Raw genomic sequence first — 131,771 nt, 5'->3', positions numbered from 1 at the left:
GGTGGCAGGGCTCAGACAGACACGCACTCAGCTCTGTCCCTGTTCTTTCCACCTCAGGCTGCCTCGAGTGGCTTTTAGGTGCAGTGATGAGAGGTGCAACCTTTGTACTGTAGGACAGAGTGTGTAAGGGCAGGAATAGGGGACACCACTTCTGTATTTTCGTGGGACCTTGAAGAACAGATAGATATTGGGAAGTGGCGAAGGCGGAGGGAACTGTGTGAAGAACTTTTCTATTGGTTCTCTCTGGATGCAGACAAAGAAGGGCGACAGATCTTAAATGTGGTAGAGATTTTTTTAAAGACTTTAACTAGTAAATTTGAAAGGTTTCCAGAATGGGTAATTTTCTATGAAAACAAACATTTTCAAGATTGACTCAAAAAAGATTAAAAGCATAAAAAAACTATGGAAGAAATTGGAAAGCTTTCACTTTCTGCGTTGTATATTTCTGTAATATTTGAACTATATAATAAAAATATGTTTCATTTGGAATCTGAAAAATAAGTGTATAAAAATTAAATCGATATATTATCATGGAAATGCGTATGATATATTGTTAATTGTAAAAAGCAGATTGCAAGTTGGCATACATAGAGAATGATCCCATTTATGTAAGCGAATGTGAATGTGTATTTGAAAGAATAAGCACCCAAATTCTATCAATATATGTTCCTGAGAAGTAGAATTATGTGCGACTTTCTTTTTCTATTATTTGTATCTTACCACTAAGGAAGAAAAATTAATTTGAAGAGAAAAACTTAGATGACCTTGGATGTGGTGATGCCTTTTCAGATATAGCACCAAAGACACAATTCATGAAAGAAATAATTGATAAGTTGGACTTCACTAAAATTAAAAACTTCTGCTCTGCAAAACACAATATCGAAAGAGTCAGAAGACAAGACACAGAGTGGGAGAAAATATTTGCAAAAGACACATCTGACAAAAGACAAAGAACTCTGAAAACTCAACAATAACAAAAGAAACTACCCAGTAAAAAAACGGGCCAAAGATCTTAAAAGACAGACAGCTCACCGAAGAAGATATACAGAAAACAAATAAGCTCCACATCATATGTCTTCAGGGAAATGCAAATGAAAACAACAAAGACATATTATTACACATGGATTGGAATGGCCAAAATCAGAACACCGACAACACCAAATACTGACAAGAATGTGGAACAGGAACTCCTGGTGGGAATGCAAAATAATACAGCCATTTTGGAAGATAGTTTTGTGGTTTCTTAGAAAACTAAACATACTCTTACCATAGGATCCAATAATTATGCTCCTTGGTATTTATCCAAAGGAGTTGAAAACTTATGTCCACATGGAAACCTGCACACAGATATTTATAGCAGCTTTATTCATGATTGCCCAAATTTGGAAGCAACCAACATGTCCTTCAATAGGTGAATGGATAAACTGGGGTACATCCAGAGGATGGACTATTATTTAGCACTAAAAAGAAATGAGCTTTCAATCCACGAGAAGACATGGAGGAAACTTTAATGCATGTTACTAAGTGAAAGAAGCCAATATGGAGAGGCTACATACTGTATGATTCCAACTGTACGACATTCTAGAAAAGGCAAAATTATGGAGATGGTAAAGGGATCAGCTGTTGCCTAGGGTGCACGAGGAGAGTGAGTGGAGGAATAGGTGGAGTAAGAGGATTTTTAGGGAAATGAAAATATTTTTTATATTATAATGGTGGATATATGTCATTATACTTTCGTCCAAACTCACAGAATGCATAAAACCAAGAATGAACCCTAATGCAAACTGTAGACTTTGAGTGATAATGATGTGTCCATGGAGGTTCATCCTTGGTTAAAAATGTACCATACCAGTGGGGAACGTTGATAATAAGGGAGGCTGTGCATTTGTGGGGGAAGAGGTATATGGAAAATCTCTATACCATCCTCTCAATTTTGTTGTAAACCTAAAACTGCTCTAAAAATATAAAGACTTAATTTGAAAAAAAAAGAAAGAAAGTAAAGCTTGTTCAAGCACTACTTGTGCAAAAGGATACAGGCTGTTCTCAGGATGAATCTTGTCAAAGTTTATGTAACAGTTAATACCTATGCAATAAACCTTTCCAGGGATTAGGAAATGTTTAAATTTTTCCAGTTAATTTTATACACTTAGAATAATTTGGATACCAAGACTAGATATACAAAAAATAAAAGAGCATAAGATAAAGTACCTCTATCTAAAATCAAGAGCCAACATCATACTCCATGATAAAACATTCAGTTCTAGTCTAGAGGGATTCAGATTTGAGTCAGAATTAAGACTGGGTGTCAGGTATCAGCAATGCTAGCTGCAATATAACAAACAAAATCCCAAATCTCAATGGCTTAACACAATAACAGTTTATTTCTTATACATACAAAGAACAATGAGGGTTCCTGGTCAGCAGGCACTTCCCATGTGGCCTTTCAGAGACCTGTACCCCTTCTGCCTTCTGGCTATGCCATCTTCTAGAACCTCTGCTAGACCGTCTGATAACAGGCGGAAGAAAGAGAGAAGAGGATCGAGTAGGAGGTTTCCTGGGCCAAGTAGGGAAGCCCTGTACATCACTCTCAGTCACAATCCAATGTCTAGAACCCAGTCACATGGTCATACCTAACTGCAAAGGGGGCGGGAAGTGTAGACTAGCTTTGTGCCCAGGAGGAAAGAGAAACACAGGTGATAATGCATCGTTTCTTAATGAGTGCCCCACTATTGTCTGCTGGACTTGTTCACAAGTTGCTGAAACTTTCTGCATATTTTGATGTGTGTAAGGCAGACAATGATGGCCTCCTGAACATGGGTGATTATAAACACATCCCAATTTCAGAGATTTAAAATGTGAAAAACAGAATCAATGAAATACTGTATAGGAATACTAGACAAAATTATAAGAGATACCGTATTTCTAAAAACCTGTGGATAAGCAAGGACTTTCCATACATGATCTCAAAGGCAAAAAGCATAAAAGATAGACTTAACTACATAAAAATAAAAAATCCCTCACATCAAAAAAGAAAATTAAAAGCAGAAGGACCCATTGAGAAGGAAGTATTTGTAACGTGTGATAGACAAAGAATTAGTAGGCCTACTATTTTAAGGGCCCTTACAAATCAACAGTGAAAAAGATGAACACTCCAAGATAAAAATAGACAAAGAACTGTAACAGGAAATTAATCAAAGAAGAACTAAAAATGGTTAAGTATATTAACTATGTAAACTATTTGGTAGTCAAAGAAATGCAAATTAAAACCACAATATGATACCTTTTTAAAAAAATCATTACACTGGCAGAGATCTGAAAATTGATAATGGTGTTGGCAAGGACTGGGAACGACAGGTTTACCCTTCTGGGAGGGGTAAAGTTGGTGCGCTTTCCAGCAGTGTGGCTAAGATCTCAAAAACAGGCCCATTGACCCAGCAATCCCATGTCTGGAATTTATTCTACGGGAACGAATGAAGAAATCTTAAAGATATACATACGAGGCTACTAATCACAGGGTTTTTTGAAAATTCAGTTTTTATTTTTATCCAAGTTAGACATGCACATAATTTTAAAATTTAAGTCTACAGCCATGCCACCCTGAACAAGCCCGATCCCATCTGATCTCGGAAGCTAAGCAGGGTCGGGCCTGGTTTGTACTTGGATGGGAGACCACCTAGGAAGACCAGGTGCTGTAGGCGTAAAATATTTAAAAAAATAATAATAAAGGATTGTAAGATGACAAGGTCCCTGCAATCTGTGAGATCAACCAAGGGTTGCTTACCTTAAAAAAAAAAAAAAAAATTAAAAGTTGAGAAATTAAAAATGTTATGAAAATCAGGAATTCCCGGAAGCCTCTCCTTCTCCCCGCACCCCTCCTCTTAGTCCCAGAGATAACTGCTTTCGATCCTTCTGGTATTTACTGTATTTTTGCTAAATAACATACTCGTAATGCTACTTCTTTATTTTTGAGGCTTGGGCATTATCTAATGATTTCTCGTCACGGAAAGAGAGGATTAACTCTCTCAGCAACCCCCTCCACTTTAAGATCCCCCCACACAAAGCACATACACATGCTCCATCCTCACCACCTCTCCCCTCAAATGCATATAACCCCTGGTCATCAGCCTCCCAATATAGTTATTTGTCATCCTGATTAGATCAGTATTCATTATTTGCCTTATTTTGACTGTAAATCTATTATCAAATGAAGTATGTAGGATTCTATCATTTTATTTTCCTGCACAACACTTCATTTTCCCTGAAGTTAATAATTGACTTATTTTTTTATCATTGGCTTAGTTTGCTAATTTTTATCACCAATTTATTTCTTTAATTTTTATTTTTCAATTACAGTTGATATTCAATATTATTTTTATTATCACAAATTTAACTACACACTCTCATTCAGAATTTTGAACGTATTACTCCATTGTGTTGTCTTCCACTGATGCTATTTTAGAACTTTGATACCATTCCAAATTCTAATCCTTGTATACAATATACTTTTCCTCTGCAAACTTATAGGATCTTTTCTCTGTCCACCTCATCCCATATTAACCCCAGTTCCAAGATACTTGGCATGCCTGGTTCTGGGGTCTCTTCAAGGTCTAGCAGTACAAATCAAGCTTCCTTTTCAAGTTTGAGATTTGGCTTTCTTGGGCCTATTAAATAAACCTTTTCAACTTACCAAATGCTGTTGCTGATGACTCCTCTATTATTCTCTTTTTCCTTATAGGTTTTTTCTTTTTTAATCAGTTTACTACAATTTGTAGAGAAAGCAACAGTGAACCAAGGTTTGGCCTTTGGAGTCCCGCTTTGTGTGGAAGGTTTCTGATTAGAAACCCCCCATCTCACTGGGTCCTGGGCCTCCACATCCACCCTCCTCTTCCCATAGTTCTCTGAAAGCAGCTGTAGTTCAGCTCAGTTCAGCTGGGAGGCAAATACCTGCAGGGCAATTTAATGACCTAAATGTGTAATCTAAGAAGTTAAAAAAAAAACCTATAAAGCTCAAAACAATATAAAGAAAGAAATGATAAACAAAATGAAATTCAACGAAATAAAAAAAATCAATAGAAAGACCAACAAACTCAATAGTTGATTTCTTTGAAAAGACAAAATAGACATTTCTGGGAAGAATGGTCAAGAAAAAAAAGAGAAGATACAAATATATGACATCATACATGAAAAAGAATAATGTAATTATAGTTAACACAGTTTTAAAAGATGATAAGATAAAGACAGCCAACTCTCTGGAGATTTTATCTTTTAATGTGACTATATTTGCAAATAAAATTTATTGAGAAAAAATAGTAAGAAAATGCTGTCAAAAGCTCTATGCCAACAAATCTGAAGATTTAGTAGAAATAAATTCCTACCAAAACTGAAAAAAAAAAAATAGCAACAAATATTCCAAATAATCCTAAAACTTTTAAAGAAATTGAAGCAATAATTGAAAACATTCTCACAAGGCTCAGTTGGTTTTATAGGCGAATTCTACCAACATTTCAAGGGATAGATAATCCCAATCTTATATGAATTCCTCTAGGGAATAGAAAAATAAGGAATACTCCCAAATTCGTTCTTGAGGCCAGTACAATCTTAATATCAAAATTGAACAATGAAAGCAGGAGAAAGGAAAAATTCCAGGCCCATTTCACTCATAAATATAGATGTAATAATCTTAAATAACATATAATTAAAATAATACAACTGTGTGTAAAAAAGATAATGTACGATAACCAAGCTTAGCCCAGGAATACAAAGATGGCTTAATATTAGAAAATCTATAAAGATAATTTACCACATTAATAGATTAAAGAATAAAAACCATATGATCATCTAAGTAGATACAGAAAAGGTATCTGATAAATGTATATACTAATTGATGATAAACCTCTAAGCAGATTGGAAATAGAAGGGACTTTCTTAACCTGATAAGGATATCTATTTTAAAATTCTGAAGGGAACATTACTCAATATGTAAACAGAAACATTTCCTTTAAAATTAAAAAAAGTCTATGGCCATACTACCCTGAACAAGCCCAATCTCATCTAATCTTGGCAGGGTCAGGCCTGGTTAGTACTTGGATGGGAGACCACCTAGGAAGACCGGGTGCTGTAGGCATAAAAAATTAAAAAATAAGGAATTGTAAACTGACAAGGTCCTTGCAATCTGTGAGGTCAACCAAGGGTTGCCTCGCCTAAAAAAAAAAATAATTAATTAAATTAAATTAAAAAAAGATAAGCATGCCTACCTTTTTTTATTCAACATTGTACTTCAAAAATTTTTTTCTTAAATAAATTAATACATTTAATGGCAGAAGTTTTTAAAATTAATATAATAAATTAAGTTAATGGCATATATTTGAAAAGAAAGAAACTGTCATTATTTACAGATGATATGACTATTTAGAAGACCCAAAGGAATCTACAGACCAATTATTAATTAGCAAGATTAGCAGATATGAAATCAATAGTTGAAAGTCAGTGAAATTTCTAGTCATTAAAGAAGAAACGTAAATGGTAAATAAACATGCAAATATACACAAACTTTATACTTATCTGGGAAATTCAGATTTAAACAAAGATATAGCATTTTATACTTATCAGATTAGAAAGTGTTTTTAACAATCTGACACCACCAAGTACTGGAGAAGAGGTGGAACAATGAGAACCCTCGCACACTGTTGGTAGGAGAGCCGTTGGTACAACCACCTTGGGGAGCCATTGGTACCATCTTGCTAAGGTGAAGAAGCCCCGGACCCAGAAAATCTATACTAGGGTACATGCCCCAGAAAAATCTCTTCCCAGTGTGCACAAAGAGATGCTTATGGCAATATTGTTTATAACGACCCCCCCAAAAAAGAAATCTGAAATATTTATTGACGAGGGAATGAATAAAGATGGTACATTCATAAAAAAGAAAAATATAATATTGAGTAAATAAACAAGATACGGAAGGATATAACCTTACTTAAAATTGTAACATTCCACCTCCCTGACTTTATTTTTCCCCTTTACACCTTTTACATTCAAACATATTTGATAACTTATCTATAATTCATAAATTTTGCTTATTGTTTGGCTCACTCCACAAGAATGTACAAAAAAACCAATGATCTTATCTGTTTTGTTCACCAATGTTCCCAGAGCTTAGAATGGTGCCTCACATACAGTAGGCACTCAATAAATATTTGTTGAGTGAACTCGTTGAATGAATACAAGACAGTATGAAACCACATACTGAAAGTTTAAAAGGCATGCAAAACAGTACTCTTTAACATTTATTGGTAAACACCCCCTCTGGCTTGGGTCACCTCTGTGACACAGGTGGGGAGTGGGATCAGGAAGGAGCACCCACCCAGCAGCCTTGAAGTGTTCCTATGAGGTTTTATTTCCTAAGGGGGCAATGGAGGCAGGAGTGTTTGGTATATTATTACCAACAATTTGTGCATAATGGAGAAACTTCACATAGCAACTTCTTTGTTTAATCGTAGGAACATCAAGCACCTGCAGCAGGCATTAGAGTTTCTAAGGGTTTCCCCACATGATGGTTTGGGTCAAGTGTGCAGAAGAGGCTTCCTATAAGCCCAGCTCAGAGCAAGGTGGGGCCTGGGGCTCGGGGTTCCTCCAAACCTCCTGAGGGGGGGAACCCCATGCTGAGAGAGAGGAAGGGCCAGTCCAGACAGCCACCTATCCTGGAGGAGACAGATGGGGAGGGTGGGCGAGGACCGGGCTTTGTCTTACGGTGTCCTCCCTTGGCTCTGGGGGATCATTGCTGGGTCCCCCTGGAGGCAGCACTGGGTTCTACATTACCTGCCTTCTTGAAAAATGATCATTTTTATTGGCTGAAGAACCATCAAAGACTCAAGCATACTTTACTCAGTCATCTCATCAATCTTACATCAATTGTTATGATTGAGTGTGCTCGCTATTTTCCTCAACTATGAACAACACAGCAATTAACATCTTTGTGGGCTTCAATTTTTGCTTTGCTTTTTTAAAAAATTATTTCACTAGGACAAATACCAGAAGGAACAACTGGTCAAAGTATACACGTGGTTCCTAAGGCTCTTGATATGTTCTGTCACATTGCTGTCCACCAAAGGGTTGGCCTTGGTGACATTAGGTGTATATAGGACATTGCATCTCATGTTGGGAAGGTCTACTCCTGCTGTAGCACTATTCAAAATTCACCGAACTCAAGACTAATCCTGCTAAAAGATGGGAGGAGACATTTATATTTATTTGCCACTTTGAAAAATGCCCTATTTGGCCATATCGTAAATCCAGTTTGCTGCTCTGTTAACCAGAGAGTTGTGAAATTGTTTCTTAACATACATTTTAAAAGTTGAGAGAATTCAGACAAAATGAGGCTTTATTAATATTTAACACTGGATAAAATATTTACCTGGCATGTTTAAAATGCTCACGAAGTGCTATCACACTGTGCTAGTTTTGCCATACCATTTCCATTATTGGGTATTATTCTGGTTTTCTTTTCCTAGACAAATAGATAATCTAATGACTCTTTGAAGCTCCAAGCCCATGAGATCCATATGCAAGGTGAGGAAGTAGGAGTCAATGTAATAAGCGTAACTCCTTGGAGCCAACTAATAATTATATACTCCACTTAGTAAGAATTTACTGACTGCCAGGCAATTTTCTTATGTTATTTCATTTCATCTTTGGTCTTATAAATAGGTACAATTGCCCCTGCTTCATAAATAAGGAAACTGAGGCACGGGTCCTGGGGATATAGCCATTATGGATGTCGTGGCAGAGAACGAAGATTGGACTGAGGCCAAGAGGCAGGGGCCCTGGTCCTGGCACTGTCCCTTGTTTCTGGCTCATCATTCAACACTCCTGGGCCTTGTCTTCACCCCAGGGAGAGGCTGAGGACAAGGGCATGGTCATGGGACTCCTTCACGCCCTACAGGCAGGTCCCCTTAGAAAGAAGACCGTCTGCTTTTTCTTTCTCCCATGGAACTGCAGGAGAAGTGCAATCTCAGGGCTCAGCTGAGCACAGGTTGGGCCACATCAATCACTGCGACATCACACACTGTGATTAGTCTTCATCGTCTTTATCTTTATCGCTCACTCAGGAGCCCTGGAGCTCAAGTAAACACTTTTCTTTATTTTCCAAAAACTTTTCAAGCACCAACTGTGAACACAGCAGGGCTGCCATGGGGCCAGAAAGCCCAACTCCGCTTTACCTTGTGACACCAGGTATGAGGCTCTTTACCTTGTGACACCAGGTATGAGGCTCGTAAGTCATTTCTGTGGCCTCTGACCGCAGTTTCCTCATCAGTAAAATGAGGATAATAATGACTATCTCAGAGGGTTGTTGTGAGGCTTAAATAAGGAAAAGGGCGTGACTGATGCCACATGACCTGAGCTGAATGAAGCAGGCTCTCCAGGTGTTCTCTGGGCATGACTCAAGGGCCCACTAGGGAACTCACTGACACCCAAAAGAAACCACACCGGACGGAGGGGAGGAGTGTCAGGTTAAAAACGGGGGGGAGGACAAACTTTCCCCAAGGGTTGGGAAGGGTTCTTGGAGGGCTCCCTGGAAGAGGTGGCATTTGCACCAAAGGAAAATCAGTCCTATTGAGTGATCAGAGCTGCCACCTGCCTCCAGAACTTCCATTTAGAACCTGGACAGCAAATTTCACACAGGAAAGAATGTCAGGTTAACTCCACACACCCAGATGGGACACCCCAGAACATCTAGGGTAACTCTGTCAAATGACAGATGTGCTTCATTCATTCATTTGATTAATATTTCTTGAGCACTTGCTACGGTCCAGGCATTGTCCCTCAGTACTGGAGATATGTCAACGAACAAAACAAACCCCTGGCTCTCAGAGCTTACATTCTTGTGGGAAACTAAACAATAAACAAAAAATAAAGCTATGCCAGGTTGATGTGAGTGCTAAGGGAATAAAGCAGCGGCAGGGGGTAGAGAAATGGATGGTGGGGAAGGGCTGTTTTTTGAGTGAGATCTGTAGGAAACGAGAGGAGGAATGTCCCAGGCAATGGGAACAAGTGTGGGAGCCGTACACACTCACTTGGCACAGTATAAGATAGCAAGAGAGGGAGGTGAAGGGCACCCTGTGGGTGTGATGGGCTGAGATAGGACTCCGGTTTCCCTGGGGTGATGCGAGTCCTCGGTGAGCTGCTCAGAGATGCTGAGGGCTCTGGCCACCTGTGAGAAGAGAATGGAGCAGGCCAAGGCAGAAACGGGGAGGGAGATGCCAGGAGGCCATTGCGCAGGTGATGGTGGCTTAGATCGGAATGGAAGTAGTGGAGGGGGAGAAGAGCTCAGATTCTGGGTGTGCTTAAAAGTAAAGCCAAGAGGATTTTTGATAAACAAGATTCGCCCCACCCCATCCTGATCGCCCTCCTTCCCAGACCCTCCCGAGGCTGCAGGACTGCGAGGTTCCCCATGGCCTCACCAAGCACCATTCCGCAGGTGATTGAGGAAATCAGACCTTAAATGGTTCATTTTGGTTTTATCTCAGAAATAAAACCAAATGTAATCACTGTATGAAATCCACCTCCAGGATGCTGCTCCCTCAGATGGAGGCAGGGATTAGATGAGATTTGCAGGACTGTGTTGACTCCCAGTTTAGATGCTTTCCATAAATTAATTACAGAAACAAAGCCGGTGAGGGAGGCCTGGGGGTCAGTCCCAGGGCAGATCTTCCCAGACAGCGGGGCTGCTCCCCGCTCCCCGCAACGCCCTGTGGGCTCTGGAAGCTGCTGGGACTCCTGATTTCTGCCTGAAGTTTGCTGCTCTCCGTCACTGTGGCTTAAGCACCTTCGTCACCAGGAGAGGACTTGGAAGAACACTGGGGCTTAGGGTTTTCTCCCGAGGGCAATGGGGAGCCATGGAGGGTGGCACAGGGATGGGACAGGACCAGATTTGCTTTTCAGAAGGGACTCCAGGAGACTAGATTTCAGGAGGGGAGGCTGGAGGTCAAGAGATCCTGGTAGGGCCTCGAGGGAGGGAAGGAAAGAAGGGAAATGGGATCGAGGTACAGGAGTTGCCACTAACGCAGGTGCACCCCTCCAGGTGCCCCTAGTCAATTGCAGCTCTGCCCTTTGGGCCCAGACCTGATGCCCACCTCATCCAGGGCCTGAGCTCCTGTTGGTACAGCCTCTTGGGGCCCGGGTCAGGCCAGTGACTCATTTCTGAATGGTTTTAGCTGAATAAGAGTTCTATCTTTCACTTGAGCTATTTGTCCCTCCTCGTCACAGTTCAGGGTTTTGGCCCCAAACAGCAGCACCTGAGAAAGGATTTCCGGAGGTGGTTTATGGGACTTTTGCTGAAACAGTTGAGTGAACTTCACCTGCAGCCTAGAGAAAGCTGACCCATTCCTCTGAGCTCCATGATCCTCCTTGGCCTGTCCTAAATTAGAGATGGGGCCTTGGTCCTCCCTCAGGTAGGAAGTGCCGACCTTGGCCCTCCAGTAATGTGTCTGAGCTCCAGCCTCAGGTCCTGCTCAAACCCATTTCCTCAGCCAATCTGCGTCTCCTGTTCAGTCGTCACACATCACATGGCAAGGATGTGCCTCCTCCGGCAGGAAGCTGCCCAGATCTTCCTAGTTAGTGCTGACTGGTGGCGTAGCGGGAGTATGGAAGTCTAGCTCAGTTGCCTGGGGTTTCGACACCCCTGAGATGTAACTATACCCTCTACTGAACTCAGCCAGAAATGGGGCCCCTTGTCATCCTCCCCTCTCCTGCTTCCTACTCCTTTTCTGTCTTGTTCTGGGAGCACTTCCTGGGTAAATCACTTGCACATGAATCCTCAGCTAAGAGCCTGCTTCTAGGGAACCGACCCAGGACAAGCTTCCGCGCTTTTACTCCTGCTGTTTCCTTGTCTTAGACCATCCTCCTCGGCAGCTCCCTCACGACTAAAGTGATGCCTGCCAGGCCCCACACAACCTCTCCTTCTGCAGGGACCTTCCCAGTGGGAATGGCCCACGCTGAGGTCCCCTGGCTCCTGGGAGGCAGCCGCTCCCCTTGGCTTTGCCCTGTGCACGCCCAGTCCAGTCTGCATATGGAATTGTGCTGCCCCCATTGGCTCTTGGCTCTGCTGCCAACCTCACAGCCTCTTTAGGCCTCCGTGGGTCCATTGCATAATGGGGGTGCTGGGCTCTGGCCCAGAGTGAGCACTGCTGCTGCTCCAGTCCTGGATATCTGCTCCCTAGTCCCCTTACAATATCTGAGCTCATAAAAAAGAGGAGCAGGGATCACTTAAGAAGGAACGGTTGTTCCCCATGCACAGAACTAAATACTCTGGCTGTTACAGCTCATTTCTAAGTCCCAGCTATGCCCTGAGAAGGATTAAGAAAACAGCTCTGGTAAAAATCCCCAGAAATAATGTGCTCCTGCCACAGGGAGCCCCAGAAATCTGACTACAGCAATCATCTCCTGGCTTCCTCCACCAAAGCGCATTCCAGTGTTTCCGTGTCAGCGGAGTCAGCTGCATCCGGGCAATCGCCTCTGTCTGGCCTTTGGGAGGCACAGATGCTGGGGGAGCTTTGTTAGGCCGACTGCCCCATGGGAGAACCTGAATCCTGACAGCGAGAGGCCTAGTCAAGGCACCGCTCTGCCTGGAGCCTGCTTGTGACCCAGGCAAGTCACTTCCCCCAACTCTCAGTTTTCCCATTTGAAAAATGGGGGCGGCGTCCACCCTTGCAGGGGTTTATTCACAGAGAACATGTTTACCCAGTGTCCACCCTGGCTGGATGCTGGGGCCTCAGAAAAGGTTTGGATCCCACCCTGTCCTTGCCCTGGCGTGGCTGCTGGTTCATCAGCAAGATGGGCAGGGAAGGGGAGTGGTGAGGGTTAGAGGAGAAATGAGGTGTGTATAGTGGGGGCCGTGTTAGCGCAAACCAGAGGCTTGCGGCCAGCATTCCAGGTGTTAGGGCAGAAGCAGATGCCCAATATCTGAAGCTACAGATGAATCAGCAGCTGGAGATGTGGCTGAAGGAGCCACTGGAACTGGCTGGTGGCTTGGGTCAGGGGCAGTCATGGGTATTGTGGTCAAGCTTTGGTTCACTCTGACCTGGGTTTGAGGCTCAGCTCAAACCTGATGACCTTGGGCAAGTCTTTCCACCTCTCTGAGACTCGGTTTTCTCTACTTGAAAGAGAGAATCCTAACAGTGCCCACTCTGAGGCCTGTGTGGTGGTGAACATCGCAAAGTGAAGCCCAACACAGATCTGGGTTCATTTTGGGTAGAGGTGGCTCCCCGTGCCCCTGAGTCCCCGGGCTGGGCCCTCTGCTCCCCAGAAGAGTAAGCTAAGGGGCCGAGAAAGGGGCAGGTGGCTTCTTGTGCTGGATGAAGGGCTGTAGCAGGGCTGAAAGTCCAAAGGCAATCCAGGTCCGCTGCTGAGCTGGGAGAACTGGGTGCCCTAACCCCTGGCCTGAAGGGTCTAGCTTCTGGAAAGTCTGTGGGGCACGTTCAGCTAAGCCTCCCTTCCTTTCTTGGGGAGGCCCTAACCCCTTAGCCAGTGGTTCCATATACTCACCCCATCCCCGGGAACACGCTTCACTGGGAACTAAAATTAAAACACATTTCCCAGGGGCCTGGGCTGGCCAAGAGGGCCCAACTGGGCCCTCTGCTACCCTCTGTGGCCAGGGCTCAGGTCCTTTGTCTGGTAACATCAGCTTCCAGCTACCAGATGGAAGCCCAGGCAGGGGCCAGGATGAAAGCCACACTGAACCTAGCTTGGTATGCATAATCTGGAAGTTCTTTCCCCTCTCTGGGACTCAATTTCCATACCTGTATAACAGGTGAATCAGAGATTTCTGTGGTCCCTTTACAAGTCATTATAGCCATTGTACTCTGTGGCCCACAGAGGTGAAGTGAGCCCAGATAGAGCTGAGACTCAGTGGCATTCTGCCACCCAGGCCGGGGCTCTAGGACCATAAGGGTGAGCAGAGGGAGGATCCCAGATGTGCTGTCAAGCCTGAGACAGTGCTCTGCAGTGCAACCCCTATCTTCCCACATATGCCCTACCAACATGCCTTCCCATCCAGGCACAAGCCAGGGGCAGGCATTCCTATCAGGAAGGAGAGAAACAGTCACATGATCTAGACCAAATCTAGTTCTGTTCCTTACCAGCTGTGTGACTTTGGCTGAAGGCACTTCATTCATCTGCATCAGTTTGCTTATCTGTAAAATAGGGGCCCTAAAATCTACCTCATGGGGCTTTGCAAGAATTAAATGAACTCCTGTGTGCGTGAGGTGCCTGGCATGAATCAAGCACCAAAATCAAATACCACCTTTCCTTGGGGCCTCTTCCCCTCCTCCTGTGTCACTATCCGGCCTCATCTTCCTCTGTCCTCCTCAGCAGCTTCTACTTCTCTTTTGGCGCATGCCCATGCTTTCCAGCCTCCAGACTTTTGCTCATGCTGTTCATCCTGCTAGGGATGCCTTTTCTCCCTCTCTCATTCTCACCATTACAAATCTTATTGCCGTCACTGTTCAGCTCAAATGCCGCCTCCTCCAGGAAGCCTCTTCTCCAAGGAGCTCTGTGCCCTAGGCAAGAACACAGATAACAGGAGCACCACAAGGGGCCGCTCTCTGCCCACGCTGGCCTCCTCCACCTTCTGTCTGGGCCAGATTCAAACAAGTAGAGCATTTTTCTCCCCCATCCCGCAGTACACAAAAATGTCCACTAGGTGGTGATAAAACGACAAATTCCCAGTGGGGGATGAGCAATAAGGGAGGCCCACCGCCTGCCTCATTCATTCCTTTCTTCAACAAATATTTACTGAGCACCTGTCCTGTGCAAGACTGTAGAACAACAGTGGTAAACAAAGTAACAAGGTTCTGGCTCTCAAGGAGTTTATGTTCATGTCGGGGGAGAAAATAAATAAAGCAAGGAAAACATGGGACAGAGGTGAAGGCTACACAGAAAATGGTGGGGCCCACTTGCATCTGGACCTCTCAGTGAGCAAGTTTTCATTGAACAGTGGGATAAGTAAGCAAAGAGTCACTTGGGATCTCAGAGGCTGGCCAAGTTGGAAGATTCCCTAGCTCCTTGGTATTCAAAGTGTAGTCTGTGGACCAGCAGCATCAGCATCACAGTGCAGGTACCCATAAAGGCTGATTCGGAATTAGGGGCAACTGCATGCACTGTGCCAAGTACTGGTGGGCACTTTTCTATATGTTGCCCTTCCCCATGGCCTGGGGATGGGGTAGCTGTACTCTCCCTGTCTCTCACCCTGCAGCTGCCCCCCTGGCTATTCGATCTTCAGGGCTCTCTGGGACACATGCCCAGGCTGAGTTATTCTCTGCTGGAGTGGGTATGGTGAGGGGGCTAGGTTACAAGGTCATCCCTGGGGCTCTAGACCCCAGCCCAGAGGACCAAGGCTGGACTCTAGCCAGGGCAGGGGGTAACATTGGAGACGAGAGTGAGGTCTCCAAAATAGCTGATTGGGGCTCAGGAAGGTAACTGTGTTGGCTCAGGCACTCGAGTTTCCAGATTCCAGAAGCCAGGAGTGGGGGCAAATCTTAGAGAACAGACAGAAGCCAGATGACCAGAACAGATGCCCAAGGGCTAAGTAGACTCCTCAGCCAGGCTGCCCTTAGCCAAGACCCCTGAGCGTTCCACACCCCCTGACCAAGGGCAGAAGGGGTCCAAGGCCTGGAGCAGGGGAAGGTCCTGCAGGGGGCACGTACCACAGCTATGGGGAGTGAAGCCAGTGGGGACAGGGAGGCGGGAAGTGCCTGGTATGGACTTGGACGTGGCTTGGGCCCATTTTCTTCTCTTGGCTAAAGAGGTGAGGTTGAAAGTCAATTCCATTCTGTCAACATTTCCTGTGTACCCTCTGAAGCCTCAGCCCTGCACTCGGTTCATACTAATTACCATGATGTCAAAAAATTGTCCCCGTTCTATAGTTTGAAAACCAAGAATAGGACAGAAGAAATGTTTTGCCTTGCCTGGCTAGTTTGTGGCAGACCTTTTGAGCCAGCCTTGTCTCCAAAAAGCCATAGGTACCTACCTTTCTGCTGCTAACAAGCCCTTCAGATGTGTCCTCACCTATATCAGTGCACGATTGCTGCATAACAAACGACCACACACTTAGCGGTTTAAATAACACCCCTTTACTATCTCACATATGACTAGTAACATATACTAGATAGATAGTTCAACAGAACAGAACAGCATGTGAAACTCAGAAATTGACCCTAGTAGACCCAAATTTAGTATACGCTAGTGGTAGAATTTCAAATCAGTGGGAAAAAGATGGATTATCTCATAAAAGGTATCGAACAACTTGCCGGCTATCAGAAAAAAATAGAGAGAGATCAAAATCTTAGTGAAAAATTAAACCATAAAAGTACTAGGCCTTATAAAAGAGGCCTTGGCGAGCTCCCTTGCCCCTTCCACCATGTGAGGACACAGCGAGAAGATGACCCTCTGCAAGCCGGGAAGATGGCTCTCACAGGGAACCGACTCTGCCAGCATTTTGATTTGGGACTTTCAAGCTTCTAGAACTGTGAGAAATAAATGTCTGATGTTTAAGCCACCCAGTCTGAGGTATTTTGTTACAGCAGCCCAAATGGACCAAGATACTCTCCCCACTCCCACAAGGCTTCCACAGTGGTTAAGAGCTTGGGTCTGGCGTCAGGGTACCGGGCTTACATCCAAGCTCTGCCTCTTACTAGCTGTGTGACCCTAAGCGAATGACTTCATCGTTTTTGCCCTCAGCTTTCCCATCTATGAAATGGGGCGAGTAACAATATGTGCCTTACAAGGTGTTGAGATGTTTAAATTATAGAAAGTTGCTTAGGACAGTGCTTGGAACTTTCTAAGAGCTCCATAAATCTTAGCTACTTATTAGATGATCAGTTTTAGCCTGTGAAGTCCAGGTCAGCCCTCTGAATCCTGTCCAGTTTAGATCTTTCCTCTCCTGACCACTTTACCTGATGCCTCTTCCTGGGCCCTCAGCTGGCTTCATGATCTGTCTCATGCCCATCACCCGGTAGAACTTACTGAGCGCCAGCTGGGGGCTTCGTCTTGGAGGAGGGGGCCCACTGACCTGTCATGCCCCCCCTTCTGACCCTTGCAGATAGGCTTGTTCAGTGTCTTCGCCTATCCTAGTGTGTGGGAGGAGCTGGGCTCAGGTGTCACCACTGATTAACAAAGGTTAGAGCCATAGAGACAGTGCTGTCCCCAGAGGGCCTGGCCTAGGAACAGAAAAACACCTCGTTGTGTTGTGTCAATGTTTGAGGTATTTCAGAAAGTGTCCCTGAGGTGGCCTAGCAGATAACAGTCTGTGGGAAAGACATTTCGGTAATGTGTTACTTAAGAGAGGAAGATGACAGGGTGGAGCCCTGGCCGGGGATCCAGGTGGCCCAGGATGCCAGCTCTGGCCTCTCCCGAGACTTGCTGTGTTGCCCTAAGCTAGAGATGTCACCTCTCTGTACCTGTCTCTGTTTACTGTCTGGGCACTAAGTTGGCAGGTAAAATCATCAGAGAAGAGACCACCAGGCAGGGTTTTTGCCTTCTGGGTGCTCCCAGGCCTGGGAACAAGTACTTGAACAGCCTCTAGCAGAGACAAAGGCAGCAGAGCTGAGGGACAGGTCTGAGCCCTCCCACTTGTCCTGAGTCTGGCTTTAGCATCTGTATCTCTGACCAACTGTCGGACCCAGGGCACCAGCATGTGGGGTTCCTGGGACGTGTTACTAGTTGTCAAGCACCCACTAGGTGTGTTACATGCTGTTGTAGCACTACACCTAGTTCATCTTCTCAACAAGCCATGAGGCAGGTACTACCATTACAGATGAGGAAACTGAGGCACACAGAGGTCCAATGACTTGTCGTTAGTGTGCAGCAGAGCTGGAATCTAAACCCAGTCTGTGTCCAAAGCCTGAGCTCCTCACCTCTGTCCTCCATGGTCTCCGTGGTTAATGAACATGGCCTGGGGTCAACGCAAACATTGCTTGTTTAATAATCACAATAGCCCTCAAAAGTAAGTGCTCATAACCCCATTTGCTAGCTAAAGAAACTGAGCCTTAGGAAGATGATGTGAACTGACCAAGATCACGCAGCTTGTAACCAGACCAGGATTCAGACCTATCTGACTGCAAACTCCTGGTCTACCCATGACCCTACACAGCCTCATCCAGCACATCCTGCGTTGGCCCTATACATGACCTGCCTCCAGCCAGGCAGCAGGTGTCCAGGATGCTGGGTGGCCCATGACCGATTAAACTTCCCTTCACAATTGTGGGCTTCATATGGGAACTGCTCCAAGTATTAAAGAGGCCATTCCTGGACACATACTGCCCTGGTCCAGCCTCCTGTGTGTGTACAATAAGCCAGGTTCAGAGCCAGTCCCTGGGGCCAAAGGACTCCGCCAGGAAGAGTGTGACCGTGATGGAACTGACCCAGCAAGGACGGTCAGGGCACTCAGGCCCCGGGAGTGGGGAGTCCCGACTTTCGGAACTTACACACACTCTCACTCACGGCTGTCGGCACCCTGACAGACATCCACACGCTCCCACAAGACTCTCCCCTGGATGCGCCTTGACCCACCCCAAACCCCAGACACTCCTGCCAGTCTCCGAGACTCTGAGGCAGTGGGTGCTCAGAGGGAGGCCCTGGGGGGCCAAGGGCCAAAGCGTCGGCCTGGCCCCATCACCTCCCGAAGAGTTTCAGATCCATGAAGGCTTAATCACACACCTACAGCTGCAGGCGAGGCGCACAATCAGGGCTCCACAGTTACACCGCATACAAAGACACGCCGTCCGTGCCTGAGCACGCAGTCCCCACACAGCTGCAGTCCACCCGCGCCCCGCCCACCCCCGGCCAGCCCTCTCCAGCCCCGGGCCCGCCCCTTCCGAGGCCCCGGGCCCGCCCCCACGTCGCGTCCCGCTTCCGGCCCCAGTGGTCCGGGTCGGTGTCCAGCGGTAGCAGGTCGCATGGGGCCAGTGCGACTCATGAAGGTGTTCATTACCCGCAGGATCCCCGCCGAGGGCAGGGCCGCCCTCGCGCGAGCCTCAGAGTAAGAGCCTGGCAGCCCGCGCCGCTCCGCGCACCGAGCCTCCCTGCCCCCCGCGCGGTGCTGAGGGTGGTCTCGGGGAAGGGACTGCGGAGCCCTGGCACCTCCCCAGGATCTCCGGCACCCCCGCACACAGGGTGACTCAGCGTCTCCAAGAGCTACTTTGGGGGCGGCCGGGACTGCGCCCCAGCGGGCTGGGGGCGACCTCCAAATGCCCCAGTTATTTTTGGTGGGGAGGATGGGGCGGTCCCAGGGGCCAGATAGAGCTGGAATCCTGTTCCCGGGCCTTGACCAGACTTTCCAACCTTTGACCCGCCGGGACAGTCTTGGAGTTTTGGGGAAGCATAAAGTTTTTTACCGCCCAGCTTTCTCCAGGCGCGTTGCAGTGACGTTGGAACCTGCGCTCCCCTGGCGCTTGCAGTGGGGGTGAGGCCTGGGGAGAGGGGCGACCGCTCATGATGCAAGGTCCAGGCTGTTAATCTTTTACCCTCCAAGGTCACTTAACGGGGTCAGAGACCTTGGCAGTCACCCATCTGGTCCTCTGGACGGTCGGCAGGGGCCTTTCGTGACACTTCTTAAACTGAAGCCCCGCGTGTCAGCTTTGCCAAGTGCTTGCCAAGTGCTTCATATGTATATATGTATACATAAACTCTTTTAATCCTTGCAACACTGTGAGGTGGGTATTATAATTCCTGTTTTACAGATGAGAAAACTGAGGCCGGGAGAGGTTAAGTACTTTGCCGAAAGTCACACTGCTATGTGTGTGGCAGGGCTGGGGTTTGAACTCAACTCTGTCTGGCTGCAGTCAGCACTGCAGCCTACTGATCTGCCCTGCTAATGTCAGGAAGGGAGAACTTTGCTGGGGACCTGTCAGGTACCAAGCATGAAGGGGAAGGGAAAGGCAGAAAAAAAAAGGCAGTATCACACACTGCTGTAGCACAGGGCCATGCTTGTGGGAAGGAATGTGTAAAGTAGCCCACGCCTGGGGCTTAGTTGGCCGGGTACTGCAGGAGGGTGCTGTGAGAGATGCCAGCAGCCATCTCGTGATTGGCATATGCTCCATACATATTGGCTGCACAGAATTAAATGGCCAGAGCTTGGAAACATGCCCAAGTGTCCATAAGTACACTGCTTCATGTTGCATTGCTTTGATCTTGTCCTTCCTGGCAAAGTCCACGTACGAGAATTTTTTGTTTCATGGACTCACAGGACAGGACATGCAACTGAACATGGAATCCAGTCCTATCTGATTCAGGAACAGCAGCCCCTGACACACACACACACACCCCTTCCCCCGCTTCCCAACAGTTGGCCACCTCGGGCCAGGAGGCTCACTCCCCATGAGGCTTCCTGTGAGAGTGAGAAAGCTCTTTCTTGTGTTGAGCTGAGAACTGTCCCCATGACTTTCTCCTTTCAGTTTAGGCTCTTCTCAGCCCTCTCTGCCCTGTGATAGCCCTTCAGCCACCCTCTCAGGATAGTTCTGAAGTTGCTCATACCTGACCCCAACTCCCTTCAGCCAGACTCAGGGAGCCTGAGGCCAGAGCAAGCAAAAGGCAATGTTTCCCACTCTGAGAGGGGGCTGCAGATGTAGCTGGGGGGACTTTCAGGCCTGGGAGCATCTAAGGGGCTCCCCTGCTTCTGAGTGGTCTTTCCTTTGCCTTTAGCTGTGAAGTGGAACAGTGGGACTCAGATGAGCCCATCCCCTACAAGGATCTGGAGCGAGGCCTGACCGGAGCACACGGCCTGCTTTGCCTCCTCTCTGACTGTGTGGACAAGAAGCTCCTGGATACTGCAGGTGTGTGCCCTGGGTAGGTCTGGGGAGGATTCTGAGGGTGGTTTGGCCTATGGGGCACATCAGCCTGCTGTTGCTAGCTCCCCGAGCAGGACCGCAGTGACCTATTCGAGTTGAGGCATTGGCTATAGTACTAGGCAAGAGGGAGCAGTTGTGTGCAGCTGCATCTGGCAAACACATTGTTCCTCTCCTGCTTGCAAATCTCTGGAGGACGGACTTCAGAGGGCAAAGACCACGCATGGAGGCAGCAGGGTGTGGGGGAGGGCATCCCAAGGCCCCGGGCCCTTGTCCAGTCAAGACACAGCCTTGCTTTATGAACCCTAGCAAACCCCTGCTCCTTCTGGGCCCATCTGGAGTGTGTGGGAGGGTTTGAATCCCACAAGGAAAGATCGAAACAATGCTTTCTCTGAACAACAGGAGCCAATCTCAAAGTCATCAGCACATTGTCCGTGGGCGTCGACCACTTGGCTTTGGATGAAATCAAGAAGCGGTAAATGCAGCTTGGGTTCTAGAGGGGGACCTGGAGTGAACGGTGACTACCAGGCAAGGAGGAAGAGGAGCTGAGTCTTTGTTTTTATTTCATATCCCTGACCATTCAGTGAGACTGTGAGGTGGCTGATGAAAAAAATCTGTCCACATATGCACAGGTCAGTTAAAATAAACCCAAGAAGTCAGAGACAGTGGGTAATATCTGGCCAGGTAGCCAGCACCCTTTCACCTTCATTACCTTTTTGACCCCCAACAATAACCCCTCGAAGTAGAAAAGGCAAGTATTATGTCCCTCTTTAGATGAAGAAATTCAGAAAAGTTAAGTAATTACTTGCCCCAGACTTTGGACCCTCATCTCCCATCTTCATGTCCTTCCCCAAACGGGAGATATTGAAATGGAATGAGGCTGACCACTCCTGAGTACTCATTTACAGCTCCCGGCGGGCAGCACAAAGAGGGAGCAAAGCGGCAGCATGGAAATGTCCCAGCATTAGAAATTGGTGAAAGTGCTTGAGGCCAGTGTTATATCACCAGATGTTTGATTCATAGCGGGATCCGTGTGGGCTACACCCCAGATGTCCTGACAGACGCCACTGCGGAACTTGCTGTCTCCCTGCTGCTCACCACCTGTCGTCGGCTGCCAGAAGCCATTGAGGAAGTGAAGAAGTGAGTGAACACCTGGCAGAAAGGTTGGCTCCACTCAGCAGCTGGCTCTGTACATGCAGTGCTTCCCTGGCCCAGATGTGATCCCTGTCCCCAGATGTGCCCAATCTAGTGAGGGGGGTCAGACAAAGCAAAAATACTAAAGTGCAAGGCAGTGCTGAAATAAATAGGACATAAAGGGAAATCCCAAGAGAAGAGAATAATGGAGGTGAGGAGACGGGTAGAGGAGGGTGGATCAGGGGAGGCTTTACAGAAGTAGCAGGTGGGCATCCTCTTGAGCGCTTAGAGAGACAGGTCCACCGTCCCTTGCAATGCAGAAATCCGAAAGCTCTGAAATCTGGAAGATTGTTTCATAAATCTTTTGGTAGCAAAACTTGATTTGAACTAACAGGAGGCTGCTTATGGTTTTTATTCCTCCCAGTCAGTGTGACTATTCATGTTTTGCTGCAGATATAGCACGGTGTTTGATACAGTGTACCACCCCAGATGCTGCTGAGGGTGTTAGGTAGAATATAGCATATGCACCATACTACCTTTCTAAAATCTGAAACATTTTGAAATCTGGCCTGCGGGTTTCAGATCAGGGATTTGGGGCTGTATATCCAGGGTTGCGGAGGGCATTCCAGGTGTCGGGACTGGCCTGAGCAAAGTCCGGGAGGCATGCGAATGCAGGCGCTCGGAGAATGTGGACCAGGAGCATAGGCTCTGCATAGGCAGGGGCAGAGCTGGACAGCAGCATGGGGCTGATCACACAGAGTGCTGAATATCCCGTTCACCCTCCTATTTGGGGTGTCAGCACCTTTAATGGCGGTAGCTCAAGACAGGCTCTGTTCCCGTGTCCACCCAGGGCAACAGGGGTGAGGCTATGGCTTTACTTTTTTTACTTCCCTGGGGTGCTGAGAATACTAATTTTAGAATCCCAGATCCCAAGTTTGCAACCCGCTGTTCCCAACCCTGCCCTAGCTGTATGACCTCAGGCAGGTTCACCCCTTCTCGTCTCAGTTTCCCATCTGCAAAATGGGATGAGAACTTCTATGGTCCCTACCAGATTCTCTGTCCCCAGTGGCTTTAAAGGATGAGTCATTCCTGCTGCTTGTCAGCAGCGCTGAGTGGCTGAGGGGATAACTCATGGCACTCTCAGCCGTTTTACCTGGAGGGAAGGGGTTATCCCTTGGACCACAGCCCCTGTCCCAGGGTGCCGGGTCTGTGCATTCACAGTGGGCCCTCATCTTTGCCTAAGGCTGGGGCCTCTTATCTACCCCTCTCCCTCCCTGCAGTGGTGGCTGGACCTCGTGGAAGCCCCTGTGGTTGTGTGGCTATGGCCTCAAGGAGAGCACCGTCGGCATCATTGGGCTGGGGCGCATAGGTGAGGCCCCAAACTACCCTCTTGCCCGTTCTGGCTCGCATGGCTTGGTTTGTCTACAGCTCCATGTGTCTGGATACTGACAGTCCTTCTTTGGAAAGGGTTGCCATGACTGTGTGTTATCAGTGCACTTTGCATGCAGTAGGGATACCTCTAATGAGAAGACACAGGCTTCATAAAACGGGCAAAAGCAAAAATGAAAAAAAGAAACATTGGAATTCCTTAAGAACTCACTAGGTGAAAGAAGCAAATAGTAAGGGCCAGGGTTCTTAATGCCTGCAGCTCCACACAGAACAGGTGAAAGCGATGATGGCTGAGTTGGAGTCTTTAGGAAGGGCTTACTGGGGGAGAGCCCGTGCTGGGTTCTGGAAGGCATCTGACTCATAAAGCCTTAACTCAGGAACCTGAGGGTCTCATGAGCAGAGCTTACTTGTGATTCTGAGGATGAGGCAGATCTGTTTTTCTTCCAGTGTCCCCCATTTGGAGAAGCTTGGCATAAAGGCTCGAGCCCAGCCAGGCAGCTGTCAGTGGTTCTCTGGCATCCTGCCTGGTGCAGAAGTAAGAGTGAGGATGGCAAGTGGGGATAATCTGTCTGGCCCGCTAGCAGCCCTGCCTTTCACACTAGAAAGTTGTTTGGAGGAACTCTCCAGCTTTAGGGCATGTGCTGAGTCTAAATTCCAACTGCTCAAGCTTGTCTCAGCAGCAGCATATGTGAAAAAGTCTTACAGATTGGGGTGAGTTGGCAGTTTGGCAATGCCATCTAAAAGTGAAATGAGGTCTGAGGCTGCATTAACGGAAGCAGTGGGTCCAGAAAGATGGAAGGGACTGTTTAGTCAGACCTCTCCTGGGGTACTAGGCCCCATACTCAAGGTTAGTAAATGCCCCTCAAGATGGCTGGGGCCATGTAAGGACAGCATAAGCCAATCACAGCCACGGAGGAGCTGTGGTGCTGCCTCCAGCTCTTTGAAGGGCTATCACATGGACCCCTGAAGGCTGTGGGCTGGCTGGGGGCTGGTTACACAGGCTGGACCAGTTAGTGTTGGGACTGTGCTGAGGGAAGGATCTGTCCCTCTCTCCCACCAAGGGCTCCCTGTCCCTTTAGCTGCTGGGTGCTGCTGCCTCTGCCCTCTGAAGTCCTAGGAATAAGCTATGACTCTGATTCCTTGTCTCCAGGCCAGGCCATTGCTCGGCGTCTGAAACCATTCGGTGTCCAGAGATTTCTATACACAGGGCGCCAGCCCAAGCCTAAGGAAGCAGCAGAATTCCAGGCAGAGTTTGGTAGGTAAAACTTCGATTTCCACAGGAGCCCCATCTGCATGCTTAGAGGGTTCTCCCTATTTTCTGTAATAGTTAGCATTTGCAGGCAGAATGCAGGAGCGTCAGGTGTGTCCAGGGCCTGAGGTGTCCCTTAGATGTTATCTAATCTACCTGCCCTGGACAGAGGCCCACTGAGGGAGCACAGAGACTTATCTAGGCCACACAGTGAGTTCTCAGTGCCAGCAGAACACTCAGGTCTACCTTTCAGAGTCCCTTGTCACCATGGGCAGAACAGCAAGAATGATGACAGATGGAAGGAACTGCTGGAAACTTTCACTCGGTTTCCTTAATAAACTGGCGAGCACTACCCCCCCCAGCCCGTGTCCAGGTGGATCCAGTCCCTCGGCGGGATGCACAGCTTGGTGTTCAAAGGGTAGGCTGGATGTCAGCCATTCCTTAGCCCTTTGGCACTTTGGGTCCTGAAGTTGGTGAAAGCCAGAGTGGCCCAGTTCCTACTGTGTGACCTTGAACAAATTCCTGCCCCTCTCTAGCCTCAATTTCCCCATCTGTTAGACCAAGAGGCTGGGTGAATGATATAATATACCAGGATCTCATGAGTGGCTGTCAACTTTGTACAGCTATCAGAGTAGTCCAGGTGGAGACAAGGCCTTCAGGAAACACCTGGGGAGTTTCCATTATGGGAGGAGAGAAGGGTCTGGTCTCCTACCCTCTTGCTGTCTCTAACCTGGGACTCAGCATCTGATTGGGCCTTCCCTCCCTCTCCCAGTGACCACCTCCCAGCTGGCCGCCGAGTCTGATTTCATCATCGTGGCCTGTTCCTTAACACCTGCAACCAAGGGGCTCTGCAACAGGGCCTTCTTCCAGCAAATGAAGAAAACAGCCGTGTTTGTCAACATCAGCAGGTATCCTGGGGCTGCCTGACTCCCATGGGTCACTGGGTGAGCCTACAGAGGGGCTGTCCCTGCTGCTGTAATCTGAGGTTTTTCTTCCCCATGGGTTGTCAATGAGACCTCAGGCTGAGTTTGGCAGTCTCCACAAACCAACCAGCCAGCTAACTCAAATACATACAGTAAAACGCCCAGGCTGGGAGGAGAAGCTGTTAGAGCAGGACCTGGTGTGTCTGGTTTCCAGCAGTCCCTCCAGCCTGGCTCAGGGCTGGGCACATTGCATTGTTGGTTCAGTAAATGGAGGCATGATGGCAGCAAGTTCCCAGGTAACGTTGGGTAGCCCCTGTTCCTCTGTACTGCAGAGGGTCAGATGTCACTGTCTTACAGCCCTTCAGAGGCCACTTTCCATTGTGTTGAGCCTGGGTTTGTCTGTGTGAGTCAGTGACAGCTTGTACCTTCATGCTTCTGGGAAGACAGACCTAAAACTCGGGCTGTCTTGGTTCTTCAAAATGTCCCGAGGTTGCCTTCAGGCCACTGGGCATGTGTTGGGGGCTGACCTTCCTCTATCCCTCTAACCCCTTCCTAACTGGTATCCTTAGAACCTGCTTAAATCAGTTTGGAGGCAAACAAAGGTGAGGGAAGGGGTTAGATGAAGTCACCCCTAGGGCTCTCCACCCCAGAGGCTCCCGCAATTACTAATGTTTAGCTACAAAGGAGGTATCTGGAGGTGGCATGAACACAGGGCTCATACTGATGGCCTACAGTGTCACAGCTTCCGTTTACAGAACACCCACTTGGACCCAGTATTGTGCAGGATGCTGTGTTATTTATGACTGCATGAGTATTATTTAGTGCATGATATGAAGTCTCTAGCAAACCAGTTCTTGAGTCATAGGAAGGAAGACTGCTTACTCAGATGGGTATAGTTAGGTATATCCTCGTGTCTCTGCCCTTGATTGGGCAGGTGACTAATGGCACCCTGTGGTGGTTCTTAGCAGGTGGTCTGGGGACTCACTAGATCAGAAACACCTGGATGGGGCCCTATACAAATGCAGACTTCCGGGTCCTGTTCATGCAGTAGTGCATGTCAGTACTCCTGGGAGTTAGGTGGTATTTTCCTGTTTTACGGAAGAGGAACCTTCTTCTTCCTCTTCCAGAGAATTTGAGACACTTGTTCAAGGTCACACAGCTAGAAAGTGGCAGGGCTGGGTTTCTCTGATTGTAAGACCTGAATTACTATACAGACATATACAAGTATATATAAAATTTTCCTCTTTAGAAGCCAAGGTTGGTGGGAAAATTCATTCTTTGAGTTGTTCTGCCCTAAAGGGTAGAGAGAAGGAGCCTGGGTTGAGGGAGCTTCGGGGCACCCATATCACCGCTGTCATTCCCAGGGGAGAAGTGGTAAACCAGGATGACCTGTACCAGGCCTTGACTAGCAGCCAGATTGCAGCTGCTGGACTGGACGTGACGACCCCAGAACCATTGCCCACAAACCACCCTCTCCTGACCCTGAAGAACTGTGGTAAGAACTGTGCTTTCCCAACTCAGTTATCTCCTGTCCGACAGGACCACAGTAGTAGGTGATCTGGAGGTGCTGTGCATGAAGCTGCTATGAACAGTACCAAACACAAAGGGACCATAAATGTTTATGCTGTTAGTGGCACTGTACATAACATAGAGGGAGGACCTCTGACATGCTCGCCTAGTCTGTGTCATAAAAGTGAATGGAGGGTGGGGGGGGGTTAGAGGAGTGGGTTTGTTTAAAAAGAGTGGGTTGACTGTGTGTCTTATATTCATAGCTAGTCACAGGTAACAGGTAAAACCCATACTGTAAATTGCTGTTGTCAGTTTGTGAGAAGTCACATATGTAATTTACAATACCTATTTGTAACTTGTGCCCATTATTAAGCTCGTCTCCAAACCTACCCTTGTGTATTCTGCTTTATGGTGCAGCGGCTGGGACTCTGCACGCCCCGTTTCTGCTGGGCCCTGTCAGTATGGACGCCGGAGGCAGCCCGACAGGCTGGAGGGAGCAGACTTGGCTCCCTCCTGCCTTCCTGTCTGTGAGAGGCATGCAGCAGCTTCTTCACTAACAGTAGCAGTTCCTTCCTGTAGTGGCTGGGGAATCGTTCGCAGTTTTCCCAGCACGCGGTTAACCATTGTGCCCCCTCAGACACAAGCCACCGCCAGTCAGTGCCCCAGCCGCAGAGGTCTGAGTTGCAGAGGCCCTTCCTTCAGTCTTCTAAGTGTTAACGATCCCATCCTTTGCCTCTGTCCCCCTAGTCCTAGGGAGGTAGATGCTTCCTCCAGTCACTGTCTCTGTCACACCTTAGTGCAGGGTTTCTTCAACTGTTATGTTCCTCAGTTACTTGGAAGGACTGATCAAACACAGGTTACTGGGCCCCCAAGGGTTTCTGCTTCAATAGATCGGGGTTGAGGGGACCTGAGAATGTTTGCTTCTCCCACGCCAGTGCTGCTGGACCTGGGACCATGCTTTGAGTAGTGCCGCCTTAGTGTTCTCTTTTTAGCCTCCTCAGTTACCTAGTTAACAGTTCTTTATATTAAGTTCTGTCCAGGTGGCTGGATGGTTTCTGTCCCTAGACTGATACAAAGCCTGAGTGGCAAGGGCCTTAGGGCCCTTGTCTAGGCCAGTCCGTCCTTTATTTATATTCTGGAATAGAAAGCCAAAGAGAAGGTCCTTAGCTGCCTTCCCCAGTGAATGCTCCCATTATTGTAGCCCTTGGGAACTCTACCATCCCCACCCCTCTGCCAGCTGAAAAGGAATACTGGCTGTGCTGTCTAGCCTGTGTCCACAGCCTAGAAAACTGCCCCATCCCCCCAGGGCCTTGGAGTTCAGCTCAGTGCTCCAGGGAATGGCTTTTGAAAGGCACTCTTTGGGAACAAGTGGCCTCACTTGCTGTGCAGTGGGGCCACAGTGTGCTGTCCAATATTTCATCTTGTCATTGTTTCTGTAGATCAGAAGCCCTGTGGTATCACTTTCAGGGAGCACAGGGTGTGGATGAGCAGTGAAATTGGCACCATTCACTATCTGATAACCAAAGAGTTGGATTCTAGATAAGCTCCAAGACCCCTTCTAGGTCAACATTCTTGTATTTAGGGGACATATCCCTCGTCACTCTTGTGTCTAGTTGTCAGTAACCTGGATTCCCTTTACTCTTACTCTAGCCCTCGGCCTGAGGGGAGTGGAGTGCTTAGTGACAGTAGAAGAAAAGGCAAATCAAGGAATACTGAGGCAGGCTGCCTCTGTTCTTACTGGTAAGCCCTAGCCATGAAAGCAGTGACTGCTTTAAGGCTCGTGACCCACCCTCTTACTTCGCTCTCTTCCTCTTCTTTCCAGTGATCCTGCCCCACATTGGCAGTGCCACCTATGGAACCCGAAACACCATGTCCTTGTTAGCAGCTAACAACTTGCTGGCTGGCCTGAGAGGGGAGCCAATGCCCAGTGAATTCAAGCTGTAGCCAGATGAGACCGCGAGGGCCAGGAATCAAACTGGCCCAGGGTGCTGTCAGGTGCTGCAGGTGCTTGATTTGGACCCACAGGACGGGAGCTAAGGAAAAGTTCGATCTCTTCTGATTCCGTGGAGGGAAGACTGGTGCTGATAGATGTGCTTGCCACTTTTGTGGTTGGAAACATCTGAGCCAAAAGCATGTAATTCTATTAAATAATTCTCTGAGAGACTGTGTTGGCCTGTAACTGGCAGAAGCTAATGACAAGAGCATCTGCTTTACCTTTTCTAAATCAGGGCATCTAGTGACCTGCAGGTTCAGCTTCCCATCTCAGTCCTTAAACCTCTAGCATTTTAATTATTAGAACCATCCAAACCACTTTACCCCTCATCTGCTGCTCAAATTCCTTCACGTGTCTGTCACTGAGAACAGGACAACCACACCCCATTCACGAACATGGCATTTGAATCTGCAACCTAGATCATCAGGGCAAATTAAATATTCATGGCAAAGAGAACCAGGTAAGAATAACTAGAAGTAGGTGACTTTCTTAATTTTTATTTTAAAATTAGGTTCAGCACCTTCACACTTTGCTCCCTTTGCCTATCTCAGCCTCATCCCTACCTCCAGGTGGATGCCCTTTTTCTAATCACCTCATTCCTCCCCAAGGCCCAGGCCCCCAGCACCACCGCAGCCCTACTCCTGCCGAAAGAGTCAGGTTCCAGCTCTTCCCCACAGCCAAGCCAAACTTGCAGGTGGAGTTTTCAGCCTGGGAGGCAAGGAAGGGACCAGCAGAAAGCACAAGATTAAGCAGGTGCTCCAAGAGTAAAACTAGGAGGACTGAGAACAAAAGCTCACACATGTCCATGACAGAAAGAGAGCAGGCAAGGCAGAAAGGACTCAACAGAAGGGAATGACCGATAATCGTTTCTGACAGTACAGAATATTTTCCAGGTTTGATTTAAAAAAAATACTGGTCAAAGCAGCATTAGCAAAGAAAGCAATATTACCTCCCTTTTTTGGCATCTAGTGACCTGCAGGTTCAGCTTCCCATCTCAGTCCTTAAACCTCTAGCATTTTAATTATTAGAACCATCCAAACCACTTTACCCCTCATCTGCTGCTCAAATTCCTTCAAATAACATTAATAACCTAAGCAAAGAAAAAGAACACATATTTAGTTAGAGGCATGAATGTTAACAATTTTTTTATTTCAAAATCTCAAATTGTGACCAGCATAGCACCACTGACATGGGTGCTGATAGAACTTTACGATTTAATCACCAGAAATGATTATGCCAGGCTATAATTAAGGCTAACCAATCAAAATCCAGGTACCCAATACGAGTTATAATTCAGGTAGAAACTATGGATCACAGGAACCCTGGGACTGGTTTTTCAGGGAACCTCTGAATTATCTTTTAAGTACTACATAGCTTGTATGAGGACACTGGCCCGCAAGCTTGCTTCTCACACACAGAAACAGATTGACTAAGAGGTAGATGAGCAATTCTAGATTCCATGTAGTAGAGGAGAGGCAGGGCTCCAGCCACTGTATCGGAGATAGGCCCCAAAGCAAAGTCCACTTGAGCCCAAGCTGAGGTGAGGGTTCAGCCTCTTAGCACCACCTCCTCAAGATGGAAGGGAAGAAGGGCTGCCACTGCTCTTCCCGGTGTCACTGGCTCCTGTCCCCAGGTAGGGCCTCTTGTTGTCCATGCCGACCCACCTGCCTCCAAAGGGTAATCTCACAAGACATTGGTCCCTGCGTCGTGTAGAGGGGTAGATGTAGAGCCTCCTCCCATTGTCAGAAAACAGCTGCTAACAATTAGCCACACATACAACTGAATTTCACAAGTGACCCCATGTCTTCCAGTCTCTTTCCCAAATTTGCTGGAAAGGAGAGGAATTCCAGAGGTTTCCTTTCCTCCCTGGGAATCTGTTCAAAGAAGATGCTAAGCCCGACTATGAACGTTTTGAGTTTATCCACAGACAGATGTGTAACTGCACACACTAGATTCAGAGGAGAAAACACGCTGATTTTTCTTTCAGGCTACACATACTTAGCTTTCTAAACATAAGAACTGAAGGACTGCTCTCAATTACGCACAATAGTTGGTGTCTAAAAAAGCGGTATAAAAAATGAACTCATGTTCATGCATGAATTGTACTGACTTCACGGGCTCTACAGAGACACATAACCTGTGCTGTTTCCCAGGTGTCACCAACAGCCCTGATGGCAGAGAATCAGAAGACCGCAAGGTGGGCTGGGGAAGTGAGGCGGTGGGACCCAAAGAGGCCCTGGGCAGTGACCCAAATGTCTCTTCCAACAGTCTCAGATGTTACTTAGTAACTTCTGTACTGTGAGCTCCCCAACCCTCTTACAGAATCTGGAAAATATTTACCCACGAACAATGCTACCTTTGGATTTCGAACATTCAGTATTGGGCTGGGGCAACAACAAAAGTTCAGGTTCTACATTTTAAACTATGTAACAGTAATAACACCCATGGTGAAGAGGGTTGACCTTATTTTTGGTTAGTCTGTAACTGAAAACACCAACCTAGGCCTTGGAATGATGCCATACAGGGTGTGAGAGTATGAAGAAGCAAAGCAGAGAACGGGCTTGTCATTGGGTGAGAGTGTCAGGCTGGACTGGCCCCCAAAGTCTGGATGGAGCAAAGGGTAAATGTGCTATGAAAGATCCCACAAGACAGGACTCCACGTCATCAGAACAAAGACAAACGCTAGCTCTTTTCTGACTTCCAAACATGGAACTGTAACATATGTATACAAGCTGGTTAAAATACTGCTAAAACAGCACAGAAACAATACCTTACTTGTTGTCACTCCCTACAAGTACATACTTCATTTACAACTTTGTTTTTAAAACCAGGAAAATTTTGTTAAAAACATCTATCCGACAGTGATGTTTTCAAAAGTATATACACCTAACAGTCCAGAGAATGCTTGCTCCGGACCCAGTGTCAGCACCATCAAAGTGCAGTGTCTGTGACTGCAAGTCAGACAAAAATAAAAAATACAGTACTTTCTGAGGCCTAGGACTAGCTCCTGATAGACTTTAAAGCATTTGTGGCAGACAGGCACGTCCTCAAGGGCCTTTTAGACGGGCACAAAGTCGCCACTGGTTACCCATAAGTGTGTTTTGCATCACTGTACAGTTATATAATATTCCCATTGGGGGTATAGGAAATTTAATTAAATGCTTCAGAGTTTTATAAAAATTGCTAAAAAAAATTTTTCTTGCACTTCAATTTTTAATTTTTACATGTGCCACTTTTAACATCAATTACAAACTACTTTCTGGCTGCGTTACTCAATCCTAAGGAAGAAGTTCGTTTGGGGGATTGCATCCCTCTCTGACAGCATACATTTCACTTAGAAATGCAGCAGCGCAAGTGCTACACATATTAGTTCTCCACTTATTAGTCATCGAAATTTGCAAGAGCCATTGGGCAGCCGGAAGCCTCAAACCCAAGGGCATTAGCTCCCGACCAAAAGAGATTTTAGTTTCGTTCCTACAACTGGCATCGACATTATCTCAAAAGGTCAGGGTTAGAGCAAAGTGCTGGGAAGACTGCTGCTCTGCCAGCGTAGGCAGGTAGTCTTCGAATGTTTATACAGGTGGCTGGACTGACTGAACCTCTTGCCACACTTGAGGCAGGCGTAGGGTTTTTCACCTGTGTGAACACGGATGTGCTTCTTGCAATCTGTCAAGGTCAGGAAAGTCTTGCAGCAGATTTTGCAGGCGTACTTGCGAGCTCCCTCTACAACCAAGACATTGTGCTCTGATAAGGCCTTCTTGCACTTTGACAGGACATCAGCAGATGCCCTGGTCAACTGCGGAGGGCCAGGCTGGGAGGGATGGCCGTTTTCAAATGAGGACGTGGCCCCATTCATTATTAGCTGGGAACTGGCAGAGTTTTCTGGGATCTGTGAGCTCCTGACAGAAGTTACAATTGGCATTTTGGGAGCTATGCGGCGGTAGTATGGAAAGTTACTGGCCTTTCCTCTTGAGGAGCCCATCATTACCCTGGAGAAGGAGGAGTGGAGGCCCAAACCAGATCTGGAAAAATCCATCCCAAACTGTTCTCCTTGATAGCCTGAAGTCTGCACGCACGGCAGGCCCATCGCTTCCTGCATAGGCCTAACAAAGTGGGAATCTGCAGGCTCACTGAATGGGTTCTCCACGTGAGAGCCGGGGGCCGAGGAGGGCCCGCCTGCAGGCCCAGCCTCTGGACTCAACAAATAAGGGGCCTCGCACTCCAGCCTGCAGTCACTAGTGGTATTTGGGATATTATCGTCATTGTTCTGATTTGCACTGAAGTTACTTCCTCTGCTTTTGTTAAGAAAATTTGAAATGCTAAAAGTGGACTTATGATCTAAGTTATTTGTGACTTCCAAAATATGGATGTCACCTACCCTGTCAGTGCTAGACTGAGGATCTGAAAAACTCCGATCGCTGCTTTCAGGGCTGAGGTCTATCTTCTCAGCACTGACCACAACTCCTTCCACTTCTACAGATTCGCTGCCTTCTGCTTGTGAGGTGACATCGCTCACTTCATCCTGAGGCTCAGGAGAGCTCAGGGGCTCAGATTTAACCACCACTCTCATGTGCTCCTTCTCACCAAGGCCAACCTCGGCATTTTCACACTGAAAACCACTTTTCTCAGTTGCACCTTCCTGCTCAAAACTACTTTCAACCTGAGTTGCACGAGAGGCCATGGACAACTGTGCCATGTTGCCAGCACTGTTGTCAGACTGGCTGGGGACCTGGGCATCTTCTTGAGCACCAAAAGACTGGTCAAACATGATGGTACTGTCTTCCTGGTTGTCAGTCATTCCGTCGGCCTTAGGGTTATCCACAATTTTCAGAGAATCTGGTGAGAAGAACTCCTCCCGAGAATGAACCCCTGATGGCCCATTCTCTGGAGTAACGTTGGAAATGGCAGACTCATCCATGGCCGGTCGGAGGCGCTGCCTGGCTCGCTCCTCTGCAGACTGCTTGCGCTTATGAAGGCGCCTCATGGGGAAGGGTGTCCGCTGGTCCAGGTTACTGCGCATTGATGAGCTCATGGGGGCCGGCTGCTCCTCACCACCCTGGTTGGAATTGAGGGCTGAGCTCACGATGCTTAGTCCCAGCTGCTGCAACATAAAGAAGCGCTGCATGCGAGCACTCTGCTCCTGAACACGCTCACTGGGGGGAGACATGGGCAGTGTCCTTGTTGTTAGGTAATGTTTGCATGCCTTAACAACAGAGTTCAAATGCAGGTGAGAGGCTGCCAATAAGACATCCATAACATTGCTCTCTCCCAGCATGAGGGTGGAGGTATACATCATGTCAATCAGTGCGGCAAAGGCCTCCGCTGTCACTACCTCACTATCCAGCTGGATCATGTTCATGGTCTGATCTCCCTCTGCCACTGAGAACAGGGCTCGGAAATGCGTGCTGCAGGCTGCCAGTACGGAGCGGTGGGCTTTAAAATGTCTATTTCCCACTACGATGACGCAATCACAGAGCTGGCCATGAAGTCTTTGGTAGTTCAGTTGCTGGAAGATCTGTTCAAAGTGTCCAGGAAAATCCATGATCCTATGGGGAAATAAAGAAAGTACTGAGACTTGGAAAAGCTTAAGACAAAGCCAGAGCACAGAGGGTGTGATGAAAAGAGAGGCATAGATGGCAAGCTTGAACATTTAAAAGTTTGTGATGTTTCTGATGATGGGCACACAACCTGTCAAATAAGGAGCAAATGCTCATTCAGCTACAGCCCTGGAAACACGCACACATGTGGGACCAGCTACTGGCTGTTTACAGGCTCCCTTTCGCTCTTCCTAAAGACCAATGTGTGAATGACAGAATGTACCCCACATGAGTTCTACATTCCCTAAGGACAATGAATAAACTCCAAGATATTCCAGTCTTTTAGCAACCTTAAATAAGTGAAAAGGGTAAATCAATCTCAGGGGGGAAGATTTCTAGTTATAGGTGGTAGTAGATTGCACACATTCATTTACCCCCAACTCATTCCTGAAACCCCATTAAAAATACGCTAAAGTTTTTTGGTTTTGTTGTTGTTTTAAAAGTATAAACCCACAAGGAACAAAAAGATGGGGAAGAAATATCAATAGCATTTTGGAAGCTAGTAAATATGTGAATGAATGAGTGTGGGCTGACTTAGCACACCCAGAAAGCTAAACCCTAAACTGGCAGTGGATAAAACACCCTGACTTATATAAGCCCCCTACCCACCAAAAGGCTCAGGAACTGGTTGCTGAAGTACAAGTTGAAGTGGAATGAAGGTGATACTAAGACAGGAGGACTGGATGGAAGTCTATTCGATAAAAAAATAATCCAATGGAAGCTCTGTGCCTGTGGCACAGAAAAGGTACATCTATAGAAACAGAGTAGATAAGTGGTTATCCAGGGCTGGGGGTGGGATCACAGAAGGACTGTCAATGGGAAGACGGACTTTTAGGGGGGATGATGGGAATGTTCTAAAATTGGATTGTGGTTACGACTGCACAACTCATAACTTTTCTAAAAATATTTGACTTGTACATTTAAAACAAGGAATTTTATGGTGTATACATTATACTTCAACACAGCTCAATAAATAATACCTCAATCAAAAAAATGAGATGAACAAGACTCAGATGAGGGGAACATTAAAGACTAACTTTCCAAATAAATGGCCTTTCAACCCAGCATACTGATATAAAAGATGATATTCTGTTTAATGCCTTTCTTCTTCAACAAGTGGCAGAAGTATCATTATCTGATAGCCTTATTTTCAGAAATGTCAGTTATCTTGAGTATAAGAAGAAACCACTACTCTTTCAAAAGGTCATTCACTAGAATGTCAAACTTAATGTTCAATTCCTACTTTTTATAGGAAAGGCATAAGCAGCAAGAAAATCGTGGTCCCAGAAGTACCATTTTGAGGAAATTCCCAGCGCTCAGAGACCTTTGAGAAGAGACTACTGAGGTAGCTAAACATGACCCCAACAAGGACAGAGGCTGAAATAAAGTTGGAAGATACATAAACATTCCATACAATCATTTACCTTCTCATTCGCCTCAAGGCTGTCAGCCCTACACTAAATGCCTCAACATAGTCCTTGAGATCAGCTCAAGTTCTCCAGGCTCTTCTCAAACACCTTAGGGATGCCTGGAATGTCCTGCTACGCCTATTGGCAGGCCATCTTCAGGACAGTACAAAGTCTAAGGCCTCCTTTTCTCTTATGGGGCTTTGGAAGTTGTGAAATGGTGATTTCACATGGTGACATTAGAGATGATCAAAACCAGAGAAACAGCTGTTCTCTAAGTTAGTAACAGTGTGCAATTATCCATTTAGAGATGCTCCAGGCTAATTTCTCCTTAATGGCAATATTCTTGCATCTCAATATCATTTAATCAATTTATGATCATTTAGATTAGCAATGGAAATCAAATCCACCAGATCAAAGCTAATGTTAGCCATAAAACTGACTAATTAGATTATTCAACTGTCCTTCTTTCCAATACCTGGAGTGTCAGAAAGCACCTCATATAAGTCAGAGTCCTTAACTGAATACAATAGTCTATTCAGCTGATTTAAGGACAAAGAGATTTGTGCTCAAAGGATGTTGGAAGCTCACAAAATCTCCAGGAGGGTGGGAGAGCTATACACAAATGCTCCAGAGCACCGAACACCTGCTACATCGACACTGTCCAACAGAACCTTCTATGATGATGGAAATTATAAGCACTGTTGCTATACTGTCTGCTAGTCACATGTGGCTACTGAGCACTTGAAATATGGCTAGTGCCACTGAGGAACTGAATTTTTAATTTAATTTTAATTAATTGAAATAGCTACTGTATTGGGGACATCTGCATCTAAACCCCACTCAGGTACATATGACCAAAGGAACCTAGTTCTTATATCTGTACTGTAGCTATGATTCTACCTTAGGAAAGTGGGGCTCACAATTTGCAGGCTATCCAAATATAAAGGAGGGGATGTTCAAAAGATTCTGGGCAGCTGCAAATGATAAATGTCTACTACAATGTCCCTCTGACAATTAGAGCCCCTCTACATGTAAGTAATGTGCAGATGACTTTGGAAATGCATAGCAGTATTGTGTAAGAGGTGATCATCTAGAAGTGAAAGAAAAACAAAACAACAGAGGCCAAAAGAACTGGTGTTACAATACACATGTGCAGGTACTGTACACATCTTCAACTAGCATTTCTTGAGCCCTGACTCCTCTTTCATGGGTTGTGATAAGAAACTAGGGTAAATTTTTAAAATTCAGGGGAATTTAAAACTGAAAATTTAAAAAAATGTTTGTTAACTTATTTTAAATTACATATTAATATAAATGACTTTTATGAAAAATATATTCCTCCTCCCCCCCCCAAAATAACAAGAATGGCACCGTTTTATACTTTTGCATTAACAGAAGACATCTGGATTCTTATATGTGCTTGTGTATTCAGGCTTTTGCAGTATCACACATCACATGGCCTCTGGAAAGCTCCACCGTACACTCTATTATCATGAAAATAGTTTTGACCTCACAGACCCCTTGAAAGTCTCAGGGGCTCCTATGGGTCCTTGGACTGTACTTTGAGAACTGCTAATCTAATGAAAAATCTAACTACACTGGGAAGATGGAGAAATGGGGAGTGTGCTTTGAAATGCAAAGAGCAGAACTAGTAGAATTAAAAGGAGAAATTAACAAATACATTTAAAAAATCAAAATTCTTATCACTAACCAAGGGGAAGTCAATAGATAATGGCTAACTGAAAAATAAAGGTGCTCCATGTATGTTATTGTATATATGTTTGTAAATATCAAAAGAATTAGCTAAGAGTTGAAATGGTAGTATTGGGGAAGAGAAAAAGAGGAACAGAGAGGCTAGGGTCTAGTGTTTGGCTTAGCAAAGCTTTTGGAGCTATTTGATTTTTTCAGTGGTGTGTACTTAGCAAACTACATATACCTTTGGTAAAATGTCTTTTTAAAAATCAAAAAAGCATGAACAGACTATAACCAATCCCCCCCACACACACACACTCTTGGGAAATCTGCCAAAGAATTATTCCTCACACCCCCACCCCCGCTCAAGGCATCAGTACCAAATAGTTTTGTAGGAAACATCTACCAAATGCAATGGAAAAGATAACTCCTATATTATTTAAACCATTTTAGGCAAGGAAGCTTCCAATGATCCAATATTAAAATAAATAGTTATTATAGCACATGCTAGACAATGAACTTAAAGTAAAATATTGATCAATCTTTCTGAATGGATCAGTAAGGACAAGTTATACAGAGAGAAGGACAACCTATGCTGACAAACTTTTAAGAGAAGCTATTTAATATCTAGTAACACATGCATAACTCAATTAAGGTTAAAGTGGAACCATGAGTTAAACCAAATGAGAAATGCAGCTGACGCACTAGCATCATTTTAAATATATGTTTCAACTAACCCAAAGTGTCACATTAAATATTCCAAGAATGAGTTGGAAATAGCAAGGCATTACTATGATGCTCCAAAATGACTCCAAAAACTATGAACATGAAGGTTTAGATTCATACCATCTTAGGTAAGGTTTCCCAGAAGCAGACCATAAAAGAATTAGAGTGCAAATGATTTATCAAAGAAATGTTCCCAGGAGAAACTGGGAGTGGAGAGCTTAAGAGGGAAGCAGTAGCAGCCAAGCAAGGGTGCGATCTGGGGCAAAATCCCAGACTTAGCTTGGTGTAGCAGGAGAGCTCAGAAGTATGAGTCTGAGCCACCTCAAGACAAGGGAACTGGTCTTTTGTAGTCCTGCATTAGTCAGTCAATAGCTAAGAGCCTCTCCAGGGGGATGGAAACTGCCAGCCACTGCTTGCTCTTTGGACCCATGCACAAAGTGATACCAGTCACCCAAAGACCCAGTCCTCAAAAGAATCATAGATGCAAGCCAATAGAAGCAAAAGCATAAAGAAGCTGTACAATAGGTGCACAGAACCGGTAAAAAGGATCAAGGGGATCTGGTCAGAGCCCAGACAGTATCTGCTACACATACTTGGTGATACTAAAGCATAAAGTGATGTGTAACCATATAGATAAACAGATGCTACTGTCTGTTAGGAAAGGGTATTTTGTATATATACTTATTATGTTTTATTTCCAATCCCTCATTACTGTCCTAAAACTATTATATCAAAGAGAAATCTCAATTCTTTTCTTTAATTCTAAGATGTCACTTACCATTAAGAGGCCTCATTGTAGTAAAAGTTAGTAAACACTGTTTTAACAAAAGTCACTAACAAAATAATATATCATAACAAACGTTCTCAATTGAGCTTTCTTTTTTATTTTTCAATTACGGTTGACATTCAATATTATTTTACATTAGTTTCAGGTGTACGGCATAGTGATGAGACTTCATGTAATTTACAAAGTGATCCTCCATTTAGTCTAGTACCCACCTGGCACTGTACACAGTAATTACAATATTATCGACTATATTCCCTATGCTGTACTTCACATCCCTATGACTATTTTGTAACTACCAATTTGTACTTATTAATCTCTTTGTCTTTTTTCACCCAGCCCCCAACTCCCCTCCCAACAACTGAGCATTCTGACATAACTAAAGAAATCTAATTAGTCTGGGACATTAAAATACAGTTAGTTGTAATTATGATGGTCTGTCAGTTAAGGCTTTGTACTTAGAACCAACAGAACCCAACTCTGACTTACTTGAACAAAAAATATCTGAGAGCTCAAAGTTCTGAGAGGCTGAAGAACCAGACAGCAGTCAAAAGAACTTGGAAAGTCTAGGATGCAAAATCCACAGTCACACTGGTACAGAAGGAAGAGTCTCCTTGGGCTACAGCCTCAGCAATAAATTGCTTCCGACAGTTCCTTTGGTATGGCTATCACACGCTCAAGATTCAAAGTTCCAGGGAGAGTTCCTACATACTGAGCTTAGGAGCCTACCTGCCCCCACCCCTGACTGTGCTGGAGAAGCAAAGAGGAAGGGTATTTCTTTGTTTTCACTTCTGCAGTGGAAGACTGGTTGCTGATTTATCCACCTAACAAGATTATACATAAAGGAAGTCAAGATATTTCATAAATAGGAAATCAGAGTGCTATTAAGGAGAAAATGTCAGAGAACTTTTTAGTGATACTATATGATACATTAAGCAACAAAGTGATTTGGTTAATATAAGGACAACTGAAGAACTGCCATAGCCTAACTGATATTTCGTATTCTTTATAAAAACTAGTCATGTGAAATAAGGCAATGGAGCAGAGTGTATTTTCCAAGATGGCTGGCCACACTAAGATTTCTCATCCCTCATGCTTTCTTACAATATGATACTGACACTCCTCTCATCAAGAAGTAGAGTCTATGTTCACTCCCCTTGAAGCCAGGCAAGTCTATGACTATGGTAAAAATTACATTATGAGGCTTGTGAGTTAGGTCATGAAAGGCAACACAGCTTTCACCTGGTCTTTCTGGAACCCAGCCATCATGCTGTAAGGAAGTTCAGATGAAGTCTGGCTGACAGCACCAGGCATGAGTATGCCTTCAAGACAACTTCGGCCCCTGTCACAATATGACTACAAACACATGACAGCCCCCAAGAGAGAATCACCTAGCTGAGTCTAGTCAACCCCTAAAACTGTTAGAATAATAAAATGATTTTTGTTGTTTTAAGCCATTAAATTTTAAATTTATTACACAGCAACAAAACTGCAACAATGTGAAACTGGTTAACATCTTCCCACAAATCAACATTCAAATATTATCTTTAAGGGACACATTGTTTATTTTTTTGTTTTGCTTTTTTGTTTCTTGTCTGTCTACTACATCTTTTGGGGAAAATCACTTTTCACCCATTCTTAGTCCATATGGTACATACAGATCAGACTGCCCCAAACTTCTGAGTTCCAGGGATGGGCAGATGATCCAGGGAGGCCTGGTAATTTGGTATCCACTCCCCTTGATTACAGTGATTGTTTCAGAGATGGCTATGTGACCCAAGCCAATAAGAGCCTGCCCTGGGGACTTTTCTGGTACTATCAAGAAAGATATGTTCTCTTTACCCAGCCTGCAAGCTATGAAGGAGTATGTTTAGCACTGATGGTAGCCACTTTTGCCTACCTAAGAATGAAGTCAACACAGAAGAAAGCAGCACCAAAGACAATGTCCTGATGACGACAACAAGACCCTGGATCCAGCCATGACTGTAGTTAGCATCGCCCCAGGATTTCCTATTTCATGAGCCAATGAATTCCCCTTTTACCTTAATCTGGTTTATACTGGATCTCTGTCACACTGTGAGGCTTAAGTTATAATCTCAGGAAAATCTAAATAACATGGCTATCCTGAAACCTTTCTGGATCTAGAAGAAATATTTTTAAAATTCAGTTAGTTTGGGAGAAATAAAATTTCTTACTTTGCTCCGATGGAAGGCAGTCATGAATCAAGATCATGGTTATTTAAAACTCTCAAGCAATTCTAGCAAACTCAGAAGCCCAGCCTAAAAGCTATAAAAGAGCTCACAGTGAGATGTTTTACCAAAAGCTGCCTCTGAAGCCTTCGAACCAAAGAAAAAAGCTTCATGTCTCTTTAAAAGATTTCAAAATGTGACTATATATGAGTGTATATAGCTGGGGGAGATACAGCAAGTATTCTATTATTTATAACTGTGTCTGACCTGAAGGAAGTGTACACTACAATATTTGTTATCTGCAGGAACAGATTTTTAGTAATTTCCAAATTAAATATAATTAATACACTTATACCACTGCTCAGTACATTAACATGAATAATCAAGAGTTGACTGCTTTCTCAATAGATTTACTTAGACTAATAAAAAAGTTCATTTGTGTTTTAGAACAAGTTATAGCACATTTTAAACTATTTGATTTACATATTGACCTACCCATATGCCTTTCAATAACATACTTAGTTCACAAAGAAAAGTACACCCATACTCAAACATCATCTACCACCATAGCAAGTGACTTGCTGCCTGTCTGCCAAGCAGGACATGCTAAGTTGCCACCTGCAGGAAGTATCTTAACATTCTAATGAGCTCTTAACATTTGATGTCCCTAAATCTAGCAGAAAAATAACATAACTTTCCTTCCACTTGTAGAAATGATACAGATTAAAATAAATGTTAAGAGAATAAAACTAGGCAAGGTCCCAGTTAAGCAGATTCGGAATTTTGACAGGTCTCTAAGTCCTGAATGAAGTCCTGGGACATTCATCCATTGTTCTGATTTGACCAACTAAGTGGAAGTCGGTAAAGGCTGCGATTAGGTGGGCACACAGGTTCCCAAGGTTAACCCTAGATACCAGATTTGTAAGCATGCCTAATTTGATAAACACTCAGTTTCTGCTCTGTCAGAGCTGGCTCAGAAACTGGACAGATTACATCTGTTAAAATGGAAATTCATCGATGACTAAAGGTAAGCACCACTGAGGAAGTCATGTTAATGCCAGAAGCTCTTACCATTTCAACCTTCCTTCCAACACTCCTCACTTTACCACCTTGTTTTCCAGGTCAACTTTCCTGGAGATTAGCTGACCTAGAACTTCATAACTCAGTTTGAATAAGAAAATGTATTAGTGCCCTGTTATATTCCTAGTGCAAACTCAGTATGTGTTTTCTACTAAAACAGCTTGTCAAGGCCAGGGACTAAATTTTCTCTCTCTCCCACAAAGCGTCTAACATACAGCTCAGCAAATTATTTGTTGAACAAACTTGAATGTACACAGATGAAATATAACATCGTATTATCCAACAGTCATTTTTCTGAGAGTCCCAAATATCCCTAAAACCAGCCAAAAATCAGAAAGAAAAAAGGCTCAGAATATCCAAAATAAATATCAAAGCTTATATATGAAAGATTTCCTCATTGGAAAGTCCCTCAAGCCCTCACACACTTTTGTTTTAAACAAAATTCAAGTTTTTCTAGTTTCTTAAGTGACTGAAGATGAGTGGTAGCAATTCTAGAATGAGGGCAAGAGGTAGCTGCAGGTTGACAACTGAAAAAAGAGACAGCTGACCCACTAAGGGGGAAGAAACCCAGCAACTTGGAGCCATGTACTGGAGGGGCTATACAGCCCTAGAGATATCAACAGCCCAAGAAGGTGCTTGTGTATTTAGTATACAAATTCATTTATCCAATGTTTTAAAGTGCTTACTTCATTCAAGGTTAAACGCTGTGGAACAGAGATTTATTTGTATGGCATAGTCTAACTGCCACAGGTGCTTAGTAGAAACAAGACATACATAAATAACCATATGATAAAGTACAAAGAATTAAGTGCCACATAAGTAATGAAGTGTACTTGGTGGCTCAGAGAAGGCAAGCTATTTCCAGCTTCATAGTGACAATGACAACAGAGCTAAGTATTGGTTTGAATTTGGATAAAATGAGATATAAAGTACGTTCTAGACAGAGGTAAAGGTGGGGAGAGGTTTGAAGGTGGGGGAAGCTATGTATCTATTCTAGTTGTTAAGAAGGTAAGGGTAAAAAGGTAGGTATTAGATAGTGAATACTCATTAACTGATATTAATGATTACTGCAAGTCATCAGAAAAGTTAGCCATGAGAAATATAATTTAGAACTAAAGACTATCATCATTTTTCAGATAACTTATAAAAAAAAACTTTTAAGTACAGTATCAATCAGGGTTCTTAGTTACAGCAACAGAAATCGATTCTAGCTAACTTAACCAAAAACTAGGTTGCTTAAATGTTATTAGTTTATTCATAGAATTGATGGGAAGGCTGGACACCTGAGCTTGGACTGGGCAGCAGGAACAACCTGGCTAGAATGCTGTCTCTGTTTGTGCCAGACACAGCTACTATTACAAGAATACTGACTCTACAGGGGTCCTAATCTCCCCTTCCTTTCATTATTGTTATTTAGTCTCAAATCTTGAATACATGTCTTTTTTAATATTACATGAGATGAAATAAAAAATACACTTGAAGTAATTGTGTTGCATACTGAAATACGATGTTGTCTCGAGGAAAAATATTTGTGCAATTTTTGAGTCACAAGCCGTACTCATTGCAAGAATGAATGACAAACTATGGTTATTCAGACTTGAGTATTTGCCAGACATTTTCTTGGAAATAAATAAAATGAGTTTGTCATTTCAAGGAAAACAACTTACAGTATTTCTTGCCTGTGATAAAAATCTGAGCTTTCAGGTGAAAATTAGAACTCTAGAATATCTGTATCTGTCACGGTGAGCTTGACAGCTTCCCAATGCTCAAACCCTTCTGATGAGATCATTAGTGATATTAATGAAATGTGATTTTTAAAAATATTGTATAGTAAATGTGTCAACAACTGGAAGATCTGCATAACTCAGTGAATCAATATTTTCCAAATGATTAATGTTATAACCATGATGTTACAAAATAAGTTATGGGTAAAAAATTCATTCAAAGTGCAAGATAAAAACTAATGCATTTTAATGTAACAATAAGAAACGTTCATTGATATACTTTCAGATTCTACTTTGCAACTAACCACATAAGAAAATACCATTTGCTAGGGGGCTGGGTGAAAAAGTAAAGGAATAAAGTACAAATCAGTAGTTAAATAACAGTCTCGGGGATGTAGAGTATGGTATAGGGAATATAGTCAAAAATACTGTAATAACTACATAATGTGCCAGGTGGGTACTAGACTAATCGGGGGATCACTTCATAAATTATGTAAATGTCTAAACACTGTACCTGAAACTAATATAAAAAATAAGAAATAAAATACCATTTGCTGAGTTTTGTTATAGTATCAGAACAGAATATCCAAAATTATCTGAAAAAGCTACTAAAATACTTATCCCTTTTCCAACTACATATTTGTATGATGCTAGACTTTCCTGGTATACTTTAACCAAAAGTAAATCACAATAAATTGAATATGGAAAAAGTGTAAGAAACCACTTGTTTTTTATTAAGCTAGACATTAAAGAGATTTGCAAAAAATGTAAAACAATGCCACTCTCAGCATTTCCAGTACCCAGATTTTGGTTTCAAATACCATTTATTTCATAAAAGGAACCAAAGTTCCTTGGAGAAATGGCTGATTCTACGGCTGAGGTAGGAAATATACAAGAATCTCATAGTGCCAGAAAGTAAAAAAAGTGCTTCAAACAAACAAACAAACAAACAAACAAACAAACAAACATTATAGTGGGAGTATGTGAAAGGGACATAGGACCCAAAAGGAAAAAGGAGTCCCAAAGGCCAAAGCTGGAACAGTTTGAGAAAAAGATAAATAAAATAGTATTAGACTATAACCCAAAATATAAAAGAAATATCCATAGGTCTATACTGATATAAAAAGTTGGGTAAATAAATGGGAGATCTGAGACAAATCTGCGCAGAATTTATATAGCTACTCTACCTTCAAGGAGATGTAGCATAACTCCCTACTCAAGTATGGGCTGTACATAGAGACTTCCTTCCAGAGTGCAGTAGGGAAAGGGAGAGGAAAAGAGTAACTTCATTGTGGAGGAATCTGAAAAATATTATCTCAGCCAGGTGACCAAGGGCAACATCAACGGTGATAAGTCATGTTGACAGTATGCATGTTAGTAGGCATCATGTATTGATGTGATAATGGCACTTTTTCTCTGCGGCCTTTCCCCAAAAAACCCATAACCCCAGTCTAATCATGAGAAAAACATCAGACAAATTCCAATTGGACATTCTACAAAATAAGTGACCAGTACTCAAAACTATCAAGGTCACCAAAAACAAGGAAAGTCTGAGAAACGGTCACAGCCAAGGGGAGCCTAAGGATACAAGATGACTAAATGTAATGTGCTGTGCTGGATGAGATCTTAGAACAGAAAAAGGACAGGAGGCAAAAACTAAGGATAACCTGAATAAAGAATGGACTTTAGTTAATAATAATGTATCAATAATCGTCATTAATTTTAACAACTGTACCACACTAATAGTAAGATGTTAATAACAGGGAAACTGGATGTGGATATATGGGAACTCTCTGTACTGTCTTCACCATTTTTCTATGAATCAAAACTGTTCTAAAATTCTACAGCCACGACACCCTGAACATGCCTGATTCCGTCTGATCTCGGAAGCTAAGCAGGGTCGAGCCTGGTTAGTACTTGGATGGGAGACCACCTAGGAAGGCTAGGTGCTGTAGGCTTAAAAAAACAAAAACAAAAAAAATCCCCACTGTTCTAAAAAGTAAAGGCATTTTTTAATGCCATTCTTTTCACTAAATATTTATTTTTGAAAATAGTTATTTTTCATAAAAATGTTATTTATGTTAACGTAATGGGTTTATTATTTTCGATGAATGCTTACATTTTTTCTCAATTTTAATTTCTAATATGTTAAATACTGATAGCTATAACTCACAAAAAAGCTCTTCGGAGTCATCAGTAATTTTTAAATGTGTACAGGATCCTTAAGTCAAAAGTTTGAAAACAACTGAAGTAGATAAGTTTCACATATATGGAAAATACATGGATGTGGAATCTCATTCTTCAAAATATGGGATAAATGAGACTTTAGTGCAAAGGCAGACTTCAATTTATATACATATTGTGCTACTCAAGTTTGTGAAATAAATTGCCTAGCATTTTCTCAGCAATATTACTTTCCAGGATCATCAGAAAGTATTCCTGTTACTATGATAGCAAACCGTCAAAGCACCTGTGCAACATAAGTAACACTGTCCTACACTTACCATTATACTTCTATTAGCTGGGTAGGATGAGAGGGTTGAATGCCTACTAAGAGCCAGGTTCTGTCGGTACCTTACATATATTCTGTTATGGATGGTTGTCAAGCAGCGCGTCTCGTCACCATGTCTAGGGCCAACATCACTCAACTAGTAAGTACAGTAAATGAAAAAGAGTTATGAACCCAGGTCCCACCATGAAACCTCACTTTGCTGTAATGAGAGCAGCCCCCAGATAGACATGGGCCAGGTGGATGATGACAGGATACTCAGAAGAGAGAGAAGAGTATGTAGTTACAAGCGTGAGCAAAGGCTAAGTATAAGGGTTAAGAGATTGAGGGAGTAAGGAGATGAAGTTGAAAAGCAGTGTCAAAGATTGGGGGTGAGAATGAAAAGACAGGTGTGTAAAATAACAGCTAAGAGTGAAAACTAGAGCAAGGGTTCTGGAACAGGTGGCAAGAGGGGCTTATCTTCTCCTTTTACTCAAATCCTCCCTTGCTGTCAATGCCACATGCCACCACCACCAACCACTTGCTAAGTCTTCACCACAGCCAACAGACCCCAGTTTGAAAGGTGAAGAGGATGCAGAAGGAGCTTTGTCTTCTCCTCCCACTGTCCCTTGCATTGTCTCCTCCCCTGACCTTGCTTTCCATGAGGCTGAATCAGGGATCAGAACAAGAATCAGGGATCAGAGCTTTGGGGAGAAGGAGAGGGTGACAAAATACTTTCCTGGCAGCAGGATCACCTGTCATAAGGGGAAAATCTTGGTCTGCCCAAGCCTGTCAGGGAGGTGATCTGTCAGGGAGGTGGCCCACCAGCAGAGTGCTATCTGAAAGGTGGGCATGCCCAAGACAGTTACATGACTGACTCTGAAAACACTACATTTAAACTTAAAAATAACTTATGACAAATTTCACTGCATTATCCTGTTTAGAATTTTATACTTGCATTGTAACTGCCCTAAAATTTCTCTTTCTTGGGTACTTTTCTGGAGCCAATTAGTGCTCTAAAGATCAAACTTCACAAAATTATCAAAAATTCTATGAAAACCAAACATAAATGGCTTCTTTTAGCTACTTATAAATCTGAAACTGTATCTATTTTAGCATATGTTTACAAAGTCTAAATGTATCTTCCCTCTATTACTTAAAAAATGTTGCCTGCCACCCTCAGCTCCCCACAACACAGCACCTTTTCAACAATTTTTTAAAATAGCTTTCATTGCCTTTTACTTGACAGATCAAGAAACATATTTCTTAATGAACAAAAAATACTTTATCAAGAAAAAAGCCATGCCAAAGCATTGAAGACACTATTACTGAAGGTGCCTTTCCAGTAGAGAAAATGAAAAATAGATTTAATTCATTTTCATACCTAGTTTACAAAGTAGTATATTCCTGCATTTCTGAACCATTTATCAAAGCAATAGCATTCAGCAAGCAACTGATACTTTACCTGCTGAGTTGCTTTTGACGTTCTACTCAAAAAAAAAAAAAAAATGTTACTAAATGTATTTAGATTTTTGTACCATCTGTGGGTTCCTTTCACAACTGAACCCCCAAACAGTGAGATTTCTTCTCCCTGTCATCCTTCCTCAAACCCTCTCTGCAATAGAGACTAAAACAAAAGGTCTAAATATTGAGGGTCTTGCATTTTTAGAGGAAGACTGAGCGGATTTTAAATTATAATCGAAAAGTTAAGATATAGTGATGAATCAATTACCCCAAGTTAATAATGTATGTTCAGAAGAAAAGGGGTAGCAATTCACCCTAATCATTTTAAACTTAAGAAGTTGGAAATAAAGCATTTGTAAACTTGTATCAAGTACACAAAGTAACAGACTACCAAGTATAATTTTCAAAAGCAGACTCACCAGGCAATCAATCATCCTTTAAAGTTAGTGAAACAAAACACTTTATTTGTTATTTTCCATTTATGTAAGAAAAAAGTATCGCTTCTGATAGGATTCCTTTCAATAACAAATTTTCTTCAGAGTACAAAGACAAATTTGGAAAATTAATTGTTTATAATTACAGTGAATTAATTGGGTACAAAAGTCTTTTAACTGTACCAAATGTCAGTGATTACAAAATGCAACATATTTCATGTAACATGAAGGAAAGAAAAGAAAAGCTGTCAATTAGGCTGGAGCATAATGCTTACCAATAGCATTCTGTCTTCAAGATTAAAATGGGAACAGAATTGTTTTCAAATCAAGGAAATACTGGAACCTTAAACATATCATTCAAATATATCAGAATATCAGAAGTAAAATTATCTACAGATAAAATACAATCTTGAATACTAAAGAAGTAATCTATGCCCACTATATTACAATAAAGTCAGTGCTTCAACACAATTCCTAATGTTTGAATTGTCCAAAAGTCAAAGCTTTTAGCAAATATGTCTGTAATTAATCAAATGAAAGGCATCCCCTGAAATTGATCTTGAGATTAAAAGCCACTATTCAGTGATGAAAATGATAAAAACAACTGTAAAGAGCAATAGTTCACTCAGAAACAGCTGGTGTTTCAGCATATAAATTCACTGTATACTTAGACAAAAGTGCAGTGTAGTGTTACATTCCATCCCACCTGCTACACTAATAAACACTGGCTCTACCACACAACATCCATATTTGAGAAATGTCAAGTAAAGTAAGAGGAATCATATGCTTAAAACTAATGAGGGGAGGGGCAGGGGAGTATTTGTTTACAACAAATTTACATTTTAAAAAATGTTGAAAGCTAACATGGACTCAATACTTTGGGTTTTTCCTTTTCTCTTTCCAAGGAGAAACTGAGGCAGATTCAAGATTCTGTGCAAGCACTACAGGAAGCTTTGTTATATCTTACCCACACTGAAGAACTCAATATTAATTCATGCTAAGTACTTTAAATACTAAAACATTTACATGCATTTTGTAGTCAAGTGATTTTCTAAAATGACTTCAACTTCTTAGGATAGTCTTGTGACAAAGATTCTTTGAGAGCACTGACCCCTTAATTTAGGAAAACACTCCGTTTTAAGATGCTTTTCTTCCAAATCTTATCACTTTCAGAATTGTGCTAGAGACACCTCAATTATCCAGAAAACAGCTTTCTAGTGTTAAGGGTGGAAAATTTTCAAGTGAGCCAACTAGCTAAGTGAGCTATAGGGAAGAAATATCTTTAGATACCAGAAGTTGTCCTACTGCTTGGGTGTGGTTTAGGAGGTATATTGTATAAGATATGAAGATGGCCAATGTCTGCTTCTGTAATCCACTTACTTGTTAACCAGGGTATGGTACTAGGTGATGTATTGTGCTAATGGCCAACTTCTGCTTCTGTAATCTGCTTGCTTGTTCTAGGCTTTATAACTGCCTCACTCTCAAACCCTGGGACTGATCTCCTCTAACCCTGCGTGGTAGAGTCAGTCGCTGGCCAGCTAATAAAGGCTCATAATTAATCTCAATTGGCTCCGTGGGTCTTAGAATCGTTCGCGCCATAACACTAGTATCTCCAGCTAAATACACTATGTTTTGAGACAACTTACAGGAGAAAAAAGGCAGAGCAGAAAACAAGTTGATTTCAGGACTTCAAGAAGTCCTGGTTCACTAATTCAGCAAAACCTAAGGGCCCAGAACAAGTTTCCAACCAATTAGTCTTACCTGGCAGGTCATCAAGCTGGCTGCGGTAGCTGGGCCAGTCTTCCCAAGTTTGCTGGGATTTCCAGAGGGGGTTAAAGCAATAATGGGAGGCCTTCACTCCGTTTAGGGACTTCTAAAATTCCTTCTTCTCTCCCCAGCTGATCTCTTTCCTTCATCTCTACTCTTTTAGCTTATGGAAAACCTAAGACTTTAGCAAATGAAAAGCAAGTTCTCCAGAAAACAGAGGCACTCAGCCCATCCTTTTATAATTATCTAAGGCACAATAGCCCGTACAAAAATAACAAATCATCAATAATTCTCTTCAACCTCTAAAGAGAGATCCCAATGTATGTAATATCTTCTACTCAACAACTGAAAAGTATATTAACGTACTTTGGAATAATGTTTGTTTTAATTTTTGAATATGAAGGGTTTCTTCTATTCATTTAAATTAATCAAAAACCCAAGCATACTATTTAGTAATCAAGACTACTGTGTCTTTACCTAAAAATTTTTCTCCAAATTAAATTAGAATTCATCTTTAACGAAATTAGTTTCTACAGTATCCTCCACTACACCAGAATGTCTTAGTAACAAGTGACCTTTTTGGAAGGAAAAAAAACGAACCTTCAACCCCCATCCTCCCGCCTTAATTCACTGCCTCGGCTCCAAACAAGAGGAGAAGGTGGAACGGCTGTTCTTACACGAAGCCTGAAAGTGGAGGGCATTCAATAAATGCCCATAAACACTTCAGTCCTCTGATAACAAGTTGGGCATTCCAAAACACTGGCTCCACCCCTCCAGGGTCAATCGCCAGTTTTCAATTCCAGACCGCCTTGGCCTTGCTCTAGCGAGATGAAACCTTGTCGCTCAAGGAGAAACAGGGTGGGGGGAAAGGGAGCCACTCGACCCCATCCCGCAGGGCGGCAAATGCTCTATTCACCCCGCCAGGATGTTAGTCCAGAGACCCACCCCACCCCACCCCATCCCATCCCGGTAACCAGCGTCTTCAGCCCTAGGATCCGAGGGGGTAAGAGCCCCCGCCCCACCCCGCAGACAGACAGCCTGGCGTCGGGACACGGGGGACGCCTGCGCAGAAGAACCCGCCTCCCATCCTCCTGGCCCCTCCGCTCGGAAGGGTAACAATACCCCCTCAGAAAGACAGGCAGGGTAGGAGGAGGGCACCGTACGCGTCTCCGCGCTCTCCAGACGCCTGGCCACGACCCTGCTTGCGCCACCAGCCCAGCGCCGCTGGTGCTCAACCGTCTCCATGTGAGCGCGCCCGCGCGCGCCACCACCACTCGAGCTGACAGGGTCTCCTCACCTGAGCCGGGCTCCGCCCCCCTTCTCCCTGGAGGAGGCAGTGACCCTTCTCCGATCCGACCCGACAGTGTCGGAGGAGGCGGGAACGTCCAGACTGGCGTCTCCGTGATGAGATTTCCTCTCCCTTCCGCCCACCCTCCCCGCCCACCCCGCCTCTCGTATTCCAGCTCCTTCAGCCCGTTCGCCACCGCACTCTGAGAACACCGCCGCGGCGGCCGACAGTAAACGGAAGTGACGCAATGCGAGATCACCTACTCCTCCCGCTTTGGCCGAACTGCAACCAATCAGAAGGGGAGGGGGCGAGGCCAAGGTAAGAGAGCAGCCAGCCGGCGCGCGGAATCCGGAGGAATTTACTGGGCTACGCCGGAACACTGACCAATCCGCGGTCCCAGGAGCTTCACTGTGTTTACTACCGACCGAATCTGTGAGCTCTGTGACCAATCACCGTTTTCCTTACAACACGCAAAATTGTTATCAAACGCCTTTAAGGCGGGATTTAGCACTAAGCGGTCCTAGGTTTGGGCTATAGAAAAGCTAATGTGTGTGTCGCAGCCAATCAAGACACGTAGTGGTTGAGGCAAACGGGTATTCCGCCTAATTCACCAATCACAATCGCGACTGCCGGGAGGCGGGCCCTCAGGGTACTGCGTCCCACCATTCGCGGGACCTGAAGGATTTCCCCACCCTCTCGGCACCGCCCCTACTGCAACGCCCGGCTCCCTAACCAAAGTGAGTGCCCTTGCGGGACTCACACGCGCGCTGGGTGGAAGGTTGAGTTCCCACGTCGTAGACTCTGGAAAAAATAAAATTCCAAAAAGCTGTTTAGGTTGAATTAGACGAAATCCAGGCTAAAAACGCTGAACCCAAAATGCTGTCCGTCTGACAGCAGTTGGATCCGACAGCTCTTCAAGTTCAGACCCGGGGGTGGCTTCTCGCAGCTCTGGCGCCTGAGAGTGGCGGCTGGGTACGGGCTTTCCGACTCGCTCATTGCTCCACATTTCCTGCTGCAGGTCACAGCAGTCTGCAGTCTCCAAAACCAACCTCCCCCAAAACAAAGCTGGACACGTGGAACGGTTGCGGACTTCTCCGGGACGCTGTCAGAAAAGAGCAAGCTCTGGGGCGGCTCCCGAGATCCCAGATGCCTTCGGATGGAGAACCCAAGCTCTGAGGGAGACCGGCCGGCGTGTCCTCCTAGGGCGCCCGGCACTGGGGCAGGAAAAAGCCCTCCTTCCTCCGAGGGGTGAAAAGGAAAGAAGAAAGCTCGTAAGAGCCCTTCTGGGGCGGTTGGGGGTGGCGGTGAGGTTTGTAGGTTGGAGTGGCGCAGCTATCCGGGAGCTCGGAGGCTTGGCTCTGGAGACAAAAGCAGGTTGGAGAATGCCTCTGGATTCTTTTAGGGGGAGGGATGGAAGGAGGCGACTATTTTTTAAAAAAGGAACATCCCGCTGTGTCAGAACTTAACACCCAAATATTATTACAGCTGATCCGTCTCTTCAGACGTTATAGATTGGAAATATTGCCCTTGGAGTTTTATTCTTTAAAGCCTCAATGAAGTCTGATGGTATATTCTGTTCTTTAAGATTCCCTGACAGTTATAGCACTTACAGATGTTTTATTGCCAGATTGAACCGTAAAATAATAATAAAAAATATATATGGAATGCTGACAATAAGCCAAGCGATGGAAGATTTAAAACAAATAAAGGCAATGAAACTGATGGAACTGAGAAGTTCTAAAGACTTAACGGTATTCGCCCTTAAGTGTGCTCTTCTCCGTTTTTTGTGTTCCTCCTAGGAAGTGAATTCCTGAGGGAATGATCATTTATTTTCATTCTTATATCTTCCAAAGTGCCTTGGATAGTGTTAGAAGACAGAATGAGGGTTTTTAAAGATCTGGAAGTTTTTTTTGGAGTGAAATTGGACAGTGTGTATTAAGAATTTTTTGATGTGTTCATGTTCGTTGACTCATTAATTCACACCCTAGGACTCCAACAAAAGGAATCCATCCAAAAAAGGCAGACAAAGTTTTATGCTTAAAAAGATCACAAGCAACGTGGCATGTAACAGTAAAAAAAATTGGGAATAGCCTAAATGATCAACTAAAGGATTGGATGTATAAACTCTGTGGCAACATTTAATGGACTATAATGTGAGATTTGAGGAAAGGAGGATACAAAATTGAATACAATAATATATCAAATATATAAACATATTCACAGAGAGGAGTCTGGAAAGAAAGAAAATATTAACAATGTTCGCCTTTAGGCAGGGAAGGGATCATGGGTACTATAGTTGCATTCTTTATATTTTTCTGTATTTTCCCCAATATTGGACATCAAAATTACATTGGTTTGATAATTATTTTTAAATCTAATAAATGTTGGGAAAAATTAAAGTATCTGAGTAAGCTAAATCTATAAAGCTCCGAATCTTTGTTTTACAAAAAGATGCATGGATAATGTGACTTAGCAGAAGCAATGTCAAGAAACTTTGTTTATTAACCCTAAATAAGTTAACTCACCAGTAAAAATGCTTAGAATAAAAGCACATATTGATTTCATTAGGAGAGACATGGAGAGTAGCATAAGGGAGATAATGGGTCCTCTTTGTTCTGTTACCCAGCCTTAAGCTGGAGTATTGATACATGTGGGAGCCCACAGTTTGAAAAGGATCCAGATGTATTGGTGTGTGTCCAGCAGTAGTGGCCAGGATGAAGAGAGACCTAGAAACATTGGTGTGTAAAATAGCTGAGGAGCTCAAGGAGTTGCTGAGGAGAAGAGCAGATACATGGAAAGTATGATGAGAGTAGTCAGACTTGAAGGGCTCAAGGCAGAGGAGTTGGTTGTGTTCTATCTGGCCCTGGAGAGCAGAACTGGAACCACAGGGGAAAGCTACAGAAGACAGATTCAGCTCCGTGTAGCAAACAACTTGTCCAAGATGAAAAGTCTTCCTTATAATAAATGAGTTGTCCATATCTGTAGGTATGCAAACAGAATCTGCATCAGAAATACAAAGGAAGAGAAAGGAAAAGACAGAAGGGAGAACAGGAGAGTGAGACAAACAGAAAAAGAGAGGAAGGAATAAAAAAGAGATGCAGGGGCCGAAGACAGGAAGAGAAAAGGTGAAGCAGAAGAAACATTTCTAGAGTACACAGTAAGTTGCTGCAAACACACTGTGGCATCTGAGTTGCCTTTTCAGGTCTTCATTAGCGATATCTTGAAATGCCAGCAGATGGAGATATTACCCCAGGAAAAGAGGACTCTGCCTTTTCATTCCTTACTTTCAAAATATGTATCAAGTTTTCCTCTTTTGAAAAATGATGCTAAGAGACAACTCCAGGAGTCTCTGAATTTCCAAACCAAATTTATAAACAAACATTTGTCATAAATTCTGCTTTTGATTACCCTGATTCTGATTTAGAAGAGGTCACTATAGTTATTTGCATTTTAGTCATTGAGTAGGGCTCCATCTTGCCCCACCCCACTATCTATACATGTATTTATGTGTATATGGTGTATATGTGTTTTGAATCATCGTTAAATAACTGAGCAACATAGGTATACCATAGTCCCCTTCTCAACCGCCCTGTCATTAACACTTCCCTTCCCCGGAGACAACTTCTGTCACTTTGAATTCTTGCCTGTGGTAATTCTGGGAGTTTACTCCACAGTGTGGTACTCTTCACTCTCTAACCCAGCTATAAAGTAGCCAATTCTGAGGACTTTCACAGTCTTTGTCTGATTGGTGAAGATGTATCTTGAAAGGGAAACAGTCTTGTACAAGAGTACTTCCCAAACCTCAAGTGCACACAAATCACCTAGGGATCTTATTAAAGTACAGATTTTGATTCAGAAAATTTGATAAGGCTGGATTTCTGCACTGCTAATGACTTCCCAGGTGATGTCGATGCTGCTGGCCTGAGGACCACACTTTGAGTAGCAAGGTTGTATAATAAGTCTCTATCGGGGGGACCAGGACAATTCTCTCAGGAACTAAAACCGACTCCTTGCACCCAATGCTGTCTTATTTGTCACCTCTTAATTTTCATTTAACTGTTCATATTTTCATTCAACCAATCAACATATACAGAGAATCTGTTATGTGTAAACCCAATGCCGGTTAATTTTAACCAACATTAAGCATCTTGAGTTCCATTCCCTATGCTAGGCTCCTCGGATTAGTGAAGATTCAGAAAATAGCTTGATGGGGTTTCCCCTGGCCTAATCTGCAAAAATTTGAACAATGATAGTAGCATATTCTAATTAATTGAATAAAATAGGAATTCACAATTCCATACTGATGTAAATAAATAAATGAATAAAATAGAAGTGAGACAGGATTTTTACATAGTCTCTAAGTACCTACCCATAAAATACGTATTAATTACAAAGGGAAAAGAATAACTTTACAGTGGTAAAGCCTGATTGTTACCAGTTTAATTAAGTGATCAAAGTGAATATCATCAGTAACGGGACAAATCGAAATTGTCTGTCACCTGATAGGATACAATGAGAACAGCCTCATATCTGCGATATGATGCATAACCTGAAACTAATCACTTGGAAACATTAGACAGAGACTGAGGGACATTCTACAAAAAAAACCCCAAAAAAACTGACCTGTGATCTTTTCAATTGTCAAAGTTATGAAAGTCAAGGTAAGAGTAAAGAACTTCCAGGTTGAAAGAGACTAAAGAGCTATGACAACGAAAAGTGCACTATGATGATTATATGGTAGTAATGTATCAATATTAATTTCCTGATTTTAATGGCTGTATGTAGTTATCTAGGGAACGTCCCTGGCTGTAGGAAATACTGTAATTTTCGGGGGTGATGAGGCATCAGGTTGACAACTTACTTCGAACGATTCAGGGCAAAAAAAGAAGTTCTTTGCATTATACTTGCAGTGTTCCTTTAAGTTTGAGATTGGGAAAAGCATGACAAGTGCTCAAAGGGGAGCTCAGGTGTTAGGGTTATGTGAAGCATCCTGGGTGAGTGTGGGGAGGGGATGAGTCTTAAAGGAGATTTGGAGAACACAGATGAGTCAACCCAAATTCTTGCCCTTCAACAGTATCCCCCTTTGACAGAGCAAAAGGGGCCCCTACCTGGATACATCCTTTAAGACCCTGCTTTGGCCTTCTTCCTGCTTTGATAACTCCCCATGTGGAGGGAGGGTTTAATCTGCAGGAACAATGGAACATGCCCATTATATCGGGCTCCCCACTTCTAGTCCACCAAAGAATCCTCTGCTCAAATGCTCTTGGGCCTGTTGAGCCTCTCCTCTGGTCCACCTTCCCAGGGTTGATTGGGACCACAGGTGTATTCACGCTTGGGCCCAATGATCATGGCTAGGAGCTGTTGGCAGCGTTGTGAACGAAGCTTGGACTTAAGGACTGTATATCCCCGTATGTGGGTGGAGGCCCTAGAGAGCAATTGCTCTCTAGAGCCAGCTGCCACATTTAGTTGGGGCTTAAAGAGTGCCTGTCAGAGAATTCTAAATTTGAACTTGGCCTTTCAGATCTTAGTAAGATATATTTGTCACCGTAGGAGAGATAGATTACACTCTATCTAGTCCATGTGAGCAGGAAGAAATCCCACCAAACTGTTAAGCAAAAGCTTAAGACAGGAGCTTCGGACCCTGTCCCACATGAACCTTAATGCGCAGGCGGAGTTGTGGGCCAATCAAGTGGTGTGCTCTGAAGGAAGTCAAATGATGAGGCGGGGCACGGTGTGTAGACCACGCCTCTTTGAGCGGAGGGGAGAGGCGAAGGGTGGGCGAGGTTGGCGCTCTCAGCGTTCAGGGCAAGGGCGCAGAGCGGGAGGTGTCTTTGGGGGCGGAGCCACGCGGCTGGGCGCGCGCGGGGCGGTGCCGTGAGGCCACGCCTTTTCCTGCCCGCTGCACTGCTTCCGCGTGGGACCAACGCGCAGGTGGCTGAGACTGTGTTAGCTCGTGGGCTTGGCCGGAGAAGCGAGATGGCGGAGGAGGTGTTGCCGACTGCGAAGTGGCTGTACTGTGGAGAACCGGACGAGAGCCAGAGAGCTGTACTGGGTAAAGATTGCGGAGCTGGAGCAGTTCCCCATAACTCCCACTTCCAACTCGGTACCGTTATAGTCCTCTCGCCTACCCCGCCGGACCCTATTCCCAGCAGGGCCCAAATTTCCCCCGCCCCGCCTCCCTGCGCCCCGCCGCCAGTGTCTACCACTACTTAGGACTCGTCCAGGGCTCCTCTGTCATCCCACCATCTTTCTGTCACCATCTCACACCATATGAGGACATCTCTGTCACTCTCTCCCTAAGACTATCCGGTATACTGTCATCCGCTCACTCACCAGGTCTTAGACTTGCTGCATTTTTTTTTCTCTCCACGGGACGCTCTGTCTGGGTCTGGATGAGGCCTCCTCAGTCGATCCATTCCCCTAGTTATTCCTTCCTGTCGCAGCCCCACCCCAGGACTTCCCTCACTTCCCCGTCCCCTGCTCCCAGCTGGACCAGGACCTCCTTCATTCCCACTTTAGGTCAGGACCTGGGCTTCCTTGCCATTCTCATTCCTTCAGTCACTCCCTCCCATTGACAGTCCAGCTCATTCCCAACATACATGTGGGTTCTTCTGATCTCGTCTCATTCTTGGACTGTGATCTTACAGTCCAGTTCTCCAATGGGAAACTGCAGAATCCAGACAACATTCGCTTTACCTTGTACAAGAGCAACGACTCCACAAACCCCAGGAAGAGGAGTCAGCGGATCCTGGTAAGTGCTGCAGTAGCCAGATGCTCCACTCTGCAGGCCTTGGGAGACCCATTGACTGGTGAATGTGGGAGAGAGTAAGAGAAGAAAAGGGGGAGATAACAAATGAACCTTTGAAGGACTCTTCTGAGCTCCAGTAGGTTGGAGTGTAGGGACAGGCTGCATTCAGTTTCATACTTTGAAGTTATAGCCTTTTATTCATTTGTTTATACAACAGCATTTATTGAACATCCACTGTGGCTATGTGCTGTAAGCTGCTAGAGAAACAGCTAAATCAGGCCTGGCCCCACTCTGTGGGAGCTCATACTCTAGAGCAGGGTTTCTCAACATTGGCACTATTGACATTTTGATCCAGATAACTCTTTGTTGTGGGGGCAGTCATGTGCAGCATAGGATGTTACCAGCTTCTCTGGCTTCTACCCACTAGATACTGGTGGCACCTCCTAGTTATGACAACCAGAACATCACACGTTCCCAGATGTCTCCAGAAGGGGGATTTCCTTGGGTTGAGAGCCACTGCTTTAGAGAGTTTTTTGAGCTTTTACCCAATCTCAAACTTAAAGGAAGATTGCAAGTACAGTGCAAAGAACTCTAGAGAGGTGAGAGCTGGATGTGAGGGACACTCATACAAATAGACAAAACTCAGGGTCCGAGAGAGGGAGAGTACAAGGCAGAGTGGGTTTGGTCGAACTTTCTGCTTGCCAGAATGTTTTCTTGGGGAGGGCACAGGGAGCTGAGCTCTGAAGGATGGAGAATTTGACAGCTGAGGTTTAGTATTCCACGTGAAGAGTATAGCGAGGACAAACATAGGGAAGCCGGAATCCTTGGCTATGGTTGAGGAGTGACTTAGCCATTTCCATGGTCCTAAGAGCATATGAGGAACAGCCATGGGAGAGATGGGCAAAGAGGTTCAAGAAGGGCTTAGACTTTGGATCCAGACGGTTACCTGCAGAATCATTTTTTTATATGCCTTTAAATGTGGAGGAGCCCAGGGTCTCCCAAGTTCTGTGATGCAGTTTCCACAGGAACTTTTCAGACCAGCTAGAAGCCAGCACTATCTGGGGCTTCTCTCTCTTGCCTTTTCCCCAGGGGCATCCTAGATTCACCTAGTGGGGCTGCATCTTCTCTCAGAGGCTCTCTAATTCTAATCAGTGGTTTGGATTCTAAAGCTTTTTGCAAATGTGGAAGAGGGAAACAATATGCTTAATACCTTTCAACATTGTTTGTAATGGAGTTTTTCCCCCTTTACATTTTAGGCAGCTGAAACAGACAGACTTTCCTATGTGGGAAACAATTTTGGGACTGGAGCCCTCAAGTGCAACACTCTGTGCAGGTAGGGATAGGGGAAGGGACAGCTGGAAGGAGAGGGTAATGGTGGTGGCCCTGGCATTGCTATTCTCAGTCTTTAGTGATAGCAGGGGAAATCTAGAAAAGTTTACCAAGTCCCTGTGTTCCTAGACCCAGCAGCCCTTACATCAGCCTATAGACATTCTTGAAAGTTGACTTACATTTGTTGAATTTCCTAAAAACCTCATTCATTAGTAATAGTCTTAAAATTTTTTAATTGAGATAATTGACATATTAGTTTCAGGTATACAACATAATGATTAGATATATGTATAATGAAATGGTCACCAAAATAAACGTAGTTAACATCCATCACCGCACATAGTTATACAAATTTTTTCTTGTGGTAAGAACTTTTAAGATTTACTCTTAGCAACTTTCAAATATATAATACAATGTTGTTAACTATAGTCACCACACTATACATTATATCCCTAGGACTTATTTATAACTGTCTTATTTCCAAAAGGCAGCTCTCTTCACTAATATGTATAATCAGGAGGCCAAAGCTTGCAAGAACTTTGCTTTAGGACTGACTGCAAGAAAGGCATTTGGTAGTGTCAAAGGATCCAGTGTTTCTATCCAGCTCTGCCGCTGATTGACTGTCTGACTTTGAGCAGTTTTGCCCTTCACTGACCCCCAGTCGATTGCCCAGCCTAAACAGACTATAACTTTCAAGGGCTGGCATAATGCAGTGTCCCTGTGATGGTATCCAATAGTGAACCCCACTGGACCACCCTGATAGAAATCAGATTCATGAATATATGCTTAAAACTATTAATACCGCATTATCCCTTTACAAAGATTCTCTAGTTCAGACTGGTCTTCTCCCCATAGTTGCCAAGGTTTTACTTGTCTTTGCCTCCATAAAATTTACATGTGCAGTAAATTCTAGTATAATTCTAGATTCTAACAACTCAAAAGAGTTTCTCACTATAGCAGTGAACCCAAATGTGGTCACCTATTAAAATCACCTGTAGCTTTTTTTTTCCCCCCAAAACCCCTCTTCCCGCCTTTTTCTCCTCAGCTATAGAGGATTGTTACTCCTGAGCAGGTGATGCATTCCTCAGGTGTATTGAGACAGAAAGGTTGAGAACTTTTAGGCAAAAGAATGAAGTTGCAAAATAATACTTTTTGAATAATCCATTGTCACTGGTATTATTCCTTCTTTGTTCAGGCACTTTGTGGGAATTTTGAACAAGACCTCTGGCCAAATGGAAGTATATGATGCTGAATTGTTCAACATGCAGCCACTGTTTTCAGGTAGGCCCCAGTCTAGACTCACAGAAATACTGCATATTTTAAGTTCGCTGGATGAATTGGTTTGAATTTTTGATTTGTAAAATACATTTTGTAGTTATTTTTAAGAGTGCCTTTCTGCCAAGTTTTTTTAATAAGTTTTAAGAGTATTTTTACTCAGCACATATTTATTGAGGACCTATATACTTTAGGCACAAATTAGGGGCTGTGAATGTAGCAAAACAGACACAGATCCTATCCTCACAGTGTTTACAGTCTTGCGATCAGAAACTAATCTTAGTTAAAGCAAGTTGAGTAATGATCAGAGCAGAATATTGGAGGGCATGTCTGGTACTCTTTTTCATTGAAGGCCTTTGTTAATTCTTAACTATTCTAGGTGGGGCAGAGGTTTTAGAATCTCTGGTAGGTGCTGAAAGTTGCTTATATGTTGGACAGTAACTTTCATGTTAATGAAAAGTCTATGCTTCCTAATTTGGGAGGAGATCCTTTTTTTTTTTTTCCTTAAGCAGTGGGAGAAATTGCATTGTTTCTCTGCTTTGGCATCTTAGCCATGATGCTTAGCCATCATGCCCATGGCTAGAGTGAGATCTTCCGAAATGATAGATGAGAGGGTCAGACTCAAGGGGCTCCCTAAATCTTGAATACTGAGAACCATAGTAGGGAGCATGTTTGATAAGGAGGGATCTTTAGGATTATGGTGAGTCTGCCTGATGTCTTCCGAGGCATTAGTTCTGACTTTTTTCTCTCAAAGCAGTGGTCCCAACCCTTTTTAATCTGATAAAGATTAAATTATCTTCCAAATGCTCTTCTAACTTTAAAAGAGGCAAAAAAAATTGTCATTGCTTTCCTGATTAAACAAATTTTTGTTTTAACATGTAAAAAAAAAAAATTGTAAATATTGGTTTATTCTATCTAGCACTGGGAAGTCCTGGAGTGAAGTTTCTTGAACACTATTACTATCTGTAGGCCTTACAGTTTGCTTTTTCCTGTTTTTGTTTGTGTTTTGATAGATGATTCAGTTGAGAGTGAATCATCATTAGAGAGTCAAGTCAAAACTTTTAGAGAGAAGGTAAGTGTGATGGAACTAAGACATGGGACCGTAAGTAAGTTCCTTCTAGGCCTGGGTTTCTCCATCAGTAAAATGAGCTGATTGAACACAGCGGTCTCCCTGGTTGCTCCTAGCTCATTCATTTGTGGTTGTCTGGATAGTTTCTACCTGCAGTGGCCTCCTTGGCTTCATAGAGAACAGTTTTCATGTCTAGGGCAGGTACACACAGCTCTGTGCCGGTGTTTTGAACTGGTTCTCTAGGCTGATCTAGGTGTAGCATAACTCGTTTTTAAGATTTAATACAGATTTCAGAGAATATAGGTTGTAGCCTGGAACTTTTCATATTAAAACAAAGTAAACTTTAGATTTTCAATGTAGAAGGTTCCTACAAAGCTAATCTCATCCCAGGATGGCAAATCTTCATTGCTGCCTGGAGAGCTTTATTGAGAAGGAGTGTGAGGCTATCTTCAAACTCAGAGAGGGTGTAGGGTTGGAAAATGGTAAGCTGTGTGCCAAAGGTTTACAGACCATAATTCGAGTCAAGTTTTTACATTTTCTAGGTAGAGACACTGTTGATTTGTAAATGGTCCATTATAGCTTACAAAGAAAGTTCTTCAAATCTGTTAGTATCATTTGGTTCTTACAATAAGCCCCTGAGGTAGATAACTATGATTCAGCCCAATTTACAAGTGAGGTCATGGTGGCTCAAGAGAGACTGACAGTTTCCCCATAGTCACACAGCTAGGAGTGGCCATGTCCAGCCTGTCCTTAGTAATCAGGTTTGTCTCTTGTACAGATGGATTCTTGCATTGAAGCCTTTGGTACCACCAAACAGAAGCGGGCTCTGAACTCCAGGAGAATGAACAAAGTTGGCAGTGAATCTTTGAATCATGCAGTAGCTAAAGCTGCAGAGAATATTATTGATACAAAGGGTGTGACTGGTAAGCAGCTGAAACTTGGGGTAAGAATCCACTCAAAGAGACAGCTTTCTCTTGAGATCTTTTACCCATCCCACAAATGGAAGTGGTGGGAGTTAGGGCTGGATTCCTCCCTGCTTCTCTCTGAGGGTCTTTGCAGAAACAGACTCTGGAAGTAGTAAGAAACACCTGACATGACCTGCCCTAAGAGAGCACAAAGTTAGGTAGAGGAGACAGGTGTGGGAACGGATATGTGCGAGCTGTGTCTTAGGTGCCAGAGTTACAGCCTGCAGGTCACAGAGGAGGGAGGGAGAAGGCTTCAAGTCTCTTTGAGTCACAGGGAGGTTTTGGTCAAAAAGCCTGATGTGATGATGGTGAACTGAGCCTCTTAAGACAGTGTTTCACTTTGGGGTCAGTAGATCTTTTTCTGCTCCTAAATTTCTCAGCAGCTTGAGTATATAAGTGTATTATTTTAAAATGTATTTATTGTTTAAATGTATTATAAGAACATAAGAGAAAGTTTATATAAGCAGTTTTTCTATTAAAATGGAAGTTTAGTAATTTTTAGAAAGTCTTTCCATACCCTATGATAATATATTTTCTTGTGTTTTCTTTCTATACTTCTCTAATTTTATTTTTACATCTAAATCTTAATTAAGAATTTTTTTGGTAGATGGTACAGACCTGATTTTATGTTTTCCAAATGATTAGCCAGTTGTCCTCAATTCCTTCCTTTCCTTTTCTAAAAGATGATTTAAGAAGTCATGTTTATCATTTTACCACATTCTTAGTTGTGTTCTGGTCCATCGTTCTGACCGGTTATTCCTATGGCAACACTAGGCTCTTTTGGTTATAGTAGCCTCATCATCCAGTTTATTGTCTGACAGGGAAAATCCATCTTCCTCTTTCGTTCTTATTTTTCACACATGTTAGTGTAGCATGCTTTTTATTCCAGGTGCTCTTAAAAATTATTTTGTCAGATTCCCTCAGAATCCAGCTGGGATTAATATGGAGAGAATCAACATCTTTACAATATTATATTTTTCCATCTGGGAACATAGAAATATGTCTCTCCATTTATTCAAAGATATCCTTTAATGTCTAAGTAAAATTTTTAATTTTTTTTGTTCGGTTCTTAGAGGATATATAAAAGAAAAGTAATTCACCCATTTCCCCATCATTCTATCAGACCAACAATTATAATTTTCCTGTTTTCCCCTATATTCTTGTCTGTATGCATACTTAATTCTTACATGGTTATTCCTGTATATAGTTAGTTTTATAATATTTTTTTCACTCATATAATATGTGGAGAAATTTTCTGGAAGTTAAGCCATTGGAGGCTACTTTGAATATCCCTCACTTGTAATTTCTCTCATGTATTATAAATATTTATTAGCATACCTGTCTCTCCCAACTATACTTTGAGTTACTTGAGGGGAGACCACACTGGATCCGCCTTCTGGGGTTCCTGGTTAGGTGTGAGTCATCAGCGGACATCGTAGTGCTGGAACTGTCAGCCTGATGGGGGGTCAGGCCATAGTGGTGGGAGCATTCAGATTAGGGGTTCTTGGACTGCTTTTGATCTTGAGTGCACAGGTTGCAAGGAGTGTTGGGGAACCTGAAGCCAAACAGGTTGATACCCACATCGACTCTTCTTTCATTGCAAAGCTCTGGTCAGTGATGCCATCCATGATGACTTGCAAGATGACTCCCTCTTCCTTCCTCCCTGCCATGCTGATGCAGCCAAGCCTGAAGATGTGTATAAATTTGAAGACCGTATCCTTCTGCCTTATTTCACAGGTTCGGGTATGTGCACATGAGTGGAATAGCCAGGCTTCTGGGGATATCAGGTCCCTCAGTGCTCACAGAAGCTACATCCAAACTTCTGCAGTTGCCCAGTGCTGTTGCTGGGAAGTCAGCCAAGCTTCCTCACTAGCTGAGGGACTAGCTCAGCCCTGGCCTCTAAGCCCCTGAGATTCAAACCCATCCCTCAGTAAAACACCAAATACCCACAGCTCAGCCCTGTGGAGTGGGGGGTCATTCTCCATAAATAGTCCAAATATGACTTAAATCACCCAATGCTCAAAGTCTAGGACAGACTGATTTTGTAAAAGGAATGGTTAGAGCACAGAATTTCCCTACTCATAGATCTAATCAGATGGAAAATGCCTGTAGTAGGTGTGTGATAAGAAAGAGAAGCTGGAAAAGCCCAAGCAGGGAATGAGGTCTGGGCTGGGAGTCTGGAGAACTGAGGCCCCAAGCTCCACCCTGAAGTGCCGTATGATCTTCCCCTCTCTGAGCTGTAGCTTTCCCGTCACTAAAATGAGGCCCCCCACGAAAAATGAGGCCGCTGGGAGCAGATGATCCAGCTAGCTGAATATTTCCATTTTGGTCATACTGAGTTCTTGACAAGTAACTAGTTCTTTCTTCTGCGGAGTATGAAGCTCTTCAGAGTCCTTCTGAAGCTTTCAGGAATGTCACATCAGAAGAAATACTAAAGATGATTGAAGAGAACAGGTATCCTCACTTGGGCAGGAGTGTCTGGGGAGTGATGTCGGGACACAGCAGTAGTCAGTCAGTGAGTGTCAAAGTCTATTCATCATTGAACGTGAATGAATCAGTGTTTTCTTGAATATTTGGGCTTCACAGCCTTTTGCTCCAAGACTGTGGGTGGCATTCAAGGAAGAGAGTTGGCCTGAGCACATGTAACCTGTGGCTGGGCAGAGGGTGGTGAGGCCTTATAGTTGGACTGGGAACTAGAGATGGCCTATATTCCTGAATGTTATACTTGACGCCGATTGTCACTGTGGGGCCCAAGGGCTGACTTGAGAGCAGATGCCAGCTGAAGTGATAATTTATCTGTGATAATGTGCTGGGTGAGCTTTTCTAAAGTAAAATTTATGTATTTTTTATGACGATAGTGGGTTTTTTTTTTGTTTTTTTTTTTGCTTTTGAGTTTTTTGTTTTGTTTTTTAAATAATTCCATCTTGAGAAAATAAAAAGTTATCAACCCTAGGTTGGTTCCCTGATTTTTGTTTGGAAATTTTACTGGTCAGTGAAATCTAAAGCTCTGGAAAATATTTTTTTCCTCCAAAGATCCATTTCCAAAAAAAAAATAAAGCTCATTGCTGGTCGTTACTGGTTCTTAGTTGTCTTAATGTGGTTGTGGCTCAGGGGTAGGTACAGGCATGAGCTCTGGGCTGGGAGTCTAGAGAACTGAGTCCCTGAGCTCTGCAGGATAGACTGTGTGGTCGTCCCCTCCCTGAGCCTTAGGCTTCCTGTCTGTGAAATGAAGCTACTACAAGATGATCTTGAAGACCCTTTATATCTTTGTGAGTCCAGGATCCTGATAGTGTTAGAACAGTACATAAAAATAATAGCTAACGTTGATGGAGCTCTTATAGGTGCCAAGCACTGTTCTAAGCAGTTTACTTTCATTGTCTTTTTTAATCCACAAAACCCTGTAAGGAGGGTACTATCATTGGTCTCAATTTATAGGTAAAGAGGATGCACAGAGATGTACAGAAGCTGTACAGAAACTTGTCCAAGCCACTAAAAGATAGAGAGCAGATTCAAACCCAGGCAGTCTGACTTGAGAGACTATGCTCCAAACCACTATATCAAGATTTGGCAAACTGTGGCCTGTATGCTAAGTCTGGTGTGCTGCCTGTGGATAAAGTTTTATTGGAACACAGCCATGGTCATTCATTTTTGTATTATCAGTAGCTGCTTTTGCACTACAATGGCAGATTTGAGTAGTTGCAACAGAGACAGTGTGGACCACAAAGCCAAAAATATTTACTAGCTCCTTACCGCTCCTGCATTAAACCAAGCTCCTCCTGTTGTGAGGATCATTGGTGGGGGGCCCTTCCTCAGCTGTCGAATATGTATCTGGTGTGCGGGATGCCTGATGATCTAATTGTGAGGGGGTGAATGGCTCCTGTCAGATCTGGTCTTACCCGACACATTCTTCCCTTTCCCTCCCTTGTTTTAGCCACTGCTCCTTTGTCATAGAAGCGTTGAAGTCTTTGCCATCAAACGAGGAGAGCCGAGACCACCAGGCCCGATGTATATGGTTTCTGGACACGCTCATCAGATTTCGAGCACAGAAAGTGATTAAGCGGAAAAGTGAGTTCATGATAGACATTTTATTCTGGTTATTTCCAGTCCATTATTTGTCTGTAATGAGACCAGCCCTAATGAGAGAAGAAAATGGGTCTGTCTGTTTGGGTCTTTATTTTTAATTGTGTGACAGTCAGGTTCCTATTGGTACTGCTGGCACGCTGAGAGGACTTGCCAAGTTCTTTCCTCATCTGCAGGACGGGTTGGATTATGTGCTTGTTCAGAGCTAACATTCACTTCTTTTCTGCATTATGCAAAGTGTAGTATCCAAATTAAATGAAAATTTTAGACAACCTGTTAGACAAACATCAGTCATAGAGGGAGAAAAGTTGTCCTTGCTCATGAAGGCTTCTGACAGGTTCGTGTTATGTCAGCTTATTTCTGATTGGGAGAGGAGAGAGTCAGTTTCTGCTGGTAACCCCGGTGTCATCTGTAGCTCGGGCCATGGATGGCTGCCACATACATCTATCCAGAGTTGGAAAGCCGGTGGAGATGCCTGTGGTTCTAGGCAAAATGTGTATACAGTCTTCTGACTATCATTGGACACCCAGGAATCTGCATGTTTTTCAGTACTTGCTTAATTCTTATTTTCACATTCCAATCTCCTCTCCTTTCTCTCTCCCTCAGCTTTCTCCACAGTCTATTTTGCTTTCTAACATCTTAGGAATTGTGTCTTCAGGCCTCATATTTTTTTTTTTCTTATTGCCAACCCATCGTAAATGTTTCTCATACAATTTCATTTGAAATAAGCACATTTTCATTTGAAAGTGGCCATGCTATTTCATGGGCCCCTGCTTCTCTTACCACATGGTTCTGTTCATAACAGTGGCCCAACTGCTGGCCTCTTCTCCCAGCTCATGGATGACATGTGGCCTAGGATTTTGATGGAAAATGATCAAACTCAACTTTATATTGTAGGTGCTCTGGGACCTGGAGTTCCACACATCATCAACACCAAACTACTGAAGCACTTTACCTGTTTGACCTACAACAATGGCAGGTCAGGGGGTGATTTCTTTGTTTTCTGCCTATAAAGGAGAAAGCAGATTGGGGAGGGGGAGGTGGGTGATAAGAGCGAGGAGTAGGGGCTTGGCTTGAATGTCATGTCCATAGAGATACTGTGAGGGGTCCCGAGGTCAAGTAAGTTTAGGAAACACTATATAGCACATACTCTATCCTCCTGGGAGAAGTTCACTTTAAAGATTTTGGAAAGTCCTGCAACAAATTTCACTTCACACATTTCTTTTGAGGAACCGTTCCCAATGTCTCACAGAGCTGGTGTTCTGTGGAAAGGCAGTATTGCAGGGAAGGGTGGGCCTCTGTAATGGTGCTGGGGAAAGAACCCTAAGCAGTGCACCTGGGCTCCCCTCCTGCTGTTTGCTTGGAATGTGTGTCTTGCTCAGAGTGTGCTTGGAAGAACCGTCGGCAACAGTGTGGGGCGACTGCTTTCCGGCAGCTCTGCTGAACAGGTGGGGACAGACTCAAGGATCCTTGCCAGTGCAAGGCTCTCACGATGCCTGAGGAAACTGTAGGTGTGGCCTTTTCTGTCCCCCTTGGAGGGAGCAGTGTGTTTGGCACACTGTCTACTCTGTGAAGGCTTGGGTACCTTGCAGGACAAGGAATGTTGCTCAGATTTCTTTTCTTCACCCCAAGAGCAGAAGACATTGAGTATCTGTGGGGTCAGGCTTGGATGTTTTTAGTTTGCTTTTGGAGAAATCATCTTAGAATTTAATTTTGCCTCCTTTACTGCCACTGTTTTTGTAGTTTACGGAACATAATTTCCAATTCTATGAAGGCGAAGATCACCGCATATGTGATCATACTCGCCTTGCACATAAACGACTTCCAGATTGACCTGACGGTGTTACAGAGGGACTTGAAGCTCAGTGAGAAAAGGTGAGCACAACAGAACAGAAAACTCCCTTATGGTGCCTTGAGGTTTATCTGGTACCACTGGAAAGCATGAGACTCCTTTGAAGGAACTGGGGGCATTTAATATGGGCTAGACTTGGAACCAGAGGACAATTGTCAATGAATGAATGAGTGGATGAGCAACCAGACATTATAGAGTGCCTTCTTTATGCCAGGAACAGTACTAAATCTGTGATAAGAGCTCACTGATTTCCCTAAAAAACAACTAATGAATCTACATTTCAGAGAAGTCACTGACTTCCCAAGGTCGCACAACCAAGAAGGGGAATAGCTGGACTTTAAATCTGAGCCTTTGCATAGCATTCTGTCCCTGTGAAACCAAGCAGCTTCCATTCTCCAAATTTCTTCTAAGGAGGGGGATTCTGTATGGTCCAGGGGTGGAAGTTATAAGAACCAGTTTCAGCTTAGCAAAAAGACTTTTCTCAGCATCAGATGTTAGGGACTGTAAGGGTTGGCAAGGTGGGGCCGCTATTTGGCATGGATGTCACATTGAGGCTTCTCTGACTGGAGTGGGAGAGTTGGCAGATATGACCTTTCAGGCCCTTTCTAGCCTTGCTAGAAGGGATTCAGACTGAGTAGGGGGCAGAACTTTCCAGGATCCTGAACTGTGGGGTTTGTTGGCTTTTGTCAGTGATTCAGGGGCATCTGACACCCAAGGACCCTAATGGTGTTCAAGAGAGCCTGTGAAAACACCTGGTCTGGACTTTTCTAGCAGTCCACAGAGAGATTATTCCGAGGGCTGCTCACAAACAGCGTTCTCACAGGCGGTGACATTGACAATCAAAAACAAATACTTGGAGCTTGTTTTAGCAATCTGCTAGCAAGTGCTCAATCCTGGTCATAGGAAATAAAGTTACTAATAGGATCTAGAGAGAAAACCTGGTTTTCAATCACCTGTAAGGATATTTTCTAATGGCAACATATTAAAATGAAATTGTCTGATAGCTCTTGCGGGGGCAGGTCTCGCCTGCCTCTCTCCTGGTGGCCACTGTGGGGATTCTGTCTCCGTGGCTTGGAGCACGAGTGTGCTGCTCCCTCCTGACAACCTTCCCTAAGCAGTGGCATTGAGGAGACTCTCCATTTGTTTTGTGTGTTTGTTCCTTAGGATGATTGAGATAGCGAAGGCCATGAGACTGAAGATCTCTAAAAGAAGTGTGTCTCTGGCAGCCGGCACGGAGGAGGAGCACAAACTGGGCACTCTGTGCATCCCGCTGCCTCCAGCCCAGACCTTGGACCGCCAGTCAAAGCGGAGGAGAATCACCTAGAGGTGTGCTTTCCAGACAGCATTTTGGCTGTGCGATAGCCACTACTATTCATTTCTGTTTTTATTTTTAAAAGGAGAGGAAAAGAGGGCTTGCTTTGGCATGGATATGAAGCCAGAAGCGGGCATTCAGTTGTGCTTGTCTTAAGCAGAAACATAAAGTGACCACCGTATTGGACTTCACCTCTCTCCTTTGGTGTTGCTGTGATTATAAATGGCAGATGGTTCTCATGTTGGTTCACGTGTGGTGATGTGGAAGGTGGGGCCTGAGAAGTCAGAGTCAAAAGATCTCACAGGCTGAACCCTGGGCCAAATCTAATGGATGAAGGTTAATAAAGAGAAATGTGAAGTGCCATGCTTACATCCAGAAGGGCCAGTGGGGTACATGGTGAGGAGGATACAGCCCAGGAGGGCTAGAAGAGAGGCTTCAGGTCACCAGTGTGATGGGGTTGCCAAAACAGGCCAATTGAGTTTGAGGCTGCTGTAACAGGGTGGAGCTCTTACCATACAGAGAGGAAGTGATTATCCCAGTTGCTCTGCTTGGTTCAGGCCACGAAGAGGGCAGAGGTCAGCTCTGAAGCTGTAGTTCTGAGGGGGTTGAATCAGAATCAAGTACAGAAAACAAATTGTTCCAGATATCTTAAGATGAAAGGTGTTTAATACATAGGTGACATGCTATCAAGTTGTTAAAGGCCTGTAGGAGTGGGAATCAGGAGGTTGCCACCAGAACTGCTCAGTTCAGGAACACACTGCTGGGCATCAAGAAGCCACTTCTGTCCCACAACTGCTTGAATTCATCAAGCTGGTGACTCGACACCGGAATGCTGAGTTCAGCCACCCGTGCTTTCAATACTTACATTTCCACCTCCTTGATTATCAACACTAACAGCCAAGAAGCTAGCCTCTATCTTGCCTCTTGTGAATATAAAAGTAGGAGCCTAATTTGCATCTAGAATTATAAGAACAAGGGAGTCTTGGAGATAGGTTTTAGCTCTCCAGCACCTAGTTACAGGAAGGCACACCTGAAGGAGATGAATGGATGCTGGCTGCCAACCAACTTTATCTGCCACAGAGGAGATGGTGAAGTCAGTGTCCAGAGGGGTGTTACGAGGAATGGGAATATGACATGGAGAGACTTCAGTACAGGGCTAATACTCAGACTCAGATCTTTAAAGCTTTTCTAGGAGCAGCTGAGGTCTGTAGTGCTCAGTGCTGGGGAGCGAGGAGCAGTGAAGGAAGGAAGGTAGAATTCAGCTCTGAAAATTGGAAAGGAGGTTTACATAGTAGCTGGGCCATCTGTTAGGGAAGACATGGTGGAAACGAGTCTGGGATGACTCATTTGGGACGGGTGGTCCTTGTATTTCTTTGAGTTCCGGGATGTTGTTATCAGAGCCACTTCTGGGGTGAGGCTGTGCTAAGTCATATTTCCATGCTCTTCTCTGGTTTGTCTCATTTGTCTCTGGTTCTGGCTGGTGGGCATTTGTAGCATACTCGTCTCCCTCCAGCAGAGGCATGAGCAGGAAATCTAAATACCTTTTGTTTTTCCTTATCTAAGCTGTTGTGAAAATCAAGTATGTGACTCTGCATCAGAAAAAAGTATCCTGATCTGTTTCTGGGAAAAGAATTCCTAATGTGTTTATAGAGTAGAATGTGTTTTCATGAATGCTTTTTAGATTCTGATGGGTTTGACACTCTGAGGCTTAATTTTCAGGAATGATTGGATCACAGCATGTGAGCAGGCCTCTGAACAACTTCTGTCTGTGGGGAAGCAGTCTATCTTCAGTCACAGAGGGGTGGTATTAATAGGGAAGAGTCTAGAATGACAAGTAACTACTTGTCCTGTGTGACAACAAGTATACCTACCTCACTAAATGTAGATGATACATTCCCAGAGATTGACTTAAAAGCACATTTCTGTACATTAAGGGGTTTGTGGGTCAAAAGGCTCAAAAGAGGGCCCTTGTTCACAAGAACAAGTCTCGTGAGAGCAGCTAATGCAGTGCCTGACATATCAGCAGTCAGTGTCTGTTGAAAGTCATAATATGTGAACTGCACCTTCTTTCCATGGCAGGGCCACTAGCCAGTAAACACTTGTAGAGTAATGGAATTGGACTTGGTTTTTCCTAGCTCTTACAAACCATTTATTTACTAGTACATTCACAGTACATACATTGATCTCTCCAAGTTATTTGCTATAATGTCTCCTGATGTACTCTTTGAAGAAAGGTCGAGACTGGGCTACATGCTGGTACCCTTAATAAGATTTGCAGTTTACGGACTAAATTTATGGGTAGTGATGAACAGAATGAAGTCTGTTCCCCTGGAGGGAAGTCTCTGCCTGTGGCCTTGACCTGTTGGACATTGTTAACAGCGATGAGGTCAAAGAAGGTATATTTGGCAAAGTTGGAGAGGACCCCAAACTGAAAATAACTAGACAAAATTCTTTAAAGTGTCTCCTCTTAAAAACTTTTTTTGATATGTCATATTTAGGAAATAGTTGCAAGAATAGTACAAAGAACTCCCGTATTTCTTTTACTCAGAATCTGCCCAACTGTTATTGCATTGTCCCATTTATTACAAGTACTTCACTGTTTATGTCTGAAGAATAGGACTTTTTCTTCTCTAACCATAGTACATTTATCAAAGGCAAGAAATAGAACAATGATACAATACTATCACCTAGCCCACAATTCATATTCATATTTTGCTAGTCACACCTCTTCGTTCTTGTTTAATCTAAAATAATTCCTTGGCCTTTGACTTTCTTCACCTCGACATTTTTGAAGAGTAAGGTCAGTTATTTTGTAGGGTGTCCCTCAGTTTGGGTTTGTCTGGTGTTTCATTATGATTAGGTTCAGGATATGTTTTTGTCAGGAATATCACGGACATGCTGTGTCCCAGGTGCATCACAGTAGAAGCACATGAAGTTTGTCCTCTTCTTGCTGATGTTTCTTTATTACTTGGTTAAGGTTGTGTTCTTTTCACTATGAAGTTGCTATTTATAATAAGTAATTTGTGGAGGGATACTTTGAGACTCTAAATATCCTTTCCTCATCAAACTTTCACTCATGAGTTTTCGCCTCAATTGATCATTTTTGCTGCATCAATTACCAAGATGCAACATGGTGATTTTCTAACTCCATCATTTCTTATACAATTATTATATTATAAGAGGATACCTTCTTTTCTCTCCCATTAATTTTTGATTTGGGGGGGTCATTTAGTTATCAGTATAGGCTCATAGATTCTTATTTTATTCCATGAATATTGTACTATCATTTATTTTGATGATCAGATTGTACCACACTTGGCCAATCTGAGTTCCTTCAAGCTAGCTCCTGTATCCCTATCATTTTAAGGGTGCTTGCTTACTTTCTGGCACAAGATATTCCAGCCATCTTTTCTCCTGCTCCAGCCCTGGAATCAGCTTTTTATCCAATGAGCCCAGATGGACAACATGAATGATGGGACAAAACTAAGAAGTGAAATACTGATAATCAGATGGGATCTTCAGCTACACTCAGGCAAGACATAGGTTCTGAGCAGAGGTGTCAGTTGTGAGTCACTCAGACTGCACCAGGAAGGCCATGCTAGGCTTGACTTCGTTTAAAAAGGACACGAGTCACAGTGGATAGACTCCAGAGCCCCATGGCCATAACTGCACCATCACTGTACCCTGCAAAGTTCTGGACAGGAAGGGCGAAAGAACTAATGGAATGAGCATGTTCACATAGAGAGAGATTGGAACAAGCCCAGCAGGCCCCATGGGAACCCAACAAGAGGAACCATTTAGAGAGAAGGCTTTCTCTGTTGTCAGAGGGAAGGAGAGGGAAGAAGGTAGGCCCAGGGCTGCAGCTGAGGACAGTATAGGCTCATGTACCAAGATCCAAATCTGGCTTTTTTCTGGTCTGGCCACACCACATCCGCCTTCCCCCGATACTGAGGACCTCCTCTGGACACCAGGGCAGTGGCCTCAACAGAACTTGGAGGCCTGGATGAAGTTGTGTTGGTCTTTGTTGGGTTATACACTCTCTCATCAGCAGGCATCAACATTTGGCCTGACTGGCCAGCAAGGAAGGCCAAGGAGGCCACAATATAAGGTGCTTGGGTGGGGAGAAGTGGAGACCTCCTGTGAGCTCTGGCACCAGGGTTAAGCCTTCACCTGTGGCAACTCGCCCTATGAAGGGCCCTTAGCTACTGCAGGCTGAAAGCAAGTGACCCCAAGGAAACAGGACCCTTAGGGAATTCCGTCTTCATATCCATAATTGATACAGTAAGAGCTGGGCCATACCTTCTGAGATGCAGGCCAGGACTCCTAAATTCTGCCTTTGGGCTCTCCCAGGCCCACTCAGACAACTGGAGTGGGTCTAGAGAAATGGCCAGGATGGTGAGGAGACGGTCTGCAAACTGGCATGTATCAGGAACCCAGGAGCAGAGTGAATTACCAGGGAGATAATGATGCTGTCTGCAAATCTCTGGAGAGTCATCACAGACAGAAAGGAAGTGATATCTCCAGAAGGTAAAGACACTAGGAATGGGGTTGGGTTTTTCTTCCTTTGTCCATTATCCATCTATCCATGCATCAATACTTCCTGAGTCTTGCTGTGTGCTGGGCATAGAGAATCAACAGGGCATGACTTCCCTGGGAATGGGGGGAGGTGGAGGAATGAGGCAAATCAGGAGACTTTTTCAAGACAGAATTCAGTGCTACTATGGGAACCACAGGGTGGTGGTGGTATGAAAGCATGGAGAGGCACTTAACTGAGATTTGAAGAGACCAGGGAGGTTATTCCATGGGAGTGATGACAAAATAAGATCCTGAAGTATGAGTAGGATTTAGCCAGGGAGATAGATTTTGGCTCAGTTACGAAAAAAATAATCAGATCAGATGAAATAGATTCTCTTAGGCAGGTCTGGCCTGATTTGTGGGAAAGCAAGCCCTGCCTACTCAGTTAGTACAGTAGAGGCTCCTGCAGAGCAGTCTCTCTTCCCAGACTCTAACCCAACCATAGAAGAGCTAGGATGTGTGTTCTGTTCCTCCTACTTCTGCCTCCAAATGACCTGGGAATGGGTCTTGTGTGTCTCAGCTGTTCCTTTTTTTTTTTTTGGCTACCGAAGTCCTAGGTAACAGCCCTACACAGACCTCTCCTGCCTAAAAGCTCTTAACATTTGATACTAAACTCTAACCAAGCTCACCACCTAGGGCCTCAATTTCTTCTGTAAAAACTAGGGCAATGACCTCACCAAGGCAGTGTTTAATATAAGATGGAACATAAGATGATATTAGTGACACAGGGATATATCAAAATACACAAAGTTATGCTGGTTAGGCTAAACTGTAGTAACAAATTTCTCCCAAATGTCTGATTTCAACAAAAGTTTATTTGCTTGTGGTGCTGTAATTATTTTCATTTAATAGTTTGCTTTAGTATTAGAAAACACTAGCTTTTCATTTATAGTAGTGATGTAAATAATTCTTTTTAGTTCAGCAAAGTTAAGTGTCCTGGATAGGATCCTAGAATGGAAAAAGGACATTAGGTAACAACTAAGGAAATCTGAATAAACTGTAGACTTTTAGTTCATAGTAACATGTCAGTGCTTGTTCATTAATATTCACAAAGGCAACACACTAATGTAAGATGCTGGTAGTAGGGAAACTCGAGGATGGGGCTGGGGAGGGTAGTATGGGAACTCTATCTGCTTTTTCTGTACATCTAAAGCTCTTCTAGAAAATAGTCTATTAACAACAAAAGGATTTAAAGAAAAATATTAAGTACTAACTTTCTCCTCTGGTGACGTGGATATTGCAAAAGCTAAGATGCTGAGTAACTAAAGTTTGGAAAAATGTGTTTATGGATTGCAACCCCTTTGCAGACCATCAGGTCATCCACACCGGGGACTGTCACTGTTGATCTTCACAAAGCCCACAGTACAGTCCCTCACTGTCACATAGAGACTCACACCTTGAAGCCTGGAATCATGGTGGGAACAAGCTGAATGGACAAGATGGTTCTGGGATTCTGTGTCCTTCAGTGGTGCCTCGGGAACGTGAGCAGTGTGGGGCCTGCATCCAGCTGCCCAGGAACTCCAGCATATACCCAGACAAAGGAAAGTCTCCCAAAAGTACCTCTTTTAAAATATAGAACTTTATTTTAGTTTCTGAGATTTTCATAAGCACTTGGTTCACAAAAAGTCATTTCTTACAAAATAATAAAGGCAGCATTTTGTACAGCGAAGTGCAAAGGACAATGTGGGGATGGGAGGGGCCAGCGCTCTTGTGCCCAAAGCCCTCGAGAAGAAGCCAGTTGAGTGTCCCTGGCTCCCTCTAGCCACCTGACTTGCGAGAGCAGCACCGAGGGCCTAGTGGAACCAGCCTGGGAAGCCATTGGTGAGGTGCACGACGGCAACCTCAACAGGCTGGTAAGGGCCCTGCATGAAAGGCCAAGCCGGAGGGGGTGTTCAGGCTGAATAGGTCCTCCGTCCAGCCCTCTTCCTCAAGCAGTCAGGGCAGGGTCTGAGCCCATGTGGCTCTGGAACCTTGACACGCTCACCGTACAGTTCAGTAAAGCCCTGTGGGAACTGGCTTTCCTTTCCTCACTCAGGCTACTGACCTTACCCCGGGCCTGGGCTGCATACTAGGGACACAGACAGTGAGACCTGGTCTTAGGCAGGTGAGTGGGACAGGGATGGACCTGGATAACTCCAAGGCAGAAAGTGCTCAGTACCCAAGGGGGGCAGAGAAAAGGCAGGGGAGGGTCAGAGCGGGAAGAGCATTGTCATCCGCAGGGAGATGAGTGCTCTGTGGAGAAGGCAGTGTCTGGGCTACACCTTGAAGAATGGGTAGAACCTGGGCATGGGCATTTAGAAGGGCATGCCAGGAAGAGGGGAGAGCATGAGCCAAGGCACAGTGGAAACCATGGAGGGTCCGTAAAGGCAGGTGGTTATCCATGAGAACATGGATACAGACGAGGGGCCTTAGGCACCTCCATCTCCACCAGTCTGGTGCTCGGAGCGGGGGCAGCTGGTGTGTGTGTGCTCGTGGGATCTGAATCCTCCTTGTGTGGTAGGCACTGAGCTAACATCCTCCTGAGTGTGGGAGCTCCTTGAGGGTAGAGGGGAGTCGTGTGCATCCCCACACCATTCCTGGCACCTGAGCCACTTGAAGGAAACCTCCACGTGTCCCTCCGGTTTTTGGCATGTCCCTTGTCATCCCTAAGGCAGCTTTTTAAGAGGGGCTCCCTATCCCAAGCCCCTTCTTCCTTCAGAGGTTCATGTCCAAGAGAGCTATGTCCTTAATGAAACCAAACTCAGCTCTAGCCTCTGCAGGCAGGTGTCTCTGGAGAGACTGAGAGAGAGGTCTAGGAAAGAAAATTCTGGGGCAGCTGTCTTGACTTCCACCTCATTAGAATCATTTCCCTCTCTCAGGAGTAAATCTCTTCCCTGAGAAGAGTTTGGATTTGGTGTGTGCAAAACACAGCTCCCTGTAACTCAGAGAAAACCCTGCCCAAAGCTTCAGTATCAATTTTTCCCCAGCTCTTCATTATCTCTGCAAGAGCTTGAGTGACTGGAAACCCACCAATTTCTGTTCCTTTTTCTCTTTGAAAAACACTTCCAAGTTCCTTCCTACTGAAGATTGTAGAGCTGGAGGGTTTTAGAAGTACCTTGTTCTTAGTCCCCAGGAGCTCTAGGAGCCTGTTTGGTCAGGGCCGTGGTGAGGAGGAGGACCTGGAATCTTCTTAGGCACTGCTTCTTCCATCCTGAAGGCCTCGCCTCCTAGCTCTGCTGAGCACTGTCTGGGCCTGAGCTTAAGAGCAGGGTATATGGTTGCTGCTCCGAGTCTTTGGACAGCGCTCCATTTGCCCCACTCTGTGACTCTCCATCCTTACAGGATGGTGCAGAAGATGCTACGGTTGCTGTGGTACCCACCTTCTACGTGGGCCGTAATCCTAGTTGCCATGGCTGTCACTTTCTGCCCACTATGGGCTGCAGAGGGGCCTCGGAGAGAGTTTTCAAGGTGAGGGCGTGCTGGTGGGTTCACCAGGCGCCATGTATCAGACCTGGAGGTGCAAAATAATAGTCAATGGACTCTGAGAGTCTACAGCATTTACTGAATGCCCTGCACAATCTTACCTTTGGCTGAAGCTCATTGGATCCAGGAGTTTAAATTTGCGTGTAGGTTCTTTCTCCCAAATTAGTGATAGCCCCAGGAGGTGGGATGTGTGAAGCTAAGGGGCGAAAGTCTTGCATTCTAATCTCAGCTATGCCTTCAGTTTTGCATGTAACCTTGGACAAGTTCCCTCCAGAAGCCTCAATTTCCCTGTCTTTATAAGGATCTAGATAAGATCAGTGGCTTTCTTTTTTTTTTTCATTATGACCATAAATGTTTATAGCTTTATTCATAATCATTCAAAACTAGAAATTACCTAACTACCCTTCAGCTGATGAATAAACAAACAGTGTACGGTACAACCATACAATGGAACGCCACTCAGCAACAAAAAGGAACAACATGCGACACCACAGGTGAATCTCAGCTACATTAGGCTAAATGAAAGAAGACAGACTCAAAAGACTACATGCTGTATGATTTCTTTTATATGACATTCTGGAAGATGCAAATTTATAGGGGACAGAAGTTGGTGGGTTTCCAGTCTCTCGAGCTCTAGTGGAGATTATGAAGGGTTGGGGAAAAATCAAATGATAATGAAGCTTTGCTCAGGGCTTTCTGTCCTTTGAGTCACAAGGAACTGCCTCTTAACACACACCAAATCTTAAATTGCTTAAATCAGCAACAATGTCTTCTATGTATTTTCATGGTGATAGTATTACAGTGAGTAGGGCTGTAAAGGTGTAGATAAAGAGGCTGCTATGTAAGATGAGTAAAAAGCCTGGAGTATGTTCAAAGAATACCAAGCATTTGAATTTGGCAGCAGAGGAAGCTCCTGAAAAGGAGCGGTGAAAAGGAGAGGGCTGGAAAGGAAAATCAGGACCTGGCAGTGCACAGTGGACTATGCTATGCTGAGAGGCCTGGGCTGGGGTCTCCAAGTGGAGGGCAGGAAGCAGACCTCAGGAGTTCACAATATGATATGCTGAGATGTGGAAAGAAAATATTAGAATTTATTTTTTATTTTATACTTTGTAAGTTATGAATATATAAATATACATATATGAGGGGGTTTCCTCAAAAAACAGCTTTACTGAGAATGTGCATAATAAAAAAAAGAGATCATAACTATAGAAATGGGATCCATCAAAGTTTTTTTTACTATGGACATGATATGACCACAGCTGATTTAGAAAGTTTATCTGGCAGGATGCTTAGGACAGCCTATAGGTGGGTGGAAGGTGCTAAGGGCAGGGAGACCAGGCAGGAGGCTGGGCAACAGGACAGTATTAACAGTGCAGGAGTGATACCAACAACAATAACAATAATAATTATTTTTATAACCAGTATGGCAAAGCACCAACCAATCAGAACAGAGTCCATCCATTAACAACTGGATCAGCTGTACTGATAATACGGGTCATAGGTCAGGGGGAAGGGTGCTGAGACCTGAACAAGGGTGGTGGCAGTTGGGGAGAGGAGGTGCCAGATACAAGAAGCAGAATCAAGAGGACCCGTAATGGTAACTGACTGATCTTTGGTGTTAGGAAGGAGGAGGAGGCAAAGGTTTTGCTGCCAGAACAGAGTGAATGGTGATGTCATTGAAAAGGGGAACAGGGAAGGACTAAGAGGTTCAGGGAAGATGAATATTAAGCAATTATGGTACACTGATGCAGAAGTACTAAAAAAAGTGACGATAGTGGCAGCAGCAAATAACATTTTTGTAGTATCTCAGATGTTCTGCTAAGTCACATGATCTTATTTTATCTTAAAAGGGTGCTACAAAGCAGACATTATTAACTGGATTTTACTAAGGCTTGGAGATGTTGAGTAATTTGCCCAAGATCGCATAGCCAGTGACTGGCAGAGGTGAGATTTGAAACCACATCCCTCTGACTCTTAAAGCTTGTTTCTTCCCAGGGAACGAGGTGCAGGTCCTCAGCCCAGGCCTGACACAAAGGCCAAGCACAGGCCTTTATCTGACCAGAGCTGAAAGCTAGGGAGCAAGGTGGCCATAAGGTGGTCACTGGGCCTTGCTTCTCTAGTAATCTCACTGTTTTAGAAGATTGGTTTAGGCAACCCCAGGCACTTACGTTTTCTTGAAGACCAAGAACTTGTTGTTTTGCAAGATGCATTCTCGGTTGTTTGAGATCTGCTGAAAGATGGTCTTGTTGGTCTTGCCCTGGAATATGATGTTCTCCTGCACCAGAGCCTTGGTGCGGCCCCGCACTGCGATGCCGTAGGCCCGGAATGAATGGATTCGGTTCTTTATTACCTGGGAGAAGCAGCCAGAGCTTGTCACACTTTAGGGACTCCCAGGTAAGTCAATCACCGGTTATAAAATAGAGGGGTAAGAGCATGCTATGTAGGTCAGCAGTGAGCCATGGGAGCTCAGGTAAGCGGTATCAAGACCAATGGGGGAACCAGGGAAGGCTTTCTAGAGGAGGTGATGTGTAAACTGTAGGAGTTTATCAGGTGCAGAGCAGGGGAGGGATGTTACAGGAAGAAGAAACAATGTGCAAAGGCCTGGCAGAGAGGAGATGTGGTGCCAGAAGCCAGGGCCACTGCAACCCAACCACATGGCAACAGCACATTCCAGTCTCCCTTCTTCTGCTCCCACAGATGCAAAGCCAAGGAATTCTATGCTCCTTGCCTAAGCCACTACTCATGAAGCTGCAGAGCTGGAAAAAGGCTTTGAGACGTAATTCCACCAGGGCAAGGAGTGACTTAACACAGCTTAACATGGAAACCCTAGCATCCAGCACAGTGCTTTGCATAAAAAAGGAGCTCAGAGCTTACTGTCCCATTGGGGAGACAAATAGGCAAAGGAACAGATACAAAGCTCCACAAGAAGTGCTCTGTGAGGTAGGGGTGGGCATAAACACCTCAGAAATCTAGAGAAGGGGTATCTCAAACAGTCTGGGAGGTCAGGGAGGGCTTCCTGAAAAAAGCGATCACTAAGCTTTAGGACTGAGGTAAAAAAGGGGAAAAGTGTGTCCCGGGTATACAAGGAGTAATTTGTGCAAAGGCCCCAAGGCAAGATTTCTCATTAAGCACCTATTGCATTCCAGGTCCTGTGTGAGATTATTCTGTTAGAGTAAGAGAGCTGAAATAGCCCTGACCTTGACTTGGAGACCACAAAGATACTCCGGGTGGCACCCCCACCCCGGTTTCCTACTGGTAACTCTAATTCATGCTTCAAGGCCCAGTTCATATGTCCCCTCCAATGTGAAGTCCCACCTTCGTCTCCCAGGCTAAGTTTTGGCAGGAGGAATGATGACCCTTCTAGCAACGGGTATGTAAGTGCTTTATGCGTCTTAACAGAGAGGGCATGAGGGCTCTCCCAGGGCTGTGCCCTATGTTGGCACCACATGGCGTGCGCGCACACACATACACACCTTAGTGTCAGACCTGGGCAGCAGCTGCAGCCCACTGCCCCGGTTGCCAATGATGTCGTTTTCAATGACAACGGTGCTGTCGCCCTTGGTGATAATGCCATGGCCTCTGTTGTCATAGATACCATTGCCCCGGAGCTCCACCTTGCACTGGGCCTCGACCTTGACCCCACTCTGGCGGTTGCAGGAGATGCTGTTGTTAGTCACACGGGTGAGCTGGCTGCTCTGGGCCACAGTGATACCTCTGTCCCCATTAGCGTGGATCACGTTGGTGATGACATGCAGTGCCTCACTGCTCTGGACATAGAGTCCTGAGGCTGCAGGCGGAGGGGGTGGGAGGCAGAGAAAGCACAGGGTGGTCCCAGGGTCAGCCCTGACAATACCAGTCAGGAAAATCCTTCCTGGAACTGTGCCCCCCAGGAGACAGGCGGGGAAGAAGAGGTAGCAACACTCAGAACCAGCCCTTGGGAGTTGCAGCTTCCAAACTGGATGACACACAGAGCAGGAGGAAACCTGGGAACATCGAGAAAATTCTGTTGCTCTGAACTAAGTCCTCAATATAGCCAGGGAAACGTGATGCAAGAAGATTGTTTAAGCTCAGCTGGTCATCTGGCCCAGGCTCTCATCCTGTGTGTGAATGCCTCCTACATCACCGTCCTACCGCTATTTGCACCTCCTGTGAGGGGATGCTCATTACCCACCCAAGGCTGCCTATTCCACCTCGAGACAGACTGACTTATCTGCAGGAAAGCTGTTTTGTTTTCCTGCCCACGCTGAGCTTGAATCTGCCTCCCTACTGTTTATGTTAATTTTCTTCATAAGGGAAATTCTATCACTTTTGAGTAGAAAAATTTATTAAGTAACTGTGTCCAAATGTTTTAGAAATTTTGGAAAGAAGATAGTGTTTGGGGTTATGCATGCTTAGAGACACTGTATTTATAGAAAAAAGCACAAAATCAGCGGGCTCAGAGCTGCACGACTTGGTCAGGAAGAGAAAGTATGGCAGGCGGACCCAGGGTTAAGAGGAGGACTCACCAGTGGTGACATCCACCTGCCACCAGAGCAAGAGGCACTGGGGTAGTGCTGGGTGTAGGGAGAACAATGACAGGGGTCACGCGGGAACAATCTGAGCAATGAGCCTATGAGTTCGAACCTCTTGGTGGCACCTGCTTATTTTAATTTATGCAGCTCTGCCTATCCTACTGAACGGCATGGCCACATGGAGGAAACCCTGAACTGGGAGGGGACAGAACTCATTTTCTAGGTGAATTTGCTGGGGCCACTGGCTCTGCTGCTCCCAGAGGAATGAGCTTACCAGTGCCCAGTAACACCTCTTTCTAACAAGCCTTCCTCCATCAGCACCCACAGTGATTCTGATAATCAGCCAGGTTTGAGAGCCCTGAGTTAGATGAACTCCACAATAAGCTTTTTTTTTTTTTCCAATTCAATAAAAATTTGAATACCTACTATCATTTTTTGTCAAGTATAACAAGGATTTAAAACACACTTGTTTTCTGTATATCTAAGAAAAATCATTGCCAATTAAACCATGATATACCATCAACTGCAAGATGCATCTCATCAGATATTACAATGTAAAAAATGTGTCTCAGAATATATTAGAAATGTATATGCCAGGGGTAGATTTGGTACTGCAGGGGCAGGGGGCACTGGCAGGTGTGGGATTCAGTTCTTTGCCTCAAGTTCACAGCCTATTGGAGTTGATGAAACAGCCACAGAAACAAATAGTTTCATGTCCCCTAACAAATGCCACTGGGGATGCAGGGAGGGCACAGTTCAAAGGAGGAAAGGATGGAGGGTGCATTCTCAGTGGGCTTAGCAGTTCAGGTTGTTTGGGATGTGTGGGTGGGAGAAAGGGAATTACAGGCAAGGGAAATAACAAGAGCAAAGTCAGGGGTTGGGAGACAGGAAAGAATTGATTCAAGTTCAGGAGGCAGGGATATCAGATAAATGGCTGAAAGAAGTGGCCAACGAGGCTGGAAGGGCTGAAAGGGCTAGACCGTGAAGGGCCCTTATGGCAGTGAGAGCAGAAAGGCTCTGGAGCTGGGGCTGGGGAGGAGGGGGACACTCACCTCCATTGTGATTAATACTGTTAGACTCGACAAGAGCTATGGTGACAGGCCTGCGCAGCGGGTCCTCATCCTTCTCCAGCTCTGTCTCCCAGAGGATGGCATCCCCATCCTCACTGAAGTTCTCCTGGGCCCCATGGCCTCCAGGGAACTCACCGGAACCATCCTTCTGGCTAAACACTGCCACTCCATACAGGCCATTGTAGCTGACGTGGTTGCTGGTGACGTGGGGCAGGCTGGATGACATCATCCACACACCACAGCCCTTATTAGCTGGGACAGTGAAAGGAGCTGGTCACTGACACTGAGCAAAGGGTAGGGCAGCCCCCAGTGTCTCCCCAAGAGGGGAAGCAAAAAGGCACTGGCCTGGGAGGGTGCCTGATTTGTTAATAGTCTTGGACAAGTCACTTTATGGCTCTGGCTGCAGGCTTCTCCTTCATACAAGAGGGAAATAACAATCAGGACAATATCTCAACTAGGATCATTCCACAGGGTGTAAAAGTGCTCTGAGATCGATGCTGTTCTTCAGATGAGGTCTTTGAGGCCCAGGGAAAGGTGACAACTTAATCAGGACCCACAAGCTAGAGATAGAACCTGGGCTTCCTGCCTCTCAGACTGGGCTGAACCCCAACCGCTCCCCTGGAACATGCTCCTCACCGTAGATAGTGTTTCCTTCTATCAGTCCTTTGCCTTCATCTCCCACGACCACACCATCTGAATAGCCAAAGCAGATGAGGTTGCTCCTGAGGACAGGGACCCCCCCGCGGCGGATGTCCACACCTCCCCACTGATTCTCACGGATGACGTTTTCTATGGAGAGAGGCAGAAAAGAGGGTCAAGAGCCAAGGGCCTGCTCCAGTGCTGGCAACAAGGATCTGGGCAGCTGAGAGGAAGGACAGGCTGGACCAGGATGCCTAGACCTTACTCTATGAGCAGTCAGCACCCTGAACCTCATTTGGTGTTTGATGTTTCAGAGTCTTGTTTGCTGTCTGCTTTTCCCAAGGGCAAGTTTTGTGTCTGTCTTGGGCTCTCCTACATCCCTAGTACCCATTGTACCCAGTGGCCATGGGGACTAATGACTAAGATGGTGTTAGAGTCCCTGGGCCAGGCCAGGCCAGGCAGGAGATATCTTTCCTGAGTGGCTATTTCTAGAATGGCTGAGGCAGAATCCAGCCATTCCCCCACAAGCCTGGGGAGGCACCAGCCTGTCCTTCTCAGTGTCAGCTCTGCACTGGCCACAGCCTTCTTCAACTCTCCCTTCCACCTCTCCAGGAGTGGGCTGAAGAGTCACAAGTCAGAAGGGTGGTCCTGGGACCATCTGTCGCCAGGTCTGTGGCAGCGGAGACTCCCAGCCTCCTAAGTCTGGAGTGCAATGGCTCATGAGACCCTGTGTGACTGGCCCCTTCATGCCTCTGTGACTCCATCTCGAACCCCTCACTCAGCTCACACTAGTGCTCTCCCTGCTCCTCAGGCACACCAAGTCTATTTCTACAGGTGCCTCTGCATGGAATTCCGGTTCTTTCCTCAGGCTCCTTCTCATCATTCAGGTTCTGGCTTACACGTCACCTTCTCAGAAAGGCCTGCCCTGACCACACAATCTTAAATACCTACATAGTCCCTCTCTCATCTTATTTTAATTATCTGTAAAGCATTTATCCTCCTCAGATATGACTTTTCTTGGTTTTATTTTCATTTTCCCTTCCTAAAAAGTCAGCTCCTGAAAGCAAGGATGGTGTCTCTTTTGTTCACTGCTGTATCTGGCTCCTGCATATAGTGTGTGCTCAATAAATGTCTGATGAATGAATGAAGGCTAGATTCAGCTAGTGGGATTCACTGGGCCAATATTTACTGAATCCCTTTTATGTCCCAAGTATGGCTATGCTCCGTGCTAAGGTTACAATAATGTACCAGACAGACATGATCCTTGCCTTACAGAATTTACTGCCTTATAGCAAAAGAGACTGACATTAAACAGATAACTAAAAAATTAAGAAAAACGTCTTGCAGAACAGGCCTATTGGGTACAGTGAGTTGTGTCTGTCTGTCTGTCTGTCTGTCTGTCTATCTATCTATCTATCTATCTATCTATCTATCTATCTATCTATCTATCTATCTATCTATTGGAGGTCAGGGCAGGCTTCACTGAGGAAGTGACACTTAGGCCCAAATGATGAGCAGGAGGTGGCCAGGCAGAGGGGAAATGGGAATGAATTCCCAGAGTAGGCAGAAGCATGTACAAAAGCCAAAAGGAGAAATTCAGATACTTTGTGTGACATAAATGTTCCTGGAAGTATTGTCTGAGTCACTTAGTGAGATCCTGTGAGCACTGGGCCTGGCAAAGAGTAGACACTCCCTGACTGCCAGGTCCTTCTCTTGATTAGCAGGGCCAGTGCATGAAGCCAGCATTCCCGAATGCTAGCCACTACTCAGAGCAGGGGGCCAGTCTATGGAGGTGAAGGACTGGGTAAGGGGAGCCAGCTGCATGGCAGGTGAGGCTCCAGTGTTCCCACCCTACCTGTGATGAGGCCTTTGCCATTCTCGTTCACTGCTATGCCAGCTGCACGGCCCTTGAAAATGTGGTTCCCGCTAAAGTGGAAAGAAAACAAGGCAAAGAGGTGAGACCAGACCAATGTCATGCATCATGGACAATGCCCACCCAAGGCAACTGCCTTCTTCTGTGGGCTTCCCCAGATGGCTCAAGTCCATGAGGGCATAAAGCGCTTCCTGAAGTCCTAGAAGCCAGGCATTTAGTAATCGTCAGTTAACACTGACCAAACACTAAACCTACAACTATGCCATAGAAGCACAATGATATCTAAGTCTCCCGCCCTCTCTTGACCGTCATCCACATATGAACATTTTAAAGAGATGTCATCGTGGCACACGGGTCCCAGGTGAAGTGTTGGTGGTTACAGAATTCCAAGGCTGTTGTGTTAAACTCATTTGAGAGTGGCTGCATCCAATACCTGAATCACGTGGAGCCTACGTCCTTCTGTTTTTGTCCAAAAGCTACTCTTTACCTTATTGTCTGTTAACCACCTGTCCACGAAATAACATAATGACATGCTTTAAAAGAAGAAAACAAGATTTTTTAAAAAGAGAGTTTCAAGAACAGCAGACAACATGTATGTGGAGCATCATGGATTGGGTTAGCCGCAAATAGAAGATATACGAAAACATATTCCTGCTCAGAGGAACACACATGTGGCCCTCATTGCCATGTACAGGCCTCACAAATGTGTTCCTCAAAACCAGATACTTGAACATGTGAAAAGACAAGCATTTCTTTCCAGTCTTTGGTTTCCTACCTGTAAAAGCAAAGCCAGTCACACCCAGGCGTTAGCAGAATTGGGTTATCCCTGGAGGACACATTTGCTATTTTTACTAACAGGAATGCTGTGATCTCCTTCTTTACTGGAAGGGCACCTGCCCCCTCTCTTAGGAAGTGGCCCTCTTACTTCCTACCAGGTAGCTGAGAAATGTAGGTTCCAATATTCATCTGGCCCTTCAGAGCCTAACACCCCAAAGAACATCAGGGCCTGGCACCCCATAGAACATCACTGAAGAGGCATTGGCTGGTAAGTTTTCCCATCTTCTAGGGCGGGGTCCAAATGGTTTACTTCCTTAAGGAAAAACAGCAAATTATGTCAATGTTGGGAAAGCCAGATGTCAGGTACATCTATACTATGCATTTCAATTGGACAAGTGAAATTAACTGTTAAAAACATTCCTATTTGTTTCTTCAGACAGATCTGAAGAGTCTGCTTTGATGTGGTTACAATTCCATTGGCTAATGGCTACTGTGGAATTCATAGTCAGAGGAAGTCCCTGGCCTAGGGCATATTTCTGAGAGCTGTGCCATAGCAGCAAATGCATGACTTGTATATTTTTAATACAGATCTCACTTACCTCCAGAAAGGATCCATGGCCACTTGGAGAAACATGTATGTGTGTGTACATAGGGCGGGCAGAGTAAAGATAAAAGAAGTATCAGAAAACATTTAGGAAAAGGGGACAGATCTTTGTTCCAAGAACCAAGGGTGAGATATTTACTGCAAATGAGCCAGTTTGAATCTTGTGCTTCCTTGCAGCCAAGGCAAAAAAAGAAACAATAGGTAATACAGCTCTCACTGGCAAAAAAAAAAAAAAAATGCTGTGTTTTACCTTATCCATGCAACTTCAGAGATCTCAAAATTCATTCTGTACCCTCTCCTAAATCCTTACATTCCATTACAAAGAAATATAAAGGAATAAAGCACAATTTATTCTCTCGAAGTGACTGTTTTAAAAACCCCAGACACTGATCTGATTTTATAACATTCCTTGCTCAAAACACTTCAACAATGCCCCAGAAATCATAAGGTAAAGTCCCAACTTCCTGGTTTAGTGTATGACTGCTATAACAAATGATCACAAACTTAGTGGCTTTAAACAACACAAATTTATTATATTCTAGTTTAAGCAGTCAAAAGTTCAAAACGGGTCTTAAATGGCTCAAACGAGGTGTTGGCAGACCTGCAGTCTTTCTGGAGACTCTAGAGGGGAATCCATTTTTGTCTTTTCCAGGTAGCTTCTTGAGGTCCCTCACACTTCTTAGCCTGTGGCCTCATCACTCTGACCTCTGCTTCTGTTGTCACATGTCCTGCTCTCTTACCCTGATTCTGCTAAGGACAAAAGTCCTTAGAAGAGTCAAAGGACCTTTGTGATTACACTGAGCCCACCTGGATAATCCAGGATAATCTCCCCATCCCACTTTAAGAATTAACTCTTTAACTTAATCACATCTGCACAGTCTCTTTTGTCATTTAAGGTAACATATTCATAGATTCCAAAAATCAGGTCATAAATATATTTGGATCGTCAGTATCCTACCTGCTACTCTTGGCATTTAAGGTCCTCTGCACTCCAGCAACAACCTGCCTTTGTAGGCCAATCTTCTGCTTACTCCCCCAGGGCATCTCCTGCCCAGACATACTACATTTTTTTTTTTACCATTTCCCCAAGACATACCTTGAATTTCACTGCCCTTGGGCCCAGAATGCCTTTTCCCTGGCCATAAAACCTTATTTATCCCTCAAATGTCAGCTCCCCATGTGCTTGTCCCTAACTTGCTCAGCTGAAATTGTGGCTGGACTCCTTTGGCACCTCCATAAAGACCTATTAAAGTGCTCATTTTGGTGAGTCTTCCCTCATGGTTCTCTGTATTTCTATCTCCAACATGAAATGGTAAACTTCACGGAACAGAGACTGTTCTTACACACTTTTTATACCACTGTCTCCTTACAGAGTGTGTTCAATAAATAACATGCATACAAACAAATATACTCATCTTAAGGCAATAATGCAAAAGATGAAAAAAGAGCTCTATGACCACTGTTTTTCAGTAAGTTGTCTATAACAGTAAAAAAAAACAAATGACTAACAGTTATGGGACTGGTTAAAAAATTATGGAATATGAAGACAATGGAATGTTCTGTTCTGAAACTTTCCAAAGTGATAAAGGCCACGCAACAGCATGGAAAAGTACACATGGACTAATGCAGGAGAAGAAAGCCTCAGAACGTATTTACTGCTCATTAATGCCAGTTATTTTCCTAAAGCACAGACATAACTGTGCAAGTCTGCTCAAAGCCTTTAACGGTTTCCTATTATCTAGACAAAATAAACCCCACCTTTGTCAACTTGGTCTACATAAAGCCTCCCTCACCTGGCCCAAGGCTTTCTTTCCATCATCCATTTCCGTTACGCTGCACAGCAGAGATAGGCTGCCACCGGGAAATAAAAGGTCATGGTATAGTAACCAAGGTACCCAAGATTCTCTGGGATAGTCCCAATTTAAAATATTTTATACCAATGTCACACCTTGTCTCAGACCTTTTCTCAAGCCACGGTGGACTGTTTGCTAACCCCTGAATCTGGTGTGCCCTGCTGCCTTTGCTTGGATTGTTCCTCTAGTAGGAACGTCCATCCCCACCTCCATGACAGTCCAAGTTCTACCCATTTCAAAGTCCAACTCCAATGCCACCTCCGAAATGAGGCCTTCCCACACTCCACTAGAATGGTTCCTTCCCTCTCTTGGAACCACTTTGGTAGCATTTACTACAGTCTGCCCAAAATGATAGCTGAGAGGGCAGATCCATGGTCCCTGTAGTGCCACCGCCCCTTCTATCGACAGAGATTGATTGAGTTTGGCGTGCTTCCATGCTGAGGCCAGATGTAGCCTCCAGATCTTCACACAGCATCCCAGTAGCCACGACCAACTGACCAGTGTTGAAATCTCTATGCCATCTCCACCTTAGAGTTATTTCTGGGCAAGTATGTCCTCCAGACTAGAATAAGCTCCTAGGGAGCAAAGTCTGCCCCTTGTTTACCTTTGTTATCATTATTAGAAGTGTTCAGTAATGTCTGCTGAATAGAATGGCTACAGAGTTAATGGGAAGGCAGCACAGAAACACAAAAGCATTGTGCTATTGTGGTGGGATTATGGGTGAAATCTCTTCTTTGCTTGTGTCTGTAGTTGTTTTAGTAAATGAAAATGTTTTCAAATGGTGGAAAGACAGGGAGTAGGAAAACAAGGATGAGAGAGGAAAGAAGGGACCGCAGGTGAGCGGACAGTCTGGGTACAGTGGCACATACCTCACAATTGGATTTCCATGGTATAGGATATAAATGCCAGCTTCCTTATTTGAAAAGATTTGGTTGTTCCGGATGATGCCTTTCCCATTGCCGAGGACGACAATGCCAGAGCGAAGGCCATGGTGGATCTGGTTACACTGCAAGTGAACATGGGACACCACAGAAGACAGATCAGACATGGCAGAGCGAAGCAGAGTACTCAGTCACTGCCCCACAGCAGGGCCAGGATGAACACAGTGGAGAAAACAGCGTCTCTGGAAGATCCCTAGCACACGACGAAGTGCGTGGACCCTGCTGCTGCCCTGCCCTTCCTGCACAGGTGCACGTATGGGAACCTATCAGGGAGAATCTGAAGATAGGAGTGTTCACTGCCCTGCCTCTTAGGATATAGTGATGTCAGCTCTTACTGCTGAGGGCTCTTGTTCTTCACTGACAAGGCATGCTTCTGGAAACAAACTGAGTCTCCAAAGAGTCCCCCAAAACACACAATCATCTGGCAAGGCCTTACCTGCCAGAGTCCGGGGAGCCTACCTCTCAGGGAAGGGCAGAACCCTAGTACACAAGAATGTTGGCCAAATGCAGTCCCAAGGGGGCCATATCCAGGGAAGGGTGAGAGCCATTTGGCTTCTAGTCCTCACTTCTTATTCAGGGGAGGGTTGAGAAACGGTGTGGCTCTGGGGAGCTTAGCTATTTCATGGGGCATGAACTCATAGGTATGTGAGCTACAAAGAACCTTAGAGATATTCATTTAATACCTCTTCGTGCAAATGGGGAAATAGGCCCAAGGTCACACAGTATGTTTGCGGCAGAGCCAGATCTTAACCTAGTTTTTCCGTTTCCCAGTCAGTTAGCTGCTTTTGCACAAAAATTTTCAATTATAATAAACTATAATAAAATTGTTTCATTCTAATCATTAATTTACAGCCCAAATATAATCCCATACTTAAACCAGGAAATTAGCTGTTTCTCTTCCAAAACAATTTCACCAAAAGTTCTAGTTTGCTTTAAAGTATTCCAGGCTGCAAGCTGTCCTATTCCTACTTACTTTCCAGATTTCCTCCTGACAAATTTAGCCAACTCACCAGGGCAACCATGGCCTACCGGAAGTCCCTCACAGGGGGTGTATGGAATGGCATTTCCATGGACACCCTTACACAAAGCCAAGACTGATATGCAACACCCCCTTCCCACCTCCACCTGCTAAACTGGCCCTCCCCAGTCTGTCTCTGGGAAGCAAATTCATCTCTCTGGCAACAGTGGCAGTAATTTCCTACGCCAAGGCCATGCATCAAACACCAGCTGCATAGCAGAAACACAGTGAGAGGAAGGGGTTAGAAGAGGACACTGGCTAGGCATGTCTTTTTAAATATAGTTAGGACTTTCCTTTCTTTGCATTTGCAAGGGCAGCCTATATATAATGGGTTAAGAATATCAACCCTGAGTCAGAATGCACAGATTCAAATCCCAGCTCGGTCACTAGTTGTGTGATTTGGGGCAAGATCTTCAGCCTCTTTGTGCCTCAATGTCTCACCTATAAAATGAGGATAAGAATTCTACCACATGGGGTTATGTAAGGATTAAACCATGATTAAATAAATATATACAAAGTGCTTAGGACAGTACCTGGCATATAATAAGCACTACACATAAGACCTGGCATATAATAAGCACTACACATAAGAGTGGATATTACTTTTCTAGAGCCACAAAAAATCTGTCATATTTTTCAATTTCTGAGAAATCTGTCTCTTGGAGAAGGCCAGGGCGGAAAGGGGTTGCTCTCTCATGTCACAGGCCTCATAGTCTAGGATTTTAATACATACTGGTGTAAAATTGAACTCACTATGGCCTCATGATATCCATGAAAGACTCTTCAGAACTAAATACCATTTTTATAGTAAAGAATGAACTAACTTGGTGTTTTATTTTTGATCCATGTGTCTTTTAGGGCAGACACTGTGATTTTTATTCTACCAAAGCCAAAGCCAACCAGAGCATACCAGGGCTGAGGGAGGATCCTGTGAAACTTCCTTGTCATCTTTCTTACCGACAAGGAAGACTACAGGGAAAAGGGCAGGAACCCCTTATAAATAGGAAGCAATATAAATTTGAGATGGCAACATTTATTTAAATATTCTTGGAAAAGGTTTGTGAGAAGCAAGAGCCACCCTGAAAAGGGCATGAAGACAGAAAGAAGTACCAGTATGAGTGGGTTGGATTTTTTCCGGATGTCTACACCAGCCTCCGCATTGTGGTAAATGTTGTTGCCAGCGATCAAGCCTCCGCCCTCCAAGCGAAGAAAGATGCCTGATGCTCTGCAGCGGTGAATGTCATTCCTGAGCATGACAACCTAAACAGAGAGGAGAAAGCTATTTGTTTCCTGTCACAAAGGTTTTTAAAAAAAATCGCGTGGTGACACGAATCTTTTCCTTAGCATCTGATCCATGCTGCTCAACCTGTAAGCAAGAGGAGTGCCTCAGTGCCAGCTCTGCCACTACCCAACTGTGCGCTCACAGGGACAGAGCCATCTCTGTGTCCTTTCTGGCTCTGCCTTATTCACCAACCTCACACTGGTTCCCTAATAAACGTGGATCGAAGCTTGGCCCTGTGCTCCATACTCACAACTTCTGAGCGGAATAACTGGATAATGGGATGCAAAGGACCCTTAGAGAAGGTGAGACTCAGTGGTCTTCAAACTGCATACATTGGGGTTACACAGACTTTCCCAGGGATCCAAGGGCACAGCTACTTTGAATGGAATCAAGTTCCAGATCCATCACTTAAGCACGTGCCTTCGCAAAAACTCACCTGCCTGAGAAAGTACCTGAGAGTAAGGTTCTCCTCTCTCACCTGCCCTTTCACTTTATAAAACAAAGGCCTATTCTTGCCCACTCTGAAACTTTCTTGGTATATTATCCTGAGTGGAAAAACCACTGGAATTCCCAACTAAGGGACAATTAGAAATATTGGTATAAGGAATCCTCCTTCAAACAAGGTACCAGAACCTAGCACACAGCTTATTAAAGGAATGTATTGCCGCTTACATTTTCTTTTTACATTTAATAATTATATTAAGAATTGAGAACATACATATATTGTTTTAAATAACTGGTTATTAATAATAAAAGTATATTATGTTGGGATAAAATTCTGGGAGAGGTAAAGTAGAGTGGAAGTATAATTTTAAGAAGCTTTCAGCTTCTGCTTAGGATGGAGAAAGTTGGAAAGAGCACTGCTCCTACACTTACAAGAAGATACAAAAGCATAACCTTCCTGACCCATCAGAGAGCCGAGGTTGCAGGACAACCATCTAGCCTGAAATCTAAGGAAAACAGGTGCTTCCAAGGAGACGAGATGTGAGCACTTGCTTATCTGAATGGATGCAGGTGCCATATAAGCCGGGAAAAAGAATTTAGTTAAAAGTTTTAACGGATTGTTAAAGGCCAAGTGTGAACTAGTGTGAAAGTACAGAAACTTGGGGAAAAGTTGCATCTATTCACTTCATGAACCTCACTAGGAGCCCACGAAGAAAGACTGGAAACAGTGCAAGAGATGGAGACAACCACCCTCATGGTGGAAGCTTGGGGGGAAAGTACAGCAGCCACTGTGGGAAAAGCATTAAGCTCCTCCTGGATTTTTCTCCCCTAACTTTCTTATAGGTCAAGTCTGGCACTCTCCAGGAAAGGGAGAGAGAAAAAAAACCCTTTACCCCTGGGGGAGGTGGGGAAAAAACATCTTGAGCCCAGACCATTAGAGGCCTTCTAGTGCTGGGAGTGAGGCAGGACCACTGAAAAGGGCCTGCTCCTGAGGTCCTTGACCAAAGACTAACAATGAACCAAGACGCAGTGAAACCTCACCACCATGCCACCAGGCTGGCCAGTGCAGAGCCACAGGTGACAGCAATCTACTTCTGAGAGGGCCACAAGCATAGAGAGATCCTCTCTGAGGAGCAGGAGCAAAGGGAAGGCCTAAGGAGGAGAAAAGCCACTGGCAAACCAGCACGAGGCAATGCTAGAGGAATGTGAGGCTGTGGGACACTGAAGATAATCATAACCACAGCAAAATCCAAAACAGTTCCATCCCTGACTACGACTCAAACCCTGGCCCCCTAAGAGCCTCACAAAAGCAGCATGCCCATTTCCACACATAAATACGATCTACCTCAGTCTCTGCTGTCCTATATGAGATACCTTTCAACTAAAACTTACAAGATACATGAAGAAGAAAAAACATCAGTCAGTGATACTTTTCTTTGTGGAGCCCCAAGTGACTAGGCTCCTTCGGCCAGCCTTTGTCTTCATGGGGAGGTTCTAGAGGGCAGAGACAGGGAGGCTACTCTTTGGCCGCTTGATCAAGGCCTTGCTCCTGGGCACAGGGGCCAGCTCAGCAAGTCCTGCACTCCTGCCCACAGCTCCCTGCTTGTATTAAGGCCACTTAGCATACAGTTGTACTTATGAGACACCATGGATTTTTTTTTGGTCAAAAACCCTGAATATCAGTTCTAGGTTCCTTTACAATGACTCACTGGCTGCATGATTCCTGCCAAAATTCCCTGAGGGCCATAGTTCAAGAGGGGTATAATGGTGTAAAATGAGGAAAATAGATTTTTTTCCCTCTGTCCAAATACATGAGGCAAGTATGTGTTATAAGTTTCAAAACAAGGTGATTTAAAAAAAAATACAAAATAGCCCCATCAAGGCCTTCCTACATATAGCCACAGGAATCCTCTCATCAATCAAAAAATCATGTTCCTGGTCACCCAGTAAGGCCTCGTGGCTCTGTAGAGGAAGCCTTGTGACAGCACCTTGCTATTATGTATACACCGCACTGCGTAAGTCAGGTTCCGAAAGATGTTTCCTTCCATCTTGGCTCGGCCATAGGAGCACACAAAGACGCCTCCCTTCCCGTCCCGGAAAAGGCACTTGCGGATGAGGCAGCCCTGCACGGAGCTGGCCAGTGCCATGGCTTCCTTGTCTTTCTGCAGTTCCTGCTGCAGTGAGTTCAGCACTAGGCAGCTGGGCAGCTGAATGGATGCTCCTGGCAGAGGTGGGCCCAGAAAGGAGCCCCCCAGAACAGGGCGCGGGCCCTGCACTTGGTAGGACAGTCTGTATGTGAGCTGGTCCTCGTCCTCATCCTCACCGCTGGGACTCAGGCCTCCATCGCTGCTGTCTGGGGTCTGGGCTACTCTTTCCCCATCGCTGCCCACTTCTGCCTCCTGTGAGCCAGCCTTGGATCCTGGCTTTGGGGAGCTAGAGGTTGGGCTGGTAGGGCTCTGGCTGCCCTCGATGACAATGTCACAGGTCCTTGGGCTCCAGGCCTGGTCTCTGCTCTCCAGGTCCAGGGACAGTAAAGAGTCAGAAGCCTCTGTGGGGAGCACACTGGGAGAGGACTTGATGAGCCCTAGTAGGTACTTGTAGGCCCAGTTCTTGTCTGCAGACGGGTGGCCCTCAACAGTCACAGAGTTGTTTTCGCTGCCCACAAATTCACAGTTTTCCAGGACACACAGGGGCACATTGTGCAGGAAGACATGGGTGTTTCTGAAGGTGCAAAATTTCACTTGGCAGGTGCCTGGACCATGGACCTGGATGTGCCCATTTTCAAAGTTGCAGTTGTCAAACTGGACATGACCTGATGTTGTCTGGGGAATGAAAAAGAGAAATGGAGATAACAGGGATACGATCTGTTTTGCTAGTCTGTACTCTAACTGCTCTTCAGGGAGGTGAAGCGTGCAGCAGCCATTTCTCCTGCTGATCATGTTCCCTTCCCCACCAGGGCAAGTGTTAGCTGGTCCCAAGAGAAACCCGGAAGCTGCTCTGCATCAGAGAGAAAATAATTTGAAGATGGCTGCCCAAACCTCCCTCTAATCCCAAAGGGAGGGAGACAAGAATGGAAATAGAAAATGGCAGAAAAGTTCATGCTCTGCAGCAGGGCCCTTCTTAAAAATCTCAAATCTCAGGTAAGTTCTCCTAATACTAAAAAAATCTGAAATCTCAGGTAAGTTCTCCTAATACTAAAAACGTATTGCCTAGTGACAATAAAACTTTAGGGTGGGGGGTGGTAAAAATTAGGAAGGAAAAAGAAGCTGATGGATGAGGGGGATGTTTAGTGAAACTGAATCAACACATGTTAACACAGGTGAACTAGGAGAGCATCACCTCTAGGGATGATCAGAAATGACTGGGAGAGCTTTGAATTTTTATAAACACAGGAATTAGCTGGAATGGGAGCCCAACTTTACCAAGATATCTAAGAGTGACAGAGTCCTAGCTTGAAGTCTGGCTTTTATGAAGAACGTGCCAAATAGTGTGGTGTTTCTCTTAGGTCTCACTTTTCTAAGCACTTTTCCTTCATTTGCACCTGCTCTTAGCTCTGCAGCACACACACAGCACCAGCTTAGTGTCCAAACTCAGGACAGAACCAGGCAGAAGCCTGAGGGCTAACAGAGGATAGGGCAGAGCAGGCCAGGAGGGGCTGAACCCTGCTTTGGCTGGGGCAGGCAGTGAGAAGGGACAGACATAAGTGCTGGGAAAGAGTCCAGTCTGTGTGGCAACTGGTGCATGTAGGGCACAGCAAGAGCCAATAGGCCATATCCCTAAAGAGGGGGACAGGTATGTTGCCATTGCCAGGCAACGCTGAGCAGTGGTTAAAAGCACGGGCTCTGGAGTCTGATTGCATGGGACAGCTCCCAGCTTTGCTTCTTTCAAGTGCTTGGAGAAATGACTTCACCTCTCTAAGCTCCTTTGTCTGCAACATGGGGCTTACTAGCCAAAAAGGCACAAGGCACAAAATCGGCACCCAATAAAAGTTAGCTATTATCATCTGCGGTCAGGGATGCAAAGAGCAGAGAGTCCCCTGGGGTGGTGCAGGGAAGTGGCTAAATCCCAGAGCATAACTCACCTGAGCCTCTTAGTTCTCTGGGCCTGACTGAGAAGCCCAGCCACTATATATTCCTGAAAAAGAAGTGTTTCTGGATTTTGTGCCAAATTTCATCAGATGGATATGAACCATAAAATGACAGAATGTTTCCTGATCCCAGAGTAATCCAAACACATCCACCTCTTGAACAATTCTAACATTCTCTAGCAGTGACTTCCCTTGAGAGCCTGTCCCAGAATTTAACTCCCCTTAATCTCTCTAAGTTCTTCCCCATGGCTAACCTAGTTTTTTCCTTGCTGTAATTTAAGCCTATTTTCTCTTATTTGGTCCTCTGTAGATAAACATCAACTCTCTGGAGATGCAGATCCGTCGCTAAGGTTCTCTTCAGAAGCCATTGAAAACTGCTGTGAAATCACCCTGGCCTTTGCATTTTTCAGGCAAGGTCATCCTAACCTCTAGCCCTGTTTTTAGTGAAAAGACAATCATGAACTGAATGCTAATATATGCCAAGCACTAAGCCAGATGGTGGGGTGGTCTACAAAGAAGTCTAGGGCCAGGCCCCATCCCTTGAGGATCCGCGACAATTCTAAGGGGGAATTAGAGCCAAATGAACACATTACCAAATGACACGACTTGTCTTAATAGGGGCCATAAAACACATGCCTGGACACAGTTAAGTACATCGTAAATATTGGTGGTATAATGATCATTACAAACTTGAGAGACAATTTACTTGCTATTGGTAGTAATGGTGGCAGTAATGGTCGCAGTATAATTTTTATTGACTAGGTATATAATCTAGGTATTGCAATCAATTTCTAGGCAATGTCAAAGCTATAGACTGTTCTTCCAGGAGCTACCAACACCTCAGTACACACTTTGAACACAAATTCTGCTGTGTTTCTAGAAGGAATGTGTTGGAACTGATATTTCCTGATTCTCTCTCCAGTCACCCTTGGAAAAAAAGCCTGACCTTCCTTGACACGCCACAGAGTGGGGCTAATGCACTGAAGGTCATTGGTCCTGCAATACCTCCTCTTTATTTGGCTCTCTCTGGGCATGCCGTCATAAAGTGTTCTTTGCTTTCTGTCGCTGTGTGGCACGCTCCTAGAACCTGGCTTTCCCACCTAGCTGCTCCACCTATGGCTTTGGCTCCTCCAATTTTGAAGGGAAGAAGTACAAAACAATTTTGGCCTTAAGTTTCAGGTTCCTTTTTTAATACAGCTTTGCCAGGAATAAAGCAGAATGTTAATCTCTACTAATCCCTACGCCTATTTCTCAACTGGTACAGAGCTCAGAGGAGTGTATTACAGAACTAATGACTAAACTCTCAATTCCAACAAAAAAGGGATGAAAACCCACCGAGAAGACACCAAGACCCGGGGTCAGGGCTGGAGAGGCCATCCATCTGGTGTGGACACCCACCTTAAACATGAACGGTGAGAACCAGGCTGGCATGAAGACGAGGTTGCACAGGCGTGTGGTTGAGCAGTGCTGATCAATGCTGGCTAGCAGAGTCACTTCGCCCAACTTCCCGTGGCCTACGATCTCCACGGGCACCTTCAAGATGATTTCGCCTTGCTCTTCGTACACACCCGGGAACAGCACAATTCGGTCATATAGGCTGGCCATGGCCAAGGCACTGCCCAGGCTGTCAAACTCATGGCCTGGCCCGACACTCAGGGTACGACGTTCCTTCCTCCGACGAAATAGAGAAAAGCAGATTGAGGACTCCAAGTCCAGGGCATTCTTGGCCCATGTCTTCGAGGCAAGGTAATGCTGCTTGAAGGCCTCCCTCCAAGACTCAGGCTCCACATCTGGCTGGTTGGGCCAGTTAGGGTGGCGGCACTCAGTGCAGCCCAGACACAGCTGCCGCCAGCGAGTGCTGTCGAGGCTGAGGATCAGCTCATACCAGGCCCTGCAGACCAGGCTGCAGCGGCCCAGGTCAGGAAGGTGCAGGTAGGCTAAGATCATGCGCCACAGCTCCAAGGGGAGCCCGCCAGCCTCCATGGTCACCTGGGAGACAGACACAGAACAAAAGAGGTTTTTGTTGACCCTGCTTATGGTCTCCCTTAAAATATCCTCTGCCTTTTCTTGACCCTAGGGGTGAGCAAGTGAACAGGCGCAGCCAATCACAGGACTCCATCCCCTCAATCAGAATCCTCCTCTGGGATTTTTCTACTTGAAATCAGCAGGTCAGACTCTCTTTTCTCTTTGGTCACGCACTGTAGAAATATGATCCCAGAAACGCTGGCAGCCACATTCCCCACTTTGTGGAAAACCTTGTGGTACCAGAGCCCACAGTTGAGAAATGAAATGAGAAATGAAAGAAAAAATTTGAAAAAGAGAAAGAAATGAGAAAGAAAGAAATGAGAAATGAAAGAAAAAATTTGAAAAAGAGAAAGAAAAAGAGTGAGCACATTATATGTCCTAGTGATACTGATTCCAGATTCCTGCAGATGCCCTGGACGCTTCAGTTCTTCCTTCAGTTCTGTGAGGTACCTCAATGGCCTTCTAATAAATGCCCTTTTTGCTTAAGCTGGTTTGATTTGGGTTTCTGTCACTGGTAACTGAAAGAGTTTGGACTAACACAGAGGGAGCCCATCTTTGGCTGCTATGGTCTCAGAGCTCTGGATCCCCTAGACTCCCAGGGAAAGGACCTCTATTTCTTCACACCAATAGGAATGAGAATGGAGGCAGAGAGTGTCCATCTGTCTGTCCCTCCTCATTACCAGATCAAATAATTACCACTGCTTCCCCATGAGAGGCAGCCTCAGGAAAGACTGCTGCTCGATCGGAGGCTGTGGATCTTGGTCCTGGTTCTGCCCATGGTTACTAATGTAACCCTAGTGTCCTAAACATCTACTGGGCTGGCTGGAAGGGGGCCATCTGCCTGCTTCTTTTCTTCTGGAAAATATCCTCCTTTCCCCCCAAGCAATTTGCACCACATGGTTACAGAGGTAGAGCTACACCATAGCCCAGTGTGTAAAACAATACTACTCCAGCTACAAATGATTGGACTCTAGATGGCTCCAATTGGGCCACTGAGACCTTCTCCAGGGGAATATGAGTTGTGATTCTAAAATCAGGTTGACTTCTTTCCTGAATAGAGGGGAATGAATGACTTCTTTCTTAAGCTATAAACTCAGGAATAGTTGCTGGTGACCATTTTCTTGGGGCTGGGGGAGGAAGGGTGCACTAGAAGCTACTCTACAATGAGAGAAGAATGACTCAAAGACACAGAAAAAAGTTGAGAAAGGGAAGCAGCAAGGGGCATCTCAGTTTCTCTACAGCACTCCAGATCATGGCTCCAGGCTATTTTCAAAGATCAGCTTTATCCTTGCCTTTTGAATTCCATCAGCTATCTCTGCACTCATAATCAATTCTCCTTTTTGCTTAAGCTAGCATCGTTGAATTTGTTACTCATACCTAGTTAAAGCTCTCTCAATTATGAGTGTCAGTTTCTCTACCTGACAAACAAGGAGATTCTGTTAGATGACCTAGAGGACCTTCCAGGTCTGCCACTCTATAGTCTCCAGACAACTAGAAACTAAAACTAGAAACAGGTCTGACTCCACAACTGACTTTAATCAAGTTTTTAACTTCTTCAGTGCCTTGGTTTTCCTCTCAACTGTATGAAAATGATGGTCATACTTGTCAGCTATCTAAGTCCCAAGAAGGCTAGAAGCACAAATGTGTGATTATGTCTGGAAGAAATTCTGAGCTTCCTCAAGAAGAGTGTGGCTTTAATGCTACAGATTAGTACTGAAGCTTGGATATGTAGGTTTTTCTCTAATGATCGCCCAGTGAGATTTACTAAGGCCTCAGGAGCAGTAGAGAAAAGCTGGGCTCTGGCCTGGTAAGCATTACAAATACAGAGAAAAGGCTGGTTTCCTGACAGCTGTCACTCCCTCAGATAAATGCCATTTATTCATGGCGGTTTCTGTGACAGTGATGTCTCTTGTTCCTCACCTATTTCTTTAGTTATACCTTCTCAAGGTTTTTAACAGAAAAATGTTCTACCCCATTCTGTAGCTAAGTGATCACATTCATATCCTTGGCTTCAACTACCACTGAATTTGTGACTACAAAATCTGAATCTGCAGCCCCAATTGTCTCTTTCCGGATCCATGCATGAACACTCAACTGCCTGTTGGGCATTTCTACTTGGATTTTCCACAGATACGAAAAACTCAGCATTGTATCCAAAACTGAACTTCAACTTCCACCTCAGGCCACAGCAGAGTAACTGGAACTAGATTCACCCTTCTGCCATAAACAACTATAAAGCTGCACAAAATATATGAGGTGACTGAATATATGCTTTCAGGCATTGACTAGCCAGCTGCACAGGACTGTGATCTTTGAGAAGAGAAACAGAGGAGATGAGTGTATGACTGCCCCAGCTTTCATCTTATTCTGGTGCAGGAAAATGGAGCCCAAGCAGAGTGGTGGTCTTACTGAGCAGGCAGATTTGAGCTCTGTGCTGCTGACGTGGCTGGAATCTGTAAGGCAGGGTACCAGAATGGAGCGAGGGACAGAGTAGGGGTGGGATGAGTGGGGTGAGGTCAGTTTCTTGGCTGAAAGCAGGACTGCACATGCACAGAGCAAGACTTCTTCAGGCCTAGCAGAGATCGCCTACTATGGGGTAAATATGATACCCACACAGAGCTAGGAGACATGGAATTCTATCCCAGAATACGGGCTGTTCATGCTAAGACTCAGGCTATGCCATAGGAATAAATTCAAATTAGAAGAATAACAGCAAGCCTGACGGGATCAAAGGGTCCCACCAGTATCTTAACTGCCTGCTAAAACAAAATTTATCACTTAAAAAAAAACTCCACAATTTAGACTCCCTCAACATGTCAGCCACAAGACAGTGTGGTACTGGCATTAGAAAAATAGAGTCCAGACCCTCTCGGAGCCCAGATGAGGATTTCTTTTTATTCAAATGTCACACTCCCTGTTGTTCCATGTAGCTTTATTTACTATATCTTTACACTAATCCATGGGGATCCATACAGCAACAGGGATTTCCATAACCAAGTAACACTTAAAAAAACTGTATTCAAGTTTTGTCCTTCCTTTCTGCCACTGGGGCCTCTGAGCTATGGAATTGAGAGTAACAAATGTCCCGCAAGGCCTGTGTACCAGGAGTGTAATGCCTGTAATGGGCTAGAAAAACAACAGTGGGATCTTGTTAGGGATGGGAGAGAGCATGTAGTGAGGTAGGTTTCAAGCTGTTCCTTTATATATGTGTTCCCAAGAGTGTGAGAACTCAGGGTTTCTGTGTGGCACCTCCTAACTGCCCACTGGAGGAGGTATCCACTTGCCTCCGGGCCATCTGGTGTCCCCAGCCTCAGTGGGCAAGGCAGAAGCCACCCTCTTGGGAGGTGAGTCCCACAAGACTTGGCTCTGAAAAGCAGATTCTACTGCTTCCCAGGCTGGTGACTTGAGGCAAATCTTTTAACCTCTCTGAGTTGATTTCCCATCTGTAAACAGGCTGATGATGGCTGTCCTGCTATACCTTGTGAGGTTTTTGAGAATTTCCAAAGAAAAAACAAATCAACAAATATTTATTGTTTATCAGCTATTGTACTAGGCGCTGTTCCAAGTACTGACTAGCAGTAAACAAGACCCTACCTTCAGAGACAGACAATAAATTTTAAAAATAATAACATAAGTACTATGAAGAGAAATAAAGCAGGTTAAGAGGTGTGCGTGTGTGTATGTCCATGTGAGTGCATGCATGTGCTATTTTAGATAGGGTTGTTAAGGAAAGTCTCTAAGGAAGTAACATTTAAACAGATACCTAAATGACATTTAAAGCCATGGGATGGGATGATATCACTAAAAAGAGTGGAGGGAATGAAAAGAGAACTCTGCTGACCAAGTCCTCACCAGCATTAACATCTAAAAGACATGAATTAGAAAAGGACATGCTAAGGAGAAATTGGGAGTAAATAACCTTAGGAAACTGTACAGAAGTCTCATCAGCATAAGGCACTAGAAGTAAAGCTTTGTCTACAGCCAAGCCCGATGCCATCTGATCTCGGAAGCTAAGCAGGGTTGGGCCTGGTTAGTACTTGGATGGGAGACCACCTCGGAAGACCAGGTGCTGTAGGCATAAAAAATAAAAAAATAAGGGATTGTAAGCTGACAAGTTCCTTGCAATCTGTGAGGTCAACCAAGGGTTGCCTCGCCTAAAAAAATATATATATATATAGAAGTAAAGCTTTGCTTTGTTTTGCTGTCTAGGCTCCCACTGCTTCTGAGAGGATGAGTTCCATGGGCCATTTAGCTTGCTAAGCATCATGATGGCTAGGCAAGTTGGAGTCAGGAATAAAAATCTCTAGTGACATCTATCTAGCTCACTAACACTTTTGTGTGAGTAGATTTGTAGGGTGAATGAACGGGACATGAGGAAGCACTGTTACACCACAGGGTCTATACGTGTGAAAAGTGAAGCAACATATACAGATTTGTAACGTGGCCAGGTGACATCGTGCCAGAACACCTACGACGAGGAAACTCACTTGTGCCAAATTAGACACATTCTCTGCCCTCAAGAAGCTTATCATTTTATATACAATATGTTTTAGTTATTACCTGTTCCCTGAGTAAAAAGTCAACTCCTTAAAGGCAGAAACTTTATCACTGCTTTGTATCATGCTTAGAACTATGCCTGACCCACCGTGGGTGCTCCATAGACATTTACTGAATGAATGAATAATCACTGTCATTATTATCTGGTGTATTAGTAGAGCTGAGGTTATTCAAACCATTAGCTATGGAATCCCCACTGTGACACAGATCCCTGTGGAATAAAAAAAAAGTAAATAGAACTCAAGGAGGTAGGCAACACTTACTATGTATAAGACCAAGTAAGCACTCTTAGAGAGTCAGGAATCAGATAAAGAGCCCACCCTCAAGTCTGGTAGGAGACAAAGCTATGCCATCAAAAAAGGCCTGGAAGAACAAAGAAGCCAGAACCTCAGTAAAAGGGAAAAAGTGCTTAGTGTCATAAAAGAGGGAAAGCCCTTGTTCAAAGAATAAAAATGTGACCTCCACCTAGGGAAATCAGCTAATAAGAATAGGAGGCAGCAAAAACAGCAGCTACCATTTACTAAGCAAGACTATTTGAAAAGCACAATATGAAGCACTTTCCATGTCTTATTTCATTTTATTCTCTCAACATTTCTCCAAAGCCTTTCAACTCAGAATGCTGTTCCCAGGACCTAGGAACTGGTTAGAAATGCCAATTCTTAGGCACCATCCTGTACCTACTGGATTAGAACTGGCATATCAACAAGATGACCAGGGAACTTGTGTGTACTATATGTTTGAGAAGCACTAATTAAAGTATTATTGTCTTCATTTTACAGATGAAGAAACTAAGTTTGAGGGAACTTATGTGACAAATGACTTACCCCAAAACACTCTGCTAGAGAGCGGCAGAGCCCCCTTTTGAAACTAGGCTTCACCCGAAAGACTGGGTTTTTAATCACTAAGCCAAGCTTCATGGAAGAGCTGGCATCTGAGCTGGACTCTGGGATTTGGGTGGGGGTGGGACCAGAGAATGGAGGAAAGGGAACTGTAAGCAGAGGAAACAATGTCAGCAAAAACCCTGGGGTAGGAAACCTCCAGCAGGTTTTCCGACATAGTAAGAGGTTCAGTCTTGCTGTAGCTCCTTGAGTCTGAAGGGGTCAGGGTGAAAATCCAGCTGTATCAGTTCATATAGAGTATTTTTTTTTAATTCGGGGGGCAGTGGGGAGCTGCCTTGAGTCCCAGCACAAAAGACCCTACCCCACGCTGAAATGACTCAGAAAAAAGGGACCCAGCATACTTCTAGTTTCTGCCTCTTCCTCACTGGGCAATCTTGAGAGCAGGAGACTTAATTCTGCTTTCATGTCCCATGTTTGTATAATGAAGAAAATGCACTTACTTCATTCCTAGGGAAGGCCATCACGATATCAATGTGGTAGGAATTCCACTTCTAATAACAAAGTAAGGAGGAAAAAGTATCTAGGACAGCTCAGAACTTTATTTAGTACCAACAAAGGGAAAAAAGATATTTTCTCCCCACATTATGAAGCATACAAAGCTCCAGTGTAAATAACTACAAATTTTATTAAGTAACTGTAATGGGTTAATGATTTTAGATTTTTCTTCAAACCAAAGTAAATCTCCCTAAAGTTTTGTGAATTTTTGTTTGAGAATACAGACAGTAAAATATTGTGAACCACAAAACAGCCCTGTACACATACATACACACCTACACACATAAACACTACAGAAAATGAAACAAAACTTAAAACTGTGAAGATGACAAAAATCTCAACTGGGCTTTTCATCATTTCTTCAAACCTTAGCTCTCTTCAGCCTGAGAAATCACCAGCTTTTCTTATTTTCAGCTTTGAAATTTGATGACATAGACCAGAACACTGTGTTCCGATGCACATATGGTACTTTTGAGTGTCGCTGGGGGCCATAAGGGCCCTCTCTATCTCCTTCAATGCATTGCTCATTCACTGTGGTTCACCTAGGAGACCACACTGGATCAGGAATCTTGAGATCTGGGTCTCAGTCCTGATTTAACATAAATTTGTTGGGTGACCTTGAGGGGGTAAGGAAAGGTTTGATGCAGGCTTACCAGGTACATTTTACATGGCATCTCAACGAGCACTTAAAACCCAAGAGGAACGAGGCTCATCCCCAACTTCAGGAATAAACAATTACTTCCTTGTTTATTTAGTTAGTAAGCAGCATAGCTGAGGTTCCTAACCTGGTCTGAGTCCAAAGCCTCTGCACAGGTCCCAGGTGAGCCCAGAAATTGGCTGTTCTTGGGTTTGATGTCCATCTCTGGTCCAGTAAGTTTCAACTACTATACTTCATCTTAGCCAAAAGGCCAAGAAGCAAGTTTTGATGATGAGGGGTTAGGGATAGAGCAAGATATCATGGTAGAAAGCATGACTGTCTGGAGCTGTTCCTACAGGAAAAGGAATTGTGGATGTAGAAGTTTCTCTTAGAAAGGGCTGTGGGAATAGCAAGCACCATGGCTGACATGTTGAATACATCTTCACATATGAAATACCCTAACTAGCTCTCTCTCACCTCTGCTACAGTGGACACCAAGATGTCCTCAGCCAACAAAGCCAAAGTGCCCAGTAGTTGATGGGCAAAGGAACTGTTTGACAGGCCTTCTTCCTTGTCAGTGGGCTCAAGAACAGGTGATGTCCTTCTCTTTTTTTCTTACACATATTAACTGAGTTAATTCTAATTGCAACCTCTCTAACCTTCCTCTTTCTTTGCATCACATTCCAATCATTATTTAGTGTAGTGGCCTGTAGTAACTATAACTTTTGTCTGCCCAGCATACCTTCCCTCTTCTGGTTCCTTAGAGGAATTCTGCTCCCACTCTACTTAGTCCTGGTGGGGCTGTCATTCATTGTGCCTCATGCTTCCTGCACATAGGATGGATACTTGACCCAAAGTAGACCATTAGAGCATTACATCCCCCTTGCTAGGAATGGGGACAGCACAGAAGAGTTCATCTGAGGAATGAAGCCAAATTAAGACAAGCAAGGTTGAGCAATGGGAGAGATGAGGGGTGGGGGAGGGCGGAGAGACACACACACAAACACACAGCCCTAAATATATTTTTTGAGCCCCTTGTTCCAGCTATGCAGTTTTATAAGCCAAAAGATTTTCTTTTTAAAGTTAAGAGAGTCTAAGCTGATCACTTGCAACCAAAAGAGTCCTGACAAATATACAGTTTTCTCAAGTAAATTCTTTGCTCTCTCACTTTTTTCCACCCTCATCACATTTGTTCCATCTGTGGGTCCTTAAATGATCTAATCAAAGCGGATGCAGTGTATTACAACTAGTCTATCACTAAGAGAGACAGAGAAAATTGGAGTTCAAACAGTCTAAGGTCCCTGTACTATACAAAAGAAGAGTATGAATAGTTATCATCTCTAATTTTATTTTATCACCTTTGGTTAAATTAAAATTCCAATGGTAACCATTAAAAAAGAGAAACTGAATAACATCCAAACTAATAAAAGGGAAAAAGGTGAATGATTAAAAATAACTCAGAAGAAGGGAAGAAAGAGCTAAAATTGAACAGAGAACTGGCAGGACAAATACCTTGAAAGCATAAAATATTAAGAAAGACAAACCTAAATACATCAGTGGTTATATTAAATGAATATGAACTAAATGTTCCAGTTAAGAGACAAAGGCCATCAAAAAACCGAAACCCAATTATATGCTACTTATAAGAAACAGAAAGGACAAAATTAAAAGTATGGAAAAAGATATATTTGCATAGGTTAACAACGACAAAAAAGATGGTGCAGCTATACTGAATCAGAAAAAGAGAGTTTAAAGCAAAAGAAAAATTCTTTTACTAGGGATAAAAAGGACAACTTCATAATAATAAAAGGTTAATTCACCAGATATAATAACTTTATATTGGTATGTGCCTGATATTGGGGCTCAAAGATAATAAAGCAAAAAACGAAAAAGTGAAATAGATAAATTCATAATTAAAGTTGGATATTTTAACACATTTCTTTCTATATTTGTTAGAATAGGCAAAAAATCAGTAAGGATAAAGAATATTTGGATACAATTAATAAACTGAGCTAATGGCATTACATAGAACACTGAATCCAATAACTGTAGAATACATATCACTTTTGAGCACACATGTAACATTTTATAAAACTAACCATAAACCAGAGCCCTAAGAGAATTTCAATAAATTTCAAAGGATTAAAATTATACAAAACAAGCCCACTGACCCCAATCAATTAATAAAAGATAACTATAAAATACTTATATGTTTGGAAACTAAGAACTACATTTCTAAGATATCTATGAATCAAAGGGAAAATCACAATGAAAATTATAAAATATTTTTATTTTTAAAAATTATTTTATTACTATTATTATTTATGCCTACAGCACCTGGTCTTCCTAGGTGGTCTTCCATCCAAGTACTAACCAGGCCCGATCCTGCTTAGCTTCCAAGATCAGACAGGATTGGGCTTGTTCAGGGTGGCCTGGCTGTAGACCATGGACCATGGCTCCACTGGGGCGCAAACCCAGGACCTTCTGTGTGTAAAGCAGACATGCTAACTGCCACACTATGGAACTACATTCAAAATATTTTTAAATAAATGACTAAAATAATATGTCAAAATTTGTTAGCTCCCACTAAACAGCATTGGGAGAAAAAATGTGTAGCCTTAAATGGATTGAATAAAAAGAAAAAAGAAAAAAAATGAATGAACTAAGCATCCATTTCAAGAATACAGGGAAAAAAAAATACACACACACACACACACACACACACACACACACACACACACACACACACACCCCTAAGGAAAATAGAACAAAAAAAATAAAGAGTAGAACTTAATGAAATATAAAATAAACACTATGACTATTAGTGAAGATAAAAGTTGGTTCTGTGAAAAATAACCTCTACTGAAATTGAAGAAAAAAAGAGCAAAGAATAAAAATGAAATCGGAGTGCAAAGGGGGATATCTTTATAGATGCTGTAGATATTAAAGGAATAATAAGGAAATATTATAAACAACTTTTATAAATAAATTTGAAACCTCAGAAAGGACAAATTCCTGGAAAAATATTACTTACTAAAATTAAAAAGAAAAATTTTAAATTGTCCTAGAACCATTAAGAACATTGAATTTGTGGTCAAAGATAACATAAAAGATAGTAAAATCTCTGTCAAAGAAGAGCTGAGTGCTTACCCAACTCAAAGGAGAAAGGTATCATTTTGAAGTATCAAGTGATTTAAGGCATAGATATAAAATTAATGTCCTATACATTTTGTGCACAGAAAAAATAAAGCGTATGGTCAGGGCAAAAAACATTTAGAAGTAAAAAACAAAAGGAAACAAACTCTCAGACCCAGGTGACTTCATCACTGAGTTCTTTCAAAAATTCAAGGGACAAAGGTGGGGGCACTAAAATGAGTGGTGGAGGAAGAAGCTAATGGGTGTTAGTTAGATCTGTGGACTAAAGGCAGCAGCAGGGGTTGTAGTTTGTCCCACTAACCTTCCTCTTGTTAAGTTTTCTCAGAAATTGTGACCAACCAGAATCGTGGAGAAGCTGTATCTGGATGGAGTAAACTTAAGATAAACAAGGAACAGACTGTAGAGAATACTACTGGTGCCTCACCTGGATCCTCTTTACTGGCTAGCTCTAGCACCCAACCCCCAGATAGAAGTTCCAGCTGATAACAACTAACAGATGTCCCTTCTCCAGAAAACGGCCACCTCACCTAGTTATACTTCTTTTTCCCTCTTCTCCCCATTCTGCTTTCCTCATTCTCCTTTTCCTAAGTACTTCTTGAACAAGAATCCCCATTTCCGGTCTTGCTTCTACAGAACAGGATCTAAGGTATCACCATTTAAGATATCACATAAAAGAGAGTCACAGAGTAGAAGATACTTTTGAAACATATAACTGACAAGGGACCACTAACCAAAATATAAGAAGTCCGACAAATCAATAAGGCAAAAAAAAGGCAAAAGACTTGAATAAGCAGTTCACAAAAGAGGTCATCTGATTAACCAATAAAAAAGTGCTCAGCACCAGGAAAAGAAAATTAAAACTACAAGAGATATCACCAAGAATAGTTTAAAATTTTTAAACTGGCAATACCAAGTACTCGCAAGGATGTGATACAACTGAAACACATATACTGCTAGCTGGAAATAAATTGGTACAGTCACTTAGAAAACTTTTTGGCATTATCTAGCAAAGCGATTCCACTTTGATATATATAACCTAAAGAAACCTGTTCACATATAGAAAATGTTTAAGGATTTTTTGGTTGCACTGTTCTTGGTAGTCAGAAACTATAAGTAACACAGGTGTCCATAAACTACAGGATGAATAAATATATCATGACATATTCATGTCATGAAATACTGTTGGCAAAGAAAATGACTGTGGTCATTACCTGGATGCAGCTTATTACACACACCTTGAGCAAAAGAGGCAAACACAAAATACGCACAGTATGATTTTATATGCACAAAGTTTAAAAACAATAAAAATAAACTATTGTTTAGGGATGCAAACGGAGGTGACAAAATTACAAAGAAAAGCAAAGAAACGATTATCACAAAAGTCAAGATAGTGGTTTCTTCTGGAGAAGAGGTTATCATTTGGAAGGGGGTGCTGCTGAGCACTGGCATTGTTCCATTTCTTGATACAGGTGGTAGTTACAGGTATATTTCCCTTAGAATTGTTAAACTATACATTTGTGGTTTTTCCCTGAAGGCATTCTTGTTATAGCTGATATTTTTAAAAGCTTAAAACAAAGATAATGAAATATACATACTGATTGTTTGATTCTAAAAAAAATTTTTAGGGAACTGAAAACCCTTCATTTTGAAATTGAAACCTTGTTCCCCAAATCCCTAACAGGGTACATGCCAAGTAAATTTTCAATAATGCCTATCTTGGTGGAGACAATGTCTCCTGGGAACAGATCTGTGCTTTGTCAAGAGACATAAGAGGACCCCTCTAACATTAAAGTAAGGTGAGTAGGAATCAAAGGCAGTTATCTTGTTGAAGGTTGCTCTGTTCCTGAGAATCCTTAGTAGGCAGAATCCTAGAGTGGAAGTAGAACCAACCTGCCAAAAAGGCTTGGATTAGGGTTAGGAAGAGGTTTGAAAACAGAGAAATCTCTTAGATGCTCTGTGGTGACCGTAATCAAGGCTGCTAGCAGGAAAGGGTCCCATATGCCCCCAAAGACTGCTTACCAGGAGACAAGAGGAACATAGCCTAGTGACTGTCAGAATGCAGTGCTTTGGGGAGAATGGTTAAACATGTGGGCATAAACTGAAAAAGCTCTAACCTTGGAATCCAAGCATGGGATCAAGCTGGCAGGAACCTGGTCGAACAAGGACGTTGAGCACCAGTGACCACACATCCTTGGACCATGCAGGACAGCTCTTCAATAGTGATACCATATAGCTGTGTCAGAAATAACATGGATGGACTGCTCGGACTGTAGTTTACGCTCCTCTGGTGAGAGGAGGTAAGACTGGCCTATTTGGACTGTTTAAGCCCCCAGAGGGTTTGGAAGTGGGAGATATCGGAATTCTCACCAATAAGGGCATTAAGGGACTTGAGAGAGTACTTGGAAAAATAAAGAGATATGTGACTGCATTAGAACCCAGTTGGTGTAATGAGACACACAGGTTAAACACCTAAAATGAAACAGGCAAAATTTTAATCAAATGTCTCTGTTTATCTACCTTTACGTATACAATATCATGTGTATGAGTAGAAAACCAATACATCATTAAGATAACAGAAAGAATGTAATGAGGGAAATTAGGCATTTCAAATGAAACCTATGATAAGTGACTTAAGAGAGGGTTCATTCATTAAGGCAAAGTGAAAGAACAAAATGCTTCTTGTACCATCTATTATCACTATGCAACTAAGACAAGTAAAAGGAACTTGTTTATTTTACATCTTCCTTGAAAAACATCTCGGTATGTAGTGTCTTTTATTTTTTTAATTTTAATTTTTCAGTTAGAGTTGACATTCAATATTATATTAGTTTCAGGTATGCAGCATAGTGATTAGACATTTATATAATTTATAAAGTGATCCCCTTGATTAGTCTAGTACCCATCTGACACTATACGTGGTATTACAATATTATTGATTACATTCCCTATGCTGTACTTCACATCCCCTTAACTATTTTGTAACTGCCAATTTGTACTTCTTAATCCCTTCACCATTTCACCCAGCCCCTCAACACCCCTCCCATCTAGCAACAACCAGTTTGTTCTCTGTATCTATGAGTCTGTTTCCATTTTGTTTATTCATTTATTTTGTTCTTTAGATTCCACATATAATCAAAATCATATGGTATTTATCTGTCTGTGTCTGACTTATTTCACTTTGCATAACACCCTCTAGGCCCATTCATGTTGTTGCAAATGGTAAGATTTCATTTAATGGTTGAGTAATATTCTCAATATATGTACCACATCTTCTTTATTCAATTTTCCACTGATAGGCACTTAGGTTGCTTCCATATCTTGGCTATTGTAAATAGTGCTATAGGGAACATAGGGGTGCAAGTATCTTTTCAAATTAGTGTTTTGGTTTTCGTTAAATAAATACCCAGAAGTACAATTGCTGGATCATAAGGTAGTTCTATTTTTAATTTTCTGAGGAACCTCCAAACTGTTTCCAAAGTTGCTGTACAGAAGTACACAAGGGTACCCTTTTTTCCACATCCTCACCAACACTTGTTGTTTTATGATTTATTGATGATAGCCATTCTGACAGGTGTGAGGTGATATCTTATTGTGGTTTCAATTTGCATTCCTCTGATAATTAGTGATGTTCAGCATCTTTTATGTTGGTTGGCCATCTGCATATCCTCTTTGAAGAAATGCTTATTTAGGTCCTCTGCCTTTTTTTTTTTTGATGTTGAGTTGTATGAGTTCTTTATAAATGTTGGAATATTAACCCCTTATCTAATGTAACATTGGCAAATATATTCTCCCATTCTGTAGGCTGTCTTTTCATTTTGTTGGTTTTCTTTGCTGTACAAACCTTTTTAGTTTGATGTAGTCCCACTTGTTTATTTTTTCGTGTTTCCCTTGTCCAAGAAGATACATCAGAAAAAAATATTACTAAGAGCAATGTCAGAGAGTTTACTGCCTATGTTTTCTTCTAAAAGTTTTATGGTTTTAGTTCTTAAAGTCTTTAATCCATATTAAGTATTCTTGTAAATGGTGTAAGAAGGTAGTCCAGTTTCATTTTTTTGCATGTATCTATCCAGTTTTCCCAACACCACTTATTGAATAGGCTGTCTTTACCCATTGTATATTTTGCCTCCTTTGCCATAGATTAAATGACCATACAGGTGTGATTTTATTTCTGAGCTCTCTATTCTGTTCCATTGATCTATGTGTCTGTGTTTATGCCAGTACTGTGCTGTTTTGATTACTAGAGCCTTGTAGTATAGTTTGATATCAGGTAGCATGATACTTCCAACTTTGTTCTTTCTTAAGATTGTTATGGCTATTTGTAGTCGTTTATGGTTCCGTATAAATTTTAGGATTATTTATTCTAGTTCTGTGAAAAATGCCATTGGTATTTTGATAGGGGTTGCACTGAATCTATAGATTGCTTTGGGTATTATGAACATTTTAATGATGTTAATTCTTCCTATCCATGAGCACAGTATGTGTTTCCATTTATTTGTATCTTCTTCAGTTGCTTATAATTTTCTTAGTATAAGTCTTTTACCTCCTTGGTTAAATTTATTCCTGGGTATTTTTGTTTTTTTGCAAAGCAATTGTAAATGGGATTGTTTTCTTAATTTCTCTTCCTGATAGTTCCTTATTGGTGTATAAGAATGGAAATGATTTCTGAATAATTTTGTATACTGCTACTTTACATCCCTTTCCATCTCTTTACTTCATTTATCAGTTCTAGCAGTTTTTGGGTGGAATCTTTAGGGTTCTCTATATGTAATATCATGTCATCTGCAAATTACGATAGTTTTACTTCTTCCTTTCCAATTTGAATGCCTTTTATTTCTTTTTCTTGTCTGATTACTATGGCTAGGACTTCCAATACTATGTTGAATAAAAATAGTGAAAGTGAACATCTTGTCTTGTTCTCGATCTTAAGGAAAATGCTTTTAGCTTTTCCCTGTTGAGTATGATATTAGCTGTGGGTTTTTCATATATGGCCTTTATTATGTTGAGGTATGTTTCTCTATTCCCACTTTGCTGAGAGTTTTTTATCATAAATGGATGCTGGATTTTGTCAGATGTTTTTTCTGTATCTATTGATATAATCACATAATTTTTATCTTTCAATTCATTAACATGGTGTATCATATTCATTGATTTGCAGATAATGAACCAACTTTGCACCCCAGAAATAAATCCAACTTGATCATGGTGTATGATATTTTTAATGTGTTGCTGAATTCGGTTTGCTAATGTTTTTTGAGGATTTTTGTATCTATATTCATCAGGGATATTGGCCTCTAATTTTCTTTTTTTTTTTTTTTTTGTAATGTCGTTGTCTGGTTTTGGAAGCAGGGTAATGGTAGCCTCGTAAAATAAGCTTAGGAGCCTTCTATCCTCTTTAGTTTTGGGGAAATTTGAGAAGGATAGGTTTTAATTATTCTTTAAATGTTTGGTAAAATTCACCTGGGAGCTTGTTGATTACTAATTCATTTTGTTAGAAGTAATTAGTTGGTTCAGAGTTTCTGTTTCTTCTTGACTCAGTCTTCAAAGATTGTATGGTTTTAGAAATGTACTCATTTCTTCCAGATTGTCCAATTTGTTGGCATAGAATTGCTTGTAGTATTTTCTTATAATCATTCGCATTTCTGTGGAGTCAGCTGTCACTTCTCCCCTTTCGTTTCTGATTTTATTTGGGTCCTCTCTCTTTTTTTCTTGATGAGTCTGGTTTAAGGTTTATCAATTTTCTTTATCTTTTCAAATAATCAGCTCTTGGTTTCAGTGATCTTTTGTACTTTTTTTTTTTTAAGACTATTTCATTTATTTCTGCTCTTTTATTATTTCCTTCCTTTTACTCATTTTGGGCTACTCATTGTTTGCTGTTCTTTTTATAGTTCCATTGGGTATAAGGTTAGATTGTTTATTTGAGATTTTTCTTGTGTCTTAAGATAGGCCTGTATTGCTATGAATTTCCCTCTTAGGACTACTTTTGCTGTGTCCCATAGATTTTGGGTTGTTGTGTTTTCATTTTTATTTGTCTCAAAGTACCTTTTGATTTCTTCCTTGATCTCATTGTTAACCCATTCATGGTTTAGTAGCATGTTATTTAGCCTCCAAGTGTTTGTGTACCTTTCAGTGTTTTCTTTTTTTAATTGATTTCTAGTTTCAAACATTGTGGTCAGAGAAGACACTTGAATGAAATATTTTTCCATCCCTTTACTTTCAGTCTGTGAATGTCTTTCAATCTGAAGTGGGTTTCTTATAGACAGCATATGTATGGGTCTTATTTTCTTATCCATTCAACTACTCTATGCCTTTTGATTGGAGCACTAAATCCATTTACATTTAAAGTGATTATTGATAGGTACATAGTTATTGCCATTTTATTATTCATATTTATGTTCTTTTTTTTCTTTTCCTTCTTCTACTTAAAGATGTCCCTTCAACATTTCTTGTAATACTGACTTAGTGGTGATAAATTCCTTTAGCTTTTTCCTGTCTGGGAAGCTCTTTATCTCATCTTCCATTTTAATCGATAGCCTTGCTGGCTAGAGTAATCTTGGTTGTAGGTTCTTGCTTTTCATCACTTTGAATATTTTGTGCCAATCCCTTCTGGCCTGAAAAGTTTCTGTTGAGAAATCAGCTGACATTCTTACGGGAGTACTCTTGTAAGTAACTAGCTGCCTTTCTCTTGCTGCTTTCAGGATTGTCTCTTTGTCTTTAACCTTTACTATTTTAATTATGATGTGTCTTCGTATAGATCTGTTTGGTACCATCTTGTTTGGGACTATCTGTCCTTCATGGACTTGTATGTCTATTTCTTTCACCAGGTTAGATAAGTTTTCAGTCATTATTTCCTCAAATAGGTTCTCAATCCCTTGCTTTCTCTCTTCTCCTTCTGGTATTCCTACGAAGCAAATGTTGTTACACTTGATGATGTTGTCCTAAAGGTCCTTTAAACCAGGGGTCCCCAACCTCACCTCCCCTGCATGACAGGAGGTAAGCAACAGGCAAGTGAGTGAAGCTTCATCTGCATTTACAGCCACTCCCCAGCACTAGTATTAAAATCTCAGCTCCACCTCAGATCATTAGGCATTAGATTCTCAAAGGAGCACCGGTCCCTGGTGCCAAAAAGGTTGGGAACCGCTACTGTAAACTATCCTCATTTTTTTTTTTTTAATTCTCTTTTCTTTTTGCTGTTCTGATTGGGTGTTTTCTGCTACCTTGTCTTCCAAATCACTGACTCAATCCTTTGCTTCATCCAATCTACTGCTGATTCCTTCTAGTGTGTTAGTCATTCCAGTTATTGTATTCTTCATTTTTGACTGGTTCTTTTTAATGCTTACTACCTCTTTGTTGAAGTTATCACTGAGATCATCTATTCATTGACATTTAAGGATGTTCATTGAGCATCCTTATAACCAGTGTTTTGAACTCTGTATCTGGTAGATTGCTTGTCTCCATTTCATTTAGTTCTTTTTCTGGAGTTTTCTCCTGTTCTTTCATTTGGAACATATTTGTTTTCTCATTTTGGCTGCCTCTTTGCATTCATTTCTATGTATTAGGTAGATCTAATACATCTCCCAGTGTTAGTCCACTGGCCTTATGTAGTAGGTGTCTTGTGTGGCCCAGTGGCACATCTCCCTGATCTTCCGGGTGCTCCAAGGATCCCTTGTGTGTGTTGCATGTGACCTCCTGTTGTAGTTGAGCCTTGACTGCTGTTGGCACGTCAGTGGGTGGGACTGACTCTCAGGCCGACTGGCTGTGAGGATTGGCCATGCGTATGAGCTGCTGTGTCGGGCTGACTCCATTGAGTGGGATTCGCCCCAGTGAGCTCATGTGTCTGTTGAGACCACCCTTTAGGTGTGCTGCTTGTGGGACTAATTAGGTGAAGCTCTGTTGATGTCTAATGCCGGCCTCCGGGAGAGTTGGTTCTGAAGCCACTTGCAAGGGGCTTTCATGTAGGCGAAGGTCAGCCACTGCCTGTGACCAGCTTGGGGCCAACTGGTAGGAGCTACAAAGCTATCTGTGGTTGGTTGTTGTCTGTGCTAGACCTGGAGGCATGTGCAAGAGGCCATGTGGTGAACAAAGACTGGTTGCCACCAGTATAGAGCCCGGGGCAGCTCAGCAAAAGGCTCAGGGCACACCAAGGTCTTAGGCTGCATGCTGGTTACCTGTAAGGCTCAGCAGCTGAAAGATCTTCCGGCACTATGTGAGTTGGATGAGGCAGAATCCCAGGGACTCACCAGGGTGAGGCAAGTGGTGTTCCCCGGGTTAGTGTGGATTCAGATTTGTCAGTACTGAGCCTGTGGTCACCAGCAAAAGTCTCAGGTCACAGTGAGGCCAGCCACTGCCCTCCTTGGGCCTGCCAACTCCTGAGTTTTGTTCAAGAAATACTGCAGCTTGGGCCCAGGTGGTTTCCTGCCACCAAAAGTGTCTCCCATGGTGTGCAAGCCAAGGCCTGTTGACTGCTGAAGGAGCCCAGTGCTGACAGTGTGGGGTGGGGCTGGGTATGCAGCAAGCAAACCGCCACTGGCAATTTGCAAGTTGGGTGGGGTAGGGTCTTTAGAGAGTCACAGAGGTGGAGCAAGCAGATTTCACCAGGCCAATGCAGAATCAGATTTGGCCATGGGGTGGGGAGGGCTCAACACAGGGAAGATGGCACTCACCAGTAGGCTGCACAGGAGGAGGGCTCCATAAAGGAAACAATGGTGGCTATCCCTCTGCCAGAGCCCAGGGTGAGTACCTGAGATCAAGTGAGCCTGTAAGCAGGCCATTTAAGGGGTTGACTGCATTTCCAGCTGCCTTCTGCCTCACTCGATGGTTGGAATCCCCACTGATTTTCAATCAGATTTTGTGGGGGCTCTTCCTATCAACACTGGAATTCTCGGCCAGGGAGCTCCTGTTGTGGGGCTAGGGCCCTTCACTCTTCTGGGAGGACCTACGCAACCGAGATTTCTCTCCTAATGCTCAACCATCACATGTGGGTATGGGACAAACCCATTTCATGTCTCCGCCCTTCCTACCACTCTCAATGTGGCCTCTTCTTTATGGCCTTAGTTACAGGATTTCTGTTTAGCTGATCTTCAGATGGTTTTCCAGGTTGACTGTTCCATACTTTAGTTGCAATTTTAATGTGGTCATGGGAGAAGGCATGCATAGCGTTTACCTACTCTACCATCTGGAACTCTTTTGTGATGTCTTCTTCATTGCCCAAGACACCATCTCTCCTACCTCTGAGAGCTCTGGCTGGCTCTCAATCTATACCTGTCAGAGACTCATTGATTTGCCTTTTGCATATGGTAATGCCCACAGATTATTCCCAAAGATTCTGAGGCCCTTAAGCCAGGGTCTATATATGTTTTATCTCTGTTTCAATTTATTTCCACAACTCTTGGCCCTGCCATCCATGTATGTTTGTTAAAGTAAAGAAAGAAGGGAGAAGAAGGAAGGAAGGAAGGAAGGAAGGAAGGAAGGAAGGAAGGAAGGAAGGAAGGAAGGAAGGAAGGAAGGAAGGAAGGAAGGAAGGAAGGAAGGAAGGAGAAAGGGAGGGAGAGAAGGATAGTTTGACTGCACTGCAACTGAAAAAAAACCAGAGGACCACCACTAGAAAGCAGAAACCCATAGTGAACTAGGGACTGTTTGACCATGTGTTACTTAACAGCTATTTGTGCTATTATAAAAATATAGTTCATCTGATAACCATGGAAACCAAAATGAAGGCACTATGGTGAGGGTGGCTCTTCTCAGAAATCTAAAAACAATAAGAGGCCTGAAACCAGAAAGACAAAGAAATCCAACTGCTCCAGGCCAGAAGGAAATCGTTTCCTAAAAGCCCTGACAAAGCTGCATTTTCTCCAGTGTCTAAAATCTCACCAGGCTTCAACAAGGGCTCTGGGACTACAGTGACTGATCATGAAACAATTCAGGCCTCTCTGTGTGTTTCTCTCCCTTGGGGCCAGCTGCTATGAGGCAAGTTCACTGGGAGATGAAACTTATTATTATAAAATGTACTGAAAACCAACATATATCTATGTATACATATACATTTTCCCCCCAGCTCCTAGTAGGTGTACAAGCACACAGCAGGTGCTCCATAAATACTTTTTTAAATAAATGAAGAATTAGGTTAGAACTCAGGAAAAGAACAGAGTCTAGTAAACAGTGTGCGTTCTTTCCACCATGCAGTGCCAACATTCTGTTTGGGCCCGAGAAAATCAAAGCCATTCTGGACCTCATTCTGGGTTCAGCTTCTCCATTTGCAAAAGGAGCCAGTTGGATTAGATGGTTTCCCAGGCATCTTCCAGCTCTGACAGTCAATCACTGTACTGTGCTGGTTTTTGGTGATAGCACATGCCTGGCACTTTTTTTTTCCACGCAGAGGGAATCTGATACCCATCTGCTACTGCTAGAGTACATTAATGTTCCCATCCTGCCTGAGTGACTCATTTGATAGGAACAACAGGTTCACATGCCAACTGTAAATGAGAAGACAAAAGGGTCCCAGAAAGAAAAAAGGGGAAAGAGTCTCACTTGGCCCTTAAGAAATCAAAACTGTACTCATTTTAGGATTAAATATATAGAAACTGAAGTGGGATTATTCTAAACACTCTTCATGCGAAAGCTTACTAATTTAATAATACTTATATTAATAGCACCATCTATTGAGCACTTCTATGCCAGACACGGCGCTAAGCCCTTTAAACTTAATCCTTACAACAACTTCATGAGCTAAGAACTATTATTACCTCCTTTAAATAGATGAGGGTTCTATAAGGCTCGAGGTTACACAGCAAGTAAGTGGCAGAACTAGGACCTGAACCCAGGTCTAACTGCCTCCACAATTCTAGCTCTTCAAATGGCTTTCCATTCTTCACTGTACTCCTACGCGGGAGGTAGGGCAGGGGTCATCATCTTTACTCTAAAGATGGAGAAACTAAGTCTCCAAGAGGCTTGCCATTTGCACAAAACACAGAAAACACTTAATCGGTGCCCGGCTCAAACACTCGCTCCTCCGTTCCTAGGTGAGAGAGCTCCTTGCATCCCAAGAGTCTGCTTCTTCCTCTTGGACTTACTTCACTTACACAACTGCAAAACCTCAGAGCTGAAGGCAACCTCAGATATCCACCTTCCTGGCCCGATCATTTTACAGGAGGGGAAACCAAGGCACAATCTTTTCTAGGCGCGGCTAACCGTTCAGGTGCCAACTAAGCTTCCAGGTGCCAGCAGAGTGCAGGAGTGCGAGGCCGCGAGGGCACCCCCCCAGCCCACGCCAAGGCCAGATGCTCGGCCTCTGCCCGGACCGAGCGGCGCCTCCTGGAAGGATCACCTCATGAAGCACCCCAGGTTCCCTGCAGCGACCCCCAGGCACCCGAGCCCCTCCCTCGGGCCGCCCCCAGCTCCGGGCCCGGGGCATCCCGGGGATGCGAGTAGAACAAGTTCGCCCGTAGCCTCCGAGGGCCGGCTGCTTCTCACCTCGCCAAGAGCTTTCGGGGGCGCTCACCCACGCCGTCCGGGTTGTGTGCGTCGGAGCCGCAGCAGAGCCGCGAAGACTGCGGCGCGCGCGGCCAGAGACAGGCGGACGCGCCGCGAGCCCCGCCCGGGGGCGGACAGTTGCCGGGCTCGTGCGGGGCGGGCGCAGTCACGTGACTGCGTGAGGCGGGGGATGCTGGGAGCCGCGGGTCCGCGGCCGGCGCAGGCTTCTGGACCACTCCTGCGGAACAGGACCCCCAGGGAATCTCTTGCAGGGAAGGCCCAGGAAGGAAGAGACACGAGCGGGGGATGGATGGAGCTTCAGATGCTGCGAAGTCGAGCTTGTGGGAGGACGATTAAGGCTTGTACTGCGTGGCCCCAGAAGGGGCAGAAATAGAATCGGTGGGCGGAAATTGCAGGGAGGTTTGCTGGGGTCAATATAAAGATTCTTCCAACCACCAGACTTGTTTATATAGGGCTGTTTCAGGAGCTGCTAAGCAACTCGTAGGTGTATTCATAGGGGCTGAGTTCATTCATTCAACAGACTGACCACTGGCTATGGGGCATACAAGATACTGGAAGGATGTATAAAATTTTTATAGATATAGGGTTTCACACAGTGCCTGCCACATAGTAAATGTTAGTTGTTGCTGCTGCTGCTGCTGCTATTATGGGCATGGATATGGTCAAAGTTGATAAGGTTCCTGTCCTCTTGAAGTTAATTCTCAAGTGGAGAAGGTGATCATTAATCGAATATCATTTAAATAAATATTTTAAATTATGGTAAGTGCACTGAAGGAAACTTGATTTAAAATTAGGGGCCAAGGGAGGGTGGTCAGAGACCTCTCGGAAAGGTAGAGTTAGCTAGTTGGAAGAGAAGAGGGAAAGCCCGTGTGAAGTCTCGGGTGGAGTGGGACTGGGTGGAGAAGCTTGCTCTTTGGGTAAATGGAAGATGTTTGTCAGAGCTAACTGGGTTAAGGAGAGAACAGTATGAGTGAAATTAGAGAGGTAGTTAGGGGCCAGATCATGCAGCACTTAGTAGACTATATAAGGATTTTAAAATTTTATGTAAAAGGAAGCCATTGAATGAGTGGAAATGTGGGTGACTTGATTTTTTTTTTTTAAAGTATGCCAGCTACTATGTGGAGACTAGACAAAGGTAAGAGTGGAACCAGGGAGATTGGTTAAGACTTGGACTGGAGTAATGGTAGTGAAAATAGAAATTGATTTGAGATACATTTTTGAAGTAGAGTCAAAATTGGCTTGATGTGGGAAATTAGGGGGATTCCCAGCCTTCTAGCTGAACCTACTGACTTGGCCCATGGAGATATTATTTACTGAAATGTGACTGTTGTAAGGAGAACATAGTTGGAGGTGGGGAGAGATCAAGGACTCAATTTTGCACTTGCTAAATTTAAGATGCTTGTCATCCAAATAAGGTGATCAAAAAGGCAGTTGGATATAGATCCTGGATTTTAGAAGAGAATGTCAGCTACAGAAATCTAACTTGAGAATGCTGTGAAAAAGAAATTATTGCATCAGACTGAGGTTTGTAATAGCTGACCCCTGTGGCTCCATTGATCTGTCAGTCCCTGGTTCTATCGAATGTATTCTATAAAAATATCTTCATCTATTATTACCATATGAATTTGGTATTATTGTAGATTCTGGGTGAGTCGCAAGTTACCATGCAGCTGCTCTTTTACAAATGGAAACAAAAGAAAAACACCCTAAGCCTAAAGCCAAGTTTATTTTAAGCAGACACAAAGTTGTACACATAGTAACCAGATTTAGTAGAAAGACCACTGTGACTTAGGTCAGGTCAGATCATAATGGTTGGTTTACACTACAATGAGTTTGATGATGTATCTTATTGATGACTGGCAAAAGTTATGACACGTTTAATCCTTTGTAAAGTACCCCATTGTATGAAACTGGCAGTCTAGGTATGTCTGTCAATAATCAATCAAAGTCTGAATTTCTGGATTTGTGCCAGCGAACATTATTTTGGCGTTTCTATAAAACAGTTAAGACTTTTAAAGGAGTGCAACAGCAGCTTTCTACAAGAGTATGCTTTTTCCCCCTTTAGCGGTGCTGAATGGAGTCTGATTTTGTATATAGTTAAAAATAAAAACATCATTCACGAACTGCAGTTGCACCTTCTTTTTTACTGCTCTCATTTCTCCTGTGTGTGCCTCTATCCTACCATTTGCTATGGATTTTTCTCCTCCATTAGAGAGCCTACTTGCTCATCTTTGCTTGACACATAGTTGGTATTGTGAAATGAATGAGTACACATACAAAATCTACTTAGCCATGTGAACTTTATTTACCTTGCTTTATAGAAAAGTAACCTCAGAGAGATTTGTCCAGGGTCAACGTAATAGACTTCTGTCATCTTTTTTGGCTGTGCAGAATCAGAACGCCGTTCCTACGTTTGAGAATTCCCCATCTTATGAATTGTTGAGAATCAGAGCATGCTTTTCATTATAGAAGCTGAAATCTAGATATTTTCTGTGCTTTATGTGACATTACAAATTAAATATTCCTTGGACTTTGAATTGGGAACCAGAGACACAGCAAGGTAGTCATGAAATAATTTGGTGATCATAGCAAATGCAGCCTGACGAAGTTCTCAGAGCAATACTAGCTGCCATAATAGTCCAGGGTTCTGTGCCTGTGGCCTTGGTTATAAATGATGGCATCTAACCCTCAGCGAGATGGCAACTTCACTGCACCAGGTTGTGTGGAGGGACCACGTGACAAAGGATGACATTCCAATAGTCTCCAAGCCCGATTCTCAAGGCCTCCTGGTGATGCTAAACTACCTATAATGTTTTTAATAAATTACTTTTCTCCCTAAATCTACCAAAACTGGATTTTGGTATTTGCAAGTAAAAATTCTGATTCATATAGTCACATAACAACGGAGCTGAAGCTGTAACCTAGGACTAATTCTAGTGCTCCTTCCTGACGTATACTTTGCTCTCCAATAACCCACATTTTCACATTACATATTGATGTCTCTAAATCACCCTTTGTTCACCAAGTTCATATTTTTAATGTCAGCTGATTAATATTTCAAGCAACTGCATAGTGAGGCAGCTGCCAGTGTAACTTGTTTCAAATGCAGCAGTATCACTGTACAGCTGTTTACGTAATATTAAATATTTTTCTCCCTTATAGACATAAGTGGAAAATTAAGATACTCTTACTGTGACTGAGAAAAACGGTCAGACATGCTTAAAGGAAATCTTTAGACTTAGTAGAATGCCTATTAGACTAAAGCCAGCTATGTGTTTTATTTATGAAGGAATATTTCATCAGATGTTTAGAAGACAAAGCAAATAAGTGATTTTGTAATGTTTTTATCTCCGTAAAAAGTCTGTTCAACCTTTATATTTGTGATTTCTATATAAGCTTTTGTTAAGTTGTACAAAAGTAGGCAAATGGCACCCTCTGTATGTGATAGTGCATGCAAATAACATGTAGGCAACAACTATTCACAGTCTCCTGTGTGATGGCTGTAATACAAAGTAAGAAAAAGACCTGGTGCTTTATTTCCAATTTATTATCATAGCCTTCAAAAAATAGGTTACTGAAGGTTGTTCCATAGTAAAATCTGGAATTGCAGTATATACACTAGCCAACAGATGTCAGAATGGGATCTCTTTCTTAAGACTAAAGTTTGAAACTAAGTAACAGGAGTTTCTGAAAGGACTGAAGGTTTTCTCTTCTGACACACTTCAGTCACACTGGCCTTCCTTATTCCTTAAACACATCTGCTTTAACACTTTTTCAAAGGGTCCTCTTTTATCAGGCCAATTCCTAGTCATCCAAATCTTGTTCTATGTATTATTTCCTCAGGGAGATGTCAGTTTATAATATAATGAAGTAATCAGTGGTGAAATTATGTATTGTCTGACTCCCCAGCTAGATAGTAAGCCTCTTCAAAATAGATATTTGTGAAATGTGAACAGATTGAGAGTATTTTTTGTAAGGCCTGGTCACATGTAGTATCTGGAAGGTCAGTAATTTTTCACCTTAAAATTCAGTAATCAATTTATTCAGCCCCTTCTTTGTATAGATATTATGTGGGACAGAAAAATGTGAGATAGTACTTGTATTTAAGTAGTTTTCAGTAACGGGGGTAGGGTGGGGTGGGGGTGGGAGGATATAAAAATGAAACTCCCGCCACCAAGTGGCAATCCCTGCTTCAGAGTATCCATTTTCAGATTCTGCTTAACGAACTTATTCCAGCCTCTTCCAAAACCCAGTCCATCTTGGTCACAGTAGTTGTGTTTAAGAAGGAATCTTCCTTCTTAGCTTTCTAAACACTTATCTGCCTTCTGGGACAATTTTTCTTTGACAAGACAACCCTTTTAGTTTTTAAAAGCAGCTCTGACTCCTACTATAGGTCTTCTCAAGGCTAAGCACCTTTAATTTTTAAAAATTATTTCTCTAGTAACATGGTTTCCAGATACTTTCAGTACCCTAACTACCAAACTCTGCTCTGGCAAGTTGGTTACTCTTAAAGCATCTGTCAGACCTGGAGACTATAATGTTGTAATTTTATTAATGCAATCTAAAATTGCTTTCATTTAGTTTAATTTGATTCTTCTTCCTAAACCAGTCCAGAATTTCAGAACTGAAAGGGACCTTAAGGTAAATTCACTTACTAGTTACCCAAAGCAGATCCTGGGCCAATTAAATCACCTAAATGCTTCTGAAAAAAGATTCCTGGGCTCAATCCACAGCAATTCTGGTTCAGTAGGTCTTTTGTTTAAAGATTCCATGTGATTTGGTGTGCAGTTTGTTTTGGAAAGCACCTCTGCACATGATGCTTGACACAGCCTTATGTAACATACTCATTAAGCTAATAGTAATTTCAGATTTTTTTAGGTTCAGTAGATTTAAGATTTTACTTACACTTTCATGTTCAGTAAAGATTCTTTGTCTTTTGTTAAGTTGCTTAAAACTAATGAAAACAATAGTTATTATGAAAATTGCATTATTTAAAATTTTATAGATGAAAAGATTCAATAGTAACCTTATAAATTTTACACAAAGTACAATGAAAACATATAAAAGCTGTATTTTACTAATGATTTTAAGATGAGCAATTCGTTTGATCATTTTCCTACATTCCTTGTTTTAATTCTTATCTACCACATTTTTATCTTTATAATTTTATATTATCTGATATATTGCCTCTCTCAACAGCTCATATGATACAAGGCAATGCAATCTGAATTCTGGGAAGAAAGGCATCATTTAAGCTCTCACTGCTGTAACATATCCAGCAGTAGACTCATATTGTTTCTATACTGTCCCATAAAATTAGTCTTCAGTCTCTTGGCATCATGAACATATTTGCACTTAGCAATTTTCTTTCTTCATAAATGAACACATAAATCGGAGGAGAGAATGAATTCTCTTTTTAAAAACAGGGACTTTCGTCTCCACTGAAAGGGAAGGGAAGATATTTTGCGCATAAAGATCTTCAGGGCTGTTGCTCCACTGCTCCAACTCCTGCAGTTGCCCTCAGCCGGACTGACCCCTCTATTTTCTTCCTGTCCATCAGCTTCCTCCTGCCCGTTCCTCCTTATCCCGTTTGGATGCCTTATACATTATTTCAGTCATTCAGTGGCCCTGCCATTTCACCTTATCTATGTGGCAAGCCCCACTCCTGGATGAACAACTCTCCACCTTCTCCCAGCCTGCCTCTGAGCAGCAGAGCAGTGCTGGAGACAAAGCCCACATCCAGAGACTGAAAATTCGTGATCACTGTTTAATTGGGATACTAATATCATCTGACAATCTTTACCTTTTTCTGGCTCTCACAGTCCCCACAAATAGTTAAAAATTTCACTAATTCTATAATTCAGTGAATACTGAGTACCCACTGGGGCAAGGCACTGTTCTAGGTACTGGTATTGTACAGTGAACACAACAGACAAAATCTCTGCCCTCATTAAGTATATAGTTAATGAAGGGAGACAGACAATTAACAAAATAAACTATTAAATAAGGGCCAGGAAGAAAAATGAAGAAGGGGGATATGGAGTACTGAAGAGGTTGTAATTAAAAAAAAAAAAAATTATTGAACTATAATGCAACTAGAGAAAAATGCACAATATCATAAGAGTATGACTTGCTGCATTTTCACAAACTGAAACATCCTATAAAGGCATTGGGAAAGGCCTCACTGGAAAAATGACATTTAAGCAGAGGCCTCAACGAGAGGAGTGAGGCCCTTGAAAATCTAAGGGAAGAGCATTCCAGGCAGAAGGAACAGTACAAAAGCCTTGAGGCAGTAGCATATCTAGTTTGTCTGAGGAAGCAATAAGGCCAGTGTAGCCGGAGTACAGTGAGAGACTGGAGTCATAAAAGATGAAGTCAGAGAAGTGATGAGGACCAGATTGTACAGAACTCTGTGGGCAATCAGAAGGACAGTGGCTTTTACCCTGAGACAGGAAGCCACAGGAGGGTTTGGAGCAGGAGTGACATGTTCTGGCTTAAATTTTAAGAGGACCATTCTGATAGCTGTGTTGAGAACAGACTTAGAGGGGTCAGGATGGAAGTAGGAAGCCTTATTAGGAGACTGTTGCAGTAACTCAGAAGGGAGATGGTGGACTGGGCCAGCATGGTGGTAATGAAGCTGGTGAAGTCAGGTTTTGATTATAATTCAAAAGTAGGGCCAACATGTTTTTCTGAAGGACTGGTGTGGGATGTGAAAGTGAGGAGTCAAGACAACTGGAAAGATGGAATTATCTTCTAAGACTGAGAGAGTAGGTTTCATGAAGAGGGAAGTTTGGGTGTTTGTTTTTGGACAAGTTTGAAATTAAGGGGAGAAGTATAGGCTAGAAATATAAATTTGGGAGTTCTCAGCCCATAAACGGCACTTAAAGCCAAGAGTCCAGATGAAATCACCGAAGTAGTAAAGAATCTGCACTGAAAAGAGGTCTGAGGGGTGAAGCTAGGGTACTGCAAGTTTCAGAGGTTAGAGATGAAGAGGAAGCAGCAAAAAAATCTGAAGAAGGGTGGCTAAGTGCAATAGAAAGGGTGCATAAGAGCAAAATTAGGAAATTCACATTATGGAAGGCCCACAGGTGGTTACAAAAATGAGGCAGTGTGTTAAGTGATGCTGATAGAGTAAGTCAGGTCAATGTTAACCTTGACAAAAGCAGTTTCAGAAGACTGGTGGGAATATAAGCCTAACTAGAGCAAGTTCAAAAGATAATGGGATAAAGGAAATGAAAATACAGGCAACCTTACTGAGGCATTTATCTTAAAAGAGAGCAGAGAAATGGGATTGTAGATGGACGGGTGATGATTCAAGAGGATTATGATGGATGGTGCAGTGAACCACCCAGATCTCAACTTTAGCACCAAGGTACTCATTCCCTCAGCAGCTAGGAGTGTTGGCTGCTGACATCTCACTGCTGTATCCCTCCCAGAAACTGCCCTCAGCTGAAGGAAATGCCTCCAATAGTTATATACCACCCCCACATCCCACAGTCTACAACCAAAGACAATCTGATGCAGCAGTTCAAAGGCTCTGCTCTCGTCTTGATTCAGAACTTCTTTGAAAGGCCATCCCAGCACCAAAGATACCTGTGGGATTAACTAAAGCTGCTGTTGCAGCTAGGGTGACCGACCGTCCTGGTTTGCCCAGGACTGAGAGGCTTCCTGGGATACAGGAGTTTCAGTGTTAACACTGGGACAGTCCTTGGATAGTTGGTCATCCTAGTTGCAACTGTATCACAGTTCAATTTCTCCCCCTGCCCAAACTATTTTACTTGCTCTCTAAAGTGTTTTTCCTAAAAATACTGCCTCTAAAACCTCCTGCACCAAATCTCAGCATTTTCTCCAGGGGACAGACTGGCAAAAGGGCTTAAAAAAATTCTTTTTAAGACAGAAGAAATCACAGCCCTTTGTATGTTACTGGAAATGATCCAACAAAGAAAGAAAATTTGATAAAGAGGGAAAATTGTTGGAGCAAGATCTTTGGGTAATTATTGGGGGGTGGGGAACTGAGTGCATATAGGTCAGGACTATCCTTAAATAAGAGCACAGGAAGTAGACTACAAATGTTGGCGTGTGGTTAGGTACGGATAAGTTTATGGACGCTTTCATTCGGATGCTTCTATTTTCTCAGGGAAGCGCAAAGCAACATCAGCCAAGCTTGAAGATGAGAGAGGAGATACTGGAGGTTTGAAGAGAAGGTATGAAATATATGCCTAGTATAGAATGACCTGGAAACGTAGTGGTCCTGCAGGACCCAGCTGAGGTTAACAATTATTTTCCAAGGTGATCCTATCTGCAGGATTGTTTTTATTCCAACCACTTTCAATTGCACAGGACAGGCAGAGCAGGCAGAGCAGGCAGAGTTAGATTTAACCACAGTTGGGTTTTGCAAGAGAAGTACAATGAAGCTAATGAGGGAAGAGGGTTGAAGGTGCATATGCAAGAATGATTCCAATGATGGCTAATGGAATCTAAAATGAGATGAGGGAGGTGAAGCACTGAAACTATGTGGTAGGGTGAACATACTATAGAGCTTGGTGGGCTAAAGTATTAGTACTGGAGAAAAGCACTTAAGGATAGGGTACAAAACAAACATTAAAAGTTCCCTAGCCTTGGCTAGCTATTTATTAGCCACTGAAACTTCCAGAGTCTCAAAATCCCGATCTGTAAAATGGCACTAATATCGACTTTTTAAAGCTGTTTTCAGATAATTAATTTAAATGTTTGGTTATTTGAAGCCTTTATACAATTAGAGGATAAACCATGCTATTTCACAGCATCTGGAGATATGAATGAAACCTATTAATGCAGTGAATGCCAGCACAAATCACTCCTAACATCTTCTCTCAAAGACTAACCATCAGTAGTAACTAGCATTTACCAAATGTCAGGCACTGCACTAACTGCTCTACTTGCATTCTCTCATTTCACCTTTATAACACTTTGAAATAGACAGATATTTCTATTATGCTAATTTCACAGGTGAAGAAAATTGACATTTAGTGGTTCAGTTGCTAAAAGCCATCCATTTCATATGTTAGAGCCAGGACTCAAAATCGAGTCTGCCTGTCTTTAGACCATGATGCACTGCACCTCTTTAAGTCAGGAATGGATATAAATTGCCAACACAAAAGACAGCATCACAAGGTTAAAATACATACTGTCTGGGTAAAGATGGTGGATTGAGCACATGCATCTATTTCCACTCCATCTTGAAATTCCATTAATTGACAGCAAAGATCTTTGTCTGTTTTAAGGTATAAACCCAAAAGGATAGAAGACAAAGGAGCGACAACAGCAACAAAAAGTTAGAAGTTGGAAAGCAGATGAACTAGTAAATAACACTGTAGACCCAAGAAAACTGAATCCTGAGTCAACAATAGGAAAAGCAAAACAATCCAATTTACAACACAGAATCCCTAACAGGCTCCAGAACTGGTGGCTTCATGTACCTGTAGAAGTAGGAGGTGAAAGGGTAGACACTAAAATAGGAATTGGTTGAAGGTTTAAGTAGGCGGATGCTCTCTGCAACTCTACATCACTAGGCAGCCTCATCTCCCCAAATAAGTTTGTTTTTCTGAGAAGGGTAAAATAGAGGATTATCTGAATTGTGGGATACCAGGCAATTATGGGAAGGGGTACTGTACTCAATAGAGATTGAGTGAACAAATGCACACTGGTCACAAGATCCAACATGAGAGAAGAAAAGGAATTCCAAGGATAATGGTGAAGGGGAATCCCAGAAAATAATCATACATCAGGCATAGAACAGATCAGAAAGCTCTAGAAAAGGCTTATTCAGTAAGATGAAAGAGCATATCTAATGAAACTGAACATTGTGAACAATTTAGATAATAAATGGCAAAAAGTTTAGTTGATTTAGTGGTTAAGTTCATAGAAAACTAAGCCTAGGAAAAACAAAAAGATGTACAGGAAACGAAAACAACGAATAGCATCTGGAGTCCTAATGAAATCGATCTAATCAAAACCACACTAAGAAGTACAACGGAAGAAGAAATGAGATGTGCAAGTAATGGAGGTAAAGAAAGGGACCTAAATCTTTATGTACATAGAAGTCAGTAGGCAATGTCTAAAACAGAAAAATCATAAAGTAACACAATCATGTTATTTAAAGACACAAGGTAAATACCAAAATAATTAGCTAAAAAGAGGTGAATGTAGTTGTGTTGCCTCTGGGAAGGTTAAGGACTGTTCCCTTTCCTAACAAACCTGGAGAACTATGTGATTTAAAAATATATTGTTTTTCCTTTGTATTACAAAGTTACAGCACCAAGCAGTAACATTGTCTTTCATAAAGACTACTTAACAATAAAACAATGTCACTTTATCAGGATTAGCAAATTCTCCAGTCAAAAACAAGAACTTAATTTCATGTAGTTGTAATAATCACACTATAGTAGTCTTAGCAGTGACTGTTGGCTTACAGCAAAAAGCAGATTAAACAGAAAAAAAAAAAATTTTTTTCTTAATTGGTACATTTATTAAAAATATAGAATAGTCCTATGCTTAAATGTTGTGGTTGTGTGCTGGCTTCCTTAAAACAGAACTAATCATAAGGAGCTTGTCACCAAATATACTCCAGATAGAAGTAAAAAGGCAAATAGAAATGACAAGACAGTGCCATTGCAGACATAATTCCCTTATATAATTCATACTTGCTAGAAAATGGAATTTGACATTATTTACAATGACACTAACATTCATGGAGGCTGAATATCACAGGTAGAAGGGCATACTATGGCCACAAAACATCTTTCATACTTCCCAAATAGTTTTATATTGTTAGCTATGAAAGTCAGTCACCAGAGCCAAACTTGCTCTTAACAAGTAGAAGTTTTACGTCCATTCAGAGTCTCTTACATCTTTCTGGGCCTATTAATTTGTAGATTCATTTGCAGAGTAGAAACTGTAACCAGGTTCTTCATATCATGCATTCACATATGATGTCCAATCTTTATATGCTGTCCAATTTCTTTAAGATAAAAGGAGCTGTAAGAAAAATAAACAAACCCAGGATTTGTTTTCAGACTAGCCCACAAGTGACATTAC

General features: G+C 43.5%; 4 protein-coding genes, 1 long non-coding RNA gene, 1 other non-coding gene and 2 pseudogenes across 11 annotated transcripts; 5 read left to right on the top strand and 3 right to left on the bottom strand.

The window, feature by feature from the left end:
• Positions 1-3,579: 3,579 nt before the first annotated feature.
• LOC120598207 (5S ribosomal RNA) lies at positions 3,580-3,698 on the top strand. The gene has a single exon (XR_005651538.1). It is a non-coding gene; the product is annotated as a 5S ribosomal RNA (ribosomal RNA).
• Positions 3,699-18,875: 15,177 nt separating this feature from the next.
• GRHPR (glyoxylate and hydroxypyruvate reductase) lies at positions 18,876-29,199 on the top strand. The gene is made up of 9 exons (XM_039856555.1): positions 18,876-19,030; positions 20,692-20,822; positions 21,237-21,309; positions 21,858-21,974; positions 23,249-23,337; positions 24,508-24,612; positions 25,379-25,514; positions 26,894-27,024; positions 28,861-29,199. Exons 1-9 carry the CDS (start codon positions 18,948-18,950, stop codon positions 28,980-28,982), a joined length of 987 nt encoding a protein of 328 aa, XP_039712489.1. The 5' UTR covers positions 18,876-18,947; the 3' UTR covers positions 28,983-29,199.
• A 951-nt stretch (positions 29,200-30,150) lies between these two features.
• ZBTB5 (zinc finger and BTB domain containing 5) lies at positions 30,151-51,917 on the bottom strand. 4 transcript variants are annotated; one of them, XM_039856532.1, is made up of 3 exons: positions 51,549-51,659; positions 50,380-50,566; positions 30,151-34,577 (listed from the first exon to the last, which is right to left on the bottom strand). In XM_039856532.1, the coding sequence occupies exon 3, from the start codon at positions 34,571-34,573 to the stop codon at positions 32,543-32,545; it is 2,031 nt and encodes a 676-aa protein (XP_039712466.1). In that variant the 5' UTR covers positions 34,574-34,577; positions 50,380-50,566; positions 51,549-51,659; the 3' UTR covers positions 30,151-32,542. The 4 variants fall into 4 exon arrangements, with proteins under 4 accessions (XP_039712466.1, XP_039712460.1, XP_039712450.1 ...); XM_039856526.1 differs by lacking the exon at positions 51,549-51,659 and adding an exon at positions 47,476-47,559 and having other exon boundaries at positions 50,380-51,321; XM_039856516.1 differs by lacking the exon at positions 51,549-51,659 and adding an exon at positions 50,986-51,321.
• On the top strand, positions 46,072-46,190 carry LOC120598316 (uncharacterized; annotated as a pseudogene).
• Positions 51,918-52,419: 502 nt separating the features above from the next.
• Positions 52,420-55,065, top strand: LOC120597876 (uncharacterized). Its single transcript, XR_005651462.1, has 2 exons — positions 52,420-52,944; positions 54,659-55,065. It is a non-coding gene; the product is annotated as an uncharacterized LOC120597876 (long non-coding RNA).
• Positions 55,066-57,556: 2,491 nt separating this feature from the next.
• Positions 57,557-70,666, top strand: POLR1E (RNA polymerase I subunit E). Its single transcript, XM_039856542.1, has 12 exons — positions 57,557-57,725; positions 58,321-58,424; positions 59,678-59,754; positions 60,946-61,031; positions 62,039-62,097; positions 62,873-63,017; positions 64,665-64,772; positions 65,417-65,513; positions 66,991-67,124; positions 68,037-68,118; positions 68,883-69,014; positions 70,156-70,666. Exons 1-12 carry the CDS (start codon positions 57,650-57,652, stop codon positions 70,313-70,315), a joined length of 1,260 nt encoding a protein of 419 aa, XP_039712476.1. The 5' UTR covers positions 57,557-57,649; the 3' UTR covers positions 70,316-70,666.
• Positions 70,667-76,435: 5,769 nt separating this feature from the next.
• On the bottom strand, positions 76,436-120,826 carry FBXO10 (F-box protein 10). 3 transcript variants are annotated; one of them, XM_039856498.1, is made up of 11 exons: positions 120,675-120,826; positions 98,838-99,428; positions 95,341-96,174; positions 92,737-92,886; positions 90,537-90,673; positions 86,416-86,486; positions 84,558-84,614; positions 83,904-84,173; positions 81,814-82,127; positions 80,509-80,690; positions 76,436-78,368 (listed from the first exon to the last, which is right to left on the bottom strand). In XM_039856498.1, exons 2-11 carry the CDS (start codon positions 99,420-99,422, stop codon positions 78,194-78,196), a joined length of 2,775 nt encoding a protein of 924 aa, XP_039712432.1. In that variant the 5' UTR covers positions 99,423-99,428; positions 120,675-120,826; the 3' UTR covers positions 76,436-78,193. The 3 variants fall into 3 exon arrangements, with proteins under 3 accessions (XP_039712432.1, XP_039712429.1, XP_039712434.1); XM_039856495.1 differs by having other exon boundaries at positions 84,558-84,710; positions 120,675-120,825; XM_039856500.1 differs by lacking the exon at positions 81,814-82,127 and having other exon boundaries at positions 84,558-84,710; positions 120,675-120,824.
• Positions 108,378-108,496, bottom strand: LOC120598305 (uncharacterized; annotated as a pseudogene).
• Positions 120,827-131,771: the final 10,945 nt, after the last annotated feature.

Source organism: Pteropus medius, unplaced genomic scaffold, assembly GCF_902729225.1.
Source record: "Pteropus medius unplaced genomic scaffold, Ma_sr-lr_union100, whole genome shotgun sequence".
NCBI classification, from domain to species: domain Eukaryota; kingdom Metazoa; phylum Chordata; class Mammalia; order Chiroptera; family Pteropodidae; genus Pteropus; species Pteropus medius.
The sequence above is the reverse complement of the archived record's forward strand: the minus strand, read 5'-3'. Positions and strand labels throughout refer to the sequence as shown.

Coding starts and splice junctions, on each gene's coding strand:
- GRHPR (XM_039856555.1), top strand. CDS start 18,948: ATGGGGCCAGTGCGACTCATGAAGGTGTTCATTACCCGCAGGATCCCC. Junction 23,338..24,507: donor CATTGGGCTGGGGCGCATAG/GTGAGGCCCCAA, acceptor CCTTGTCTCCAG/GCCAGGCCATTGCTCGGCGT. Junction 25,515..26,893: donor GTGTTTGTCAACATCAGCAG/GTATCCTGGGGC, acceptor TGTCATTCCCAG/GGGAGAAGTGGTAAACCAGG.
- ZBTB5 (XM_039856505.1), bottom strand. CDS start 34,573: ATGGATTTTCCTGGACACTTTGAACAGATCTTCCAGCAACTGAACTAC.
- POLR1E (XM_039856542.1), top strand. CDS start 57,650: ATGGCGGAGGAGGTGTTGCCGACTGCGAAGTGGCTGTACTGTGGAGAA. Junction 59,755..60,945: donor AAGTGCAACACTCTGTGCAG/GTAGGGATAGGG, acceptor TTCTTTGTTCAG/GCACTTTGTGGGAATTTTGA. Junction 65,514..66,990: donor AAGATGATTGAAGAGAACAG/GTATCCTCACTT, acceptor CCCTTGTTTTAG/CCACTGCTCCTTTGTCATAG.
- FBXO10 (XM_039856495.1), bottom strand. CDS start 99,422: ATGGAGGCTGGCGGGCTCCCCTTGGAGCTGTGGCGCATGATCTTAGCC. Junction 92,887..95,340: donor GGTGTATACATAATAGCAAG/GTGCTGTCACAA, acceptor CTCTCTGTTTAG/GTTGTCATGCTCAGGAATGA. Junction 86,487..90,536: donor CATGGAAATCCAATTGTGAG/GTATGTGCCACT, acceptor TTTCCACTTTAG/CGGGAACCACATTTTCAAGG.